The 142,400-nt window shown below is 36.4% G+C and overlaps 13 protein-coding genes across 39 annotated transcripts; 6 read left to right on the top strand and 7 right to left on the bottom strand.

The window, feature by feature from the left end:
• The first annotated feature begins 13,552 nt into the window (after positions 1–13,552).
• Positions 13,553–24,464, top strand: LOC122538926 (homeotic protein distal-less-like). Its single transcript, XM_043673432.1, has 3 exons — positions 13,553–15,347; positions 22,715–22,990; positions 24,304–24,464. The coding sequence occupies exons 1-3, from the start codon at positions 14,861–14,863 to the stop codon at positions 24,462–24,464; spliced, it is 924 nt and encodes a 307-aa protein (XP_043529367.1). The 5' UTR covers positions 13,553–14,860.
• A 36,376-nt stretch (positions 24,465–60,840) lies between these two features.
• LOC122538898 (ubiquilin-1) lies at positions 60,841–64,518 on the bottom strand. Of its 3 annotated transcripts, none has more exons than XM_043673407.1 (8): positions 64,399–64,518; positions 63,915–64,114; positions 63,598–63,793; positions 63,186–63,474; positions 62,413–63,087; positions 62,209–62,332; positions 62,011–62,143; positions 60,841–61,617 (listed from the first exon to the last, which is right to left on the bottom strand). In XM_043673407.1, exons 2-8 carry the CDS (start codon positions 64,014–64,016, stop codon positions 61,541–61,543), a joined length of 1,596 nt encoding a protein of 531 aa, XP_043529342.1. In that variant the 5' UTR covers positions 64,017–64,114; positions 64,399–64,518; the 3' UTR covers positions 60,841–61,540. The 3 variants fall into 3 exon arrangements, with proteins under 3 accessions (XP_043529342.1, XP_043529335.1, XP_043529330.1); XM_043673400.1 differs by having other exon boundaries at positions 64,321–64,457; XM_043673395.1 differs by lacking the exon at positions 64,399–64,518 and having other exon boundaries at positions 63,915–64,277.
• Positions 64,519–64,916: 398 nt separating this feature from the next.
• Positions 64,917–69,738, bottom strand: LOC122538855 (protein SMG5). The gene is made up of 8 exons (XM_043673322.1): positions 69,336–69,738; positions 68,551–68,773; positions 68,258–68,422; positions 67,898–68,166; positions 67,616–67,796; positions 65,841–67,551; positions 65,410–65,745; positions 64,917–65,277 (listed from the first exon to the last, which is right to left on the bottom strand). Exons 1-8 carry the CDS (start codon positions 69,407–69,409, stop codon positions 65,210–65,212), a joined length of 3,027 nt encoding a protein of 1,008 aa, XP_043529257.1. The 5' UTR covers positions 69,410–69,738; the 3' UTR covers positions 64,917–65,209.
• A 121-nt stretch (positions 69,739–69,859) lies between these two features.
• LOC122538863 (gonadal protein gdl) lies at positions 69,860–71,131 on the top strand. 3 transcript variants are annotated; one of them, XM_043673336.1, is made up of 2 exons: positions 69,860–69,988; positions 70,159–71,131. In XM_043673336.1, exon 2 carries the CDS (start codon positions 70,170–70,172, stop codon positions 70,692–70,694), a length of 525 nt encoding a protein of 174 aa, XP_043529271.1. In that variant the 5' UTR covers positions 69,860–69,988; positions 70,159–70,169; the 3' UTR covers positions 70,695–71,131. The 3 variants fall into 3 exon arrangements, with proteins under 3 accessions (XP_043529271.1, XP_043529279.1, XP_043529287.1); XM_043673344.1 differs by having other exon boundaries at positions 69,862–70,109; XM_043673352.1 differs by lacking the exon at positions 69,860–69,988 and adding an exon at positions 70,059–70,100.
• Positions 71,132–71,290: 159 nt separating this feature from the next.
• LOC122538931 (lon protease homolog, mitochondrial) lies at positions 71,291–76,438 on the bottom strand. Of its 4 annotated transcripts, XM_043673453.1 has the most exons (11): positions 76,115–76,438; positions 75,734–76,046; positions 75,242–75,469; positions 74,998–75,164; positions 74,360–74,622; positions 74,061–74,252; positions 73,691–73,995; positions 73,151–73,290; positions 72,791–73,073; positions 71,782–72,685; positions 71,291–71,708 (listed from the first exon to the last, which is right to left on the bottom strand). In XM_043673453.1, exons 2-11 carry the CDS (start codon positions 75,985–75,987, stop codon positions 71,469–71,471), a joined length of 2,976 nt encoding a protein of 991 aa, XP_043529388.1. In that variant the 5' UTR covers positions 75,988–76,046; positions 76,115–76,438; the 3' UTR covers positions 71,291–71,468. The 4 variants fall into 4 exon arrangements, with proteins under 4 accessions (XP_043529388.1, XP_043529380.1, XP_043529398.1 ...); XM_043673445.1 differs by having other exon boundaries at positions 75,734–76,438; XM_043673463.1 differs by having other exon boundaries at positions 75,242–75,463; positions 75,734–76,438.
• LOC122538979 lies at positions 76,231–77,963 on the top strand. The gene is made up of 5 exons (XM_043673537.1): positions 76,231–76,346; positions 76,661–77,023; positions 77,094–77,229; positions 77,300–77,602; positions 77,707–77,963. Exons 2-5 carry the CDS (start codon positions 76,900–76,902, stop codon positions 77,876–77,878), a joined length of 735 nt encoding a protein of 244 aa, XP_043529472.1. The 5' UTR covers positions 76,231–76,346; positions 76,661–76,899; the 3' UTR covers positions 77,879–77,963.
• A 194-nt stretch (positions 77,964–78,157) lies between these two features.
• Positions 78,158–86,415, top strand: LOC122538955 (gamma-tubulin complex component 2-like). Of its 4 annotated transcripts, XM_043673495.1 has the most exons (18): positions 78,158–78,611; positions 78,783–78,953; positions 79,027–79,171; positions 79,249–79,420; positions 79,490–79,633; positions 79,708–79,862; positions 79,956–80,084; positions 80,163–80,339; positions 80,441–80,615; positions 80,711–80,904; positions 80,984–81,194; positions 81,261–81,429; positions 81,549–81,723; positions 81,805–81,948; positions 82,453–82,530; positions 83,758–83,918; positions 84,160–84,276; positions 85,244–86,415. In XM_043673495.1, exons 1-17 carry the CDS (start codon positions 78,559–78,561, stop codon positions 84,239–84,241), a joined length of 2,535 nt encoding a protein of 844 aa, XP_043529430.1. In that variant the 5' UTR covers positions 78,158–78,558; the 3' UTR covers positions 84,242–84,276; positions 85,244–86,415. The 4 variants fall into 4 exon arrangements, with proteins under 4 accessions (XP_043529430.1, XP_043529424.1, XP_043529436.1 ...); XM_043673489.1 differs by having other exon boundaries at positions 78,160–78,611; positions 84,160–86,415; XM_043673501.1 differs by lacking the exon at positions 82,453–82,530 and having other exon boundaries at positions 78,161–78,611; positions 84,160–86,415.
• On the bottom strand, positions 85,166–89,799 carry LOC122538951 (transient receptor potential cation channel protein painless). Its single transcript, XM_043673481.1, is given in 3 exon segments — positions 85,166–86,849; positions 87,181–88,281; positions 89,593–89,799. Coding segments are annotated over 2 exon segments (2,667 nt in total). The 5' UTR covers positions 88,268–88,281; positions 89,593–89,799; the 3' UTR covers positions 85,166–85,269.
• Positions 89,800–91,256: 1,457 nt separating this feature from the next.
• Positions 91,257–105,016, top strand: LOC122538989 (mucin-1-like). 2 transcript variants are annotated; one of them, XM_043673546.1, is made up of 21 exons: positions 91,258–91,412; positions 96,261–96,397; positions 96,468–96,525; positions 97,351–97,421; positions 98,313–98,489; positions 98,681–98,779; positions 100,096–100,194; positions 100,814–100,912; positions 101,010–101,108; positions 101,173–101,271; positions 101,484–101,582; positions 101,655–101,753; positions 101,889–101,987; positions 102,161–102,259; positions 102,385–102,483; positions 102,594–102,695; positions 103,139–103,237; positions 103,323–103,421; positions 103,500–103,604; positions 103,791–104,050; positions 104,636–105,016. In XM_043673546.1, the coding sequence occupies exons 2-21, from the start codon at positions 96,289–96,291 to the stop codon at positions 104,717–104,719; spliced, it is 2,154 nt and encodes a 717-aa protein (XP_043529481.1). In that variant the 5' UTR covers positions 91,258–91,412; positions 96,261–96,288; the 3' UTR covers positions 104,720–105,016. The 2 variants fall into 2 exon arrangements, with proteins under 2 accessions (XP_043529490.1, XP_043529481.1); XM_043673555.1 differs by lacking the exon at positions 101,173–101,271 and having other exon boundaries at positions 91,257–91,412; positions 102,591–102,695.
• A 573-nt stretch (positions 105,017–105,589) lies between these two features.
• Positions 105,590–107,892, bottom strand: LOC122538974 (N-acetylglucosamine-6-phosphate deacetylase). The gene is made up of 7 exons (XM_043673522.1): positions 107,505–107,892; positions 106,920–107,194; positions 106,629–106,758; positions 106,479–106,567; positions 106,251–106,395; positions 105,988–106,164; positions 105,590–105,873 (listed from the first exon to the last, which is right to left on the bottom strand). The coding sequence occupies exons 1-7, from the start codon at positions 107,713–107,715 to the stop codon at positions 105,674–105,676; spliced, it is 1,227 nt and encodes a 408-aa protein (XP_043529457.1). The 5' UTR covers positions 107,716–107,892; the 3' UTR covers positions 105,590–105,673.
• Positions 107,893–108,283: 391 nt separating this feature from the next.
• LOC122538812 (nucleosome assembly protein 1-like 1) lies at positions 108,284–114,189 on the bottom strand. 3 transcript variants are annotated; one of them, XM_043673230.1, is made up of 8 exons: positions 114,036–114,189; positions 112,664–112,820; positions 111,361–111,653; positions 111,089–111,242; positions 109,744–109,881; positions 109,500–109,647; positions 109,297–109,416; positions 108,284–109,149 (listed from the first exon to the last, which is right to left on the bottom strand). In XM_043673230.1, exons 2-8 carry the CDS (start codon positions 112,814–112,816, stop codon positions 108,989–108,991), a joined length of 1,167 nt encoding a protein of 388 aa, XP_043529165.1. In that variant the 5' UTR covers positions 112,817–112,820; positions 114,036–114,189; the 3' UTR covers positions 108,284–108,988. The 3 variants fall into 3 exon arrangements, with proteins under 3 accessions (XP_043529165.1, XP_043529171.1, XP_043529180.1); XM_043673236.1 differs by lacking the exon at positions 114,036–114,189 and adding an exon at positions 113,748–113,875; XM_043673245.1 differs by lacking the exon at positions 112,664–112,820 and having other exon boundaries at positions 114,036–114,152.
• A 1,396-nt stretch (positions 114,190–115,585) lies between these two features.
• Positions 115,586–130,889, top strand: LOC122538771 (cleavage and polyadenylation specificity factor subunit 6). Of its 11 annotated transcripts, none has more exons than XM_043673128.1 (12): positions 115,593–115,792; positions 117,085–117,309; positions 117,442–117,669; positions 118,240–118,722; positions 119,105–119,149; positions 119,857–119,983; positions 120,251–120,364; positions 120,917–121,209; positions 121,329–121,626; positions 121,743–122,007; positions 125,904–125,984; positions 126,707–127,086. In XM_043673128.1, exons 1-12 carry the CDS (start codon positions 115,736–115,738, stop codon positions 126,873–126,875), a joined length of 2,385 nt encoding a protein of 794 aa, XP_043529063.1. In that variant the 5' UTR covers positions 115,593–115,735; the 3' UTR covers positions 126,876–127,086. The 11 variants fall into 11 exon arrangements, with proteins under 11 accessions (XP_043529130.1, XP_043529139.1, XP_043529063.1 ...); XM_043673144.1 differs by having other exon boundaries at positions 115,594–115,792; positions 120,929–121,209; XM_043673162.1 differs by lacking the exon at positions 115,593–115,792 and adding an exon at positions 115,800–116,185.
• Positions 130,890–137,525: 6,636 nt separating this feature from the next.
• LOC122538878 (Hermansky-Pudlak syndrome 5 protein homolog) lies at positions 137,526–141,420 on the bottom strand. 4 transcript variants are annotated; one of them, XM_043673363.1, is made up of 6 exons: positions 141,141–141,420; positions 140,588–140,698; positions 140,239–140,472; positions 138,187–140,156; positions 137,997–138,114; positions 137,526–137,880 (listed from the first exon to the last, which is right to left on the bottom strand). In XM_043673363.1, exons 1-6 carry the CDS (start codon positions 141,225–141,227, stop codon positions 137,626–137,628), a joined length of 2,775 nt encoding a protein of 924 aa, XP_043529298.1. In that variant the 5' UTR covers positions 141,228–141,420; the 3' UTR covers positions 137,526–137,625. The 4 variants fall into 4 exon arrangements, with proteins under 4 accessions (XP_043529298.1, XP_043529313.1, XP_043529318.1 ...); XM_043673378.1 differs by lacking the exon at positions 140,588–140,698 and having other exon boundaries at positions 140,239–140,399; positions 141,333–141,418; XM_043673383.1 differs by lacking the exon at positions 140,588–140,698 and having other exon boundaries at positions 140,239–140,399; positions 141,141–141,225.
• Between the last annotated feature and the right edge of the window lie 980 nt (positions 141,421–142,400).

Below are 142,400 nucleotides of genomic sequence, written 5' to 3'. Positions count from 1 at the left end.
ATTATTCTACAAAGTCCGATGTAATCGACTATCGAGGAGGAGTCTCAAACTCTCTGCTCGATGAACGAAAAAAAGAAGGCGTGCAAGAAAGAGAAAGAGACTGACTTTGGACGGATGTTGAGGCGCGTTGGATCAGGCAGAAGGTAACGTTGCCCCGAGGCAATGAGAGTCGTTTTACCAAGAAGTGTTAGGAGATGGCCGCACGGTATAGAAGAGGAATTTCCCGCGAGGCTCGCGTGTCCCGGATTTCAGGATCGGGGGGCCCCCGTGAATCCTGCCGGCGTCCTCGATCCTCTCTCGCTCGAAAAACCCCTCCCTCCAGGGGTTGACTAGCCCAGCTAGAATACGTTGCGAATCACGCGAACCCCGGGGCGACCGAAAGGTTAGCACGGAAACATCAGCTCGCAGATCTTCTTTCTTCCGAGCCTTTGTCGACCGGGGTAGCCTCGAAACTGAATTATGACCGCTGATTACTGTCGTTCGGCCGCGCTGCCCCAACGCTGTTTTATCTCGTTTGCAAACGATCCTGTCGAATATGGTCGAGCGCCGCTTTTTCTCACTACCGGCCGCGATAAAATTCGCAGCAAGCAAGATGAAATTTATATTTACACCTGACGACGCGTGAATTTGCAAGTCCTCCGAAGGTTTTAGGGACAACTCGATAAAATTCTCCTAGAATAACGTCCCTGCATTGCAGAATATTCCAACTCACCTTTCGACTGCAATAGAATTTTTATCAGCGCAGGGAAATTCTCTTATATGGTGAAATCTTCGAAGTCAACTAGGTATGAAGTAGGTAGATCTTTTGGCTCGACCTGTATAAAACCGGCAAACGAACGATTTACCAGCGATGAATGACGAAAAAAATGACCGCGATGTACGCCACGACGAAGAAGAATATTCGCGATCATGCCGGCTGACACTTACAGTCGTTTCCTAGGTTGCAGCTCGTTAATAACGGGCAGCGAAAGTGTCATGAGACGAACGGAACGGAGCAGAAACGCGCGTTTCCGTAATCAATCTCCACTCTGCAGAGGGGTCTGATTACACGACACGCGAATCGCGCGCGACTCGTAAAATCGAGCCGGGCAATTAAACCGCTGGCCCGGCTAATCGAGATCACGTAGAACGCGCAATTAGCCGGGACGCAAGATGAATTGAGTAATTACATTCGCATTACAAGCCTCACTCACTTGCTACGATATCCTTGCGTAGTCTACAGTCTAAACAGAGTGTGCACGCGTGTGTCTAGCGCGAATCCGCGAGGAAAAGAATCGAGAGGGAGAAAAATCGCTTTTCCCCTTCTGTCGGTTTCTAATCGGCTACATTAACACTGGCTCGTCATTAGATCGAGAACAAATTTCATCGACGCTTCGAACGGACGTAAGACTCGCACGGGTTGAATTATCGTTTTCTTTTTTTTTTTTTTCTTAACAGCGGTCGAATAGCACTACGTGTGATTTATATAAATTTATCAAGGAGAAACAGTTTATATGACTGATGTTCGTGTGAAAGGAGTTCCTATCTGTTCGTCGTCATCTGCAAGTTCGATCTAGCAAATTTTGAAAATTTTCACTTTTGAATTGACGAGTGAAGGGTACATCGGTCAAAGACTCGATCATCGTTAAAAAATGCCAGGTTATACGTGACTCGGTAGTAAGTAGATCGACAAAAATTTCGCTCCAAACTAAATGTAATTTCATCTATGGATACACGCATCGATGGAGCTCCAGTTTGTCAGAGCACGCATCCACTGGCCGTCTGGTCGAAGGTTGAGAGAGCACGCGTGTGGATTCTTGCACCGAAAGGATTCGACGACGACGGTGTTTCCAAGTGGCGCCAGGGAAAGGCTCGGAGCTTCCTCAGGCCTCGAAGCACCGTCCGCAGGTTTTCGATGGGGGCAGAAGAGGTAAAAGAAGAACTTGCAGGACAGAGGCACTGGCGCCGCATGCGGCAGCCTCAAAGGGATCCTCCGCACGCCCATCTGTCTCCGCCCCGCCCCTATTCCCGCGCACCATATACATCATCATGTACGAACACGATGTACGAACCTCCGCTCCGACCCGTAGACTCGGGACCTGATACACCGACACCGCGTCAGACTGTGTCACACGTCACCACCATCGTCCACTATCCCCCTGAGCTGCGCCCAACCACGTGCCACCCCCGTTTGCATTCGCACTTTGTTACGCTATTTACGCCAAACTTGCTGCCAATTTTCGCTCGGTCCCCCTTTTTTACGTTTACTGTAGCGGATCTTGTCAATCTTCTAGAATCTATTCACATCTAGAGTTATGGGACAGAGAGGAGCTACAAATTGAGAAAGAACGAAGAGGCAGCGCGAAATGGAAATTGAGTTTGTACAAATAATTTCTGAAAAAAACTCAGTCCACGACTTCCTATCAAAATGACTTGCCCTACGTGTTTATTTACGATCGAACACGAACCGTAACATTTTGGAGTATCAACATTTGGAGCGGAACACATTAAAATGAAAACGGGAATTCGTATATAGATGCAAGTTGCAATCGCGTGTAAATTTCTAAGAAAAAGTGACCCTGCACTGCGTAAATTGCTAAAAAAAAAAGTGAAGCTAGATCTATCTTATGATAGATCGGTCCTTAGTGTCACTTTAATTAGAGAAGCTCGATGGATTCGCAGAGTTTCCACAACATTGGGAGGTAAAAATCGACTAACCTACTACGGCTGTAATTAATCGACTTTTAAGTGCCCCATTAAGGGCGCGACCAGCTGCTGGAAAGAATCTAACAGCCACGTGGACAGCGATATCTGCTCGATCATCCGGCGACGATCAATCGAGAGCGTGTGCTCGGGTCCTTTTGCCGGAGCCTGATAGTCGAGGCTCTTATAGCTTACTTAGCGGCATGGGGCAACAGTGTTTAGTCTGTTGACTAATGAACCTGCGGGTTCCAACCAGCCGGCAGATTGCCTGACTTTCGTTTAAACTCCCGTGGAAAGGGTCAACCGGTGGATCTTGAGTAAGATGAATGCTGCACCATGTTCTCTCTCGTCCTCGATACGCATTTTCCCCTTTCAATTCGATTTCGAACTAGCGAAACAATTCTTTCGCTGAAAATATACTTTATCCTCCATTATCGTCCTCTGAATGTTAGTTCCTCCTCTTCGCGTGAGAAAGAAACGAAAGAAGGAAAAAGAAACGAGAGGCAGCATAGAGACAGAGAAGGAAGGTGGAAGCTTCCAGGAAAGCTGCCTTGTATCGCGACTTCGCTTCCATGTAACAGTTTTACAAGGAAGTCTCTTCCTTCCGTCCGTCCGTTTGATTGATTAGACAGTAACTAATGAGCCTCGGCTAATTGCTCGCGGTAATATTCGCCAGCAAAAACCAGCCAAAGCACACATAGCTGACCCGTGACTTCCCAAAGATCACAGGACTCCCCACGCCGCTTCCTGGCCACGGCCTTCCGCCCGACCTTCTTCATGCTTACCGCTAATTATTTCGGCTACCCTCTCATCGGCTCTGTCTCTGTCCTTTCCCGAATTGATTCCCCTTTGTTCTCGGTCGCGACTGCAAGGCACTGTATCGTTCCACGCGATTTATGTACCTATTCTCCCATCTGAAATAATTCATCGTCCGATGATCGATCTGTTTCAACGCCGACAAATATAGCATTCCATAATTCCATCGAGGCGGGATTACGAAACGGATAAAATTCATTCAGAATATTCGACTTTGATTCCTCTTCGTCTGGATAAAAATAAGATTGTGAAATGAATTCATACTTGAGATTGCACGTGCGCTTGCGAGAGAAACATTTCTGGAAGCATAGATAAAGATCACTCGCAACGCTAATGAACATTCCTCTCTCCACGCGGTTTATCGCGCGAACATCGTGAAATTCACGCGCTGCTACTGTTTTCAAAATCAATCCCGCTCTTTTCTCACGTTCACGTTAAATCAATGAACGGCCGGATGAAGTCGAACGAAGCTACCAAAGCCATCGAATTGGATCACTTTTATCGGATCGCCGATAAATATAGGATCGCGGGTATTCGTCGATGGAATAAAAAAAAAAAAAAAAAAAAAATCGGGAGGAGAGATTGGGCTAGACCAACTCTCGACTCCTAGAAATCCCTTCTGGCACCAGACTAGAGATCGCGTAGGGGCCAATTATGTTGAAGGGCGGAAGAGAAAGAGAGGGAGAGAGAAAGGGGGGAGGGAGGTAGGGGAATAAAGAAACGGCACAGAGATTCTACGGTTAGGGTCCAATGGGATTAACCCTCCACGCGGTTTCTTTTGCCCTCGACGAATTCCCCCCGCGACGAATCTTCGCGCTTCTTTCCCTCCCTGCCTGCAGCGATTCTCTACACTTGCTGCTGCGTGCCAATCAACTGGTACTGTGCAACAATCATGGGCCACCTGATGGGACGTCTTCATACCCTGCTAACTGTTGCTGCTCCTTTAATGCTGCTTTTCACTCGCTGGCATTGGAATTATCTCCTCACCTCGAACAGTTTATTAGACGATCTTTTTCGTGTGAGATCTATCAAAGTGGTCGAAAGCGGATGAAAGGTATGGAGGTTTGTAGTAGTAAGTTCCTCGTAATTACACAGTCTACACAAGCTAATGGATTGTATTTATTGAACGTATGAATAGCGTTCGGTCTCGCGGTGGCTCGAATTAGAATATGTCGCGTTACTTAGATCGATCGTGCGCGTCATTTTGTTGACAAGAAGAAAAGTGCTGGTAAAACGTCGGCACGTAATTCTTGTTGAAAATAGTCCCCATTGGGAGCTTTAGAATTGCAATAGCTACATGTGCGAATCCGGCTGTAAAAGCTTCATACATTCGCTACATCGTAATTCAACATTTATTCCATACAGCAGAGATTGATTGGGTCGAAAAATTCAATGGGACACGTGTAAACGAATGTTCCCTTCCCTGGCATTGTGTATCTTTGGCAATCAACCCTAGAATTCTCGACACTGAATTCTCTCACGCTGAAACGCGTTCCACAATGTTACTACGCTTCTGTCTGTGCCGCCATGTTGCGTAATTTCGCGTACTCCGCTCTTTGAAAATATCTTCGATTCTTCGAAATCGACGGCAGTCCTTTTCCAGTATTCCACGCAGCCCAATTTACTCGGTCCAGAGATCTATCCACGGATCTTACCCAGAATCAGCAGCGAACAGATCCTCGCGATCTTTAGCGCGCAACTGAACGAAGGCAGGGACTGAACGAGGACAAGAGGAGACGTATCGAGATCATGCGGCTCCGCGATGGCGTGACAGCCGAAGGCCAGTTAGGCAGATGCATGGCAACGAGTTGACATCGAGCGCTGCGGGCTAGCGTGGCTAGAAGCACGGCCACTCTCTTATAACACGCACGTTGGCGAGAACACCCCGGTGCCGGTTCTCCTGGAAAAGGGAACGAACACGACGACCGAAGAGGCTAGAGGCTCGGTCGTGCGCGAGCGCGTGCACGCACGGACTTAGGCGGACACGCACACGACCTGATTGTCGGCCAGTTTTCTCTCTCTCTCTCTCTCTCTCTCTCTGGTGGATGTTGTTCAGTCGCCGCTCGTGTACATTCAAGTCAGCGTGCACTCCTCCACCATGACACATGGAATAGTAATGAAGGACAGAGATACACGAGGCGGGTTCTTCCTCGGCGACGAAGGGAGTCCAAGCCAACGGTTCGGAGCGTCGTCACGCGAGAACGCAGCCAGCTGACGTTCTCTCTCGATGCACTCTCTCCCCTGGAACCTTCTCTTTTCCTCGCGCTCGCCCTTTCCCCGTCCTCCATTGTCTTCCTGCTTTTGTGACGCGGCCACCAAGCCACCCCCTCTCTCTCTCATTCTCTCTCTCTCTCTCGCTAGTTCGGGGAAACGGATCGTATCCTGGGTTTCAACAATTTTTCGCCAATTATTCCAATTCCCTTTGCTCGATTATCGACGTATTGTTGCCGGTACAGCTGGTAGAGATTTCGGGATTTAAATTTTTAATTACAATTTCCTTCTACTCGCACTTAGGATTTAAAAGTGTGGATTACCAGACAATTTTGAGAAACAACGATAATTGCTAAATTATGCTCCAGATGATAAATATTTCACGAATTCTTCTCAGTCGATTACTGATTGACAACGAGGAACAAGGATGTGTTTAAGTAATTCGTTGCTACCCTCTTTCTCGCGGGGAGTTGATAATACAGGACGGTAATACGCGCACGAGGAAGGCTTGAATAAGTTTTCATAAACTATTTCTGTCCATTTTACTCGATTACTCACTCGCGTAACGAATAGCGAGGATATTATAATGCGACAAAGTCACCCTCCCTAGCAGGCACGAGGAAATGGATGAAATTTTCAAACAACTTTGCATGAATTATTCGAGTTTCACTCGAAACTACTGATTTGCAAATTGGTAACGAAGGACGGAGACGTTAATGCAGTTGCAGGTTAATTTTTCATCAGTTTCACTTGCGTTTTCACGTTCGCGAAACCAGCCTACTCCCGCTGAATGTAAAGAACTTCAACGAAAATAGTAAACAGAATTTACGCTTTACCCTCAGTTAATACAACTCTGAAATTATGGTAGAAACCACGCAACGAAGGATCATTTCTCCAAGCTAATTTTAGATCGTCACTTCCTCTACGGAAGAGCCATTAGATTGAGAAAAGGTGGTCTCCACTGTCACTCATCCAGCCTGGTCCGAGATCGCCCCTGTAATTATACTGGCCCGTTTCCTACTCTGTCCCCTACCTTTCCACTCCCTTCGTCTTTCCTCCGATATCACTGCGTTATTTTGCGTTCCTCCGTTTCTTTCTTTCCTTTCTCTTCCTTCAAGTGCGTGGAAAAGGGAGAGCGAACGGGAGAGATCTCCTCCTCGGTTCAGGTGAATGGACGGCTGAAACAAAAGGACGCCGCGTTTCATCGCCGCGGCCACCGGTCGAGGAAAGTGACGATCGGTTGAGAGAAACGGGGGTGAAGGAACGTCAGCGTGAAGGGTGTGGTTGCTTCTTCTTCTGGCCAAGAACGTTCCATTCAATGAAAGGTTACAGGTGCCGGCGGATGTTGCTCCTTTTTCCCAGATCGATCTCGTATCGCAACGTGGGAAATCGCCTGGCAGATCTCCAATCGGAACGATTTTCCCGGCCGATCGTTAAAAACTTGTATCCGCCGGGCGAACGAGCTTCATTCAATTTAGAAGTCGTCTGGCCCGACGTCGCCTCGCCCATCAGATTCCACGTTGATTTTAATTTCGTCGATGTACACCGACGTGTTGTAAATTACAAATTACTCCGTAAACTTCAGCTTGTTAAATAATTAAATAATTTCCGTTCAATTTTCCCCTCGAGTTGTGCTTAACATTTTTGCATCTCCTTCGAGAAATAAAATAGGAGAAATCTCCATTAATTAATGGCAATCTTCGAGAGATTCTACAAGCTCGACGAGGAGAGTTTCACTCTCATCGTCATTCGCGTCACAAGCGCGCCATTCATTTCTCCGAGATGCGATCCAGGTTTTCGTCCCATCCCTCGACTAACATCCCTTCGCCAGACTCGTTATTTCCCTCCTTGTTTCTCCTCTTCCCCCTTCAAACGTCTGTCCTCGTTTCATCCCCTTTCTTGCGAATCCTCGCGAGCAAGAGTCCTCTTTAACCCCAAGCTACAGGGAAACGAGCGTGTAACCCGCGAGGTTTTACCCCGCGACCAAACTCGCGTGACAAGCGTCCACTTGGTTGAACATCGACGAGACAACTGGCTCGACACGGGCGTTCGATCCTCCTCCCGCGGCGTACGTGCTCTTTAAAAGGCGCGGCCTCTTTTTGTTTTTCTCGCCCCGAGATCCGGCGCAAAGCTGCGTACACCTCGCCGAGTTAAGCGAAACTGAAATTCTAATGAGCGCCGGATGTTCCAGCGATCTGGCGCACCTGATCTATAATTTCATACCCGCATTACGTACGTCTGTATGCCTGCATGCGCCAGGTACACGCGCACGAGGGAAAAATGGCCCCGCGCACACACGCGTTCGCCTCAATACGCACGCGAATGCTCGCTCGTGTGCATTTCGAAGTAGAATGAGCTTGTTTCAACGAGAAACGTTGTAATTGTACGTGTGACGTCTTAGAACGCCTTCTAATTGAGGAGCCTCGGCAGAATCTTCGAAGAGTCGAGAGAGCCACAAAGCTAAAAGATTCGAGGACATTGGTCACTCGTTCAAAGAGTTATCGATACTGTTTCGTGTTTATCTTTCGTCGCGTTTCAACGCCCTCTCGTTCAACGCAGACGGAAAACTTTGCTCGAGGAATATTCCTAGTGAAGAGAATATTCCAAGATGGCGAGCTTCTCTGCAAACGCGCGAACTTCTGTGTGAATAAATTTGTCCCGGACGATGTTTGAGAGAATTTCATAAACATAGCCTCGGTGTTTGAAGTGTCTCGAAGATGGGGGTGTAATCCGTGGTTCGTGGCTAAATATAAGAAACGATTTCGGACGGGGTAATATCGCGTAGAATACGGTCAAGCACAATGTTTGTGGGCAACGCCCACCCATACTCGTCCGGGCTTTTACTGCCGGAGCAGTAAAGAACGAAAATTATGATCGGGCCTTGTCACTGCTTCGGGCGTCGAGGAATACCAAGAGATCCGCCATCAGTCGGCGTCTATACCTCGATCGAAGTTCGCTCGTGCCATTGTAATCGCGATTGCAAGCAGATCTCGTTCTGGAAGAACTTGTGACCGGAAAATTTAGAAATACGTTACATCTGTTCGTCGAATTTTAATTATCGTCTGAAGTTCTCTTCTTCTCTGTTGTATTTCGTCATTTCTAATTTCCGTTTTGTTAATAGGTCTCATAAATTTTCAAAGTTATTTTCTTTAATATTCCATATGGTCATTATGATCATTCACAATGATAATAACAGCGAAGGGACAATTTTAATTCTCTCAATTCGGTGATACGAAAACACGTGTAGACACACGAGAGAGAAAAGATGATTTTTGTTTTTGCGTGATCGATGGATCGCCGACGGGAATGGGAAATGAGAAGGAATGGGAAACAGGCGAGATGGCGGAAACTGCGAAAGTAGAGGCGAGAGAAAGTTCTCGTTTTGCGAGATGCGAGCGCAATTACACCGTGGCGATAAAAGTGTTACTTCGCGCTGTAATTTAGAAATATTTTTACGTCGTTTTGATTTGACCGAGGAAACGAGAACCGCCGAGTAGAGTAAAATCCCCACTTCGCCGTGTAATTTTCGTCCGCGAGTTTCCACCCTGCCACTGTTTATATTCTACTTTCCACTCCGGAGAACGACTCTGCGTTTCTCCCTTCTTCCTCCCCAACCCTTGTCGATAGACATAAAAAACGGAAGGTGTGTTGAGAAACAGTGGAAAGAAACGTTTATCAAGCAGCATGTTCTTTTTCTCGCTTCATCCCTCGCTCGTTCCATTTACGTAAGTAGAAATTTCGAAACGTTTCACGGGAAAAATTTTCACGTCGAAATATCTCTTTTTCTCACCGTTTGAAACTTGAAATTAAGTGCTCGAAAAATTCCCCGAATGGGAGATTTCTATATTCTCGTATACCGAACGCTCCACTCGCTTCGACTATTATAATCTCGTAACTCGTTATTTAAATATCTTCTTGCGAGGCATCCGTTTGATTTTCCACGTTTTAGCATTCCATGATTCTCCGAACGAAGAACACGTTAAACGAGCCTTTCCCATTTTATTCTCGCCATTATTACACCTTGTCGTCAAGCTCGTGAAAAATTTCGGAATTTTCATCTAGGAGCTGGGAGAAATTTCGTCCAAATGAATATCTCGGCGACAACGCGACTTTTTTTTATCACTAGACTCGCGGCGAGTTCCAATCTCCAGCGATATACATTCGAGAGAGAAGCAACAAGGCGTGCTGATTAAGTCAGCTCAATTATCCGACGATTCTTGGTATCGCGGGATATCCCTCTTTTTTTTTTTTTTTCTTTAAAGTAGAAAGTTTCGGTCGAACGGGCGAATCTATCGGCTTTAGGAAAGTTGGCTGGCGGTGGCTGGCCGGAGTCGGAGGCCAGGCAACGGTGAAGCAGGAACGTCGACGCGGGGTCCTCTCGTCGCCTAATTGAATGGCATTTTATTTAGCACAGTTCCCCGCACTCTGGATAGCCGCCATTTACCTCAATTACGTAATTCACCGTACACAACCGACCGCGGCAGCTACCCACCATAGCAGCATTGCATGGTGATGGCCATACCGATCCATGATAGTGGTGGTGGTTGCTTGTGTTGGTGGTGGCGGTGGTGCTGGTGGTGGTCAACTGATGACACGTGTTTGCGCTACCGCCGCCGTGCAATTAGCCCCCCAATGTAATTTCGCGCTGTAAGAGCGTGCCACGCTCTTTTGGCCTAGTACCGTACCTGAGGGCGCATCGGTACCCTCGTATTACCAAGAGGGAAGTGATTTTCTTCGGGAGACGTAGAAAAATTCGATTTTAAGTACTCCACCGCCGGCACTCCGATGGTTATTTTTGCATCCGGTTATAACCGCCGATCGATGAAACGGATCCTTTAAACGAACACTGGTTATCCTCGAGCCTTTGACCTACTGGTTAAAAATCCTCCTCCAACGTCATTTACTCCCTTTTGCTCCTGCTAAAAGGAGGGATGCAGATGCCGGAGAGTGGCCGTTAACGATCCGAAGATTTTCTGAATCGTTTGTCCGAAACACTCATCATTTCATACCGGTGAATATTGATTGTTAAATTTTTTTATTTCATTTAACATCGTAGTTTGTCTATTAAGAAGATTGTAAAATATAAAATATAAAGGAATGCAAGATTTCACGTATGCAAGATATATACACGTTGTTTACGTGGAAGTCAGTTCTCCCATAGTTTTCCATCTCGATTGGTTATTGTGCAATTAATCTCGCCGTTGTCCAGGCAACCGCATCAGGTATAAATATATTCGTGTAATTGAAGCATCGAGTAGGTGTGCGCCGCTGGAACGTGATGCAATGTTAATGAACGGGATATTATCCGCCAACTAGTGTCATTGCGAGATGATACACGCTGCAGAGCCGGTAATTGTGCTGCCCAGCGATGCTGATTAGGTGTAATTATCATTCGGCCGAAGAAATGTCCTCGTGTTAGCTGTCATGGCAACACTATCCATCAGGCACTCCGTCTCTGCTCCCGATTTCCATCTTGTTCTTTCTTTCTTTCTCGTTCCCTCATCTCGCTACGATCGTGATTAAATCCCCTGTGCACTTGTGCATAATTAAAAATTACGATCAGTCGATTACGGTTGGCCAAGCTCGCCAGAGTCATCCGTAGCCTAGGAGTTTACCTTAGCGAACAATGGTTCGTTGAAAACACGAGAGAGAGAGAGAGAGAGAGAGAGAGAGAGAAATTGCCGACGGGGGAGGATGAAAAAAATAACGTCAATTCTGGGAAGACGATTAGGAACGATCAGATAAGGGGGCTGACTGGCGAGGAACGTGTCGTTTCCCAGCCGGCTCAAAGACTTTCGACATAATTAGACGCTTGCTGTCGCCCTGATTTTGTCAGCTTTAATCTCGCCCCGTAACCAGAGCCAATAACGCGCGTCCCATCTGCAATCGCGTAACGCTATGGCCGTTCAATGGGTATTTCGAGAGATCGCGTTTGATAAAATATCGGGATTCGCGCGATAAAGTGCAAGCTGGTGATTTATGGCAGCATTTTCGACGTGTGAAAATGTTACGGAATATTTACGGTAAAAGCTCGATCGTTTCCGCGTAATGCATCATCATGTGCAATCACTTTGTTTTCGCACACGAGGAAAAAAGATACTTTATTCTGAAGTATTTTATAGATGCTGATGTTAAACAGGAAGAACAGTTCTCGAGGAAGAATGCGAATACGAACGAAGGTTTTTAAAATATGAAAATATGATCTATAGATAGAAACGACTTGGACAAACTCGATTCTCTGACATGGTCGTGAAATTGCAGGTGAAGGAAGATTGTTCGCATAGGAATTAATCGCGGGGACAGAGGAAAGAGACAAAGGTTGTTCGTGGGCGAGCAACCACGCTTCGGATTATCCGCGAACGAGATCTGATCCTTTTCCGCGCCTTCACCTGTCTGCCTTGCCTGCATTCGCACAGATACGATCAGTAAAAAAACCTGGCGCGTTACGAAATTTGCTCGCCGGTTGAATCTTTTTTCTTTCTTTTTTTTCTCCATCGCGTTCGTTTTACAAGCTCCTGCATAGCCGGCGCGAAATTATCCCGATAAAAAATTCTATTACCTATAATGCGACCACCGCGGCCAGATTAGCATCTTTCGAGGAAAATTTAGGTCACAGGACTCGACGAGTCTTGTTCCCATGCCTTTCCACACTGTGCAGTTTTCAATGTACAGTTCTAACTACTGTCTCGCGAAAATTTAGAAAAATGTCAGACAAACGAAAGAAGTAATTTTTGGAGGGTGAAGAATTTTTTCACAGCTGTCATTAATTTGGGTATACTATGCAATGGATTCGAGGAAACTTTGCACTGTGAGCGATCTTAATGAAAAATTAGCATCGAATCGGACGGAAGGCTTCCTTTGAAAAATGGAACCGAATAATTAGCAATCGACTTGCGTGTACATGAGAACGGGAAAACGTGTCGTTCGAGGTGCTCCACCTCCAACACCGGTCCACTCCTTTCGCGGTGGGTTAGTGGGCGGAGCCAAGGACGTCTGTTGCCAAACTGTCACGTTGACGTTAACGTTCGATTGTCGTTTTGCGTTGTACCTTCGCGACTTCTTGTCGTCTAAATGCGACGACAGAGGCCAGAAAATCAAACGAACACGACAAACACGATGAGAAACGAATTACACCAGTTACTCCAATTTTGGTCATAAATAATTTCCAACTAATTTGATCGAATCCTATCGTTTCAGGATAATCGTAAAATAGAAATCACCAAAAGTCCAAGAAAGAAATCGCAGCAGCAGAGGCTTCACTCCGAACGTAACAAAAAGCTACGTGCGATCTTTCGACAGGGGAAATTCACTCGCGTCCCAGATGTCAGAGTCACCCTCAACCCTCGATTTCCGTCGAATTGGCGGTCGATAGGGGAACGAGGGAGCCTCTGGTCGACGCGGCGGACCGAAACTCCGCGCTCCATGCATACAAGCGTCGCTGGTCGGGCCTGGTGTCTCTGGCTTTCTTTGCCGGAGCTGGCTATACCCCCGACGGAATCTGTCCGGAGTAGTAGCAGCGTAGTACGCGCACGACGAACGAAAAGGTTCCCCGGACAGGTAGAGAAAACACCTCCACGAACGAAGTTGCCCCGAGGGTGTCGGCAGACGGTGGGCCTGGTCGGATTTCGTCACCGCCCACACGGACACCATAATGGCCTCCGTGCAGCCAATCGATCGCCTAGACGTCACAGTCACGAAGTGGGGGAATAGTGAATCGGCCAATCGGGCGGCCCGTTAACGGCCCGCGTGGGCGTGTCCTTGAGTGGCGCCACGACGGCAACTTTCGGAAACCGTGCACCGGGCTCCGGGGAGAGGCTCCGGCTTCATTATGTATCATTATACCGGTCCGCGCCGCGCGGTGTGCACTGCAGTTACTGGGCCAGGCGCGCGTGTGTACTTTTCTCTCTTCGTCGTCTGTCGGTCGTCATCGTCGTCTTCGTCTTCTTCTTCTTCTTCTTCCTTCCTTCGCTAGCCGGCTAGTCGTCGTAACCGTTTTCTCTCGTCGACAACCACCGTTGGCCGAGCCACGATGCTCATCGGTGTCGAATAATCACGGCATACGCGCGTGTGGAAAAAGCACTTGCTGGGTGCCGCTGAACGAGAGCGAGCGTGCGCGCGCGCGCACGCCTCTGTGTCATCGGCGAGACGTACAATTAAATCACGCAGTTCGCGCGAGTGTACTGCCGCACCAGGACCACAGCTCCGGTCGAGAGATTACCGGGTCCCCGTCGGAGAAGCCGCAGCAAATTTCTACAGCGTCGATCCTCGGATATCCAAAGTGTTTTAGCTCCGAACACTCCGAGGGGACCGTCGTATCCCGCGGATTTCCGCTCGATATCGCGACGTATCCCCGCGGTGGTGCACGACCAAGACGTGATTAACAGTGACGATTGTTCGAACGGCGTTGGAAGAGAGGTTGAAAGCGCGAAAGCGCGCTCCGTCGCGCAGTGTGAAGAACCATCGGTCCAATGGTCGATTCAGCTGATCGCGAAGAACGTTACGTTACGCTAGATCGAGCTGACGCGTTCTACGGCTGTTGCGAAACTACCTGTGCATGACTTTGGTGAATCTTTGCGAATCTATCAGATTGGATATTCAGTTTTGTGAAGGCTACGCGGGTGAAGTGCTTAGTGATCTAACTGTAACCGATCTGACTCAGACTACCCGACCAAGGATTCGGCAACAGTGCATCGATGAAACACGGTGAGAGAAACAATTGACCAGAGCCAGTCTACTAATTCGTACTACAATTTGTTCCAAAGTGACAGTGAAAATCACCCGAATCAACAACCGATCGTTCCGATAAAGAGAGGAAGAGAGAAAGAAAGAGAGTCAAAGAGATCTAAATGTCGCCTCTTCGTACGGAATTACTATCGTGCCCTTAGTCGGACCACTCAATCCAGCAGTGACCAGTCGCGATTCGTGAAACAGAGGCCCCAAGATTCGGGCCCCGTACGGTGTTCGCGCGACGGCGGCGGCGACGACGTCGTCGGCGAGTTTGTCCGCGAGAACCGTAGGCTGTGGCGGCGGCATCGACGTCGCGACTAAGGTGGAGCGTCCGGGCAGCACGACGACGCTCAACTTCACGGACCTGGGGAGCCCATTCGGGGCGGGCGACCCCTGTCCGTCTAGTACCCCGACCCCGAACAGTATGTCGGGAGGCGGTGGACCGTCCGGAGGCGGCGGTGGCGGCGGCGGCGGCGGTGGCGCGGGTGCCGCGGGCGCTGGTTCCGACATGGAACAGCATCTTCATCACACGGGGCTGGGCTCGGTGACGCCTGGACCACCCGGTGGTAACGGCGGCGACAGCACCACCTCGAGCACGCCGGTCTCGCAAAGCGGCAAATCGGCGTTCATCGAGCTGCAGCACAACAACCTGTACAATCCCGCCAGTCTCCGCGGTGGTTATCCCGGAGGACACAATGTGCCCGGTGCTCATCAGTTCTCGCATCAAGTCGGCGCGCTAAGTCACCAAACGTCCGGGCCGGGCAGCGGGAATCAACAACACGCGGACGCGGGATTCCCCAGTCCTAGGTCGGCGCTAGCCGGATATCCGTTCGCGCCCATGCACCAGCACAACGCCTACGGATATCACCTGGGATCGTACGCGCCCCAATGCCCCTCGCCGCCCAAGGACGGTGAGTACCCCAACTGTATGTATTCGCAGACTTTTTTATTCCTACTAATATAGAATAGAGAGATAGTCGACCTAGTTCTGCTCCTCGCTCTCGGGAAATTGGTGCCGATTCGGTAAACCTAAAGACGGTTCTCTGTCTAGAGAATCTAGCGGATGATTTCGCAATCCTATTTTGTTACCTCGCACGAGAGTGCTGATTTCTTCGGGACGAGGAGGCTGTCGGAAGGTTCACGGCGAAGATCGCCGCCGTGTTTTCTGATAATTTTCGATAAACGGCGGCTATAGTTTAAATTGACAGATTCACCGTGTACCTTCGATTTCTTTCAAAGTATCGAAACGACCGAGATTAAGATCTGTAGTTCCTTAAATAATGTACAAGCAATGTATCGAGAACACTCTAAAGAACCATCGTGTCAGTCGTATAACCATCGCTGTTGATGTATCCGACGATACATCGAGTTCCTCCGGGTATGATACTCCTTCACTCCCCGAGAGTCGGATGGTCTGATCCCGCCGGTAGTATTCCACTTAATGCGCGCCACACTCGCGCGTCTCCTCTACACTCGTCACTGTTCCAATACATAATTCATCGATACTTACATAGAAACGACGGTGCAAGTGTTTTCAACAGAAGTCGGTTACTCCATTATCTAATCTTGCAACGTTCCCCATTTGGGTCACGGAACGTTTCTCATTTGGGTCGGCATCACGATCGCGCGAACGCGCGGCGATTGAAATCGCGAAGCCGTTGCTCTTGCTCTTCGTCGGCGAGCCTCGTCGATTTCGCTTGTGGTGTGGCCAGGCGCTCGATGAAAAAAGAAACGAAAACGGAAGAGAGGATCTAGAGTAGCAGGTAGTGGGCTCCGGTCGACGGCCTGGACAGGCACAATAACGTCGAGAAGCGGAATAAGATATACGACTAAGAAAGAGAATCCTCTCGAGACCCGAAAAAGTCCCGCAAAGCGGCTAACGAACGAAACAAAAAGCCCCCTCGGTCTGAATGAGAATAGTCGCGGAACCTACCTCTGTCCTTGAGGGACGCCGCTAGATATTCAAACAACCAGATACGCAACTGTTTCCTCATTTCTTTTCGCATCTTTCTCGCCGTCTCTTCCACTTCTTTCTCGGTGTCTCTTCGTGTCGCGAGATTTTCACCACGTACGACTGGACGCAGTCAGCTAAATTCAGACAAACATTGCGATACCGTGCGCCACGCCTTCATTTCATCTACTTGTTAGCTCCTTCTCTTCCGAGACAATCTTTCAACTTACACTCGGGCATAATTACTTGTCGTAAAACGACAAAATATACAACAGAATACAACATCTTCGTTAGCATCGTTTATGTAAATGCGAACAATTAAATACGAACAGCTAGATACGACACGATCGTTTTTCATTTCTTCCTAGGTAGATATTTTCCTCTGCCAACTTTTTTTCAACTCCGTATCGATGTTGCGACGTCTTGTCTCGTACGAAGTTATTTATGTGTTTTCCACTTCGCGTTTGAAGCGAAGGGAAAAGTTCGCAAGACGTTTTAAATGCTTTCTATCAACGGAAACTTCCTTGAAAACCAACTGTGTGTCTTCTAACTTTTCCCGGGATTCTCCGTTCCGAGTGTAAAAATAGTTAACGCGACACAGTGTTACCTCTGGATTTCAGAATGCGCGCGAGAGGCTGGGAAATATTAGCAATTTCATTTACCAACAAGTTCGCACAATTTTTTGTGTTATTATGACAAGTGAAATGGATAAACAAGTGGAACGGCATCGATCGATCGCTAACTAACCTTGTTGTTGCAACGACGCAGGGGAAAAGAGAACAACATGTTTGCAACGTCTTTAGAATCGCTGGGAATACGTACGAGTGTCGCTGATGAAGCTGTCAGCCGCGAATCGACGGACACGAGGCAACGATATCCCAGGCCGGCGTCGATAGAGACGTGTAATATTTAATTCTTTACAGAGAGAGAGAGAGAGAGAGAGAGAGAGAAAGAGAGAGTAAGCATTCGCGACACGAAAGTGACACAATAAAAATCCTAAATTAATTGGAGTGGAATTTGCACGAGTTCTTCTTTTTCCTATCCGCGGCAACGCTGCTATAAGTTTCTGTTCCTGTCTTCCCTTAAGGGGACAGTCGACAACCCCCTGCGAACCCTTTCCGCCGCGTAAATTAATAATGACCGGCGTTCTTCTTCTTTTCCACCTGTCTTTTACCCCCGTGAACGCGCACGTTCCAACGTTTCTGCATTATGGAAAACCGCCGCAGGTTCTCGCTCGTTTGGAACCACCCCTTCGCGTTAGTTCGAGGCACTGGCGTACCGGTTGTAGATAATCTTAGGCGAGTTTGTCGAAAATTGCTAGGAAAATAGAGAAAAAAAAAGAGGAACAGGAAGATGAGGAAAAAAAGAGTATGCGACGAGGAAACATATGAAAAAAAAAAAAAAAAAAGGATTCGTCCCCTCCGAGATATTCCCAACGTTGCATAGAAGAATCCAGAGGAACGATCGGGGGCTTCGACTCTCGGCAATTTCCCCTATCCCATCGGAAAAAAAAAAAAAAAAGAAAAAACTGTGAATGCTTGACCATCGACGACGATCGGAAGGAACAAACGCGTTTTCCAAGGGTCTGCCCGATCCCTCGGAATGGACGAGCGCGATGCGCACTCACGAATGGGTTGCACGATTCCGCGGAATCGTTCTGATTATAGGTCATTTTCTCTCATTAGGATGACAATTTCTTCGTGCTCGGTTTTCATGAGCCATTAGAACGGCTCCCCAGGATAAAGCTATGACGAGTTTCGTTCGCGTAAGAACTGGATTAGCCGGCTAGAAAATTTCACTCGATAGAAAGATAGACCCTCCTCTCCCTTCCCACCCACTTTTCCCACTGACGAATGATGCGATGAATCGCGATCATCGTGTCGTAACGTTACGTCGATCTAATTTCACTAAACGGCGTTTACGATAAACCAGAATTGATTTATTCGAGCGATCGCGACGCGTTGTTGCGTCGATCATCGATCGCTCGCGCATTATTCAATCGTCGAACGCTTTTCTTCTCCTTCCATCCGAGCCATTCACCATTTCCTTTTCCCGCTTTTTGCCCCGGCGTTGCATTCTACAACTGAAAAAGAAGCGCGCGCGTTCTTCCGCGTGGTAATGCGAGATTCGTCGTAATTGTACCAACGATAATTGGCTAATTCGAACGTATCGTGTGCCGATCGTCGGTGATTAATCGCGTTACAAATAAGCTCGTTCACACTCGCGCGACAAATTGCGACGAAAGAATTTGCCTCGTCGCTCTTTGTTGCTCGTTTCATCCTGCCGCGGGTTCAGGCACGAGGCCCCGATGAAAGCGATTGAATTAATTAAATAATAAATAATCGTTTTAGAATCGCGATCGCGAGTTAATTACCAAGGAGCACGCCATTGTTTGCACATCCTCCTCGGGGCATTTTGGCCACCTGCCGCGTGTCGCTCCTTTCAATTACCTTTCTGACAAAATACCCGACACCTCCGATTTAATACCTTTCTCAAACAGAGCTTGGAAAGGACGGGAAAAATATTTGCAATGTTTGAAATATCCTCGGTCGGACTTGGCAAAGTTTCTCTCATTCGACGCTCTGGCTCGAATCGCCTTTAACATTTCGCTTCGAGCGATTTCCTCAAGCGCAATGAGTTGCCCGTTTTTTACATTTTTATAAAGTTGATTTCGATTTTTCATTCAACCATCGTACGACGTTCCGTCTTGATGTGTCAAGACACGAATCACTGTTACGTGTTTCATGTGATCGAACAATTGTCTCTGTACTCTCTTGAGTATTACTCGAGTTTATCTCTCCCGAATGTTGGGCTGAAGAAAAGAAAGAGAAATAGAAATTTCGACATCTATCCAAACTACTTTTCTCTCGACAAATTAAAGAAACGTAGCCACGTAGTCCTCCACACAGGATTAACGAAGTCACTCGACCAGTCATCAGCGAGAAGAAGATCGCTCATCGTGTACACAATCGCGTACCATCCGATTTCACACTCGACGATGCGCAAACAGTGTATGCTTAGGTGGTAAGCCGTGTATCAGCGAATAATCTCATTGGTTGCGACAAATGAACCAGCCATTAACGTGGTTGTTGGTCGAGCCTCCTCTCCGTTGCTTTGTCATCGACTAGTACACGTCCAGTCGCAACAAAGTAAACGGTCCTTGGGGACCAGAATCCAATTAGTGTGGCTACCTTTACCCAACTCTACATTAGTCACTGAACCTAGTCAGCGACCAACCACCGGCCAAATTAAACCGGAACGGTTCAAAGACAATGCGCCCTTCGTATCGAAGAGAGTTTCTAGGCCTACGGTGATGGATTAGGTATTAAACGGTTGTTTTCACAAGGATTAGGAACACACCGACCTGGAACACGCCTCAATCGGCCGACAGATCTCCAAAGAAAGGACTCCAAGCCTTGGTTGCTACAACTTGGAGCTCCTTCTTCTTCTTCTTCTTCTTCTGCATCATCGTCTTCTGAATCTTCTCCTTCTCGCAGAGTCTTGGAAGATTTTGCACGGAAGTCGTGTTTTCTCTGGCGTAGATACATCCGTAGATATCGTGCGGCTGCCACTCAACCGGATCCTGGTTCGTCCCCCAGCTGACAATGAGAAAAGTAGGGTTCGAATGGTCGTCACGCAAAGTGCACCGGCCGCGGCTAGCTGCTACGATCCACTACGATAAATTACTATTCGTCTCTAACTTGGCTGTTTTTATTTTCCACTCAGTGCAACAATCGTTTGGTGGATCCCACTGACAGGATTAAAGTTTGGCGCGACAGGAGAGACGTCGTCGCGATTCGATAGCGTCAGCATCGACAGACATTTATTTTTTTTGAACAGCTGGATCGCATGGTCGTGTGCACTGCGTTATTAGACCCGAAGTTTCTTTCTTTCTCTTTGTTACCAAACAAAAAACAACGCGCGTATTTTTCAATATTTCATTTTTCGAACTTCGTTTCCAATATAAAAATAAATCCCCGTTACGGAATGAGAGATACTGTCGATTTTATTGAAATTATTCAGACAATCTGCATCGACTTTCCAAGTTGTTACAAATAATTATAATGTTGGTACACAATTTTTCTAGCATTTAGCTAAAAGTACAAATCGTTAAGATTTGTCGTCTGAGATCAAATCTGAAATCACGAATACGCCGCTCGTGTGCATTTAGCGCGGCTCCTCGCGGTCCGTGACCAAACGATTTTTCGCTGGATCCGTTGCGCGGAATCGTTGATCGTCGGCGAAACATCCGAGGCGCTGCTCTTCCTCCCGATGAAACGCGCGTTAATTATAACACGGTTGCTTTCCTACCTGCATCACGCCGATGCATAGGAAAGCTAAATTGCCGCTTGGTCGACGATTATTCGCTGTTGAAATAACAGGTGACCGCGGATCGATCGATCGCGTACACGCGAAAATCGGGAAGGGAACGCGCGCGTAAAGGAAACAAGGAACGCACGACCGTTCGCAAATGAGCCGCGCGAATTACGCTAAAGTAGTAGTTTCGCCGCGACCCGAGCGGTTTTCAGCGACCGCTTTGCATACACTGGCATCGTTAATGACTCCTCTCGCGAGCTCTCGCGAACGCGCGGGCATTCCTCCGAGAAAAATTTATCGTAAAACCGTCCATTCGTCCCTTTCGGTTTCTCTTACGGTCTCGTCGGGTCTTCTGCATCGTACCGTTTCATCGCGGTTCTGCCGTATTATAGGGGAATTTTTACAAAGATCGATTCCAAGCAGAGAACCACCAACTTTGGATCCTTTCGAATGAAATAAACAAACACAAACACTGAAGATGAACACATTGAAAAGAAGATTTCTCTCGTAATCGATCGAGGCACAATTCCTTCCAAATGGGAGCATAGCAGCCGAAAGCAGTCAAAGCAGTAGCGAATGTACGTATGAGAATGCACGGAGATAACGAAACGGCCATTATTCCTATTCGAAGTGAGGCGATATATTAGGTGACACGATGGCTCCGCCGACCCGGCACGATAAAACCGATAAAACACCGAATAAGCGTTATCGCGTTCAAACCTGACTGGAAATCGTGTAGGTTAATGTATTCGACGATACCGGCTCACGACAGCGCAAAAAAACCGTCTTGTTAAACGAAGGACACCGCCTTCTGGAAGAATCCTCCGCCCTGATCCAAGGGCCCTGCCAACTCCTTCAAACACGCGACTGCGTATAATATCCCGGCAACAACTAGGCAGGTACTAGGTAAAAATCAAAAACAGCCGCAGGGGTCGCTTGTTAATATCTGCCATTTTACGCGTAATCAGAATCTCCGTGTCGTTTCGCGATCGATCTTGAAACTCGTTGATCCACGGGTCAGGCCTCCACGCCCCCGTTGCTGGTGACACGGCCAGCAATAAATCATGCGTGCATACACGTACACACGCGAATCGTATCGTATGCATATCCAAATCGTGTGCTGTAAATTTCATAAACGAGAAAGATAGCGAGGTGGTACGAGCTTGGTAGTTAGAAATTTCGAATTACTAATTCAAACGCCCGTGTAAGTATGATAATCTTCGTTGTCAACGTCGCCGAACGTCTTCGTTCTGTTTTCACCCGGCCCGAAACGGAGCCACGCAATGTCGATTCTTTTTTACGCGCACGAGGGTGTGAATTTTCCATGGTGACAGTTTCCCTCGATCCGCGCCACGCTGGATGGAAAATGACATGGTGGCTGGCCTGTTTGGACTTCTAAATGACTGTGTTGCCGTTCAAGGATTCACACCGCGCGCCGCATTACGCTACATTGTAATTAGGGTATAAACATAATGGCGCGATCGTACGTACGATAGCGTTCGCGCGGTCTGGCACGATGCGTTTATTTAGTCGGTGCGTAATTATTCGATGATTAATTTATAACAATTTTTTTAAATTAATTACACCGCGGTTAGCACTCCGATATTGTTCGCCCGCGATAACGATCACACGCGGCAAATTACACCGAGATTAATCGTGATTTATCGCGGCTACCTACGCCCGAACCTCTGTCGCGATCTTCGACAAGCCTTTCATCCTTCTCCTCATCCTTCGATCCAACGTTCGACTAATTTCTCCTTCTTTTCCCTCCTTTTTTTTTCCTTTTCTTCTACACACACCGTTTTGTAAAACGGGCAGTTTTCGATTCAGCAAATTGACAACAGTTCGCGTTATCAATCTGAAACTCGTGACTTCGAGTCGCTCGAAATTACACGCTTGATCGTTCGAATCGAGTTTCGTTTTAGGTTTCCGTTTAAATTTCTCTTTAGTTCGTACACAACCGGTGACGAGGATTCTGAAAGTTGATGTTAGGGTGGTGCATGTTCGCAGACCTCTCGCCATTGGGTGACAAGGGTGGCAGCCTGGTGGACGAGTTGGGCGGCGGTGGCGGCGGTTCCTTGAGGAACGGCAAAGGCAAGAAGATGAGGAAACCACGGACGATCTACAGCAGCCTGCAGTTGCAACAGCTCAACAGGCGGTTCCAGAGAACGCAATACCTCGCACTACCAGAAAGGGCGGAGCTCGCCGCCAGTCTCGGACTAACGCAAACACAGGTCAGTTTCCTCTTCATTTCTTTTTTCCCCCCAATTTTCCGTCGCACCCAAAGTTTCTTTAATTCTTCCTTCCTTCTTTTCCGCGATCAATCCTCTTTCACGGAAGCACTAATCCGTACGACGTACAGTGTTCTCACGTGCTGTGCATCTCGTCGTCGTCGTCGATGAGATGATGAACGTTCCACTCGTCACGCGAATCAACAACGAGGCGTTTTACGTCTTGGAATCCACTGTCTTCTTTCGTGTTACCTTCCACCAATTAAACGCAGTTCCTATGAAAATTTCATTCGGTACGAGCGAATTCAGCTTCGTACGTTGCTTCTAAATTCCTCCGGAAGGGCTGTGACGAAGAACATCGACCCGGTATTGCGTTCGAGTGGGATCAAATTGCAAACGATTCGCTTCAATTAATTGAATTTATACACTAGATATTTTTCATCCGGTTTTTCGGAGAATACGATTACACGCATTCCTCGAGTTTCGCAACGATCCGTTCTGAATCGCCAGGATAAATTGCATTCCACGGAATCGCATTCCTAAGCGTGATTAGTTTTTATTCGTAACGATCGGTAGATGATTTCTGCTGGAGGAATGTCTTTGAAGCATCGACGAAGATGCAAAGTCAAAATCCACTACATCTTCCGAAAATTCGATGGTACAGCGAAAATCTTTCTCTCTCTTTTTTTGTTCAAATTAGCCCACTATTTTTCTCCGACCATGTTAGTTTTCTGCGAATTTCCATGGGATATTCGCGACAGATCGTCGTGTTTCGCGTCCACCCCTCGAAACCACGAGGAGATCCTGTTGCACGGAGAGTCCAGCGTAACAGGAGCCTCGATGGACGGCATCTGTCAGCATTATCGGCACAAATGACTTTACTAAATCACCGATCCGCCACGCCCTGGACACCAGGGGGGATAGGGTTGCCAGTACTGGCACCGTGTAGCGTATCAACAACGCGGAGGAAACCAGCCGCGGACTACTAACGAGACGATCGTAAATTATCCCGGCAGTGGCCAAGTTTTTCGGTTTTTCACGCTGGACATTGGCCATAGACTTTCCGCTAATTATCCAGTTCAGTTTCCAATTAACGATTTATTAGGGGGCCGATGGTCAAGAGTTAATTGGCGTCGTGCCTCCTCGGAACCATGACATTTCTCTGCAAACGGTCGCACCGTTTCCAATTAACGATTTATTAGACAGCGCGATCGCGCCTCCGACCTAATTGAAACGCGAGGTCGTGCCCGCTCGCGAAATCTTCATTTTCGATATCGCCTCCCGTTCGCGATTTATCCCATTACGCCCGCGTCGAGAGCTCGATTCTCTTAAATCTTGCGATCACGTGATTTTTGCGAAGTCGTTCAGGTTCTGTTCAGTTTTGCGACTCGCCGATTGAACACACCGGCGCTCTAATTAAGCCTCCGGCTACTTTCGATCTGCAAAAGAAGCAAACACTGACAGGGATTCATCGATGCTGGCATAGAAACACCGTAGCCAGATTACAGGTGATGAGCCGACAAAGTTAGAGCCGTTTCGCAAATTTTAGGAGTATCTTTGCCTTTTGTTAAATGTCGTCATGTGTCGCGTCATTTCCAAATTGTCCAAGCTTCACTGGTTTCAGACTCTCGGTACAAATTAATCTAATTATTTAGGAAAGAAATAGCAACGATGCCTGTCGCATCCTGATATACTAACCCATGGTTTACCGCCGGCAGATATTAAATATGTCTAGAATAATAGCCCTGATTTCATCTATAACAGAAATTGACCCCAAATTGATTTACTTGTGCCCGATCCCTCCCCAGGTTCAATGGATGTCAAAAGGCTGGAGGTATTTTCTCATAGGTACACACATCGTGACACGTAACTGCGTATCGCGTAATCACGGGATAACTGGCTGTCGTAGGTTGCTGATGTCGTCGCAGGGGGTCCCGGACCGGATAATTTCATTAGTCTGCGCTCCGCGGGAGCTGTTCCCCTCTCTTCTTCTCGTTCAGAGAATCGAGCTCGACGCAGCCTGATGAGTAATCGCGGCACCGTGTCAGGTTGTTTGCAAAATCACACGGAACAGAGCATTCTGCCTCGTTGATTCTCAATAGAGTGAACATCCAATAGGAACGTTTCTATTTCTGGCTTCGAGTTGTTACTATCAAGGACACTCGTCGAAACTATTCAATTATGTCCAACGTTCGTGTTTATGCTGTTGCAAAATCTAAAAAGGAGAAAGAACTTCTCCATCTAGTGAAAATTAGGAAGAACTTTCCGGACAACCCCAATACAAAGTTATTAGTGAAAATGATCGACACACGGATTAGCATCTTTTCAGCTTTTTGCATATTTCGTTTCCGAACGGAAACACATGTCATTTTCAAGCGTAATTTGTGGAAAAGTGTCATCCCTCTCCTTTCGTTGTAGAACTCAAATTCATGAAATTCGCAAGTTAGGGATTTGCTTCGGGCTTCACACAAATTGCTATTGGGACTTTTAACGTGGAAAGTTTTCAAGTCTATAGGTGTAGTTTAAAGGGCGAAATCCCATAAAAGGAATTATTAATACAGAGACTTTTGTTCTCGTCGAATGTACGGAATTTCGAAACCTTGACGTTTCTTTATTACCAACTGAATTTCTTCCCTGCACTTTCAACTACAAAACGTCCAACTTCCTGAATTATCTTAATTTGAAAAACGAGCACTCTTGCAGAGAGAAAACTATTGTATTAGGACAAGATCTCTGTCCCAGTCAAATCTGTATTCTCAGAATTCTCGAAGATTTCCAAGATTTTTCAAAGCTTGCTGTTCGCGAGGAGGAAGGGTAACTTTTGACAAGCTTCTCGGCGAATCACGCTCGACGCTCGACGCACACCGCGAGAGCTGCGCGGCGCTGAATCGCCATCGGTAGCTGACGCCGAAGAAGAAGCAGCTCGCGGCCGGTGCATCTCTTCAGGGTGCACCGTGTATAATCTGTAATCGGCCAATCAAGGCGTTCGAGCAAGCGCCTCTGCCTGCTCCGTTGGCCCTGCTACCGTCGCATCGGGTTTCTTGTCATCGCCAGCGCAACATGGCGCCTACAGAGAGAGCCTTCAGAGACTCTTCCATCTTCCCTTCGTCTGCTGGTCTCCTCCTCCTTGCTTCGAGGCCGCTTCGTCTCCCTCTGTATGTCGTCGTCGTCGTCGTCCTCGTCGTCCCTTCTTCGGCGTCTTCTTATCCGCGCCTTTCCCTCTCCCTCTCACCCTTTCGCCTCTCTCTCTCTCTCTCCCCCTCCCCCTTCCTCCTTTTTCACGTTTCTCTTTTGGTTTGCTCGATGGTTGTTGTTCGACTTCGCTACGGAAAACGACGAAGACGATGCGAAAACGAAGAAGAAGAGAAAGAGGAAGAGGGAGAACGGAGAGAAGTGAGGCAACGCGTCTCTTTTTCTTCGGGGCTTCAATTTGAGAACGTGGTAGCGCGTTCGTGCTGCCACACAGGCAGAAAGAACGAGAAAGAGGAAAGGAGAGAGGAGCGGAGAGAAAGGAGGGGAATATGAACAGGGAGTAGTACTTGCTACACGCGAAGTACACATCGTCACGACGGTGGAAACGTGTATGTGCAAACGGGATAGACACGTAGACGCGGCTACATAGATACCAACACGACCGTCTGCGTTCCTGCCACGTACCTTGGGCGTGGTGGTTCCTTTTTCTTCGTCTTCGCCGACCAACGTGGTCGATCTCTCCTCATTGGCCCTGGGAATGCCAACGCGTCGAAACGAGATTCGAAAGTCGCGCACAACCGAGGGAAGAACTGCACGCCGAGTGAATTCGAAATCTGAATGTTGCCTCTACCCCCCCGAGACTGGCGGACCCGCTCGAGATTCGATCGAAAATTCGTTCGCAGGTTCGCTCGATGTTCATACAGACCTCACGTGAAAAATTTGTGTGTCTGTTAAATCCATACGAACACTGTAGGTCCAACGTCCTTCGTACGATGTTCGTCTAAAACTCAAGTTTCAAAGTTTATTTAAAGTGAACGAATTTTCACAAAAAAATTCGTCCGATTGTTAATCTCTTGCGTTGGAATGACGTCAAGAATTGTTTTATCCCAAATTGTAACAATTTCTTAGTCTTATGTATATTATAAATGTAACCCAGGCAAAATGATTAGTTGATTGCTTCTCAATAGTTTCCATCCAGCGATATCGTACGGACGAGTTCAAAAGAAAAAGAAAGCGACGAATAATATGTATACGGTTCGGTCACTCGTTATGGTCCGCGAACCAGTTGCCAGCGCAGGCGGTTGAAATTCACCTTAAGAATTATCAAACGTCCAACGCCAATAGTCAGCTGGTATTCTAGGGAAGATTCGTCCAAGGTTTACTCAAGGGTGCGTACACCCTTAAGGCCTTGTGAATTACAGCGGCTCTCTAAGTGGTGATCGAAAGCTACGCACACTTGGATCATCCGCCACGCTTCCTGTTATTTATTATTGAAAGAGCCATGAGAGACCTAGACGGTTCTCGATATCGATATCACGGTGACCGGTGAACGATCGAGTCGGGCTACCTCTCTAGTCATCGATCAGCCGCGCACGTACGCTCCGGAAATAAGATAATGCCGTCGCTCAAAGGGCGATATATAAAACCAGCGATCGATCGACGGTGTAACGCCTTTCGTTGCTTTTAGCCGCGCGCCTCCGACTTGGTGAATTCGAGCGAGATTTTTCAATTTTCCCCAAGAGATTCAATTTAGTTTTCCACGACGCAAGATATGTTTCCCCCACGATACACGAACTCTTCGTGGCTTCACTTAGCCGTTTTCCACGCCTCTCGATCGTGGTTAATGAACAACTGGTACTGTTCGTGCGTCAAAGAATTAAGACCTTGAAAGATTTCATTGATATCACACGCGATACATTCGTTCAAAATCCAGGTATCCTTGAAATCGGCGAAAAATAACAATTCGTGCCATTCGTGCGCACGTGTGCGTGTGCAAACGTGAATCGTAACTGTACAGTCGGAGATATTGGCACGTGAAGGAGAAAGAAGTGGGGGATGAAAAACGTAGATCGGGCACACGATCTTTCGCACGGGCTCGAAGGAAGAGAAGGTGAGAGAGAGCCTCGATTCGATCGATCGACGTGATCTTAGAATGGAAAGAAAGAGAAAAATCTCCGGGCGAAGGAAAACAGACAAGCGGAACAGTGTTTTCTTCTTTTCTTCTCTTTATATTATTATATTCTATCTTCCATTCCGAGGAACGAAACGACAATCTACGCGACTATTCTCGGTTAATCGAGATCTTGGATTAGTCTTTTCACCTTTGCTCCGGATTGATATTAGTAAAAATTTTGCTCTAGAGTATTTTACAAAAGTAAAGCTGAGGATCACCTTAAAAACGATCGATTTCCAGTCAGAGGTTCACGGTATCGAAAGGGAGAAAAAAAAAAAAAGGAAAGAAAAATACAACGAAAATACACATCATCATTTCCCTTTTTCCCAGCTACTGGAACACTACGTAACACCGGATCACTTGCGAAACGTGGTCGTCGATCCGCAGACGTCGATCCGCGAATAACCACTCGTACATGTGTCTTTCCGCCCCGTATCTCCACCTTTCCCTCGCTTTCCGCTCGTTTATCTCCGTCCATTTATCTGCCTATCACTGGCGTCGTACACATGCCTCCGGTGCTACTTTAGCGAGCCTTTCGTCTGCACTTATCGATACAGATCGACTGCAGATAACAAACTCGGTTTACCAGCCGCGGAACAATAAACCGATTAATTAGCGATTCTTACATTGCGCTTCGATCATTTATTATGAAAATATCGGACGAAGCGCCGATAGAATCGATACGAATTCCCCTCTCTTTCTTCCTGCGAAATTAGTGAAACTTTGTCGAGCAAATTTTTTCACATTTGATTCAGAATATTTTCTTTCCCTCGATGTTTCGATGTTTATTTGATCAAGATTCAAAGGTGGATTCGTGGCGGAGCTCGACTATTGCGGAGCGTGCCGCGACGTGGCTGCGAGTTTTGTAGGTTAGATGTATTAGATAATGGAGGCCCGGTCTCTAGTCGCGGAACAATGGCTCGAATATAATTGATGATTCTGCTGGACGGACTCGCGTATGAATCATTAGGCGAACACCGTTTGTTCAGCCCCGGTGTTTGGCGACGGCCGCGTGAAAGTGGTGCGCCAACTTCGACGCGAATGTCAACCGCATTGTCTTTCGCGGCGTTAGGCGGTGCCCCTATCGTAATAATAATTAATATTTCACTCGCCTGTCCCATCGACACGAAACTGCCTGGGAAAACGTTTATATTTTTTCGAGTTCGAATTTCTAACAATAATGATAAAATCGCAAATTAACGCTCCGAAATCTCAATGCAATTGTAAGACAGTGTCCCATAATAATTCTAATAATCGAAATTTGGTTTCGTTTCGTATATCCTCAAAAGCGAATCGATTCACCTAGAATCTGTATCGAAACGCACTCGATATAAAACAGCGTTCCATCGTAGCTGAAAGAGGGCCAATTAACCAGACTCGTTGCTTTCCTCTCCTTCGATCTAACCAGCTCTCCTCCTTTCCATCCTCTGCATCTCTCCCCTTGCCATTTTCTATCAAAATGACTGGCATCGACTGGAGGCTTATCGCGTTTATTATCCGATCGACGCGTTAGCCACGTTCGTGCGTGTCAAGATAGGGATGTGCTGGACGAATAAAACTGCTTGTCTACGCGTTACGTTCCCGCCGTTCCGTGGTCGTCAGCCTCTCGGTAGCGTTATCGACGTTACCGCAATAAAACTAATAGAGGCTGCAGGCCGACGTGTCTCGCTATCGGCTTGTATCTGTCGACCACCGGCTACAAATGGGAAAGTTTCGCGGCGTGGCACGCGATCCGCGGCATGGCACGACTTATTATTCCGCGGTACGTTCGTGTGCGCGCTCGCACGCGCGACCCTGTGTACGTGTGTATTTTCGTACATCCATCGGTGATCCACGTGAATCGTGCACGACATTGTTTAATTCAATTTTATTCCAGCCCGGCCTTGTTATCCGTCCTGTGACTTCGTTCAACCGTTCTATCGTGCATTTCGTTTTCGCTGTTTTTTTCTTATCTCGGGTTTTTTTTTTTTTTTGTCAGAGTGTCAATGTTGAAAGAACTGTCTGTGCGACTAACCTACCTTTCCCCTGTGCTTGAGACTGAATTGAAAGCTTCAACGGTCGTAAGAATCGCAGACGTAAGAAGCAAATTTCTAATAGCGAAAATCGTACGATTCTAATTGTTCGAGAGACGAAGAAAGCGATAGAAGATGGAGATTTTTCTAGGAATCTTCAATCAATCGCTGTATAAAACGTAGTCGAGAAAGGGAAAATATTATCGAAGTGACTTTCGAGCGATAGCTCTTCAACAGTGGTCCTTGGAACAGGACATCGATGAGAGGAAACGAGTAATTTGTTCCTCCAAACGAGGAGGCTCGCTATAGAGAATCGCTGCCAGTCGCTGTTAGTACGTTCCAATCGTTTCACGCGTGTGTGCATCCCTTTATTCGCGTCCAGGCTGTTTTATTGTACGATGTCCGGCGACAGGATCGTCGACGGCAACGACACGGTTTAAACTTTCCCTCGGATTCGACGAAAGTCGTCGTACACGATGCAACGCGCCGCAGGATTGATGTTTCCGTTGTCTAATGGCCTGCGTTGTCGCTATAATCATACGTCTTCTGCCTCGCTGTCTATACTTTCCTTCACCCAGATATGCCCAACTCGGTTCTTACTCGATCGACGTTCTACATATAAAATATCGAATCTCCCTTCGAGCGTATGTCAGTTTTGTCAACCTTTTCGACACCACGAGACAACTTACATTTCGAAGTGTTCGAACATTATTTCTCGAACTTTGCCTTTCGCGAGCGCCCCGAGTTCCAAGAAAGATAAAACTCCACGCACGTTATCAGCGACTGACGTACCACGTTCTCGTTAATATTTGACGCCTTTAATCGGCCGTTACTTTATTTTTTACTTTTTTTTTTTCTTTTTTGCCGTCGATAGGAAAATACGCACTTAACCGTGTTCCCAGCCGATAAAAAAGCGAATCTAGTAATACTTGTTTTTCTGCCCAGACCGCGAAACTCTGCGCACTGCTTCGCCTGTCATACACCGCCTGACGAAACCGCGTAGTCGAGTTACTTGCGAAAAGTACAGCGAAAAATAGCGAGTGTAATTAATTGCGTTCAATGGGCCGAAGAATAAAGTCCACCGCGTCGATTCGTGACTACGTGCAAGCCTATAAATCCTTCGAGAAAATTTTATACTTGAGGTAATTGCCTAGTTTCTTGCCTCTATCTCGTTAATTCCATCTCTTTCGACTGTTTTCAATCGGTTTTCTGTCGATTCTCGCCGCCGCGACTCGCCTCTTTCTCCGCCGCCAACTGTCTGTCGTTGACGAACAAACTTCCGCGCAAATGTAAACGAATTATTCGATTTCGCGGTTTCCGCGGTTTCGCGATGAAGAGTTTCAGGTTCGTGACGGCCGTCGTTTCGCTCGAGTTTCGCCCGGACGCAACACGACATTTCAATCTAAAGCTTCTCGTCGCTGCGACATGGGTTAGAGTAGTTTCTGGTAATTGCGGGTATCTAGCGCTCCGGAGCATAAAGAAAAACTCACGATCTACAATTACCGATCTCAATGCAGATTCCTTATCGTTGATATCTCGATACTCAAACGTACATAATTTCTCACGAACGCAGAAAATTGCAGAAAATCGATAAGTTTTCTAGTAGATTCGAACTTGAAATGGCACAGATGATGCAGGTGGAAAGAAAGAAAGAAAGAAGAAAAAAAAAAAAGGAACAAAGGGGGATTTTTCCAATCCAAGGAGAAAGGAAAAGGAACGTAAAAGAGCGACGGAAACTCGTTTTTCCTTTATTAATGGCTGTCGAGGTGTTTCTCTCCCTCGTTGCTGTATATCTCTTTCTTCCCTCGCCGATGGCTGGCTGGCCTCTTGAAGAAGCAGAGGAGGCCGATAATTATTTTCACGCAGCGGCGGTGTTCGCGTACGTGGATCGAAAGTGCTGGCGTGCCTCGCGGGACCTCCCACAGTGTCTCAAATACCAATAATTACCGGCAGACGAGTTCGATGTTTGCAGAAACGCCACGGGTCTGCCGTGATTCTTTCAATGCACCACGCGAAAACCAGCGCCACCGTGTCGGTCAGCCAGCGAGGGGCGCTTTTTATCCCCGTTCGATACTCCGGTCGCGTGTGCACCGTGATCTCTTTAAGATTTCCCGAGATTCCTCCCTTTTTTAGCGAACGCGAGACGTCGCTCTCGTTTCAACGCGCCTAACGAACAGACTCGCGCAGACAGAATAAATATATTTTTACGTGTACAATTGAAACTGATATCGTGCAAAGTGTATCTCACACAGTTTTGCACGTTACGCAGCCTGAGAAATGGAAGTTTGCACAAAGTGGGTGGCAATTTTTCGGCTTCAAGTTTCCTCGTTCGTTGCGTTGAGCGGAGAAACTGGTAACAGGTTGAACAGATATTAACACGAGCACAATAGTACGGCTAGATAAAGCGTACGTTTAACCTACTTCTTTTATCACAGTGACACTACCCCATCTGAGGTTGCGTAACCAGCATTTCACCGTACCAATTGAAGGTTAATGAGTGCAATCACAAAGAAGATTCGACGAGCCAACCAAATTTACCTTCGGTTGAATCGCATCGCAGGAATCATCGCTTACTATATTACAGCCGATAAAAATTATTTCCAACAGTCTTACGCTTCTCTCCTCTGGTGAACGAGTCCAATTGTCCAAGTGGCAGACTTTTCACCCCGGAGCTCCGGGTGATTGACAAAAAGCGGTAACACAAAGGAAGGAGAGGGATGGGAGAGAGGGGCGTTCGACTTTCCGAGAAATTATTACGAGGCGGAAACTAAAAATACCTGGACGAGTAGGAGAGACGAGCGAACGCGGTCCCTCGGGTCGGAGAACCACGGCGGAGTCGAGAAGAATTCGCGCAAAACAGGCTCGAGGGGTTTCGACCGGCAGAAGCGCGCCCTCTTCTTTCCTCCCTCGGTGCGAGGAATCCCTGCACCGAGAAGGCAACGAAAACATCCTCCCGTCTTCCCCGCCTTCTTCGAAGATCTTTCAGGAAGATCACCGGCGGCGCAATGCGTTTCGTTTGTGGCGCGCGCCCGCGCGCTCTTGCACCTGACCAACTTTATGGTAAAAAGGGCGCCCCAGCCTACGATATCAACCGGTGATTCACAGAGGCCCGTTTCTGCACCGTGCACGTAGCCATATATTGCACGTACACACGTACGCGTGTCTCTCGGACCGGGAGATTCATAGAGAAAAGGGAGGAAAGAGTAGGTGGCGATGTTAAGGCATAATGTTGATGGTGGTGGTTGGTGAAGACGGTGTGTAACGAAGAATGGAAGAAGGAAAGAGCGAGAGAGAGAGAGAGAGAGAGAGAAAGGGACTATCTTTCGCGATGGTGTAAGAATGGGTCAGCCATGGCTGAGCCAGCTTGGGGTACACACACATTATTTCAATGTTGGCAGTAATGCCTGTTATTAAGCGATGATAATGATTGGTATTATCGCGGGTTGGGAGCAGCACTGGTAGCTGCGGATATAAATCATCCTTACTTCCTTCTTGCTGGCAGTGGTCGGGCTCCGCGAGAGCTCACCTCCATGCCAAGAAGCTGTAAATAACCTGGCGAGTTGCAGCGGCCGTTGCTTGGCCGCCAGGAGGTAAAGGAAAAGGCTTCCTCCGAGCGGCGTTTTTGCGTGTCGGCGAATCGGTCTTAGATAGGTCGTAGTTAGGTCTACGACGTTCTCTTCCTACCGTGCTACCCCGCATGCACTTTCCCTTCCACCGCGAGCCGCGTGGTATTACACACACACATACACACCAGCGCCAGAGAGCGCCAGGGTTAGTAGACTTCCGCTCTCGCCTCTTTCCCGGCATTACGCATCTCGTTAACGCTTCGCGTTAACCACACGCAATCCACCACCGATAGTCGCTTTGCTATTCCTTTACCTTGAACCGTGCACTTTGGCGGCGAACGTTTCCTACCGACGAAGGAGAACAGACTCGCACGCGCGTTCCTCATCAAAGGGGGATGATGATTCACGATTCCCACGAGCAGCATGGATCCCATCGACGATGGTATATAACAACCCCGACGCTTCGGTTTCATATTGCTTTCCCTCGGTTCGTCGATCTTTCTCTTCTTCCTCCTCCGTTTTTTCTTCCTCGTCTTCGTCGGTCGTTCTTCGGATACGAATCCACCCTCTTCCTCGCTCTACTCTCTTCCATAAATCATCGTTCGGCGCCGACGATCGAATTCACGATATCCCCACGTCCCTCTCTCTCTCTCTCTCTCTCTCTCCCTTTCTTTCTCTCGATTCCTAGAACGACGCGCAACAACAACTTGGTCTCGAAGAAGGAGTTTCAAAGTTTCATCAAGCCACGTCTGTCGGCGATGGTCCTCCTTCACTTTCTCGGCTCGACCTACGCGTGTGCGTGTTCCCTTCTTCCACTGGTGCTGTTTCTCCGGCACGATGTGTCTAGGTTAGTTCATCGCTTGTGCATCGCGAGCCTCCAACAGTCTCTCGTGCACGTAGCTAACGGTAAGGCCAAAGGGGTGGGCAGGGGGGGCCACGTCCAGGCACGCCCACGCGTATCTCGATCTAATAAATCCAACATTTCGCCGGTAAATCCGAGCCCTCTCTCGTGGCAGTCGCGCACAATCCGCAGGAGAAAGAGAAAGACAAAGAGAGAGAAAGAGAGAGAGAGAGAGAGAGAGAGAGAGAGAGAGAGGATCTAAGAATTCGGGGAACATCGTCGATCGACACGTTCTCTTTCTCGTTCCTTCGCAAAATGCGAAATTTCTCAGTGTCTCGAGAGAAGAAGTAGCCTGGCAAGAAGATTCATAGTTGACGACCTTGATGATCTTTGAAAAATTTGAGTCTTGATACATATTTTTGTCTCTTATTAAATGGTGGAACTTTGATGAAAGAAATAAAAATTTCACGCGAGAGGAGTGAATTTCTGCGATCTGTCTGGAAAATTGTTCAGTCGCGTTCCTCCTGAAATATATATCTCGATAAATTCTTTCCATCGTAAGCATAGCTGGATATTTTGACAGAATTTCGCCCCAACGAAAATTTAAAATTCTCCTCTCAAAGCCTTTTCCCCACCGCGTTCGAATAATTGAAAAGACGTTCGATTCTAACTTTCGATACCAAGCTCCGCCGCTTTATAAGAAAATTACCGTTCCACATGGGCTATAGTTAAGTCATCAATTTCACAAAGTCCACGAAGAAGACAAAGTGAATTTTCGTGATGCGAAAACTGTAATTTCCCTTCAAGATTTTCTTTCCCCCTTGGAAGCCTCGCGACCCTCGGACTCTCTCTCCTATAGTTCTTTCGTAGAGAGGATTTCATAAAATCGTATTACGTTTCGAACGAACAAAAAGAAGACTCGCGAGTTCTGTTATCCGGTAACGAGTCGTCCTAGTTCAAAAACTCGCGATTCGCACCATGTCAGTTTGCAAATATCACCCCTACGTTCTACGACTTCTGGGAAAGATTTCGAGCGATTAAAAAGAAAAAGATGGGGAGAAACTTCTGAAGTTTTGAACGACTGATGCGTTTCGCGCGAAACCGTTTAATAGATAGAAACATTTTATCTATCACCGATTACCCATTGCATCGCGTTCAATATTTCTTCGTCGCGTTCGACACGATCAATAAATATCAATCTCGAATAAATTCATCCCTGAGAGGGTTGAATAACTACGCACGAACGTACCTATTATATCGATCCTCTTACGTCGATGTTATAGCGTGCAGAACGATTCCGATGGGTTATAAGAAATTTTCAATTGAATACAATTCAATTCAATGATGGAAACAAGCTCAATGTTAGAATATAGTCTTACGCCTTCGTATCCAGTCCAATCTAATCTTACGCGCGAATCGAAGAGTGTAAGAGGGTTATAAGAATTTCGAATCACGCAGCACAGAACGGCAGAGAAACGCAGAGACTTCGTCTCGACGAGCGAAGCCACAGAGGCTCTTCTTAAAGTGACACCGAGGACGCGGGCCAAGAGCCACGAAACGGTCGGATCGCGCGGGGTTACCGAACTCGCAGGGCTCACCCGGGCAAAAACTCGGGAATTTGCAAAAATGAACAATTATAGGAATCCAGAGTAGTCGTCCTGGCCAGCCCCTACCTCCACCGGTCGCGTCCTTTTCCTCCTTTCCGCCGTCTCACTTCCTCTCTCGTGATCCGTTCTACCGCCGCGGCAACCACCTCGAAGCAGTGGAGGGAGGACGAATGCGCGGGTCGTTTGAAGTGGCAGCGTCCCCGTGCTTTTGCTTTCTCGGTTTCTTACCCGGGTCGCCTTCTTCTTCTTCTTCTGCTGCTGCTGCTGCTTCGCCCTTTTCCCCGCCGCGACAGCCGAGCAACTCTCTCTCTGGCTGTCGTTCTCTCCCTCGCTCCTGCAGCCCAGCCCTTTCGGTATTCGTTTGTTTCATGGCGGCTTCCCCTTCGTGTCTCTCCTCTCGTCCTTCCTCCTTCTGCCTCCCCTTTCCACCCATCCGTTGATCCGTTGCACACAAGCTTCTCGTTCCTTCCTTCTATTGCCGCCAAGGCGACCCTATGTACCGCATAGTTGCGGCATTGCTCCGGGCTGGCCCACGTTTTACAACCCTGTCCCGATCTCGTGGAGGGAGGTGCCGACCTCCGTAGGTGTTCACCTACTCTCTACAATACGAAGACGCTCTTTGTTACCTCGGCATTTGTTATTCCTTCAACTAGAGTCTATCTGTAGGAACTTTTACTTTTTTCCGGTAATTTACGAATTGCTATAAACACGTTTTGAGACGATTTATAATAAACTGGGAAATAACGTGTATAATTTTAAAGAAAATAAGTTCGAAACGAGCTGCGAAAATGACTGAATGAATTTCTTTTTCTCGATGGGTCCCCCTGTTGTGCCAACAATAAACATGTTACGACTGATGATATACGACGATACGATTAATTGGCTAAGACGAGATAACCCGGTGGATGGTTATCGATTAATTTATACGAGAGGGGTTGGAAGACAGTGTATTTCGGCAGAGATATCAAAGATTGCAGCTGTCTTCGTTGGATCATTGGCAAGCAGGTGTACTGTTACGTAACCCAATGTTACGTGACGTTATACCTCTACTGTGAGAATTTCCGCGAGGCGAGGCACGACCTTGATTGACAAGCTATGTATATATCGATTCAATTTATCGGTCTATTTATGCGGTTTTTATTCGACGCAGCAAGAATTAAACGAACCCGAATGATTGCTGTTTCGCGTACGGCTCGCGTGAATGCACTCGATTTTTAGCGATCTGTGATATAGGTTCACCGATATGATAGGTTCCCGGACGACTTTAATTGAACGAAAAACAAAAACCAGGTATTTACAGTGTCTAAAAGGGAAAACGAGCATCTGCAGTCAGACGCGACCAGTTCCTCCGCATGATGATCTCTTTATTCATCTTTTTTCCCCTCTTCCTTTTTTCAACTCTTTAACATCACGTAATTGCTCGGCTATCGCTCAGTCGAGTGTAGCTCGTTTATTGCGAATTTCACAGTAAACAGATGCGTCTCAAATCAATTCCAGTTTAGCCTGCTCTCCGACGAAAGCGATTAATTCTTTTTTCGCGTTGTTTCCTTAGCCATTTAGAATTCCTTCGCCATTTAGAGACTTGACACGTGACCAGAGAACTTCGAACTACCTTCCCAAGATATATTTGTAACACATTCTGTCAACTAACAAAACAACGTTGATTCATCTCGCTCTGAGTCTATAATTAATCGATTCATTCGTACATACGACAAGTGAGACAAACAAGAAACTTGCTCGCGTATATTCGCGGGTTCAAAGAACGTGTCGTTAGATTCCGAAGGTGATGACAAATGGCGTCGACCGACGAATTCGCCATCGTCCGCGACGGCGATCGATTATTCATTCGGTAGATTGTAAAAATCGAGCAGGCAAAGACGGACACGTGGGGCTGCGGGCGAGCTGGCGAACAGAAGCCGATCGGGCAACCGAACGTCCGCTTCATTTTGTATTCAGCCAGCGCATGCGCCAGTTGTCACCGCTGACACATCGTTCGTCAATCTCGTTTCTGCACACAAAGCTCACAGAGAAGAATAAAAAGGACCGAAGGCGGCATCCTGGGTAACGTCTCAATCGGCATCGATCGCCGATCGATTCGATCCGATCCGATCCGATCCGCCACGTCTTCTTCTTACTCGAGGACGTGCAGTACCTCGCCAGATCTTCTGCAACTCTCTCGAATCCTCGTTCGCCCCCGTCACGATCCCGTTCATCACAAGGTGATATGCCCCGTCAATTTTCCTCGAGAACAAATATTCGACGAAGAAACACATCCTCGCGGTGTGTCTGTGTGCGTGTGTGTTGACTGAATTCGAACGCTGACTGCCGCTGGCAATCGTTAGGATTTTTTGTCAATCCGGCATTAACGGCGATCACGCTGCACGACACGTCGAGTACGTGTGATCTAATGGAAATAATTATTGCATTTGACTAATGATATCACGATGACGCCGCACGATCGACCGGTGATTTTTACACGACAACGATAGACTCGTGTCTATATATCACTGTGATTTACGAGAAAGCCGTGATTTTTTTCCTTCCATGACGAGGAATTCTAAATTCGCATCATTGGACTCCCGAATATTTCCCCCGAATAGCTAGAGACTCAAAGTTTCAAGATTTCAGATAGCTCGTGTCTCGCTTCGGCTTCAAATTCTGGTTCTGAATATTCCACGGCGAGAAGTGACTCCTTCCGCGTGCTCTTTTACGCAGCGAAAGTGACTCAACGTCGTTGATCAACATCGCGAACGTCAATACCGATCGTTCTTGAGAACGTGCCGTAGCTGACGAGCCGTAAGCTGGTGTGCAGCCGTAATTATTGTCTGACTGGCCGGTTTGCGCCTCGCAATTACACCGCGCGACTCATTTCGGACGCGGGTTGTTATAACTGGACGAAGTCCGAAGAAAGGAGCGACTTTAATGCGCTGTCAGGAATCAAACCTGGGCTCGACCGATCCCGACCGGTATCCCAGGCAGCTGCCGTTTGTTCCGTTTGTTCCTGTGCAAAAGCACGCGCGTCCATACGCGCACACACCGCCACCGCTTCTCTCCGTACAATCTCTAACTCTCATTTGCTGTTTCATGAAAGATGTAACGCGTTGATGCGCGCCTACTATCTCTCTAAGTAAGAAGGTAGAGGTCGGAGTGGATCGCCTTGGAGCTCGAGAAGCGCCCCGCCCACCGTCTCGTCTTTGCTCCGGGCCCTTCGCGTTTTGTACTCTTCCTCCAAAACCGTAGGATCGAGAGGCCCCTTGTTAAGCCCACCTCACACTGGAAGAACGCGAGAAGTCTGAATTTCTCTCGTTGTCAGATCGATTCACTCAAGTACTCATCTTTTCTCTCTCTCTCTCTCTCTCTCTTTTCTCCATTTTAGAGCGCTTCGTTAACGAAGACCAATTTTCAAATAGTAATCTTTCGTCAAGATCAGTTTCAGTTTTTTCACGAATCGATATTTAAAAATTATCGACTTCAACATTTCAACTTTTTACTTTTGTAAGCGAGAATCGATATTTAAAAATTCTCGACTTCAACATTCCTTGGCGGCGTATTTCAACTTTCCACTTTTGTAGGCGGGCTACGTATTTCAACTTTTTACTTTTGTAAGCGACAAGTGACGAATAAATCTAGGAGCAGTCTCGACGAACGATCGAGAAAACGAACGAACAACTACCTTTTCGGTGAACGGCGACGTTTGAAAATGAAAATTTGCCAGATTCTCGATGCTACCGGCGTTCGTGACCAGTGTGCAAGTTCGCTCGACAGTGGTATTGGATTGCTGGAAATTGGCACGTGTAAGTCAGGCTTAAAGGTTCACAGCCTTACACCCCGGTATCATACCACTCGCGTTTAGGAGCGCGTAAACCACACCACGAACCGACCGCGATCCATTCAATGCAAGATCCCGGCGTAGCCTCTATCAGATGCCCTTTGTCGATCGATCCTCTTTGTAAATCGGGCCGCGATGGTGCTATCGTGTTACCCCTCAAGAGGTATACGTATTAACCAGGCCGTTATCCTGGAACACGTAGTCCTAATTTGTTCGCGAAACTCGGTAGTCTACACGTACGAACCAATCGTTCGTATCAATCGTGATTCTTCTCTGTGATAAATTCGAAGGTTTTTCCATGAAATCAGTAATACCGTGCACGCGAATTTAACTACGATTCACTGTTGTGACTCGGAAAGACCATTCTGTTGTTCCATTGCCAATGAAGTTACGACAGCACGGTCGACGCAAGTGCAAATATCCTAATGCCACGTTTGGCTGGACTAGCCTTCTAGTCGAGATCGTGGCTGACGCCGCATCACGGTTTCACGGATCGTCGATTTCGTCGTTCGACAACACGAAACTGGTAACGGTCGCGTGCAAGAAGCGCGGGAACGTTTAATTTCGAATAATTTTTTTTTTTCAATTTTAAACAGGATGACGGGGAACAGAGACATCTGCTACGAGTCTCGAGATGAAAGAATTTGGAACTCGAGAAGACTTCTCTCGGTTAAGTTAAATTCATGATTATAGTACTCGGATTTAACGTTTCAATGTTAATGTTCAAGTGGAATAGATAGAACTTGCGTCTGCACTGATACACGAATGATTGATTTGAAATTTATTTATACAACGATTGATTTCAAATATATCGAAATTCATATTTCTATCGATGAGCTATTTGAAATCTTTCGAATTCAACTCGACTACTCTGATGCTTCCAATTCCATGCTGCCATTTATACTCGTTTCACGAATTCATCAGCTTAACGAACACACCATTATGCCGATGGTGCATAAAAGACCTGTTAATGTGGTATAATTCCGTCGTCGTCGTCAACGTCATAGAAACGTCGGTTGAACTTCATCGAACCGGTGACGCTATAGTTATCAGTTTCTGCGGCGGAAATGTCGAAAAAAAGAAAAGTTTCTGCCGCGAGTCACTACGTGTCTTTCGTGGAATACTATAGACCCGCAGAACCGACGATGTCAACGATTGAGGATGACATGGACGGTTCTAGTCCTGCCTTGGTTCGATTCGGATTACATCCAACGAGGAAAGCCTAGCCAGTGCACACACGCGGCCGTGCAAGTTGTACGCGCGACAAGTTTATCCGACAATTTAAATGGCAAACTTTTTCCTTGCGCGACCCCTCACCCACCGATACATCGGGCGGCAACGAGCAACAATGTTGAGGATCGATAGGCACGCCTGTTAACGATTCGTTAACTTCGTTTCATTACGAACCCCTTCTGCGTTGCGACGTGGGCAACGACAGCGAAACGAGGGCCCAGATTCTTTGTTATTATTAACTCATGCTTCCCACTAGGTCGATACACCCACTACGGAATTAAACGTCGACTTGGTGACTTGCTCGTGGAAACTTACACGCGAGTGACACCGATCTGACGAGCCCTTTCGAAGAACGAGATCGAACATTCCTGAATAGTCCCGGACAACCACTCCCCCCTGCCGTCGTTGTTCGACCAACTTTTTACTCGGCAACTTTTCACCACCAGGCTCATACACACGTACACACACACACGCGCGGTGAATTTATTTACCACGCCAGTATGCTTCTTTCTCTTCTTCTTCTTTTTTTTTTTCGTGTGTGTACGCCACACGAGTCGTCGATCGATCTTCCTCCTTATCGAACTGGCGCGCGGCGGTTCATAGGAAAACGTCGGCACACTTATGCCTGACTTTGGAGTTTCCTTCAACAGTGCCTTTGATTTTTCTATAGATGGACAAAGGAGCTTGATTTTCCACGCAAATTATCGCCGGAGCTTGCTATTTTTAACGCAAGTTTCGTGCTATTCTGGAATCGCGCGAATGTTTCGTTAACCACGCACGCTACTACGTACGCAGTGCAATAACTACGAGAAAGAGGGGAGAAAGAGAGAAAGAGAGGGGATGAGAGGTAGAAAAACGTTCACAAAGGCAGGATGCCGCTGCACCACGGTATGCCGACCACGAACCTACGAACCCCGGCGACCTAGCTTTCATATCTGGCCTCACCTGCATAATTCACATCAAGTCCTTACGAATGTACGCGCAAGTGTCTGGTTGGCAAAAAATCAAGCGATAATTCCTCCCGGTTGTAAACAATGGAATACTTCTACTTACGCCGAACGATTTAAACGAATCAACAAACGAGGCTTGCGATGTTCGCGTACGCGGGGGAACAATGGGCGGCTTAATTGCCGCAAGGTTGAATTTCTTCAGTTTTAAGTTGTATTTCAATCATATTTCGCTGATATCAAACAGTCTCGGGAGGCTTTAGCTGATGATGTTTTGCGAATTCTTGTCCACGGAATTTTAATTTGTCGTGGATTTGGTCGAAGCGACCAGCTTGTGAAAGAGATTCCTTCGCGAAGCAGATCAACGCATCGTATATGATCCGATCGAAAAGTACGAAATATATCTTATTCTCAGCTTTGTCGAGTAATTTTTCTCCAATGTATAAAATTTACTTTCGAAATATGTTTACTTTGATAGTCCTAGATATTTCAACAGTCACGTTGAACTTTCGATTCCCGATTTTCGGGCCTTGTTGGAGAAACGACAAGGGGGCTCGAACGACGACAAGGCAGAAACCGTCTGTCCGTCCGTGAGAAAGGTCTATCAGTGCTTTCATAAAACTACCGCTTTCCGGCCGGCAATTTCTTTTTCCATTTGATAAAGAAGAATTTGCTCTTCTTGACCGTGGTTGCCGCCGCCGTTATCCCCCAAGGCAATTTCGCTGTTTTGTCAAGGCGGACACGACAGGTTGTACGCGGGGCCCCTCGAGGAATCCTTCCTTCCTCTCACAGTGGCGTCCCTCTCTCTCTCTCTCTCTCTCTCTCTCCATACACTCTCGCTTCCCCGTATTCCCACTATCGTTCCTCTCGCCGCGTCTTGGGGATTAGCCTAGCGGAACCGTAGAAACATACGGCGGCTGTGGGAAATAATGACAGGGGCCCCTTCGTCGGTGTCGGTGCTCTCGTGCTCGCTCATTCGCCGGTTCTGAAGTCCGGACAGGCGCCCCGACAAGCAGATCCGGAAACGGCCACGAAAATTTTCTCTCCGGCCACGAAATTTCACCTCCGCCGCGCTCCCCGTTTCGATATAGTAACGCACGACTTCCGGCGACCGTCAGAAAAATAGTTTGAAGATCGCGGCGAAAAAGAGGGGGCCTCTGAACCGTGAAGTGAAAATGGCTGGGCGATTGCAGGCGTGCCCTCAGCGGTCGCTAATGGAACCGGAAGGGAACGCGTACCTATTTTTCTAGATGTACATACACCGAGCGTTCTGGACATTATTTAGGGCACGTGCAAAGTCGTAAATACATACTTGTTCCGCGAGAGGGGCCTCGATGGCGACAGTTACAGAGCTGATCGTCATCACGAATGTCCTCCATAAAATTCGTCAATTACCGCGATCATTGTAAAAAGTTCACGAAGAGAAACGGCTACGGAATATTTCTGGCATCGCCCGAGTGGCACTGATTTTGATTCTCGTTCGCGACGAATATTTGATTTCAGATTTTTATTTCAAAATTCGTCCGCATTAACGAATGACGAATCAATTTCAAATTCATCGTTAGGATTTTTCGGAATCGACCTCGATACAGCAACGATATTAAAATTCCACTGCGTTCGAACTAAAGATAGAACGGCTGAATCGGTGAAACAGCCCCTCGGATCATCGACGAGTTTCCAAAACCTCATGACCCGGCTAAACACACAACTCCTTCGCCGTTTCAACGACGCAATCGCGTGATACATCGCATCGAATCCAGAGCGAGCAGATACTCGACGCGAAGGGGGATGGTTCTAACCACCACCGTGCTCGCCAACTTTCGACAATACTCGTTGCAGTGGTTGGCCCGCCGACTTTACACCATAAATATTCATAGATATGCCTCCCCAAGAGTAGCCTACCCAAGGCGTAGGTGGTTAGGCAAGTTAGAAAAGAAACCAGGGAGGGGACGAGGGGCCGAAATCGTGGTGGAAAGAAGAGGGAATCGGATGGACGAGCACGATAAGCTCGTGTAAGGACGAACCACGCGGTCAAAAGGAAACGGGCAACGGAGAAAGGGACGACCGTGTGTACGTATGTATGTATGTATGTATGTATGCGAGAGCCAGAGCGAGTAACAAGAGAGATAAAAGGAGAGGGAGAACGAGCGAGCAATATTAACGGGAAGTTTAATCGTCGGCTGGTCCGGGCTGTCAGCTCGGACGCACGCCGGGTCAGTCGGGCCCCTGAGGTCAATTAGTGCTGCTCAACACTCTCCTCTCGTTCTGACCTCCAAAAACAAAAGCAACTCCGTCGCGTCTCGTTTAGTTGCATCCTCTTATTAAAAAATGTTCAACTTGTTGTGCCTCTTCCTTCTTCACCGGCCCCCTTGCTTTTCTTCTCGGCAATCGCCGAAATATCTCTTCTTCTTCTTCTTCTTCTTCTTCTTCTTTCTTTCATTCTTTTAATAGCTATAGAATTTTCACGACACGAGTTTTACACGCGTTTTCGGAGGATTCTAACAATTCCAACAATTTTTAGCAAATTTATTTATAACAATTTCTAGATTTCCCTCTTTCACGTTATCAGTCGAGGGTTGAAATGATATTGATGTACGATTACAGTTGGTTTATTTATGCATCTTTCTATTTCAATTACCTTCGACATTTCTGCTCACATTTTCCCCTCCGTGAATGATGCTTTCTCGCGACGCGAGAGGACCGAAAGGCCGAAAAGTTGTTGCGTCCGGCTTGATGGAAAACCAAACGTAAGGCGTCCAGCAATTAAGTCCCGGCACTGAATAGAAGAAACTATCGCGTTAATTGCATTCACGCCTCACGAGCGTCGCTTCTTTGCTTCTTTCATTTCATCCTTCTCGCATGGGGATCCGGATCGCTCGTGCGACAGACGTTTCATCGCGCGATACGGTCCTCCTTCTACGTTATTAACTGCCCTCGAAAACAAAAAACGAAAAAAAAAAAAAAGAAAAAAGAAAAAGGAAACGAAAAGAAAATATTCATCAAAAGACACCGCGAATCGAACGCGATGAAAATTTGGAAGTTGGAAGTTTACGAAAGAGTTCCTAGACTTTTGCGTGTGTATCACGCGTGTTTCGAAGCTCTCTCCGCGCCACGCTCACGAAGGTGGGGAAGCGAAGATAATGGCTGTGTCTACCTGATTAAGAAAAAAGGAGACGCGGAATGGGGAACGCGGGAGGGAAGAAAGAGAGATTGCCTATTAGCGTGGAGTCAACGCGCGGCACTCTGAACCTGCAGAGAGAGAGATGGATTTTTTTTTCTTCTTCTTGCCTCGCCTTACCTTTCCCGCGTCTCTTCCGGTTACAAACGAGGGATCGCCTCGGCGAGGAATCGATCGTCTGGTCGTGGCGAGGATCGCCGGCCAACGGAGGAATAATGGGAAATCTCGCGGGTAAAAAAGGAAAGGTGGGAGTGGTATCTAACCCAATTACACGTGGAAAGTAGCTACGGCCTGGCATCGTTCCTCTCCTCGACACGAGCTACGTTAGGCTTCCTCTACCGTGTCTTGTGCCGAGTATTCTTTACCGAAATACCCGCCCTTTCGTTTTTAATATCCATTATTGTACAAGAAATCATTCTTTCACGCTAAATTACGCCAATTGCGATTCAACCGAGATCGTCGTCTCCATTTTTCCGATCAATCTCTTGCCCTGTGTCTCTTAACTTCTTGCGCTAGTAACTAGTCCGTAACGGACCATAACGAGTAACCAAATACAACAATTCTTCTTTTTGAATTCATCGATATACCACTGGATAGAAATTACCAAGAAGTAATGAATTTATTATCTGCTTTGCCCGGGTTATATTTCAATATACTTGAAACTGAGAAAACATAGCAATTTTTGGCCAAATATTTTCGACGTGCGTGGCACGTCATTCCAGCGCGAGAGGTTAAATCTCACTGACTCCGTAGAATACAGAAAGACAAATTCACTCTGTCCAGAGAAACGAAAGTGAGAGAAGGAATTTTCTCTCCAATCCCGATGGTACTTTGGTACTTTGACGAAAACAACACGATACGTTTTCACTCATTCGCGGAGCGAACGAAGAGAGAGAAGAAGGGGGATAGGAAATTCCTGTTTCTTGATGGATTTCTCGCGAGTCCGCGTGTCACCCGAACGCACCGGCCGGCCGCCAAGCGATTTCTTCTTTTCCCCCTTGGCCTCCATGGCGAATCGATGAGCCGTCTTCCCGCGGGACGGGAGGCGTTTTTCGCGTAGAGCTGAACGTCTAACTGGCACTTATGTACGTACGTACGTGCTGTGAGCGCTCGTTGCGTGCGTGTGCACGTAACCACTGCAACTGCACACATGTTGCGGCACCTTCGTGGCCTTCGGGCGTCATTCACTCGCACAGTGCGGCCGGTTGCCATCCACTTTCATTATATGCACGTACGTGTGTATGTGTGTGTTCGCGTGTGAGCGTGCAGAGATCCGCGCGAGCGCACGCCTTTAATTACATTTTTGCATCGGGAACTGGCGGGGAAGAGAAGAACGAAAGAAGAGAAAGAGGTGGAGGTTGGTCGAGGGCATAGGAAAGAGCGGAGATCCTGAGAATCGTTGGATAAACCGACGTCTCTCGACGCGAGAGAGAACGTTGCAACAACGTTGTCGTTGAAAAGGCGGATAGGCAGTGTTATTTGTCATCCCCGTTTCATCGTGGTAAATCGAATTCGATTCTAGAAGGAAATCGAGAAAGCGGAAGCTGATTCAAGAGTTCGAATCGGATGATTGATAAAGTTTTAATTCGACGTGTCGCGAGCGATAGCTCGTCCGGTGAAAACAAGAAGAAGAAGAAGAAGAAGAAGAAGTATCTTTACGAGCGTGCACGATGCAAATAGATTTCTCGGGACGTTCATACAGTACTTAATACATTCGCGGTCATTAATAATCGTTCGCATAGGCCCCGTTGTGTTAAACGCTCGTTAAGAGCGACTGCTAGTCTTCAGAGGAACGCTCGAATTAATTCGTGTAATTTACAAACGCGCCGTGCCACCGTGAGCCATGTTGCGGAAAACTTGCAGTCATCAGGAAGATTCTTTTTGCATCTCTTCCCGCCCTTTCTATCTTGCCGACCTATTATCCGCAATTATCCAACTTCAAGTTCTATGGTGTCATTAATCAGTCAGTCAGTGGATCGATCAAAATCGAAGATTTGTGCGCAATTGAGATGAGAATCTGTCTGATCTGAATTAAAGTTAATGAGAATTAACATAATGAAATTTCTCTAGATTGCCCCGAGTCTTAATTATTTCGGGAAAATATATTTATTTATATCTATTATCCCGTCTTTCCACTTTTAATTTGCTCTGCAAATCCGAGTCACGAGTCTCGCAGCAAGCGATTAGCAGAAAAAAAAAAGACCGAAGGCAATGAGAAAGTAATTGTTTAATTATTTCTTCGATCCTTCGAGAAAAAAAACTGAAGTGACAGAAATAAACGATCGAGTGACAGCCAATCGTCATAAATAATTGATAAACTCATCGATCCAGATCCCAGAGAGGCTATCGCGACACTTCGTTCTCATCGTGTTGTTTCCCGATTTTCCACCACTCCGTGTTGCACCTACCATAATTCGCCATCTCGCATCGAAACGACGATCCTCTGGACGAAACGTGCCAGCGATTGTGGCTGGCTTGATTGATTGCTGTTTACATGCGGCCGTAAACAAGCCATTATGTAATCCCCCATGAGTACACTCTCATACATAATTTACAAGCGCGGCTCTCTGTCCTCGCCTTCCTTCCCGCCGCAGCTTCGAACGTTCTCTCCGTTTCAACGACCAGTCTAGCGCTCGTCGAAGACCTCGAATAGATCATTCGTCTCACCCTCGAGATTGTTTTACGCTTCCATCGTTCCTGCCTCACTCTCGATTTTTTTTCTTTCAAACTGCTGTTTTCTACAATCGGGAAAGCCATCATCTGCTTCATGCTTTCTACGATCGCGTCGGGTCATTACCTCTTACTTTCCACATTCAGGATATTTTCCACATTTTTTAATTTTTTTATTTTTTAATTTTTTTTTTTTTTTTGTGAGATAGTAAAATTCGTCGCAGAAAGATTCCTCTTACATTGCAGAAAAATATAGCATCTTCCATTGACTATAGCAAAATTTTTGACTATCTGTCTCTGATATTATGGTACCACTAAAAAATTCTTTGGGAAATCATGAAAAGCTCCAAAAGTCGAGTATCCTTTCGGTCGTCGTTACATCTCTCTCTCAAAGCTTTCAATTTTGCAAATTTCGATATTTCAAAACGAATTCTCTGCAACCTCTCGTCACTTTTCCTCAAACTTCTCTTTCACTTCAATTTCGTCCGCGCTATTTTTATACTACACCGGTCCGTCAGTTCCTCAGCTCAGGATCGATCTACAGACGAATAAAGTGAGATCGATTCGAGAGACGTAACGATCAGACAGGCCAGTTCGGATCAATTCCAGTCGCGGATTATTCAGCTCGCGACGCAAAAGTGTCCACGCGCGTGTACGCGATTGCGAGCGGCGCCGTTTGACCAGCGATCTGTTTCAGTGAAAAGTAGTAAGGGGCCTGACTCGCGCGGCCCTGAGGTGCTGCCCACCTGACGTCACGCACCTGTTCTCTCTTTCTCTCTTTCTCCCCGAGCCGCGTCCTGAGAACACGACCAGCTCTCCGATCTATTATAAAGCCTCGTAAGGTTCTCGCTCGCCGCGGCGATTTCATACCGCGAGATTCGCGCCTCGCGGAGGCCGCGGCGCCTCCTCTCGTTCCACTTTTTACCCTCGTCACGGGTGTCGATCGATACCGCTCGTTTCAATCGACACGTCAGGGACGCGACACTCGCAGAACAGCATAAACATTTAAAGGAATACTTAAATTTTTAATTAGTTTTTAATTGAAAGAACGGAAGAATTCACACGGAGGATTCGTGATTAATCTTTGATAGATTTGCCCGTGAAAATCATCGGTGAGATTCATTTTCTAAGTTACAACTGTCTCGTAAGAATTTGTGATGTAGAGAAGAATGGAAGAATTTCAAAGATTTCCAACGCGTGAACCGCATTTTATAGTTCTTCGCAAGGTACAACCAAGACAATCTCCTCTTCCTCGAGACCACCAGAAGCGTCAGCGATTAAAGTAACCAGAGAGGAATAATTCGAACGTTGAAAAGTTGGAATTTTCGTTAGTAATTCACCTGTGAATTTTCCACGAAGTTCGTCGATGAAAATCCCCGAGTTTGCGCTCGCTCGCCGGAATCAATTTCGCGTCTCTGGTGCAACTATCGAGTACCCCTCCTCTCCCGCGCCCTCCCCCCTTGCCAGCTGCTCGTCAGCTGAATCCCCGGTGGAATGACGACATCGGCATTTCGAGCAAACGACAGAAACGAAGGCAACGGCAACAATAACGTGGAACGAGAGGTGGCGCGGGTTATGTAAGAATTCCGTCGCTGCGGATGCGACGCGTCAGAGGATCCCTCGAGCGTGGCAGTCCATCTTAGCCTCGAGGATAGAAACTGGCAGCGTCCGCTTGACGATGAGGAACACGAAGAAAGAGGAAGACCAGACGGACGAGAAGAGGACGAGAAGGTTTTCTAATCACGATAAAACGCCACCTACGAGTCGGGGTTTTCCTTTTGGTTGCCTAGTAATCGGCCACGATAGTCACGCTTGTCTTCCTTCTTCGACCTTCGATCTCTCTCTCTCTCTCTCTCTCTCTCTCTCTCTCTCTCTCTCTTTCTGTCTCTGTCTCCTCTTACATTTCGTCGTCGTCGTCCTTCGTCCTCCTTTTCTTCGACCATTCCTCCTCCTCCTCCTCTTCTTACTCTTTGCTTTTACCAAGCGCAGGCTACTCGAGAGAGGAAAGGGCGCTCAGTCTTTCCAGTTACGCGAAAAATGCGGCTTCGCGATGCTACCATGGTATTCGAGCGATCCATCGGCCGCTCGCCGAGCTGCAGTCATTACGACGCACCTATACGAACCAGCTTGCTGCTGCTGCTTCCTTCTTCGCCTCTTTTCCTTCTTCTTCTTCTTCTTCTTCTTCTTCTTCTCCTTCTTCTTGTCGTTGTCGTCGTCTCTCTCCGTTGCTCGATTGTGGATCCAAAGCAGCGCGTCGGCATCTGGCTGCACAGTCGTCCTACGGTTTCCAGATCTGACGCGTTCCTGCATGCATACGCATCGCGGACCAAGCTTCCACCGATCCCATGGAAAATATAGTCATTTACGCTGACGCACAAAGAGCACCGACTCCGGCGATCTTGTCGATCTTGATTAGTCAGACATCGACTGGGGAATTTGAGTTTGGTCGTTTCAAGGAACCCAACGACTCGATTCAGTCATCTTTTTCTTTTTTTTTTTTTTTTTTTTTTTTTGGTGAAATTGAATTTACAAACGGGAAAATTATCTAATGTAAATCGTTCGATTTCGAAAGATTTTTAGATAATTTTTCCCTCTGGATAAGAAACGAGCGATTCAAAAACGGCGGGAAGTAACAAGACAGTCTATAACTGTCGTTTGTTCTTTTCCTAGTTTTCCTTCTGTTATGCAGTAACTTCCTGTCGCCGTAAGTAGTACGAGTAGCCTCAATTGTCTCGGTTAGGTTTGTGAATAAGTTTCCTGATAAGAAGTCCAACATTCCTGAGTGTCGCTTTAGCATGACTCAAGCATAGTTTGACGAATAGCGGCGACTTGAAAGTTTCACAGTGTATTTCACAGTCGCGGGATAGAATTATGGTAATGCCGACAGAATCTATGCGAACAAGGTGGTTTATTGCTCGCGCACAGTACAATTTTTATTCTACGCGATCTTAAAAACGATTAAATCGCTTGTACACTTAAATAACAACTGGATAATTAGCATTATATCGAGAAAATTTGCACTTTTATTTAATGTTGACGCTGCCACTTCTGACCAGATAATTCTGTATATAAATTGCCTTTTTAATTAGGTATCGTGGCCAAACGAAACCGTCTCTCGCAAATCGTACTCGCATTTGCACGATTACAATTTCACGTAATGTCACGTCGGCACTCTCGTTGAGTTATTTATGCCGAGATCTCTATCCTATCATCGTTACGCGCGTTAAGCGCGCGTGTCAACGTGATCTCGCCAAATCGAACGATTTCCTCCATCCTCGACGAAATCTGCAACGACCAGTTCCAGTTTCCCGCTCGTGTGTATGTATGTGTGTGCGTGTGTGTATGGATATAATATATAATACATTCAAGCGCCGGCGGTTCAGTATTCCATAATGCATCCGAACCGGCTTTTTATAGGCGAAATATTTTATCACGCTGAACGTGGTGGCCGGCCGCAATTCCAAGCAATTACCAGGCCGGGAGCGCGGCGCGGCGCTTTCATCTGATCGCGTCGCGCGTATTAAACCGCGCGCGCAAGGGAAACGGCACAGCCGCGACAAAAGGGGGAAATGAAAAAAAAAAAAGGCAAAAGGGAGAGGAACGGAGCAACAGCGATCGGTAGCAGGCTAGGAGAAACGTTGTTGCAGAACCACCTGTAGCTGGCGAGTTGGTGCCTGGTGCCCTTGCCAGTTCTCCAGGAAACACCGTGTCGTTAATAACAACGCCGTCTACGCGCTCGCCAGCCCATCCTCGACAACCGTGCTCGCAAGATAATGAAATGATAACGATTTTGATGGACGCGCGACGGTCGTTTCACGCTGGGTAGACTGATCCTTTTCTTGCTCCTTTCGATCGATTTCGGTTTCTTTCGGATGGTAGAAATTTAAAAAAAGAAAGAAAGAAAGAAAGAACGAGTGACACGATAATTTTACTCGTTAATTTTTCATGAAAAATTGTATTCCTTACCACCGCGGGATTTCAAAAGGATAGATGCTGTAATTTTTCGTGACGTTTCGATCTCGCGAAAATTAGGTCGAGCCTCGCAATTTTAGGTTAATTAATTTTTAATTTCATCGGACGAGCGTCGGTACGAGCGCCGATCTTTATCACGCGGGATACAAAAAAATATCCGTGGAAATTGATACGTTTCGTAACGTGGCGGCAGTTTGATCGAAACGGTTGTGCGAATCAACAACGATACGATGATACCGACCGAGGCGTAAGCAGGTGTAAGACTCACCGTTTTAATTGTTACGCCGCGCAATTAATTTCTCGATAAATATCCTCGCTTCTTGAAGCGAAGAAATTCGTTGATCTTCGACCGAGTCGCAACTTTCTTCCAGCTAATTACAGTTTCGTCATTTTCCACTGAAGAAGAATAAACTTTAACCTAGCGTTACGAATCGAAATGCCAATCTCGGTTGAGTCATCACTACCGGCAAGACAAATTCGAACTCTGTCGAAACGAGCTTGCAACCAGCCAGTCGCGAGAGGACCGAGAAAAAGTCGGCCGGCTTTTCTTCCCGGCGGACTCGGTTCGCTTTTCGAATAATTGACAACGGAATCGAGAAACGTGGAACAATGCGGCGAAGCATTGTGCGCGGTTTGAATTCCTGCGACGCGAGGAATCCGGGAATTCATCGAACGGATAGAAAGCTAGAAAGGAACGACTGAGGATGTCGAGACACATGGAATACTACTAGCCGTACGTACACGACGTGACGACGAGCGTCAATGACTTATTAGTCAAGGAGTGTGACGCGCGAGGCGGCGAAAAATAATAATTCTGCGCAGTCGACTACGACGCGGCTGCAGGATCTTCCGCGCAACAGATCGTATCTCGTATCGCCGTCGTCTCTCTTCTCTTGAATTTTTATTTCGTCGCGAATCGATCGCGCAAATGTGTTTTTCTACGGGACGCGAGGAATCTCTGCAAAAAGAAAAAAAAAAACAAAAAAAAATCGCATCATCGATCGAGTATCGCCGTAACGCTGCCAACCAAAGGAGGAGTGAGAGGGGGAGAGGAAGCGGCTTAACGATCAGGCCCGTAACGAGAGGGAATCGGCTAACCGTGGATCATCCGCGCGAACGAGAATGTCCCGCGATCGAACGAGGACGGAACGATGAAATCGATTTTCTAAAGTAGACGCGTATATACCCACGATTGAATACACCTCCGGTATACCACTAACGTTCGTGAATCAGCGGATTCTTCCGTCGAATCGCCGTTCAATTAATGATCCGCCAGCTTCATCGTTGTTCCCCGTGTCGCGTGGAATCCGCCAGCCAGCCGCTGCTGGATTCTTGCCGCGATTCTTGCCGCCAGCGTGCGCGAAGAATGACGAGTGGGTGAAAAAAATATTCTATTGTCGTCGAAAAACCGCGCGTCGGTCGCGTTAACGAATCGTCGACGAATTGTCAGATTTCCGCGAAACGATGGATGTAACGCAACGAGCGATCACGCGGCTTCTTCCTCTTTCCACGCGTGCACGCATTCATACATACACGGAGATGCACGCGGAGATCGGTGGGAATGGTAATTCACTGAGTGTGTGTTGGTCGCGAGTTGCTCCGCGAGAAGAAGAAATTACGTAAGCGATCCCACTTCCAACCGAAAGACGTCGCGACGTCCATCCTTCTGCCCTCCTGCGTTCGCTCCTGCCTTTATTTCGCGCGCGTGCACGTCTCTGTCCATCGCCGGCACGCCGACGATGACGATCGCCACAGTGACACGTAGTAGTACGCGAGATTGCGTAAGAGACCGCGACCGACTAGTCCGCCTCGACGCATCCGGCCCTTTCAGACGCCACATAGGAAGGACCGGAAGTCCTTTGACTACGAACGCGTTCCATGAACGCGAGTCCCCGAGTCGTGTCGATCGTCCGTTTCTGCACGATCGCGTTTTTCACCTAGCGATTCCTTTGACAGCGGAGCGAGAAGATGTGCAAACCTCTAAAACATTGTTCTCCAGGATTAGTCTGATACGAAATCTTTGAGAAATGATGAAAAGTAAATGAACGAACGGAGGAAAATGTCGATTCCTAACGTTTCACGCAGCCTTCTGAACGATTTGAAGCGCCGATTTCTTTGATGAACTTCTCGCTGCGATTTAACCGACGGCGGACCTCTTAAGAAGTTCGTGCAAAGATTCACGAATGATTGCTCGTTTTGTCGAAAGTTTTGCTTTCGAGCGTGGCGTATCTCTATTGGCGATCTGTGCGCTCGTTACGATCTCGGGCAGCTTTCTGGCAGGAAAAATCGGAACAACCGGCTCGCGCGTTGCCAAAGGGGACATTCGACGTGAGAGAGATTCATCGAGAGTACACCGTGAAACGTGGCTCGACAGGTGTGAGGAATCGAAGACTTTTACCGTGGCAAAAGTCGAGGAAGAAGGGTCGTAAACACGCGCGCAACTATTTGAAGTTGTGTCGATTGCCACGAATGTAGCAATCGTCGTATCGATGAAATGCATATCGTATGGTTGCGCAATCAAGCGTTCTGATTTTTATTAATCGTGGCATTATAACGAGTCGCAATTAATATTCCGATTTTTTTCCTCTTCTTACGCAGATTCGTCCTTCTTTTTTTTCCAGGTTATGTAGCTGGTAGTACGATTTAATGATCCACGGACGCGAGGCACGATTGAATTATTATACACAGACGTAATTACTTACTCAATAATACAATGACTGCAAGGATGTTACAAGTGCGTCAATATTTTGCTTCGAACGTCGATTGGTAAAAAAAGTCTCCGGACGAGAAATACTTTGCCGTAAAAAACATCGGCGGCAGCTCGAAATGCTTGACGTTCGTTTAAAATTCTGTTCGTTTCACGCTGATTAAAATCGTCTGGCGATTAAAAACGTGGAAACGTAAACAGTCTGACCAGTATCTCGTGGTCCCGAAGACCGCGTGGATCGTGAATCTTTTCACTGGAAAGCCGATCATATAATACAACTCCGTTAACCGTAAAATGATTTCTCTCTTAACGAGCACACACGGTTACAGAACTCCATTTATCTGAAATCCACTCCTCGGAACGAAATTTCAGCCGTTAAGTGAAAATTTCGTTGAACGAACCTCGTGCAACGTTTGTTTGAATATCATTATCCGAGTGTGTAATTTCGTTAAACGAGTGGAAAATCACACCGTGAACATCCATTTTCAGTCTGCCTCGGTTAAAATGCTCTGTCTAAAATTTTCGAACGACCAGACAAAGTGAAACTCGATCGTTATTGCCTGTATATTATTATATCCATTCTAGAAAAGAAAAAAATATATATTTCAATATTTAGAGTTGTTCGCGAAAGTATTTCAACGCTTTCTGACACAGAAAACACTTTGAAATTTCATCAATGTTACAACGAACGGAGGCGAAAGTTTTCTACAACAAGCAATTCTGTTTGAAAAAGTTGAAAAAGGAAAATGTTCAAGAATATTAAAAAAAAAAAGAAAAACAAATGAAATTTCATCGTTGAAACGAACAAAATGAACAAAATCCAAAAGAAGCGCCACGAAGAAATGGCGGGCATAAGATATTTCGTGGAATCTATCGGTAGATCCTTTCCAGCTGACTGATTAGCGTAGATAAAACGGAAATTTCGTATCCGACCGCGGCAGGCCAACATAAATCGCGTTCACCGGCTAATTAAACCGTTGGCTATCGCGACGATTAATCGATCGCCGTTTCCTCCTGGATGCTGTCGGGGCACCAGTTCCTTCTCTACGCCATATCACCTTTTTCTCTCTCTCTCTCTCTCTTTCACTGTCTCTCAACCCTTTTTGTCTAACGCACGCCGTAATCTAATACAAGCCGGCACACCCCGCTGGCAAAGAAAGCCAGTTCTTTCCACCAGTCTGTTGATAATGAATCGCGGTTTTAATAGAAAATTCTCGATCGAGGAAATTGTCTTCCTGTGCAAACGAAACTGGTCTTTCACTTCCGAGGAACTTGCATCGAACGCGTCGTTGCCGATCGAACGAAAAAGAACGCTCGCGTTACGTAACGACAAAATTTAATCGCGAGACGCCGATGCATTTGTTCGATGTCGCAAAGGTATCCGCAAACGAGTGCTTTGCAAAACGAGTTCTTCGTACCGATATATAAATACCCGTACGTAGTGACACGTGTCGCTTATTACAAGCACATTATATGTTATAGGCGTCTGCTGCGCTACTATCAATAAATTTCCACGTGCTTATTAATCCATCACGCCTCTCTTCTGGTCCTCATTGTCACAGCACCTACCTCTCCGCGGTGTAAGTTTGAAGATTGCCGCTCTATTTTTAACAAAACAAAGTCAAGATTGGCAAAAACTCGCACTGTCATCCAATGCCGCTATTATCCAACTCCTCGCCTCACTTATCATAAACGCGAAATCATTGCGATAAATAATGATAATGGTAACGCACGCAATACCGCAAAGATCGATTATTTTCAAACGTTAATGATCGACGGCGTTAATATCGCAAGAAATCGGATGAATATTAAACGGAGCGTTTACATTCCTCGTAGAATGGATACTGAATCCAGATCGCATCGCCGTTCGATTTAACCAAAACGACTGTAGTTCCGTCTTCGCGGAAAGTTAAAGTTGCGTGGTCGCTGAGACACTTCAGCGTTCGGTGCATCCGTGCACGTGGCCGAGAAGAGCGGTATAATCGGATCTTCTCCAGTTTCGAACGCTGGTTTCTAAGGCTGGCGCGCGAGCGCGCGCGCGTACATGTGTAACAGCCTTGTCGCGGCTGAATATTTATGCGCGACCTCTCGCGTGCATCGCGCCGCGGCCTACCGAGAAATCCGCGGCATTCTGGAAAAAGAGATACCCGCTGCCTGAGTTCTGATTTATACGAGTCGGATCGGTCAGATCGATCGGCGCTGCTCAATCGAGTTGGCCGCGTGTACCAATCGGTTCCCCGTCCAAGTAGATCGATATCACGCGGCCACGGTGTCGTGATTTATGCGTTTCACCTCTTGCCACCCTTATCTCTGATCTCTGCTCGCCTTCTACGCGTGTAATGGCGGATTTTTGCCACGGCGCCGCGCCACGGCCTACGCGACGCCGATCGCAAATTACCTGGTGCACGCGCGCCAGCACAATCGAGTATATCGCGATGAAAAATTTCGGTCGTTGAGCTTCGCATGGGAGCTTCTGTATCATCGGTTCGCGCTTGGAGATCGCGCGGAACGTGATCGTTGCAAAGTGACCGTTATCACAATTTTTTTTTCATCTTCGAGCGTTGGGATTTTTATGGAAAAATGGAATGGATGTTCTGCTCCGGACATCTTGCACGGTTTTACGTCGACTGAAATTTCGATTGTGAGAACGAATTCTCAAAGATACTTAAAGATTCTTAAAGATCGATGGACAAAGGCAAGCAAAGGATTTTCTCGGTACGCGTTCGTGTTACGCAAGAGTCACGAACGAAACAGGTCGGCAGTTATCGGCCGCGATATGAAATCGTTCGTGTTATGCGATCGACTGATTCTGATTTACAATCGGGGATCAAGCCAGGATCCACGAGGTGCTCGATCGTTTCTAGCGAGCGCTAATCGAGGACCACGTTAGATCGGTATCGCCGTGGCCGAGACTTGCAATTTACACGTTTGCCCGTTTGCTGCCATTCTCTTTCTCTCTCTCCGTTCTCCCCACTCGTTTCTTCCCTGCAGTTCTCGTCTTTTATGTAATTTGTTACAAGCTGCTGGTTCTCCCGCGTGCCTCTGGCGCACCGCACTGGCACGCAGTCGCAAAAATTTCTTCCCATCTACGCTTCTTCCTTCAGCGGCGTTCCATTTTTACGAAACTCGGGGCACGTTTTCCAACGGGTTCGACAGAACGTCACAAACGAAATCGATACGCTTCCGCTGTTGCAGTAGAACGTTCTTTTAACAAGAAATACGACGAAACAGTTAAGTTATGCAAATTTGATTTAGCGAGAAAATAACGGACAAAATGAAAAAAAAACGTGATTTAATAACGAGTTGCTACAATATATATTCAGCACAGATATTATGAATTTATGATTAAATAATTAAATTGCTATAAGATGTGCAAGACAGATTCTTATAGCATAAAACATTACAGTATTATTACAGCATAATATTAACATATTCGGAATCGTTATTCATCCTGCCGAGCGACACGAGCCTCGAAAATCGTGTTCAACGATCATGGTCCACTGAATCGAAGATCCGAGGATGAGCATTTTTCGGACGGTGGATCTTTCGCCACGACATTTCACGGTGTTTTCTAAGAAAATTTCACCGGGAACCTCTCTCAGACCATTGTGATCCTCTTCCGTTGGTGAAAGCCACTTTGGACCTGTGCACTCGAATAGAGGCGAAAGCCTTCGAGACCCGCCTACGTTCCTGGCCACACGCGAATTCCTTCCTACTTCGTTCTAACTGGTTCTCTCTACTTTGTTGCTTCGGCTCACGGATCTAATACGTCTTCCTTATCTTCGTTGATTTTACACGAACCGCAAGTTCGGGAGTAGCTATCTTTTCGAAAGTCACGGTACAAATATCGGATCTCAAAACGGTGATTAATTCTTATCGGCCATGTTCACGCGAGATCATTTACAATCGACGACGATCCCTTTTTCGAAATCGGCAAAGGAGAATTCACGCAGTGAATGAACAATCTTTAGAGGACTCTAATTTCTCCATAGTATTCAGTTTAATCCTTGCAGATGCAGATCTATTTTCGTTTGCATCACTTAATCTTTCTAAATCTTTCTAAAATCGACTACCAATCGTTTTGAGAAGTGTTATACCATCAGAAAATCATTTCTCGCGTGTTTACTCATCTTCCAAGAATTAATCGAACTTTCCATCCTCGAGATCGAGATTTCCACGAGATTGAAAGAATTTTTCTTCAAATGTTTTACTGGAAGGAGCCTGCTGTAGAGAGCACCGCGAAACTTCTCAAATCGACTTTCATCCAATTTTCAAACTTCGTCAAACGACAGACAACTGAATCCGATCGATTCGGTTAAAAATGCAAGAAAATCTCGCCAGTATATTGAGCTGTTAATACCGAAACGTAACTGGTTACGTTATTGGCAGCGCGTAATTAACCGAGCACCCCGTTAACTGCTCGTTAAACGAGCAGCCGCGATACGTCGGATCTCCATAATACTCGGCTCCGTTACCTTCCTGCCTTGTCCCGAACCAGCGTTCAACCTGAGCAATTTGCACGGCTTTATTTCCTGTTAAACGGCGCTCCACGACCCGCCGATCGAACGGTTTTATAACTCAATCGCATGTGGAGCGTCGGAACTGCTCTGTCACTGCCCGACTGCTTTGCCTTTTACTTTCCGAGCGGACCAGTATCACCGCCGTTCTAGAAAATCGGAATAACAGTTGCCGCATGAGCGAACGTCGCAAAAAAAAAAAAGAAAAAAAAATTATTTGCTTCGCCGTGGCCCGCTTCGTAACCCGATTATCGCCCGTGAAGTCATGCGACGGCGATAACGGTTTACGCGGGAACCAATGAAAAGGGTTTTTCCAATACATGGGAGAAGATTGTTCGATTCGTCTCACGATTATGTACAAATCATTCCACCTTATACTCTCCGAGTTTAAGATAATTCTTATTCCTTATAAATAGTAATTGTCGCGATTGTCACAACGATAAATATCAGAACATACAATTTTCCTCTGGGCAAAAGATCAATCTTGAATTTAGAAGCGACGACAGAGCAATCGTGGAAGATTTTTCGCACGAATTGGAGAACCGTGAAGGGAGTTCCCCTGAAAATGGGCGGTTCGAACGTCCTTGGCGCAGTTGATAATTGTTAGATAACTACTGGGTTCCTGGTATTTGTGCGGCGTTGGTTAGGTAATGCGACGACGGTACAGAGAATAAAGTTGGTCTCGAGTGTTGAAAACGTTCGTGGTACGATCCTCGAATTAACGAAATGTTCTCGCGTTTATTCAATACTTCTCAGCGATCAAATATACATTGTGACCTCGTTCGTACGAGAATATGGGATACAAAGGGCACAAGGTGAATCCGCGTGAACTTAGGAAGCGAAGCGAGTCTTCGTTCCTCAAGAGGGAAATAGAAACAAACGTGAAAGCGTGTCGAACGGGGGTGCGGACAGGGATCGATTTTCGTCACCTAATAACGGCGGTTTTTGCACATTTGCACCCTAATAGAAAATTAGTATCGTCTTACTGCGGCAGTTTTTGGAAGCGGCCAGGCCGCAGTACTGCGCCTAAACACGAAAAGCGGATAGCAGTATATAACCTGTATAGGTATATGGGATGTGCTGAGGTACGCCCACGATGGTCCTGCCAGTGTTTCTCAATGTAACATTGTACTAACACAAACATCCTCGGCTCTACAGTATCTAATTTTCCTATTGAATGACGTGCAATACTCGTTCAGAAAAGGCTTTTAAATCCTTGGCAAGTATCTCAAACTTTGTCCCTTAAAAATGAAATATTTCAATTTCATCTGACATTCTTCTTTTTTTTTTTTTTTTTTTTGTTTTTTTTTAGTAAAATAATAACTAAAGAGAAAAGAAAACAAAAAAGAAAAAGGGAAGAGAAAAGAAAACAATGTGCGTCGGCATAAAATAAGGAAAAAATAGAGAAAAGAATGTGTTCCGTTTCTTATCGCCGTACATACAAAACTTACATGGAAAATGCTAATGGATTACCGAACATTCTCTTCTTTAAGCATAAAGAATAAATGTGTTACGATTTTATTCATTAGCTCGAAGTTCTCGATTTTTTTGCATCCGGAGAAGTCATTTATTACTATACATCGAATGTTACTTAGCAATCAATAATTATCCCATAGCCATTTTTGTATGACAAACATGCCTGTATATGACAACATACTCACTTTTTTGTATATGACAAACATATGAACGTTTCATGCAATACATTTACTAATATGATTATTAATATGATTAATACATTTAAGCAAAACGAAATGACTTTTTTTCTTCATGAAATTTACAATCGACTGATCAAAGCCAGAAGCATATTTATTTTAACGGCAATCTATTTTCCATGCAGGTTCCACTGTTTCTAAGAAACACCATAAATGTACAATATAACAAAGAAGAAGGGTAGGTCCTTCGTATTACAATCTAATATAACTTTCTCTCTCTCTCTCTCTCATTCGCGCGCATTCTCTCTCTTTCTCTCTTTCTGTTTCTCCCTCTCTTTCACCCTCTTGAATATCTGATAAACAAATTTACACCGACGAAATACATTAACAGAGCTATCTAGTACTTAGAGCACATCGAGAAATACAGAATACAGAATTAAACTAGAAAATTTCAAGAGTGAAATATATCGTGAAATATAACAAGTTAAACATTTAGATACCAGTACTTATATCATCAAAATACGATAAAGTACCAATAAAAAATAAAAAAATGCGTATTGAACGAGTCGGTAGCGTGTATTCTGTCAAGAGTTGGGGTAGAAGTTTATAATTTTTTTTCCTGTTTTGACAGTCAATTACCTTAAATATCTCTCACTACGCTTGTTGTAAGAGGTAAATAAGGAAAAAATTAGAAATAGTAATGGAATAACAGTATTGCATATTGGTGGTTAGCTCATAGACACTTGTCCGTTAGATAGTAGTCGTTCAACAGCAGCGTTTATATCTCCAAATGTGGCGATTAGTGCTGAAAATAATATATATTACATATTACGCACGCTATATATTTTTTATACCTTTATACTTTTAGGATGCATTTTGTGTCACATGAATAATTAGTAAAAATAAAATAAATATTACTTTTTTTTATTTAAATATTCTAATATAGTTTTCCTTGTTAGAATTTCTGTTAAAATGTTTACTTTTCACTAAACATAGAATGTTAATACGAACTAATTAATCAATTAAAGATCAAATCTCTTTACTTAAGTCTATTGAAATAAGTAATATATACGTAAATACAAGTGAGATATGATTCATGTAAAAAAACCATAAACTATACATAAGTACAATTGAGATGTAATTGATTAGTAAGTGAAAGAACAGCGAAAAATTAAAAAAAAGATATGCATATTGTTACCTTGTAAATTAGCTTCTCTATTAACAAAACCCATAGCCGTAAGTTGTTCTAATTGAGCTCTGTAACGTTCTTCCGGTGGGGGAACAGGTTGGCCATCAACTTCTACGCCTTGATTTAGCGCCATTGCAGATACCTATCAAAAATAAAATTAATAACTAATTCCTTTTACACATAACGTTCGTAACAATAAACGTTTACCATGCGTGCCATAAATTGAGAGAATGCAGCATCTTGTTGGTTCGTGTCTGATGATTCCGTCGTCGGTGGATTTGTTGTACCTCCACTAGGTGTTGTAGTCGTAGGCGGTACAGTCAGACCCATGCTAAAAATAATACGTCAATCAGTTTCCAAATTTAGCACTATATAAAATTATATAAAACATTTATGTTAATAAAAATTTACTTTTCAACAAGATCCGGGGCAACAGTACGTAACTGTTCCATGCCTTGTTGAATTTGCATGATAGCAGCTAAAGCATCCGGATTGGTGACGACATTTTGAATTTGAGGATTTTGCATTTGCTGAATAAACGCGGGCATCATGGCTCTCATCTGTTCTTGCATCTGCGGATTTCCTCGAAGAAAAGGATTAGCAGATATCATTCTATTGGTCATAGCTGGATCTGCTGCCAAAGCTTCTAACATAGACCTTGTGTATGGAGCATTTAACATATTTCGTATTAACTGTGGATTTTCCATCATTTGAGCTGCAAGACTTTGCATTCCTGGTGAATTCATTAGACCTCTTCCTTGTTGCTGTTGCTGCTGTTGCTGTTGCGGTTGTTGATTTGAACTGTCGCTTTGATTCTGAGACCAAGGATTTGGCAATGGATCTCTATTTTCTTGACCTTGTTGTGGATTATTTTGGCTATCTTCGCTACTATTATTTTGCACTAACGCTGCAAACGGATTTTGTTCATTTGCTGCTGCAGCAAACATGGGCTCTTGAATGTCACGATACATGCGACGAAGCGCACTATAACCGCCAGGAATGCTTTCTAAATTAGATATAGCTCTATCATGGGAACGCATTAATTCTTGAAGCATTGATGGATTACGTGCCAACTCTATCGTTTGTCTGAAAAGGGATATGAAAATATTACAAATATTACATTTACACATTTATAATATGAATTTTTTAAACTTTAGTTATATTTTAAATGATTTCATTCTTACCTCAACAATTCAGGATTATTCAGCATATGACTAATTTCTGGATTACTTTGCATTAATTCTCGCATTTGTGGATTAGCTGCAACCAAGTTACGCATACTTTCTGTATCATTCATCAAACTCTGCACCAATGGATGATTAAGTACTTGATGCAGCGCCTCTGGATTTAACAATAGTTCACGTTGCATACGTTGTTGTAAATCTATAAAGTTAGTGGACCCTGAACCAAGCGATGTCAGACCTGCAAGTCCTCCTAAACTTCCTAATCCGAAAGGACTGGCGTTTATGTCAGCTATAAGAATCAAAATAAACCAGAAATTAAAAATATTATAACATAAAAGATGTATGTATATCATAATAATAACGATAAAGATAAAACTGAAATTAAATATCTCTCACTGTCTGATTCATATACCTTGTGATCTTTGAGATGTAGAGTCTTGACTTTGATTAGTGGGAGTGCGTGGTGCCTTGATAACCAGATGTACTGTCAACCCATCTTTCACATTGTGTGTGCTCAAAGTTTCATGATCCTTCATAATCTTCCCAGCAAAGATTAGGCATAATTGTTCTGTCTGTGCATTGAATTTCTTCGAGATTGCTTCTTTGAACTAGAAATTTCAAATGGGAATAATTATCAAAACTAACCCAATAGCGACCCAAGTCATGTTATTCAAGCTGGAAAATTTGATCGTTGGCGAAGCTGCGGAAATACAGGGCCGAAAAGCTTACGTCCTTAATACTCGCATCCTCCTCAATCTCGACAGTTTGTTTTTCTTTTGGCGTTTTGACGTTAACAGTAATTTTCTTTCGAGTATCCTGACCTTCTGCCATCTTGAATCGGTAGATGACTCGTTACTTTCGACGCTTTCGATTCTCCCTCGTCGAGGGCCAATTGCGCACCACTTTTCTCGAACACCTAGACTCTTTTTCTATACCACAGAAATTTACGTTTACGAACCGATTCCCAAATCAACTAACGCTAAATTTTGTTAACAAGTTATTCGAAAAAACTATAAAGATTACATAGAAGGGTCAACTTAAACGACTATTCTATGAACCACAATATATAAAATGATGAAAAGTACGCGATATGTCAATCCTCCGTATATAGTTCCGTTTAAGCAATAGAACATACCGAGTTTATTGAGGAAATAATCGCCTCATCAAACGATCCCTATATAAATACGTAAATGATAGAATTATAGACTCTTACTGGAAAATATATCGTTTGTAAAAAAATCACAATTCGTTGTGTTGAGAGGTTATGTTGCGTTGCCACTACCGTAACTTTAAAGTACTAATGCAAACTTGTTTGTGTCGTGTTAAATATCTTTCAAGAATATATTGTATCGTTGATGAATGATGTATTTCACTAAGAAATTATGAAATCTAAAACTCACAGCAATAATTTAATAATTCAATAAAATATATATTTTTAACGGAGTTATTATTATTATAATATTTATTAAGTAATATATTTACTAATTAACGTAAAACATTGTTTTGTAACAGTACTGTATAGATGTAGTATTTCAATGATGATAATATATTAAATGTTAATTATAACATTAATTTCTAATTTTATTACTATCAGATCATTAAAAACCATAATTTCAATGATATTACATTGCAATAATTTATTTTTAATTCAATAAAATTATTTACTATTAAAGATAAAAATTCCAGTCAATTATCAATTTCTACCCCCCTTTTTTTTAAAGGATTGAAAAATTGCGAAGGCAAGTTTATTTTTATTGAAAAATATTTACCTAAAAATACAATTTCTTTTTAACATAAAAGACAATACGACTGATTAAAAGGAAACCATTTTATTATTTAGAATTCATGAAAAAAATATATTAATCCACTTTTATTGCAGAATCGTCGATTTTCCTTTCTGGGTTTCCAGCCCTCTCTGACTCGGCTTCTCAGCTGATGCCGTAGCGTCGCTGTATACACAGCTGTTAAGAAGGGCCTTTCATTTCAGTAAGGAACAGATGATCATCTCTATTAATCCAATATGTTCAACCGTGGCTTTTGCTTGAGGCCTTCCATTTTGTATGAAATGATTCAATATATTCGATATTGACACCTGAACATTTGAACAAGTTAATAATTAATATGTAACGTATAAAAAAAAAGATTATGTTAAGAATCAATTTAATCTAAAGAGTAATATTTAATAAAGTGTTATAAAGATTAATAATTGAAATAATTAAAATACCTGCGCTCTTTGCCAATCCTTCAGGGCTAAAAGTAAGGACTCTCTTTTCATCTGGATTACAACCAGTCAGTAATGTCACAACTGGCATTTCTGCATCATTTATCATACCAACTTTCGTCTGTTGAGTAAGATAGTGGCAACACTCTATAATTTGGAAAAATAACCACGCTTCTTTATCCTTTGGTCTTGGTCCTTTAATGAACGGCAATGCTAGACGCTCATGAGGTCTTTGAGCTCGAAGAAATCTCGAGCCACGCTTCAATTGAGCTTCTAACCAACGTGTTGCTTCTCTTGCTCGGCCACTAATACGTTTTACCTCGTCCAATGCAGAAACAACTAAACATTATCGTTTTTAATTAGAGCAATGATACGAAAAAAACAACATAACAGACTTTTCATAATTTTCTTTTGTTTTCTTTTTTTTTACATACCGACACTAGGAATTACAACAATAAACTTCTTAGCGTATACCAAACGCTTTAAAGCTGGTGTATGCTTAGATAAAGCCTCATGATCAGGTACCAAGTAAGGAGACATAAGCCTAGATCTCAAACGAGTCTCTAGAGCACAGACTTCCGCTTTTAACCATAATTTTCCCATGTGTCTCATTAATTTCCCACGAGAATGATCCATATCCCAATCTTTACCGTTAGCAATTGTATGAGAAGTATTTAAATCAATTGTCACAAACAACTGTTTTGCTTCTTCATATTTTACTCCTGCATCTTCGACGGAGCTAAGAAAATGTCCAAATTCAATTAATTTTAGTGCTCTCAGTAGGGTTTCTTCTTGCTTATTCATTTTATGCTTATAAAGTATCTTCCAATTCAAAGATTTTTGGGCATCTTCCAGAAGATTTAATCCTCTCAAATCAATATCTTCCGGTAATGGAACTATCTTCACGCATTCTTTCAATTTATCTGCACTCGATAAAATCATGCTGTCGTCCTTAAAATTTGTCAATAATGTTTTAGTATTTATATTGATTAAATTCAACAAAATTGTAACACGTTTTAACAACGTGCGTGAACTTTTTCCACATATTCGTATAATATCTGGATTACTTTTTAACCAATCGCAACATATTTTAATAGACGCTAATATTTCTTTTCTAGCTATGATATTTAACACATCTTCTGGTTTTAAATTTTGTTTTTTTAATTGAGCAATGTATGTTAATCTATTCGATGATGCACTATTATCATCAAACGGACTGTTAGTTTCTGTACTTCCAGAATTAGCTATAGAATCGTTATCATTAACCTTTTTCTCGACTTGATCATCAGGTATTTGTGAGTCATCGTTCTGCACATGAACAGTGATTATCTCGGGTGTTTCATTTTTTCTTTCTATTTCCACATGACCATTCACGTTTCGCGTTTCAGAAATATCAGTATCTTCTTTATTTACTTGTACAGATGCACCTTCGTCATCCGTAACATCAGACAATGCATCTTCTGATAATGCATTTTCTTCGCTTAATATGTCGTCCTCCGTTTCAGAAACATCAGAATTTATTCCATCGCTAGAGGATTCCATAGTTGCATGATCAACATCACTTGCATCTGAATCGCTACTGTTCCTCCGTTTTCGTCTTCGAAGCTTCGTAAGCAAACTTTTAGTTTTATCTCGAGTTTTTCGTGAACCATTTTGAATATCTCCATTGTTTTCTAAACTTTCCTTTTCAGAAAATATTTTGTTGTCACTTATAATTTTATTTTCGTTATTTTCATCTGAGTTCAGTTGTTTTATGGCATTATCTTTTCCTTCCACGTCTACTGATTTGATGTTGTAATCTTTATCTGCCGAATTTGACAGCTCTATGTTGGGTAGCGACAAATCTATAAAAGATTCTTGTAATCTAGTTATTGTAAACTGTATTAGTTGAGACAGTATTGCTAAAGTTATGGCAACAACTCCTTGTACCTCACTAGATTCTTTACTTTTTAATCTTGAAATAGACATTAGACATATGGCCACAATTTTGAATATCATGTCATCTGTTAAATAATTCGTTTGCTCATTTTTACAGTTTTGTAGATATATTTCAATATTACTCTCATTTTCATTGGTATTAGTATTCATATCATTTGGCTCGGATTGTTCTGTACTCAAACAATTTTCGATACTAGTTAAAAGATCCTGTAAAAAATATAATAAAAATACAGATTAATTTTAATAATTTATACATAAAATTAATACATACCTGACATTCCTGATTTATTCGATCAGAATTGGGCACATCATATTCCCACAATTGTAAGAGAGAAAATAATCTTGAAATACAAACGTGTGTAAGATATTTCTCATCTGTACAAACAGAATGTGTAACAATGGCTCTTTTTAAATTTCCTTCTGCTCCTTCAAATGGTTCAGAACACAAAATGCTGTAAAATAATTAAACTAAGTTTTTAAAATTTGCATACTCAGTCCAAAAATCATTATCTCATATATTTATTAAAATATAAAATAAAAAAGATATTCTAACCATCTCATGTAATGATATGCTGCATCAAGGCCATAATTTTTATTGCCTGCTATAGTACCCAGTTGATTATGTGGCATTCCAATATTTGGATCAACTGCTATAGCCATTTTATAATATCTTTTTGCTATCATTGGATCCCAATATGGATCTAATTCCAATTTATACCTAGCTAAATCTCCAAGGCATACTAGACTTCTATGAATTAAACGCATAATACATTGTCTCACTTCTTCAGTATGATGTTTCGATTGATTGGCTTTACTTTTTGCCTAAGAGTACAAAAAAAATGTTTAAATGTTTAAATATGTCACATATGTACTGTGTAATTAACATAATACAAATATTCTCAAAGAGATTTACATTTAATAATCCTGTTACATTTTGTGTGAATACAAAATCGATAGTACCAACTAGATCTAAATCATATTCTAGTTGCAGTTTCAATATTAAATGATGATAAAAACCAACTCCTACTGCCAGATGGACATATAACATTGCTTTCTCTGTTTCATTCCATGCATTACCCTGAAATAAGATTCGTATTAATAGCAGATATTGTTTTTACAAAAATAATATAATAAACACAATGTTAAATTATAATTTATTATTATTATTATTATTATTATTATATGTAACATACAACTATTAATTACCTTTCGTAATTTTTTAGATGCATAAACAATATCATAAAATGCTTTCCTCCATAGTAATTCTTCAATTTTACGTGCATACTCAACTGGATCTTTAGTTATTAATCTTACACAATAATCTTTAAGCTTCACCCGTAATGTCTCCCCTGAAGGAGTAAATAAATCTGTTACTGTTAATGCACGACTCTTTAGTTCATCTAACCTCTTGGCAATATCTGTTATACCCCTGTTAATTAAATATAATCCTGGTCATTAATTCATTATAGACTCTTAAAAACTCAATTTAATTTTTGAAAGAAATAACAAAATGTCAGGCAGAAATGTTATTATGAATAACAATGATCTTGTTGAATTATTAACATTAAAAAAGTTTAAAAAATACTTGAAATATATAAGCATGGTTATAACCATTAATTAATCTTCGAGTGAACTTTGCAACATAGAAGTATATTTTATAAATGTATAAATTTCTTTTATATAATTGTTTCGTATTAAATAATTAAACAAAATGAATATATAATGATAAAATGAATATTCACACGATAGAGATATTTATATGTACATTGATAATATAATTTTTCACAGAGAAAATTAACTAATGAAAGTAAGTAGTACACGCGTAAAAGCGCGCCAATAGATCATGCTGTAAGAATAAGTAAGGTTATGTTAACACAAGGTGAGTATGGATGTTCCAACAACATCGAACAAACTTCTTGAAATATATAATATCGAAATAAATAATAGAAAAAAAAAAAAAAATTTCTGATGTCACCATAGTTTTATATTACTTGTGCAAACGTCTTGTTTGTTCGAGACAATCGGCCGTTCGGACATTTGCTGCAGCGTTGTACGTCCTCCTCATTTTGCTTCGATCATTTTTCACTTCCTGGCCGCTTCGTCATTATTCATTTTCCCGCGGTCTTTTGACACGCGCATCTCCGTCCCACGGTAAGAAAATTCGACATTCGCCCTCGCCTAACTCCAGAAACCTCCCACGAACTGCGGAGCTCACCACAATTACACGTACGTACATGTACATATGATTTACTTATGGTACCGTCGCAGGAAGATCATCTGGAAAACTTACGCAACAATGTTGCCAAAACCAATCAAAATTATTTTCAAAACTATATACTAATGATTAAGAGAAACTTAAAAATTTAATATTTATTTTAAAAATGTAAGCTGCGACATTCAAAAGTATCAAAATGTTTAAAACTTCGTTCCAAAAGTTGTTTTCAGTATAACTTATGTATGTATGAAGCAGAGTTGCCAGTTCCCTACTGTAGAAGCCGCCTGACGTCACATAGATCTATATACACTAATACGATTTATACAGCGTTTACATCATTCGACGGATTTAAGAATGTTTACATTTATCGTGTAGTGTTCATTGTAAACAAGACTTTATCAAATAGATGTTAAATAATATTTTAATAAAGTAATACTTTGATTGTACATTATTTTTTAGTTAGAAAATTATTACAATTTTACTAGAGTAGCCTTAATGAAAAGAAATATTTTCGCTTAACCTCATTTTTATTTTTTAACATGTAAATGTGGTAAATATATAATACTACTATAAGTCTATATTTTGCTTAAATTTTATAGTTTTTGATGCAATGGATATTACTGCTCCTACCCCACAAGATCTTCAAAGAAAACTATATTTTTTGGTGGAGCAACTCCAACACATGGCTAGCGAACTTCCTCCAAAATATCAAATGCGTCTTCCCTATGAATTGTTATCTGGTTTAGCCAATTCTCTATTAAATGATACAATATTTGAAATTGTTAAGGGATTAATGGAGATACAGCATGTTACAGAGAAGCATCTTTTTCAACAACGTCTTCAGCTTTTGAATCAACAGAAAATTGAAATGCAAGAATCATTATCATCAATGTATACAGATGAAGAAAGAACAGCAATAAAAGCAACATTATATAAAAAGCACAAAGAAGAACTTAAGCAAATGGACATGAAATTAGTCCTTCAACTAGATCAGAAAGTAGCGGATCAACAAAGTATTTTAGAAAAGGCTGGTGTACCTGGCTTTTATGTTACAAACAATCCAATAGAAATTCAAGTTCAAATGAGACTGTGTGATTTCATAATTAGATTGAGTAAAATGGAAGTTCCAAGATAATTCATAATTCATAAATTTATTACTTTTGAATAAAATATTAAATTGTATAATTTATTTATTTCAACAAATTGTACAGTAGTTTAATTAATATAGTATTTCTTTTTGTATAGTAGCCTTTTTCTAAAAATAGTTATTTACTAATTAGTTATATATAAATAATTTAAAATATGCACTGTATTCACAGTTTCCTCTTAAATTGGAATATCAACAAAACATATTTATAGAAATATATTCTTTTTTATTAATTAAAAATTTTTTGTTTTTGCACTTCTATGAATTATGTACATCGTTTTTATTTGTGTAGCAAATAACACTGTACAATGCAGAGTAAAATCTGCATACGGACAAGTCTTACATCATATTGTGAATGTTAATGTGAATTCCATTATTATTACAGCTATAATATGTGACAATAATAAAGAATATTATTTTATATATACAATATTTTTTAAATTGTTTATTTTAAAAAAAGATATTAATATATTTTGACAGTAGCAAAAATTTTAATTCCCTTTCTGATAATCTTTATTTTGATATTAAAAAAATGATATGAAATTGCAACTGAGATTAATTTTCATGAAATTTTTAATTTCTTTTTTTAAACTTATCAGCTCTCTACTATTTTTATTTCAATGATTTTATATAAAACAATATAGAATAAATTCAATTATTTTCAAATCTGATCTGCAGTGAATGTTTTAAGTAAACCAGACATATATAGGATCGTACGATAATCAATCTTTACATTGTATAAGTACTTAGTCCTTAAATAATTCAGTCAGTACTTTTACCTAAAAGTGGTGCGCTTTGTGGCTGTGAAATATCAAAAGTTAAAGATTTTTCATGACGAATAGTATCGCTTTCTTGCTGTGGTGCAAAACATATGCGATACACATCTTCGAAAGTCGAGGCAAAATGAACTTCCAGACCGTCTGTAATATATTTAGGAAGATCATTGTAATCTTTTTTGTTTTCTTCAGGTAGAATTACACAATTTACACCAACTCGTTTTGCCTAGAAAATAAAAAAAATACACATATTACAAGACATGATATACTTAATAAAAACTTATTTTGTGTATACTCACAGCAATTGTCTTTTCTTTAATACCACCAACAGGAAGAACTCTACCCATGAGACTCAGTTCACCAGTCATCGCAACATTTTGTCTAATTGACTGATTCTTAGCAAGCGAAATCAATGCTATTGCAATCGTGATACCTGCGCTGGGACCATCTTTCGGTGTAGCGCCTTCAGGAACGTGTAAATGTAGATGAGAGTCGATCAAAAAAGTATTAGATGGATCTTGTTGAGACATAAAGTTTCTTGCAACCGTCATAGCTATGTGAATAGATTCTTTCATCACATCACCTAAATGGCCTGTAAATTCTAATGTACCCTCTGATTTTTTTCCTGTAGAAGGTTTCCTCACTCTTGTTTCGATGAACAAAGTAGAACCTCCCATAGCTGTCCATGCAAGACCCATAACGACTCCAGGAGGCGTAATTTCGTACATTCTGTCATGTGTAAACACGGGTTTTCCTACAAAGTCTTGTAAATTATGCTCAGTTACATCTACTTTTTCTGTTTCTTTTTTAACCACTTTGAACGCAACTTTTCGAGTAACTTTCTCTATGTGTTTCTGAAGACTTCTTACTCCTGATTCTCGACAATAAGATTTAATTAACAAATGAAGCGCATTATCATTTATAGTGATCTGTTGATTAGTGAGGCCTGAATCATTCATAGCTTGCGGTACTAAATATTGTTTAGCGATAGCAAGTTTTTCCTCTGCAACGTAACCTGACATATCTATCATTTCCATGCGATCTCTTAAAGGTTCTGGAATCGTATCGATCACATTTGCCGTGCAAATGAAAAGCACTTTCGATAAATCAACAGGAACGTCTAAATAATGATCCAAGAAGTTTGCATTTTGCTCTGGATCTAACATTTCCAAAAGGGCAGATGCTGGATCACCTTGATGGCCTCTAATTTAAAAGAAGGTTTATATTTATATTAAATTACTAAACTATCAAAATAAATATAAGTAAATTGTAAGTGTAATTTGTATGTAAAAATTCGTAGATACATACTTTCCAATTTTATCAACTTCATCGATGAGAACAAGTGGATTTTCAGTTTTGGTCTTTTTTAAACACTGAATAATTTTACCAGGCATGGCACCTACATAAGTTCTTCTATGACCTTTGATTTCTGCAACATCTGTCATTCCACCGACACTAAATCTAAAGTACTCTCTATTAAGTGCACGAGAAATTGATTTGGCTATTGATGTTTTCCCAACGCCTGGTGGTCCGTGAAAACATAATATTTTTCCTTGTGTTGAGCCTTTCAGTTGACTAACAGCAATAAATTCTAAAATTAAAAGCAATAAAAAATAAATACGTTTTATGTAACAAATGGAATTACTCATTCATTAAAAATTTAATTACCTAGGATTCGTTTTTTTATATCTTCCATTCCATAATGGTCTTTGTCTAAAATTTCAATTGCTTGCTGAAGATTTAAATTTTCTGGGCTAGTTACACCCCATGGCATGGATGTAAGCCAATCCAAGTAATTTCTCGTCACACTGAAAATAAAATTATACTAATAAATTAAAAATTAGTTTAATTATTTGACATGGAAATAATATTTTGTTCATGTTCAAGTAACCAAAAATTATAATACAACTAATTGGGTCATGCAAAAATAAGTTGAAAAAAAAAAGAACATTTGTTCATTTAAGGTTTCGTTTTGAAGAAAATAAAGCTTGAATAAAGTTGAATTAAGAATTTGATACAAGTGTATCGAATTTTAAAATTTAATTTCCTCGAAAACGAAGTTTTAAATGAGAAACTGGTTTTTTTTCGATCTGCTGTTGCATGTAACATAATTCTACTAGAATCATTATTTGGTTGGTTATATCACAATTTTCGATATATCCTGTATGTTAAAATTTTATAAATACAGATTACAGAAATAATACATACTTAAATTCACTACTGTGACTCTCCAAAAAATTTAATTTATTTAATTCTTCTTCCAGCACATCCATTACTGCTTTTGGAACTGTTTTCTCTCTTATACGTTCTCTATATTTTTCTCCTATAGCATCTTTGTCATCTTTTTCAAGACCCAATTCTTTTTTAATAACTTTTAATTGTTCATGAAGAATATATTTTCTGTGCTGTTGTTTAACCTTTTCTTCAACTTCTCTACCAATTTTTTGTTGAAGTTTACTTAATTCATATTCTTTCTTTAAAAGTGCCAGCGACAATCTTAATCTTTTTGAAATCTATAAAGTTGTTATTTTAGTTGTTTAAACAATTAATTTTAATGGCAATAGATACAATTACTCACATCCATTTCTTCTAATACTTGTTGCAATTCTTGTGCATCTGCTCCTGTTAGAGCTGCACCCAAGTCACTCAAATAAACGGGATTATCTACAACTCTCTGCCCTTGATGCAACATTTGTTGTAAAGACTCACGGTACAATGGATTCATACTTATTATATCCCGAATTGTTTTGATTAATTCTTGTGTCAAAGCCTGTTAATTTATTCTTACTTTATTATAATTCTAATATAATAATATTATCTGTAATATATTAATACATGATATGTATTCAGAAAATAAGAAATATGATATAAGCTTACTTTAATTTCTTCAGTCTGCCTAAACTTCTCGTGAGTAATATTTACAACTTCTACCATTAATAAAGCCTGAGGATTGCCAGTTTGAGCTGTTGAATCTGTCGAAAGATTTACTTTTTCTTCAACTTTCTCCTGTGCTCCTTCGATTATTTTATTTTCAGAAGTATTAACTTCTTCAATTTTCTGTACTAGTTCTGGTATTTTGTTTTCCGTTTTTTTACGGATTAATGATCTACGGCTTGCTTTGCCACCCGAAACTGGATCATCTACAGGAACATGAATTGTTAAATTGGTGTTTAATCGTTTTAGTATAGCATTTATGTACAAATTATTAGGTAATTTTATCAAATTTTAAAAAATATTTGATGAAAAATTTTTTTTTACAAAAACTTTAATTTATCACATGCTTCTATGCGTGTCACACAGATTTGTGACTTGTTGGAAATCTATATTTCATAAGGCATATTTATACACATTCACACAATTTATATATGCTCACTCATACATGTAATCATCCCACTCATTGATTTCCATTCATTCTCATGTTTCATAGAAATCCATATTATTAGTGTTTATAAAAAATATTCAGCAGACATTTTTTACATGCCTTATATACACTGTAAATGTTTAACTAATCTTACCTTGAGGTTTTGGAAGTTCTTCTAATATTTGACCAACAATCTTAATTCTTCTATGTGCCATTACAACTAATCTCAACCGATTTCCTAAATCTTGTACTTCATGTATCTGTGCAAATGTTCCAACGGGATAAATGTCATCTAAATTTTGTACTATTTCTGCTTCATTCCTACCAAAATGATTAAATTTAAATGTAGCAAATTTATTTCTTATTTATCAATTAAAATACACCTTTAAGTCACTTACTCTTCTGTTTTCTTTAAGAAGATTCCAACATACGGCTGATTTAATTTAACCTTTCTACGAATCAAATCTATGAGAATTGGATTACTAAGTTCTATTAATTTTATGAATCTTGGAAACACTGGATTTCTATTGATTGCTATAACAGGAACATGAGGCCATACTTCTGGTACAACCACTGTCGCTGGTAATGAAGCTGGATCACCAATATCATCTTCATTGTTACTATTACCAAATAAGATATATTGTTATTTAATAACTTGTAAATTTATACAAGAATAAAAATTTATGCAATTTATAATATGTGCAGCATTAAATAAAATTTGTGTAATTTATATGTGTAACACTAAATAAAATCATTGTCTGAATTACAGGCATATGAAAATTACAATATTATTTACTATAAAAAAAAAAAAAGATAGAGTTGTACTTAGTTTTGAAATGAATACGTCTAAAACGTAGGAAAGATTTTTAAAACGAGAAAAAGAAATTTACTTAGATGAATCTTTGTCGTTGTATCGTTTAGTGGCAAACGATCTAAGGCAGACAATAGCCGCGGTTTGTCGACGGCTGTGGATACTTTTAGCGAATGTTCCATGATATTCGTGAAGCTTTATTTTCTCAAACTGCGCTCGCACCGGCAATTCCTCGTTGCCTGGCCAATGATTTCTGCAGAACGATCGGACGTTCGTCATACGTTGCCGAAAAACGGGCAAAACCTTGAAATTCACCGCTGTCATAAAGCGCATCGTTTCACATTCGCATGAATGTCCTTATTTGTGTTAAACGTTGTGTTTGCCGCTCCAATCTACTTAAAACTTCCTTAAAATTATAACCTTACTTTATCGCTGATCAATCTGACGAAACTCTGCTAACCTAGAAGAAATTATTTGAACGTCGAACAGCTATTCCGCATTTCGTACAGTCAGTGGTCACATTCGAACGGAACGAGTCATACATTCACATTTTAATTAATTTCAATAAAACGTGCAGAAATAAAGTGCAAAAAATCGTGATATTCGTTTGTCGCGTAATTTATTTATTTTTTCTTTTCTTTTCTTTGCAAACGGCACGTATTTTCAATCGCGTAAATAAAGTACGAGTAGATGTAAATAAATTTCAAATATAGAAAAATCGGACAAAATATTGTTCACTTGGTTGCGTTAGAATAAAATTAAATTGTAATTAGAAACAGGAAACAACGGCGTGAATACATTTGTTTCTTTTTATTAGAAATAATTGTTTTACCGCGCGAACGGAAGAATAGGTAAAACAAAAACTATTGTTCTCGTCTATATAAATGTATTGAGATTTTCTTACGATCGAACGAAATCATAGTTTTAGAATGATAGGATTAAAGTTTCATCAGACGAAATAATACGATAATGTCATTTGCATCGCATGTGATTTTTTTAAATTCAGAAGAAATAGAGATTTGAAATCTTCCTCTTCCGATATATATGTAGTCACGCGTACCACGTGATTCGTTATTCGAAATTATTTAAAGTCAGTATGGCTTCGCTTGCGAGAAAGATCTTGCATATAAATATATAAATATAAATTACATATAAATATATATAAATTGCATATAAATTACGAATGTAACATTCGGCATTACCATTTTTATCTACGAATTACATCATCCAGAATATACATTAACAATGGAGCGGTGCGGCATACGTGTGAATTCAAATAATTCAAATTTTAACGGTGTTGCAACGCGTAATAACGCTGCTACGTTCAACAAACAGAATCATGTAATGGACTTAAAAAGGCTTAGCTCAAGTAAAATTTTAATTTAATTCGTATTTATTAGTTTGAACGACCAGACACTTGTATTTTATTTTATTTGTAGGAATTATGTGCTCTGATAACATAACTAGGCAAAGTTTAAACAAGAAACCAAGCGTTCGAACTGCGACTGCAACTACAGACGATGACGATCAATTTTTTAACAAGATAAAATCAGAAATTGATAAAAATCTCCTATCGTAAGAAAAATTCTATCACTGGGGTTTTTGTATTCTGATGATAATTTTCATTTTGTTTTCTCGGATTCAGACACTCTAAAGAGTATCACAGAGCACATATAAATTATCGAAGTATGGATTTATTAAGGAAAAAAAGGCCTATAATTGATGTGGAAACTCAGAATATCATCAAAAGATTTAAAAAAGATGCAAATTATATAAATTCTATGCAGTCATCGAATAATATGAATATTACGCAATTTAATCATATCGATACTGATATGAAAGAAAATTGTAACGTACCCACAGACAATAATATTACTTTGAGTAATAACAACGATGTTATTCAACGTAAAAATATGTTTTCTCCGAATATTTTAAATATAAGTTCCAGGTATCGTATGATATTAATATATTAATCCAGGATATTAGTCTGAGAAAATGAAAGATAGACTCGTAAAATAATAAATGTATTGTAAAATTTTTATATAATTTTAGAATTCCTGCTGACAAGTATGTATTTCAAGCGACTTCGAAATTGCATACAAATGTTTTATCACCTATAGATGAAAATGAAACAGCCATTCTTCATGAGGAATATGAAAAATCTTTCTTTTATGAAATGTTTCTCACTCCTCCTAATTCAATTGAGGAAGACGTAGATTTATGAACATTGTAAAATTTACAATACTGTATATTTACAATATTGTAATTAAGAAAAAATATTGTAAACAATTTATTCTAATCTTAAACATATTAGTCGTTTAAGTGATATTAATTTAAATAATTTTATCAAATTACGTAAATAAGTATATTAATAGTAAAGGTTTTCAAATACATCTTCCTTAGTTGTTATAATTTATAATTTATTTCATTTATAAATAACTATTTATATTTAAACGATCTGAAACATATAACATGAAAATATAGAAACTGTTGCAATACTGATTGAAAATTTTAAATGCACGCACGTTATTGGTCAGTCGATACAAATTTATGTAGATTTAATGAATTTAAATCTAAAATAATTTGCAACTCGTAATTTATATTTATGAAAATTAAATTAATATTTACATGAAGTGATATTTATAAAGCATTGCTTTTTATTTAAAGTAGAGAACATGGAGAGACATTCTCTCATTTAATTCGTGTCTCTTCCTACTTAACATAACCTAATTCATTTGTAACCAATGATCAAGATAAACAAATGTTTTAAATGATTACTGAAGTATCATTTTCTCAAATTCAAATACGCTAGAGAATCTCTAGCAATTTCAGCTGCAGTTATAATGGTACAACAGAAATAATCATGTTTTAAGAGAATGTCAAATATTTATTGATATAAACAAAATGAGTGAATTTAAATTACATCATTTAGTGGTTGAATTAATTGAATTACTCGGGTAAGTAGATGAAACATCTTTTATGTTGATTTTTAGTGATTTTTCATCAACAAATTTAAAAAGTTTGTATCAATTTATTAATTACAAAGTTATGTATTTACAATTTAAATATATGAATATTGTCCAATATTAAGATTGTCCATTGTAAGCGATTATTTTCTTTATAATTAGATCATCATCTGCACCAGAGAAACATGTAGAGAAATTACAAAAAGAAGGTGTACCAACGAGTGCAAGTGCTTTAACTATTGTTGCACCACAAAGTTCTATTCGTAACTTAGCAAAAAAGTCTCCTGTTCCTGAATTATTTCTTCAAAAGTATGAAGAATTAAAAGCAAAGAAGTTAGTACTATCATAAATACATATATGAGTTTAAAAAGAGATAATATTAAAATAATATCATTTTTTTTTATAGGATAGATTTGTTAGGTTTATTCATTCAACTATTAGAACTTATATCTGAAGATAAAGAATTAAAGAATTATTTGGCTAAAGAAGCATCAAATGTATCATCAATTTCTACAAAAAATGCTGCTATTACTACAGAGGATTTACCACAGGTTTTTTCATTTTTTAATTAATAATTTAAGAAACATTTTATTTTTAACTAACTTACATTGTATTGTATACAATATAGATTTGTAAAAATGTGATTAAAGCCGCTGTAGAAGGAGAAAAGAAATTAAATAAACAAGTATGTGCAATTACAAAGAAAACAGAATCGTCTATTATAAAACATAATTGGGTTTATGAGAGGCCTAGACTAACATGGGATTTTTATAATGAACCAAATGTAATGCCATGCCAAAGTGAGTATCGCTTAAGATGAATGTAAGAAATTAATATTATTAATTTAATTAGAGACAAAATGTTTACAGAAGTTGTACCAATAATTTCTCAAGAATCTATATTACTTTGGGATATCTTATATTGTTTGAAAGGTATAGATGGAACTTATATTGTTTCTGAACCTTTAACAAGTCCACATGCAGTGAAGACATTTAATATATCTCCAGATGTTTGTAAGAAGAAATAATTTTATAATAGTTAAGTGCATAATCTGCTCATTCACTTTCATAATATTATCATTTTTTAGGTATATCTTACAAACAATTGACACAACAAATATTACCTCTTGCATCACATTATTCTATGGCAGCTAGATTTGTCGAAGAAAAAGTTTTAGCAGAAGATGGTCAAGTAAATCATGCTTTGAGAGGAGCTATAAAAAGTTTACTAAAAGATTACTTAGTACGTATAATAATATGTCTCTTTAATTAGTTAATTTTAAAATGATTGTAATCAGTTTACTTATAAAGAATCTATTTATTTAAAATTTTTCAGCTATTTGTTGTACAGTTGGAAATGGAACATGTACGAGGAAAATTAAATTTACAAAAGTTGTGGTTTTATATTCAACCAACTATGATCGCAATGTCTATTCTTTCTCAAATTACATCGACTATATGTAAAGTCAGTTGTCATCTTCCTTTTTATTTTTCTACTATTTTAATACAATGAATTGATATGTAAAAATATATTTCATTCTAGGCGAATGCAAAAGGTGGTAAAGTACTCAGTCTTTTGCACGAACAAACAAATAATATTAGTGGAGAAGCAAAGTTTAAAGAATTATGTTTGTTCCTTATACAAACAGCAAGTATTCCATATATGCAAATATTAGAAAAATGGGTATATAAAGGAGTGATTTGTGATCCATATGAAGAGGTAAGGATAGAATAGATAAAATATATTAGTACATTTATGTCTAAACTGTTCGTTTATTTATTTCGTTTTAATCTAATCAATAAATTCTTTTATAATTTCAGTTTTTTGTAGAAGATAATGAATTAATTCATAGAGAGGAATTACCTATAGATTATTCTGCAGATTATTGGGAGAAAAGGTACACTATGAGATCAGAAAGAACTCCTACATTTCTTAATGAGCAGGCACAAACAATTATGAGAACTGGAAAATACTTTAATGTAATAAGACAGTGTGGTATGTAATATTTATTAATCAAGCATCAATCAAGCATTACTATTTATTTTCGAAAAATATGAAAAATCATAAAAAAATTTTACATTTATATATAGGTAAAATTGTTCAATGGGGAAAACAAGAACCTTTAATTTATCAACATCAAGGACAAAAATATATAGCTACTATTGATAGAGCTTATTCTGAAGCTGCAAAGACCTTATTGGAAGTTCTTATTCATGAAAATGATCTAATGGGTCGGCTTCGTAGTGTAAAAAATTATTTTCTTCTTGCACAGGGAGATTTTATAGTAAGCTTATATAGCAGAATGTTTCATTGATATATTAATGCATCAATATCTAATGTTCTATAACGACATTTAATTCTAGGTTCAATTTATGAATCTTTGTGAAACTGAATTAAATAAAAACATGTATGATATTGTTATTCACCGATTAGCATCTCTTCTTGAAGTTGCACTGCGTATGTCTACTGCAGATTCAGATCCATACAAAGATGATTTAAAACCAGAACTTTTACCTTATGATCTTCAATTTCAAATGTTTAGAATACTTTCTATTCAAACTAGAGAAGAAAAAGGTATAGTTTCCTAATTTCTTTTCTCTAATTTCTTGATATTGTTTGTAATGAAAATTTTTATTTTAGAGTACTGTTCTCAAACTGATAAAACCTTAACTGGTTTGGAAGCATTTGTATTCAATTATGATGTTAAATGGCCTGTTTCTTTAATACTCAACAGAAAAGCTATAGCTTGTTATCAAATGCTGTTCAGACACTTATTTTATTGCAAATATATTGAAAGACGTTTATGCAGGTTATTATATAATTTTTTAATTGGTCAGAATTTTTATCTAATACTTCTATAGATTATTAAAAATTTCATACATAATAATAAAATGTTTTGTATTATTCTGATTTCATTTTTTTTTCCAGAGTATGGGTGAGCAATAAAATTGCAAAAACTTTTACTCATAATGTTGCAATGTCGTATAGACAAGCATTTTCATTGAGACAAAGAATGCTGGATTGCATTCAACATTTAGCATATTATATGATGGTTGAAGTTATAGAACCAAATTGGCTTACTTTTATAAGCAAAATGAGTAAGGTACGATTCTGCATTATGGTAATTTTTATTTCAATAAATTTAAGTTTTATCACATTTGAAGTATTTAAATTTCATGCGTAGGTCAGTAACGTGGATGATGTTTTAAGTGTGCATCAAGATTTGCAAGATAGTTATTTGAAGGAGTGTATGTTAACAGATCCTGATCTTTTGGGTTGTATAACAGGCATTTGTTCTGCTTGTCTTGAATTTTGCAATTTTATGGAGGTAAGCGTTACAATCTTCTTATACAAATATAGAAAAATAGAGAAGGTAATCTTATATTGTTACATAATCGTGTATATGAGATATGCATATACATAAAATATAATGACAAAAGTTTGTCTAAGTTGCATTCTTCGCTTTGATTCAGATTTTTTTGAATATCTTTGTTGATCAGTGATATCTACAAAGGGCGATAGGCATGTGAAATAGACATTATAAAATAGCATTTTTTATAAAATTATTATATAGAAATAAATAATAAATAATAATAATTGAGTTTGGTATTGAGTTTGGTATTTTTGTTGAAAATAATACAAAATGCATCATATGATGCAGATTTAAAAATATCAGGACTATGAAAGATCTGCATGATGTGTTTATTATTAACATATAATTGTTATTTTATAATCATATTTTAGTAAATTTCATACTAAACATTCATAACACACATAAAACAGAAAAAAAACATAGTAGTAAACTGAATTTTAATATTTTAATAATGTTAAGCGTATGAGTCCATACTACATTGACGCCGAATTGACGTCCATGATTGGTGCCTATCAGGAAGATGTCTATGATTCTGAGGTATATCCCCAAAATTATAACTTCGCTTCCATGCATCTGTGTAGCATTAGTATCATGAAACTTTTCGTTTTTAGTGAACAAACATTGTTCCATGAAATCACGTTCATATGGTATATAAGACTCAAATTCGCATGATTTATAGATATAATACAAACTGAATCGAAATTGAAAAATTTTAAGTTTCTTATTTGGATTTTTTAAGTAATGTAAAAAGAAATATAGGTCTAAATTTTTTTTCTGATTTAAACTCTTTTAACAATACAAAAGAATGGATAGTTTGATTTTAATATGTAAAATATTAAATTTAATGCTTCTCGTAAAAAAGAATATTTTTATCTTTTTTTTGTATATAGTGATATGTAACTTGTACTATGACAGTTACATAATGTTAATACTATAATAACATTATCATTATTAATTCATTCATATAATCATCCTAATAACAAAATTTTACCATTAGAATCAATTGTTCCATTATAAAATTATACATATTTAATGAATTCTAGAAAATTTGCGTAAAGTAAAACAAATACATTAGTTATAATTTTTATTGTATGTAAATTTTTTAAAATTCATTGAATATATATATCTTTTCTTATAATAAATAGTATATATTATAACTATATATATCTTTTGTTATCATATATCATATTTTAATTCAAAGTTGATATATAAACATATAATACTTCAATAAATAGTAATATTGCATGTAGATTTTATATTAAACATTATTTATTTGTAAATGATATACAATAATACATAATAATAGTGATTATATATGTATAAACAAAAGTGATCATTTTATTAATTTCAAAATTTGTTTTCTATGAAATGCATGCAAGTTAGATTTTGTAGCCATCAATAGTGTTTCTGAATATTTGTTTTGATACAAATAGTATGTCAATAATATGTAATATTTAAAATCATGATTGTATAAGCATAATACATCTTATTACGAATTATAATTTTTTATCATAAAATTATATTTGTAATTAGCAGAATTATTTCGTTTTCAGTTACAGGTATATTATTTATTTAAGTAATATGATGCATTTGCGTTCTCTGTAATGATATATTTTATAAATGTCTTTCAGACATCATTATATACATTATACCCATTTTTTATAATGTATGCTTCTTAATCTTAGTTTTACAAAGGGTCTCGTGTTGAATTTATTGAAATGAAATATGAAATTAATAGTGCTATATGTTTTTATGACTTCTTAGGACGAAGATGGAGATATGTACAAAGAAAATGCAGCTAGTTTTGAAGAAACTATCATATCGTTGGATGAGAAATTTACTCAAGTATTAATTCGTCTTTTAGATAGAATATGTGATCTAGGATGTGATAACAACAATGAAAAACTTCTTAATGTCTTTTGTAGGTAAGTTTCATCATACAATTCATATAAATAATTGTACTACAAAATATGCATAGAAAATGCAGTACTAATGGATAAAATGCGATTCATTATGAAAAAATTAATAACAATAAAGAATAAAATGTTTTTGAGAAAATTGTTTAAAAAATTACGTATTTTACGAAATACTATATATATTTTTTATATAAATAAAAAATGAAACTTTTCAACATTGTCATTATATTTTATTGTTTTTTTTAATTAGGCTAGATTTCAATTTATTTTATACCGATATTTTGATACGACGTGGAAGAGAAAAAACAATGCAAGAGGATGTTTCCGGTTAAATACTCAAACTCAGCAGAAGATTATACAGCCATAGGTATATCCGTAGCTTCTGATTAATCTAACATTGTAGAGTTACATATTTTGCATAATATTTATTTCGAATGTAACGGCGATTTGAAAAGATCCTTGCTAGATAATATATCAGATCTATCATTTGATCAGTCTAGGATCTATATTGATCCTTAAACTTTTCAAATCGCCGTCATATTAAAACGTCCACACAAGTTAATAGTATAGTAATTCTAAAATTTATAGATGAACAAAATTTAATTTATTTATGCATTACATGTTTCATTTAAATTATTTAAATTCATTTTGAATGAATTTTTTGCAAATCGTGTAAATCACTAAAATAAAGACTATTTTGTACACTTAAAAAATAAAATATATTTTATAAACATGAAAAAGATTTACAATTTGATAAAAAAATATTTTTATAGTAATTTTACTTCTGAAGAATAATCTTTTATATTTAACAAATGTTAAATCTTTTTTATTTAACAAGTGAAGAAAGTTTAACTATTTCGGCATGTTATTAAAAGAGTGATATTTAATCCATTCAGCCTAAATTACGAATCAGATTCATGCATGGCTTGATGTTATTGAGTTTAACTAGTACTTGTAACTCTTAGACAATTTTAGATATTTTTAGTAGATATTTGTAAGTATTTATATGTACTAAAATATATATTACGATTGTAACACTGTATTACTATGTCATAATGTCATCTTATGAAGTAAATGTTGGTTCGTCCACGCAAACCGCAAAATTTTTGAAGATTGAATGGATTAAAGTAGCTGTATGATTCAGTCTTAACATTGACTCTATAAAAGCTTTAAACGCTTTTAATTATATATAAAAGATGTTGAACAATTTTACTAAATAGTTTATTAAATATAATAAAAATATTATAACAAACACTTGGTAACATAGATATAAAAATACAGTTCTTTCAATATGGTTACAGCTAAAAAATTAACATGTTCAATCGTTGTTACAGTTAACAAATCTGGAAGAATAAATATTTTAATTTCCATCAGCTTCCTCAAGATTAAAATTATTATTCTCAATCTTCTGTTTGATGGAATCCAAAATAATTTCCATTGTCGCAAGTCTTTTTTCCAACTTCTCTAATTTGCTGAACATTTTTTCATTGTCTGATTCTCGACCTCTTTCTGTTAGAATATTTTTAGCCTGTTTCGTGATATATGGATCCATTTTGAAATTAGAAAACACTTTATCTCTAGAGCCTTTGTCGGACTTGACGTTGTGATACAATTTGTTTCCATATGCTTCCAAGATATCGTACGGTTTTACACTCAATTTACCATTAATCAAGTAACTGGGGAAGAGAAGAACTTTTTGAACGAGAAACGCTAAAGGATTGTACCTCCAGCTATGCAAATAGCTGCAACAAATCGAACATTGTGTCCTGTATATGAAAGGTACTTGAACAGCCAGATTTTCGATATAAGCAAGAACTTGTATCCTAGAAATTAGTCCAATTAATTCCGCCTTTCCGAGAATCTCTGCTGTGTCGCTGACTGCCAAACCGTTTAGCAAATTGAACAAAACTATAGCGATGAGGAAGACAAACAGAATGAAGACAAGATGGCTGAGAATCGGATGCGACACGAAAGGAATGTCATTAGCGTCGAATTCTCCAGTGAGCATGATGATCGTTTTGAACAGGGAATGTCCAGGATCTGGAAAGTTACTATCGGATCCATCCTTGAAGAGTGTGAAGAAAGCAAATGCGAAGGCTAGGATGAGAAATGCATAAAGCAGCAGAAAACGCACGAAATTGAAAGACACTGTTTTGAACATTTCAATACCAGTGGACATTCGAGGATGCTTGCCAATTAAAATCACCATCTCCCAGGCAGATAATAATATCGTAATAGCTGCAGCCTGTGTAGATGCATTATTTAACATAACGAATCCTAGCACTATCAACGCAATTTCGATCCAGTTTTCTAAACTGGACACGTAATGACACGGCGATGAAAGTAGTTGAAGGATCTCTCTGAATGCAAGCAACGCTGTCGTGATACCAGTGAGTACTCGCAGAACGTAGATGGAAGTTGATTCTTTCATATCTTTATCGACTGATTCGCTCGAATTCGCGGATATTTGCGAATCTGTCGCGACGTAAGTGATCTGCAGAATGTACGTATTCAATAGAAGATAAAACAAAATGTAAAAGGCGAAGTTTAGATACAGGATGTATCTTATCCGATGTCATTTTAGGTATAAAAAAGAAGACAACAGAGGATGCTTCAATATATGTTTCAAGCCACTGTTACTAGCAATGTATCGAAAAACGTCCATTTCCCGTTGATTAATTGTATTTTTCGCGACGTTGTAGTTATCGTGAGGCATTAAACATTTGTAGTCAAATTCAATTGTATATTCGTTTGTTCGTTCTTTCTTAGCTTGTATGCAGCTGTCGAAGTATTGAGATAGAGTGGATACGGAAATATCGGCAACTGGTGGAACACCAAAATTATTCATGTGACCAATGTAGCTTCCTTTCTCGAGTAACAGTGTCACTGCCTCACGACAATCAGCTCTGGCTGCATAATGAAGTGGAGTATTTCCTTTGCCTATACATTTTTAAATATGCGTCATAAGCTTTATTATCTTTCTCTCTTTCTTTCAGTTATAAATAAATATGAAATAAGTATAAAAACAAATATGTTGTACATATATTTTAAAAGTGAATATAATTGAAACAAATTTTTCAGGTGAAGCAAAAAACTACTTGGAAACTTACAAAAAAAAAATAGATGTATTTACATAATATTGTTATTAAACACGTGAAATAAATTGTAAGAAACAATATTTAAATATTATTTTTATATTCTTAGTCTTCTTACATAGAATTGAATTATTCTAAATTGTGATATTTCTAAAATAAGCGTACAGTATACTTACTATCTGTGCATCGAACATCCACATTTTCTCTTTCTAGGATCAGATTTAAACATTCTAAACGATTATCCATGTATCCCGATCCTTCTTTAGTCGGTATACCAAGCTCTAAGCAAGCATCCAACAACAAATTGTTAACATCAACATCAGTCTCCAATAATTCACGAAGGATATCTGGTGAGCCTTGTTGAACTGCTAAACTCGCAGCTTTTTCCAAATTACATCCAATTCCTCTTGTTCTTTTCAGCAATGTAACAACCGCATCCTTCAAGTCCTTTTGCACGGCCATTTCAATCAGATCCTCCGCTTCATCATTCACCACGTCGTCTTGAATCATCTCCAAGCATCTTAGAAAATTGATCTCGTCATTAGCGTTTAAATAGTACTTCAAGTCATGAATATTTACGCCCCGTTTTTCGACAAGAGGTAATTGGAGATTTGGTAGCTTCTTCTCCAACACTTGTCTAGTCGTTTGATTGTTATAGTCCTTGTAAATATCCAAATTAAGAGCGTGTCTAGTTTTTTCCAGAATTAGATTCACCATGTCTTTTTGACCCTTCATGCCAGCCATATGCAATGCGGTTAAACCTTTGTTATTGGGAATGTTAGGACTGGCGCCTTTTTCCAAAAGTAGCAACGCACAATTCAAGTCATTCTTCTTCACCGCCATGTGCAGAGCCGTTTGCTGTCCAGCCTCCAGATTTGGATTTATTGTAGATTCATCCAACAATATACTAAGGACATCCGTATGGCCATTTTCGGTGGCAAAGTGGATCGGTCCACGATTATGGATTTCGTTCACTCTATTTATCTTCGCCCCTTTTTCCAACAGAAATTTCACGAATTCCGGAAGACCATTCTTGCAGGCAATATCTAAGCAGGTTTCATTCGATCGATTTGGATAAGCATAGTTTATATTAATAATGGATGGTTGTTTTCTTAAATTCTGCTCGACGAGACACTTGAAGTGTCTGAAATTCTTGGTTCGTAGATAATCTAAAAGCAGCTTGTATATGGCTTGGGATTTTGCAGAATTTGTAGTATAACTGTGCAAAAGGTGCATTTGCAGGGATTCCTCCTCAGGATCCATGTTTGAGTCTGTAAGTAAATCACGTTCATTGTATTAAAGAATATGAAACTAGAGCCTAACAGATGTACAGAAATTGAATTTCTTCATTTTATTTTTATGAAAAATTTGGATGCACAGAGCATTTTAAGGTGTAATATAAAATATGTTATAAATATATATAATAAGGTGTAATATATAATATCAATGAACACGACTACTTTATCAAATTATTTTATAAATCGAATACTTTTTCTCGCGAAGTGTACATACAAGAAATATCGCCTTATTTTATTTATTATAAAAGATAATTTCGATATTTAATGTCTTGCTATAAAAACATTGCTAAATTTCGTATATTGTACTTGGAATGAAGCAGGATAAGTGTGCGTAATATCCTACATATTAAATGTATAATACGTAGGTGTAGAAATCATCACGATATAATTTCAGCAATGATGTCACTAACACGTGTTTTATCGAGACTAGTGAAGATACATTACATTAATTCCTTACAAGTATCTAATACCTATGAGGTATAAATATAACTCAAAACAATTAAAAGGTGTTGAACAATTTATTAAACAATTTAAAGAGACAATTCAAATATCAAACATTAAATTTATAATGCTTAAATAAGTCGAAAGAGATTGTTCGTTCTCGAAAATACGAGGCAGATATTTATCATGCATGGAAGTACAACTACTGTCCGGATGCGTTTCCTGTCGTTAGCATTAATTTAATTTCAGATAAATTAGGAACATAGACAACGGTGTCGTTGAATTGATTACTGAAAAATTATTACAGTGTTGGAGCAATTGTTATCAGCAATGAAATATCAAGTATCATTTGAACGATGAATGAAAATAATTATAGCTATTATAACGTGGAAAAATAATAATTAAGTCACAGGCCATTGATAGAACACTTAATTTATTATTATTGGAATTAACATTTATTGAAATTACAGACTATCGGTTGAAGCTTTGGCAATAATAATATTTTGCATCATTAAGACAGAATTAAAGAAAAAGAAAATAAGAAAGTAATCTCAAATTTTTAAACGATAGTTACATACTTCGATAATTTATAAAACTAAAATTATTTTAAAATTATTATTGTAATTTAAATCAATGTGTAGTACAATATATGAATTGTAATTATTAATTTTACATTGAATTTATTATTAATTTGGAGTCTTTGCATACTTTAAATTAATTCAATCAAATTTTTAATTATATTTTTAATCATATTTGCATTATTAAATCATTATACAAGTTATTACATATAAAACTCAAATATGAACATAATATTAAAATTTACATGGTCGAATGTACCAAATGGCGCACCTTTGTAATTTGTTGAAATCCACTTGTTACAGGCAGAGTATACTCAAGTATATTTGGATGATTTATTGTATCATTAGATCACAAGATGAACATGATGATTGTACACTTCCTGCGAATAAGAATAAAAATGCATGCACATGCAACAATGATATTAAAAAAAAATTTGAATCACTCGACATACTGAATCTGTCATACAGAAGACTAACTTGTAAGAGCTGCTTTTGCTGACCAGTTCTGTGTATCGTGATGTCAGCGTGGCTAAAGAGAGGGGAACGATCAAGTGTCAAGCAAGCAGCACTCATAATGGTCTAGAGATGTCTGTTGCTCATTGTCAAACGTATTAATTGAACGTTCTAAATAAATATGTTGAAATATTTCTGAAAATTCAATATAATTATAATATAATAATCAGAAATTTAGAAAACAGAAATGATGTAAAAATTCGTTTTAGTTAATATAATTAATCTGAAACGAAAAATTATGATGCATCAAAAATAATGATTGTGATAAAACGATACGCCTAAAATTATTTGGAGAATGATACGATACAATAATATTCTTTTTAAATGATAGAAAAATAAAAGTATTATATAACTAAATGTATTATTTTAACAATATATATTACTAATCTACATCTAGTTTATCATTAATATGGAAAAATAAGACACTATTATTTAAGACACTAAAATTCTATAATTATAGAAAGAAATATATGTTTTTTTGTTTATAGAAGATTCTTATCACTAGGAGATAAAGAATATATTTACGTAAATCTTCGAAATCAAAGGACATAATAAAACAACCATTAATGATTATTAATATGGCAATGGTAAATCTACTTTCACTGTAATTAATAATTATATTATGTCAGTCTTCTTTGTATATATTAATAACTGAAGGCAAAAGTAGGTTTTACTTACACTTGTGAATATTGTCACTTAAAATGAGAACTTGAGTTCCTAATTTTAACCGATTTTTACCCTGAGATTACAGAGATCACAAGGCCAAAAAAGTCGGAGATGAAAATCAAGAATGTTGGGGTGCGTGGGTTGCGAAATCCAATATACATTCCCAATAAAGGAGCCAAGGAGATATCTTTTTACGTAAGTAGATGGCATCGGAAACGTTGCTTTCTAACGTGCAGCTTCAATAACATTTTTTTGCTTCTAATAATGCATTGCCAATAATATTCTTCGTTTTCAAAATGAAATTACATATTTTAATACTTACTTTGCTTCATCTTGTTCCTGTAATGTATCGAAAAATGTAGTAACTATTATATTACGATGAATATTCATATTTATGCGTTTGCTTTGTTTCCAAATAATTTTTTCCAATTTTAGTCATATTCATTTAGCCCAATCCTCATTCATTTACTTAATTTTGAAAATGTAGAAAAGGTGATCTAAAATATCTATATTCTTTTTTTAATGAGTTGAATATTTTTCTTCATTTAAATAAAAAAAAGAAAGGGATATTCAGTGTTCAGTGGCAAGGCTTGATTTTGAAAACGAGGAATCAAATTGGCATACTTGTAAAGGACAACCGCAGCGCTTGCGCATTTTAAACGTAGCAGAGATTTAAAGATGTGGTAGGGATGAACAAGCACATGTTGCGATAGCGCAATGTTTAATCTCCAGTCGCTCGTGAATTTATCTCAGGTGCAGGTGTTGCCACAACGTGTGTTCCTGCGTTTCTCCAAAATATCTTCCCGAAATCCGTGGTTGGACCAGTTAACTTGTTAGAGGTTCACGGCTTTCGTCGACAACAGATTACAACATTTTATCAAACAAAATCATCTCCCGCCTCGCGAAATCAAGGTAAACATTTAACCATTTGCTTTACACATTTATGATTGTGACTATAATTTAACATTTAAGACATTAGTCTCAATTTGTTAAACTGCGAATTATTTAATGCAAACTTTGTATAATGTTTCAATATTTAAATCGTTTTGCATAGTCAGTCACAGTGTTACAACGGTAAACATTGAACCTTTATTTAAATTTGTATTAAGCAAATCTTAACGATGAAAGTTTGATATTATTAAAATTGCTAACTACGATTCTTATTATCTTGTTACAAATCAAATTCTTATTATCAGGAAATTTTATATCGAAAAGTTGCTTGACACGTGAAATTTAATAAACGAAAAAAAAAAAGATTTAACAAACGAAATATTATTTAGATTTAATAACTAGTTACGTGTTGAAAATGATAAATAATTGTAATTAAAATTTATTAATTTGCAAGGAAAGAATTAATTTATTAATTAGAATTAATCAGTAGCCAGAATGTATGCTCTTCTAATAAAATTTATGAAGAGGAGATATTTTTCTCAATGAATTATACTTAAATATCTTCATTGATCGTGTAGCGTAAAGTCATAAACTAAGAAGTTTATGTCTTTACGCTACTAATACCACGGACTATAAAAACGTAACTTTCTTATGTTATGTTTATGTCGATGAAGAGTATTAAGGAATATTATATTTGAGTATTGAACATTATTAAAGAACATTATTCGAGTATTAAGGAATATTATTGCTCCAAAAAAAATTAAATAACATTTTACTTGTCATTTTTCTGTTAAATAATGCAATCTTTATCCAAAGGCAAAACGATTGTACACTTTTATCGAATGTTACACGTTATCTTTTATTTTTGTTATCTTTCTTTAATATGTACATAACACGTTATCTGACAAAAATTAATTCACTTGGTAATCGAGGGTAAATATAAAATGGAAAAAACTCGCCAAATATATTATATTCCTCGGTTGCCACAATACTAAATCTAGTAGGAGATCTCTACGATGAGTAACTCTGATTGTGAGTAATCGAGTGTGCTGTAAACAAATATTATGTCACCGCGATGTATTAATGAATTCGCCGACGATGACATTACAAAAGACATAAATGGCGATTTATGTCGTAGTGCCGGTTATTGTGTCGATAGGATCGGTGAATCACGCGTACAACGGAATCGGATTGTACAAATAATTCGCGGTAAATTGTAACACGTAAATCGTCACAGGTATGTATTTCGCAAGCGAGCGATCGTTGATCGAAAAGGCAAATAAAATAGTGATCGTTTGGCTAAAAATAAAGCACTGTGTAATAATGTAATAATGTTGCTGAATTTTTATCTTGATAAGAGGACAATTTCTACACGTCAAATGTAACGTTTGATTGTGTATCTGTAATGTTCATATAGGCTTTTTGACTAAAAACAGTCATTCATTCTTAAGTGTCTTTTAATTATTGAATTTGATTCTTTTTCTTTTTATTTATTCAGTCAAAATATTCATCGTCAGTTGCATCTTGCGTCATTGCATTTTGCATCTGACGGTCTTAAGTTATGTCATAATAAAAGTCACATAGAGTTGTTCACAAAAGTATTTGAGCACTTACAAAAATTTTTTATATATACAAGGTGGACCAAAAATCACTTCCTACTAAAATAAAAACGTAATTCTTTTTATTATACATTAACATTTTATTTTATTTTATTTTATTAACATTTGAAAGAAATAATTTTTAAGACACAATGAGAAAATCAATTTGTACGAATTTAATTTAAAATTAACAAGAGCTATTTCTCATATTTTGATGTTTTGTTAAAAAAAATAAATGGGAAGGAACTTTTGGTCCATTCTGAATAATATACATTATTATATTAACATGTATTATCATACAAACAATTTTGACACTTCATTATCATTTTATTGAGACTCAACTATCACGATCAAGTTTAAAAGAAAATCTGAAAGATATTATTGCAAGATATTTTATTGTAAATAAAATAAGATTCACACAGATAGATCTTTTGAATCAAAATCAAAACTGTGAACAGATTCTTCAAACTAAAGCTTAAAAAATATAATTTCAACGGAAGCTTGAAATATCGTGGACAAAAATGGTATCGTTTGGTCAACTTTATTCAATCTGCTTTCTCTGGCGTGTTAAACCGTTTCGAAACGTTGAGTCCTTTCATGATTCAAACAATGGTGAGCGATCTAATGAAACGCATGTATGTTCGTATGCAAATTGTTTGATTTGCATGTACATATAAATAAAAAGATTCGCGACATTTCATTGTTTGAATATGGAGATGAAAGTCACACAATAATAAAGTACAGTTAGGAAGAAAGAAATACTGTTATTTTGTGTGATTAAAAGAAGAAATTGCAAATAAGTTGAGCAAAAAAAAAAAATAAGATCTCAGTCTTTTACACTTTATTCGACGATTAAGGTATAAAATTTGTATCAGAGATATTAAAAAGTGCAAGTAATAGAAAAGAATTTATACTACAAACTATTTTTCACGAAAAATTATTCAAATCAAAATCATTCGATACAAACGCATAAAATTTTTATAAAGAAATAGAGAACCGGTCATTTGAACTACTTTTCAAATTTTATTTATAAAATGTGTAGAGTAAAAATTTACTTAAAGGTAGTGAAATTTAAATATAAATATGCTGAATATTAAAATCAAACATCCGAACTATACTCTAATTATACCTATTGAAATATAATTTTCATTTCGGAAAGAACTGCTACGCATAGACTTGAGAGAAACTGGGTTCAAAATATAAAATAAAAAAGAACATTAAAATTTAAGTTCATTCATACGAATTATGATTCATCTCGCAGATGATTTAATTTAAAAATTGTTATTAAGCGAGAACAAAGTTAGGTGTCAAAAGAACTATGGTTTAATAGGTAAAATAGAAAGTAAATCATTTCAGGTGAAATAGTTATTTCAGACAAAATTATAGGTAAAATAGAAAATGAATTAATAAAAAACGATTTTAATTTAGATGACAAATTTAATTTGTTCACTTTCACTTTTTTTTTTTAAGCGAAATTTTCAATATTCTGTATTTTATAGCATTCCATATTTAGTTAAGTACCCTGGTATATGCGATTGACCAACAGTTTCTCGTCTTTACCATATTGGGCAAGTTTGATTAAATAATCGATTCTCGATAATCATGAAAATGTCTCGTATAATTTTCAAGACGTAACTCGGTCACATGGCTTTTTACCTTTTCTTTTTTTTTTTTGCCTTCGTCGCATAAGTAGCGACTTATTTTTAATCTATCTCGATCCTTGCTAACTAATGCTTTGTGCATTTTTGAAACGAGAAATCGTAAATTTAATATTATATAATATTCACTACATTCCTATACATCAATGGTTACGTTGTTATTTTCTTTTTCTTTTTTTATCATTTTTATTTCTCAAAAATGTAGACAGATATATCTTCTGTTGTTTGTTTCTTTCGATGATTTTACAAAGAATATATCTACATTGCTAATCGTAAATTTTATAAATCTTTAATTACTTTATTTTACACCCACGTATGAAAGAGATCAAACTCACAATATAATGCAACATATAAATAATAAATAAAACAAAAATAATAAAGCAATAATATGCATATATAAATAGCATATGAATTTACATGATATGTAAAGTAAGTAATAAATTGAAAACAAAATATCCCTGAATCGAAAGAAACGCCTTTATTAATCATATTGGTCGTAATATCAATATTACATCGATTTCTCAAAAAAAAAAAAAAAAAAAAAACGTCTAAAAATTGATTTTATACTTTGGACGCGAATATCTATATACTATGTACGTATGTAGAAATAAATCATGCAAATTTCCATAATCCGGATCAACTGGAAGATCGTACCACTTGCAATTATTAGAATGTCGTTGGCATACGTATATGGAGCAACAAAGTACAATAAGTGGGTCATGACTCATCCATTTGACCCGCATTTGTTTGTCTTGTTTGAACGCTATACAATTTGTGATATTCAGGCTTTATTTAGTCCAATGTCGAATGGTGGGCGATTCTGGATACCCACCATGGACATACTCTTATATGGTTGCGTGTGAGTCGTTTTCTTTCGTGGCCCGTCTCTCGAGGTCGTGTCCATTGCACAATTCCAAAGACATATCCCTTTGGTTATTTCACGGCGAAAAAAAGTATAACTCTTCGCAATAGCTTTTTATCTAACGTTACTGTATCAATTGCTTTTCCTAAAGTGAATATCAATGATTTTAATTCTATTAAATTCCTCAGGTTTTGTGTCTTTCACTTTGCACGATATCGTTCCTCTTTTTCTTCCTTTTTTTTTCTTTTTTCTTTCATCGATAGATATTTTAGACACTTTTTAAATTAATGTGGTACAAAATACAATTCAAACGAATTAATTTGATCTTAACACATGCAGTTGATAGATATTGATGAAAAGAATAGATATTATAATAATTGAAGACACCGTCGAGCGACGATTTCAATATGTCTTCATTGTTGAAATTTTAGAACGACTAAAATATGAGTCTCTAACCACATTGAAAATGTTTATATAAATTTTATGAGGTATCAGCTGTTTAATAGAAACGAATGTGTAGAAAATTAATAGTACATCAGAAAGGAGAACGTTGGTCAATCGTAACTGTTTAATGAAACTGCACTAACAAATGTCAAATTATTTACTATATGATAGTATGTGTATCATTTGTAATATGTATGTAAAAATATGCTATTTTTGATAAATTTTAGTCTAAGACAAATGATTATAATCATGCATAAGCCAACGTTGAGTATTACTTTTAATAGTTGTTCTTTTTTTTTATTGTTAGGGAAAAATAAAAGTGCATCATCGAGAATATGGGTGGTATGACACAGAGGCCGTGGACACCAACGAAGAGACGAGGTCCCATCGCTGCTGAGTATAGTAGCCCTGGTCCTGCTTGTGTAACATTACCGCCATTAATCGGTAATCTTAGTTTTTTCTCTTCTCTTATTAAAATTCACAAAAAGTTGTAAATATCGAATCGAATTTACAGGAAAAACCGTTCCCGACTCGAAACGAGGCAGAGCGCCTGCTTTTTCGTTTGGAAGCAGGTACGCAAGTTTAGTTACTGAACGACTTAGTTCTGAAGTCATTGATTTTTAAAATTTATTCGTAGGAAGATGATAATGGGTTCGTTCAAATATAGAAGATTTAGAATTACAATTACAAAATAAATATACGTTAATGATAATACAGGGTAAAGTATTACAAGCCTGTTTTTTTCTGAAATTATTACAGATGTAGATTTGAAATTTGGATGCGTTTAATGATTCAGAGGCACTAAAAAAAATTTAGGATATAAAAAATTTTTGAGTAATCCTTAATTGTTTTAAATGGAACGGTAATAGAGTTATTAATTTTTCGACGTCTGTAACGACTTTTATTTTAAGAAATTAATATTATATTATATTATAATAATATTAAAAAGTTGTAAAATATTGGCTTAAAATAATATCCTAAAATATTAGCCCCTCCGAATCATTTAACGTGGCCTTTCAAGTTACAATAATTTCAAAGAACAGCTTATTGGACAATGGTTTACATAAGTCAACCTATAGTAATAATATTTTTACATATATTTTTTTCTCCAATTGCTGTGTATCATAAGTTAAAATATAACAGAAAAATCTGATATAAAAATAGTTAACATCTATTTAATCTAATATAGAAATAAGTTACAATATAAAAAAGAAAAATGAAAGAAAAATCTAATATAAAAACTTGCTTTGAAAAATTTACTAAAAAAAGAAATATATTATATTATTGAATCAGGTTTGAGCCGGTCACCGCTCATACGTGCGAATATAAAACTATCAATCTAAGACTGGAATGATTAATTTTATTGAAATAACATAATTGTTTTCCCATTGTTTTAGACATGCGACGAAAAATGACAGCCCTGGACCGGGTCCTGGTCAATACAACGTGTCTGGGCTTAGTGCCAAAGGTAATATAATCTACTTATTATTTTTCTACTACCATCCAATTGCTTATTGCCGAACCTAATATTATGCATATATTTTTAATTTATTTATTTATGAATTCATCATTATCTATTTTTAATTATCTATTAAAATATATATATATCATAAACATATATATTATTTATATATATATTTTAATATATTATAAATATATTAAAATATATATATATCATAAATTTCTTGTACATAAAGGATTAACATGCTAGCATAAATTAAAAGGAGGGTTCAGGTTATTGATTCATACCGAACAGAAATTAAAGTTATAAAGAGAAATTCAGTCGAGCTGGTAATAGTGTGCAAGCACGAAACGAATTCTATGGGCAGTGGTATTTCGTGTTCTAATGAAGTATCGATCAAACTTTACACCAGTGATATTCTACAAGAATGCAACGTGCGTTATTCACGAAATTCCATTACTTGTCTACTAATAACACTATCTCTTTAAGACTATTTTCTACATAATATGCAGAATATTAATATTATTATAATTCCTACAAATTAAAAATTATGTATATATAAATTTTATAATATTTTATAGTAATATGTAGTAGTATAATATTTTTTATATAATAATAACATTATTGTATTAATATATTTATAATTATTATTACAATAATATTACTAACAATGCTATTAAAATTTATTAGTAATAATTTCTATTTAATTATGGATTAAATGAAATTAATTAAAAACAATTAATAGTTTTAAAAAACAAATTTCTAAACCAATTACACTTTCTTTTTAAATTAAATTAGTCTTCTAAATTTATTATTTCTTAATTAAACTTTTCGTTTGCGTTTATGTTGATAATAAAGCTTGTTCAATTGTGTATTATATGTAATATATTCGTGCAGGAAAAGATGCTGCACCAGCATCATCGTTGCACGGCCGCACAAAATCCACGAAACAGGAAGTGACACCAGCTCCTGGCGACTATAATCCGGAGAAGGCCGAGAAGATTATTCTGGATAGCTCGCCGAAATACTCGTTCGGTATCAAAACGCAGACCGAGAAAATCAGTTGTACACCTGGTGAGTATATTATATATAGATATTATTATTACATTAAGTACACATATATATTAATATCCTGTGAAGAAATTTTCTTCCATAAATCATTCGACATTTAGATTAATCTTGTTTGTGTAACATTATTTTTAAATATCTTCATTGAGAATATGTCTATGATAAGTGTCGACCTAAAAATCCTATCTTAATCGCAGCACCGAATGACTATTGCACCGAAAAGGTGACTCTTGACAAAACCCCCGAGTATAGTTTTGGGTTGAAACATGCACTGGATAAATCGAGCGATATACCTGGTAATTAAATCAAAACAATAAATCTATATGCATCCATGCGACTCTATATCTTTTATAGACGCTAATTAAATAATGACTAATATAATTAATCAATTTTTTACACACTGAAGAAAAGGAAATTTAATTTCGATTGTTCTACAGATTTAACAAACAGGTATACAGAATACTCGAGAATGTGCAAACGTTGTTCAGAAGACAACAGAAGATGATGAAAAGAATATATTTTTTATCTGATAAATATAGTATATACATCTAATCTTATTTTATTTTTTTGAAATTTTGATCGCCTGTTAATAGACATATATTCAGACAAGTTTAATTTTAATTGTAATGATATATGCAATATAATAATATAATAATTGAGTATAATTGTTAGTTTATTCTTTATTTTAATAATTAGAGTTGAAAATTTTCGGACAGATTAAATTAAACAAAACATATTCTACTCATCATTTCTTATTATTCTTCACATGATTTACCTACATTCTCGAAACACTCTGTACATTTCTCTTGGTGTGATTTAATCAAATCAAATTGGTTTTATGGTAGTTAACTAGGTTTAAAGGTACTCTTTTTCTAGATTCACTCTATCTACTAATAATTCTGCAAATAGTTTCGTTACAATAATTCAAACGATGTCCAAGTAAAAAATTAAAATGTATTAACAAAAAGTACGTTCGTTTTGCGAGGAGAACAATTCCTTAGAAAGAATCGATGTGCTGAATAACCAACTATTCATTGGTTGATATAATAACCATTCCGATCGCCTAAAATGAAGAATTCTGCGAAAGTGCAGATGTAAACTCGAGGGATAAGCGGTGTTCGATGTTTAGGTACTACATTTTTACCATTTTTTTTCTTTATACGACGAAAATATTCTGTCCAGCTTTTTTATTTTACTTTTGGAACTGTAGCTTAATCTTTCATCCTTCGCAAGCATGTACATTAGTGCGAATGAAAATGGCTTACGATGTATTCAGTAATTAAACTGCATGCGTAGCAATTTTTGCATTCGTGATATCTATACAATCTTACAAAATTATAAAATTAAAGGGAAAAATTCGTTGATTTAAATAATTTTGCAAGTATTGTTCCTTTTGTAATGTAAATTTTTCTCCTCTCGTTATATCATATATTGTTATAACGCAATTATTATGTATCATTTTTTTTTTTATTACTTTATTTCGTTGTTATTTATTTCGCTGCAAGATGAGTATTGATAATAATATCAATTGATCATAATATCATAATTGAATTAAAATACGTTGGTTTTACTCGTATGGAAATTAATAATTATTTGTGTATTATGATATCAGCACCTGGTACTTACTGCCCAGAAAAGGTAAGACTGGACAATGCACCGCAGTTCAGTTTCGGACTCAGGCCTCCTCTCGAGAAACCGAGCGACACCCCAGGTATTTATCGAATGCTTGAAACACGCGGATAAAAATTTTGTCGACCGGATTTATTTATATCATTGGTTTGTAGAAGCATCCCTTAAACTAATCGTTGAAGTTTGATAACTTTATTGTAAACTTATGAAACAAGGCAAGTAAATTCCGTTTCTGTCCTTAATCTTGTGAAAATTGGACTTTCAATGCTCTGTGAGGAATTAAGAGTAGAATGTAAAACTTTATTGTAAAGAAACGAAGTGGAAGGATAATAATTATAATCATATGATTTAAAAGAGAGCCACATTTCTTTCATGCTAGTTAATGTGCTAAAGATATAAGCTAATGATAAGGTAATCATAATAATTGAGTACCATTATTCATTTACGATGTAAAACTCGACACTTATTTTCGATAACAAAACAAAACAAAATATACGATAAAATAAATACTTGCTATTTCTATAATAAACTCATTTTTGGTAATATTCGATTTGAGGAGCTCAAATGTACGTTTGTTCGGTCAACAAAATAACAAAATGCAAACTTATTATTACAGATAAGTTACTTTATCTGTAATAATATATAACGTATATTATTTATAAACTACAGTATCACCGGCACGTGTCAACTTACTTTTATAGCACCTGGCACGTATAGCCCTGAAAAAGTTAATCTGGATAAGGGTCCTCAATACAGTTTCACGGGAAAGGGTCACGTAGAGAAACCTGATGACACTCCTGGTATGTGAATTTATCATACATAGTCGAAGTAATTCTTTGATAATAAATAAATTAATTTTGATTCAAAAAATATTTATATATGAAAAATGATTCTTAGCGCCAGGTACGTATTACCCAGAAAAAGTAAAATTGGATGCAACGCCGCAATTTACTTTTGGATTGAGGACACCAATCGAAAAAATAAACGACACACCAGGTAATTGCACGAAAATATAATTATTTATCACATTTGTTATATCACGTGTGTCTTCACATTACAGCCCCTGGTACTTACAGTCCTGAAAAAGTTAATTTGAATAAAAGTCCCCAATATAGTTTAAGCGGAAAACTTTCTTATGACAAAGTAGACAATACTCCAGGTCTGTAGATATTAGCTTGAAATTTCTATATATGCATTTCGTGTTTCGTATAAACTTTTTATCGAAAATTAAAAATTTTATTAAATTAAAGAACATTGGAAAGAATAAATTGCAATTCTTTTTTAAATTAGTTTTATCATCTATTTCATGAAAAATTTCCTATTGAGTGAGAAAATCTTTTTGCGTAAGTGATGAAAAAAATCAATTTTTAGCACCAGGAACTTATGCACCTGAGAAAGTAAATCTTGATAAAGCACCAGAGTATAGTTTTGGGATAAGAACACCTCTTGATAAACCAGACACTACTCCAGGTATAATTTATAATCATTTTATTATTTTTGTTATTTATTATCATTTTAAAAAAAATTATTATTATTCTATAGCACCTGGAGATTATTGTCCAGAAAAGATAAACTTGAATAAAGGTCCAGAATATAGTTTAACTGGTAAAGGACTTTCTGAGAAACAAATCGATACACCTGGTCAGTATAATCAGTTTTCTTCTTATCTTATATTTGCTTAGCTTTATTATTTTATTATCCAATTAATAACATTTTATTTAACGTTAAATTCTTATCAAATAATTTATAATTTATAAATATTTCTTTCTATCATAGCACCTGGAACATACAGTCCTGAAAAAGTAAATTTAAGCAAAGGTCCACAATATAGTTTGTATGGAAAGGGAATTCCAGAGAAACCAAACGATAATCCAGGTTAACTTTTTAAACTTTTTTATTAGATTGTAAACTGAATTTCAGTACTTTGACGCAGAATTCGAACTTGAAATTTAGTTTGCAATTTAATAGATTTTCTTGGTACTTTGATTTATTATTTAATTTATTATTCTTTTAGATTAATGTCTTCTTGTATTTAATTTTTTCAATAGCACCAGGAACATATAGTCCTGAGAAAGTAAATTTGGACAAAGGTCCTCAGTTCAGTTTATCTGGTAAAGGGTTGCCAGAAAAGCCTAATGACAATCCAGGTGATTAAAGTAAAAAAATCAATTCTCCTAGTTTTTTTATATAAAGCATAAAAAAAATATTAGCAATGAATTAATCCTAAAACAATTATAGTAAAAAGATTTAGATATTTTATTTATTATCACAGCACCTGGAACATACAGTCCTGAGAAAATCAATTTAGATAAAGGGCCCCAATATAGCTTATCAGGAAAAGCTTCATCAGAAAAATCCAACGATTACCCAGGTGAATTTTGTTCAATGCAAATTCCAGGAGCTTCTTATTTTGGAAATTTAATTGGTTTAGGTTTTAACATTCTGTAGAAACAATCACTAATGTTTTGATTGCTTTAGTAGGCCCTGCTGATTACTATCCAGAGAAAGTAGTAAATTTGGAACATAAACCTTATTTCAGTTTTGGTAATAGAAAGACCTTGGATAAGCCTAGGGATACACCAGGTAATGGTGTTGATTAACAAATAATCAATGAATTACTGCAAAGCCTAACATTTTAAAATAGTTTTTGAATGAAAAATTGTTCATGCTTCTAATATTATAATTTTTAATCCAAAGCATGCTAAATCTTTTGTTTCTATTCTATTAAAGTTCTTCTTTTTTTTTTATCTTGCTTGTAGCTTTATAATTGCTTCATAATTTTATTTTAATACTTTGTTTTTAAAGCTGTTAGCGATTTATGAATTATATCATTTTAAATTTTACATTGTAAATAAACTTATCAACGAAATTTTTAATTGTAAAATTACTGAAATTGTTTTTTCGATTGAATATGTGTTGTAATATTGTGCTACACGTTGCTATAAACGGATATCTTTTTATTTCATTTTTTTTTCTTTTATGAATGCATTAGTATTATTCTTTTCTCTTCTTTGTTTGATTTATAGCTCCTGGCACTTATTCTCCAGAAAAAGTAAATTTAAATAAATCACCATGTTACTCATTTGGTTTAAAAACATCTTACGAGAAAACTAGCGATATACCTGGTAAGCAATATTCGCGAATAAAAAACGTAAAATTTATAAAATTCTCGTGGTAAAAGTCATTTACTTTGATACATTAAAAATCTAGCTCCAGGAAGTTACCACCCGGAAAAGGTAAATTTGAACAAATCACCCCAATATAGTTTTGGAGTTAAGACTGAAGTACATGAAACTGATTCAATACCGGGTATGGTAATCTTTTAAAATGTATTATATATTGTACGCTTTGTGTACTTGTTGAATAGATTTAATATTTGCTTTAAAGGTCCAGGTGAATACAGTCCAGAGAAAGCTATGCTTTTATTGGAAAAAGCATTGCAATTTACTTTTGGTCTTAGAACAAGTACAAATAGACCAAATGATATCCCAGGTAAATTTGCAGGATTTGTTTCCTAGCTCTGATAATTTATCTTTAAAATAATATTTATTACTTCTGAATGCCATATCGTCTTTTATACATGCGTAATATTACATTGACAATATCTACAAAAGGTTTATTATTATTATTTTTAATCTTTACATCAGTAAAGTTGCTTTTATTTTTGCTTTGTTTCAGCTCCAAACATTTATAATATTCCTTCTGCTCTCGGTGGAACAAAGGAAGGAAACAAAAAGACAGCACCGGCTTACTCAATCTCGGCTAGACAGAAAGTTTCTACGGATGATCGCGTTTTAGTTCCTGGCCCCGGGACATACGAAACTGTTAAACCAGATGCAGTCAGAGTGAAAAGTCCTGCTTATAGCATAAGTGCTCGCTATCAGCTGCCCGATGATCACTCTCAGATTCCAGGACCTGGAGCTCATTGTCCAGAAAAAGTATTTTTAATTTCTTCCTATTGTATTCAAAATCTAAAAAGCTCAGAGATCTCTGAATTTGTTTAGTAGACTTTGTTTCATTAAATTGTATAATTATTTTTGAAGGTATACAAGAACCAGATATTACAGGTACAGATATCTGATGCTCGCGTCAGATACAAATGTCATAAGTTAATTTCAATTAAGAATATTGGTATTTTTAGAAGTTTAGAATAAGTTTCCTATTATGAATTATTTCTTTTTATATTTGTATGTTAATGCGAACATCGCTGACAAAATTTACATCTTACATCAATTTATCATAAAGAGATTTTTAACGCGATTTAAAAAAAAAAAAAAGAAAGGTCAAATAGGCGAAAAAAAGCAAATATTTCAGATACTTTAAAAATTCAAAATAAATAGAATACAATTTCGGCGATTTCTATGCAGCTGGATACTTAAGAATACCGATATTCTTACATTGGTAAATATTCTTATGGAATCTTAACTCGATTTCAAAAAACGTTCCCCGCTGAAATAGATATTAATCTTTTTATTAACTTTTTATGGAACATCTGTGTACAATGGCAAAACTACCTTTTACAGGTAGTTCTTGACATTCCTCCAGCACATTCATTTGGCATTAGACACTCGCCATATATATGCAACCTGAAGGACGTCGTTTATTAACATAAGAGCCTTACGTGACTCCGCTTTCGTCGTCATTTTACCTTGTGAGAGTAAACCACATGCGATTGTGAAATACTAATTTTTAAATTAAGAAACGAAATTAATAATCTTTTAATTAAGTTAAGAAAGTCAACGCTTTGCTACAATGATTGCAAAATATTGTTTAATGTGTAATTAAAATAAATTGGTGCTACTAATCGTATTTAACATATTTACATATACCACAAATTGTGATAATGACATATACATGAATAATGATAATATTAATTAGATGAGGTTTTTCGTAAAATTGACATCAAATAAAATGATAACAATTTCTTCTTTTTATTTCTTTTCTCACGTCTGCTATATTTAATTTTAAAAATTTGACAAAAAGATATTCGAGAAATTAAAGCTATTTTTTAATGCTGTACAATTTAATTTTAAAGAACAATTAAGAAAATTTTATGATAAATAATATAAAACACGAATTAGAAATAACAATTTATTTGTTCATATTCTGTTTGACATTAAAATATCTTGTATTTGAGTTGTATTTTTTAATGAAATACATATATATTTTATTGTACTAACTATTAAAAATAACTGGCCTTGTTATTAATTTAAAAACAATAATTATAGTTTGCTCTTGTAATATTTCACATTTTCATGCATATTTCTATTATTTGAAAAAAGTAAATAAAAATTAATTTTTGTTTTTATATATATCAAAATATGCGTTCATAAAAATTCTTGTATACAAAATATATACATACATATCTTACAATATGAATACATTAATGAATAAAAATATAGCTGGAATGATATTCACAGCCATCGCATATTATATAAGAAAAATGTAGTATTTAAATGTAGTATAAAGTACGTTTGTAAAATTAATATAGCTTTACGGATAAACCACACTTTTCCCTAATTATTTTGTAAAATTAATTCCACTATCCACTATAGTATACTTTACTGACAATGCTCATTGCATTTGTAATTGCAGTGTACACATTCTCCCGATATCCATGTTGACAATAGTTCTAAATCGTTATTTAACATTACTATATCAGCATCAGCTCCATAATTTAAGACTCCTTTAGTTTTTTCAATACCTAGAGTTGTTGCTGGATGGAGAGTTGCAGCTTCTAAAGCTTCTACTATAGAACATCCTATAGAAAAATATATAGTTAAATAATTTAAATAATGAGCAATAATGGTAAATAATAATAGAACTTCTCAAGATATTATATTATAGAATAAAAAAATGTTGCTTTTGTAACTACCTGTTACTTCTTTGAAATGACGGACACACTTCGACATTTCTGCTGTACTGCCACACAATGTATTTGTTCCAGCAATATATGCACGTCCTGAGCGCATTTCGATTTTAAGCTGTCCTAATTGATATACACCTTCTTGTAATCCTAGCGCTGATAGTGCGTCAGTAACTAAAACAAGGCCTAAAATGTAAAATTAAATAGTAATTCAGAAACACATTAGGGAAATGATCTTTATTTTATTATAATATAAGAAAAAGATATATGACCTTTAGGGTGAGTTCTATGAGCTATACGCAATGCTGCTGGATGAGTATGAATTCCATCTGCAATTATACCATAATGGATAGTTTTTCCAGGATGAACTTGATCAGATGTCAAAAGACCAACTAATCCTGGATCTCTATGGTGAAACTAGAAATTCAAATTTATCATTGATCATGTACAATTTTATACATTTCATAAAATAAAAGACAAGTTGTATATTTTGTGATTACTGGTAACATTGCATTAAAAAGATGAGTAATGAAAGATGCTCCACTCTTCACAGCTTCTTCACCTTCTTTCAGATTTGCAACAGAGTGTCCTAAAATATTTAAACTTAGGAGAGACAAATTAGTAAAACTGAAATAATAGTTATATCTTACCAAGAGAAACTGTAATATTTCTCTTGCACAATTCTGTAATCACGGATTGAGCATTAGGAAGTTCAGGTGCCAATGTTACAAGACACACATTTTCTAGACTTCCATACATGTCAGTTAATGACTTGAAACCCTGAAATACATAAATTTAACTAGATAATTAAGAATATTAGAAGAATACACAAGGTAATTAATACATAAAGTATAAAAAAGTATAAAGTTTAAAGTATAACAAAATTAAAATTTGCTTTATATTAACATAAATGTCAAATATATGCATTGAAATATACTTACTTTTTCAAATTGTTTTATATAATTCTCTGAATGAGCTCCCTTTTTACTTGAGCTAATAAAAGGTCCTTCTAAATGAACTCCTAATACAGCTGCACCGTGTCTTCCACCTTTTGTCTTCTTAATGTTTGGTAATATTTTATGATATGTTTCACTGGGCGACGTAACCAGAGTTGGACAAAATGATGTTACACCAAATTCTAGCAATCTTTTGGCTACTTTATTAATTCCTTCCTGTACATTGTTAATATTATGTGTAAAATCTATTCCAAAACCACCTAATAAGTAAAATAACACTTACAAATTGTAATTACTTATAATTATGTTACAACATTTTTATAGAAAATTAATCATTTATTACATATTAATATTAACATTAACACTGTACAGATATCCTATTGCATAAATATGAAATGAAGAATATTTTATATTAATAGTTTTTTGTTTAATGTTAAATTTTATATTTTAAAGTAATTTTATATTAAATTTTATTTTAAAATGAAATAATATAAAATAAAGTATATGTAATGTAAACCAGCATTATAATAAATGACAAAAATTGTTATTTATTATACTTGTGTTATGTACCATTAATTTGAAGATCTATATATCCAGGAGAAATTAATGCTCCGTTGCAATCGATTCTTACATGCGGTTTAATTTTTTCATCGTAAAAAATTTTTTCTGGATCAACAATCTTCCCATCGCGAACCCATAAATCCTCGTTTAAAATCTTTCCATTGCGTAAAACCCAACAATTGTAAAATTGTTTTAAAATTTGTTGATCTTCTCGAGACATGTTTTCTTAGGTAAAAAATTCTTGCACGTCAAAATATACGAAAGTATTTTCGTTCAGAAAAAAAGAAAAAAAAAATGCTTATCAATGTACTTTAGTTACTGCATTATCAGTCACGAGAAAAATTGTCACATTATAAAACTACAGATTTATAAAGTAGCAATGACCTGTCATTTTAATTGTCATAATTCTTCAAAGATGTCACTAAATGTAACTATAACGCATTATTCTGCAATTTAAAAAGAATGAAAAGAAATGCTATGCAATAAATAGCTTTTACAAGTAAATTTTATTAAAAAAAGTAATTTTAAAAATGAAAATAGTATATTTTAAAAATGATTTATAGCAATCCATACAATAGTATACAACAAAATATAATTAAAAAAAATTGTAATGATCTTTTATCATTTTTTGTCTCTAATGTAGAAGGAAATAGATCTAATAGGATTATAAAAAATTTCTTAAATTACTACTACTTACCTGATCAAGAATTTATTTAACTTATTCGTTGTGCACAACGCAGTCTTGTACGAAATTTTTATAAAACTTATCATAAAGGTAACACATATGGTTGGTTTTGAAATACAATATAATTCAAGTTTATAACAAATTGGAATGAAAACAACTTAGGATAAAACTGTATAAAAAAGGTGTGAAATAAATTCTAAGAAACGTACAGAAAAAGAACAATCTTTAAAAAAAGAAACAGGACAGGAAAATGGCACTACACAGAAGTTGTCATACGGAAGAAGAAATAAAGCGTTGTCTGTTGTTTGCATTTTTTTTTCAATTTTTGTATTAAAAATGCTTTAACAGTACCCAAAAATTTCTTCATAGATCAACGTGCGTTTTGAAAAAAATTCAACTAACTTTGTTTGTATATAAACGTAACAATAGTATAAAATGAAGCAATTAAAAAAGACAATGATTACGTAGAGCTGAGAGGGCAATTCGTTTATACTTATATGATATTAAATTTTAGGCTGTTAAGGAGCCGTTATTTTCTATTCATCGTCAACGTCAGATAAAAGGAGGGTACGCATAATTTTTTTTGTCACCGGTATGTCGAAGAATCTAGGCTTGATCTGGAATAGGAGATATGATATGATATTAGATGATTCATACGAAGAGGATTATGTTGGAGCCACAGGTGCAGAGGATATCTAGGCAGTTATCGGTCAGGTCTGCTTTGTATGTGTATGTGTATGTGTGTGTTAGTGTATCTGTGAGTGTACACGCACGAACAATTTCTTTTTAGCAAAATTTGTGTGTAATTCTACTGTTGTTTACAGTCATTAGGATCAGTTCCCTGTTGTTTCCCACCTGGTGGTGCATTATTTGGAGAAGATTCCTCATCATCTTCGTCTTCCTCATCAGGGTCATCCTCGTCACCCTCTTCTTCCTCGTAGTCTTCGTCTTCGTCTTCTAAGCCTTCTCCTAAGATATCGTTTTTTTTGTTCATTATTAATTGTACTAATTTAAATGATTCGAGGAATTTAAATAAAACCGGAAACAACTTTGTTAAAAAAACAAAAAAATATATCAAAATCGCCAAAATATTAAAATATTTAATTTGTTAAATACCTGTATAATACAGTACAGCTCTAGGAACTATACGCTCTCTTATATAATGGCCAATTTCAAAGTCACTGGTTAATAAAGCTTGAGTATCATCATCTAATTCTGCTTCAGAATCTTCTGGCACTGGAGAAAAAGGTTTTACATTAACATGTTATTTTTAATATTGAAGTAAATTATAGTTTATATAAAAATATAGTTTTGCTTACCAACTGGTGGATTGAAAAAGTTAAAGAACGAGTCGTTCTGGACAGTTTTCGTTACAGTTCGTATGGACCCTCGAGATTTATGTTTTTGATTTTTCTTTACAGTTTTTACTGTAACATTCTTTCCTTTTTTCCAATTAATTACACAACCCTGTACAAATTGTTAAAATGAATATTTTGTACATTGAGCAATTTTTTTTTTTTCATACAGAAACAAAGATAATAAATTTAAATTAAAAATATTTACCTTACATTTGTATATTTCGGGTCCTTCGAAACTAAATGGATCATTTTTCTCAGGGGTACATTTCATTATATATTCTTTTGTTAAAACTGAATTAGAAAAGTATTCATTTTGCTCAAAATGGAATTCAAGAACAAAGCCCTAGAAAAAATCTTGTTATCTTTAATACAATTCTTTCTATTTCTATTAGTTTCACATTTTTAATTATATGTATATAGAATATTTTTGAAATTGAATGATATATACACATATATAAAATAGATTTACTTTGTACAGGCTGCTCCATTTAATCTATAAATACTATGGGTGTGCGAGAACCCGATGGTCGGCACGAGTCGGGTTGGGTCGGATCGGGTTCCCGAAGGAATCGGGTTTCCCGAAAAAGTCGAGATTCCCGAAAATTTCGAGAACCCGGCTATCATTTCTCGAACTACTCTACAATGCTGTATAGCAACCTACAAAATATGTAAATACACAGTTCAATTTCTTCCGCCAGTGAAGTTATTGGAAACACGGATTCTAAGAATCGTGTGACCTGTTGTAAACGAATGTGTGACTGCGTGCTTAGTACTTGGACATTATGTACGTTGTTGAGCAGTATCGCTGAGAAATTCGGGCAGTTCAGACGTATATTTCAAAATCTGTGTGAATTTAATAAAGATTAAAAATCTTTAAAAAAAAATTCGAATGATAGTGAGAGTAAAATTGTGGCAGGAAGTAGTGCAGAAGATATCGTGCAAAGAAAAAAGGTAAAGAGAAGCTTTGTTTGGGAACATTTTCAAAAAAAAGATGATATAAAGGCGGAATGCACACATTGTCGCCATGAATTTAAAACTAAGTATGCAAATACTACTGGTTTATTATGCCATTTAAAGTATATGCATATGCACATAATGTATGTTTACTAGAAAATAAACTGAATCGATATAAAATTTGTCGCATGTACAAATACGCGAAAGATTGTTAAAGCAAAAGATATAATAGAAGGAATTGCTCGAATGATGGTTCTAGATCTGCGACCTTTCGATACAATTGAAGGCGTGGGCTTTAACCAATTATTTAAGCTTATTCCCAATCCTTTCCCAAATCTCAACTCTTTCGGGAATCCCGATTCTTTCGAGAATCCTGATAAATTCGAGAATCTCGAAATTTTCGGGTTTCCGTCCTGATCCAGAAAAAATTTCATGTTCCCGACCCGACCCGATATTTCGAGTTCTTGCACACCTCTAATAAATACAGTTATCTTGATAAATGTATTAATCGAAAAATGTTTCAAATGCAATTTATTCCGAGCATCCTGTATATATTATGTTTTATAGTTTAGTAACTTTTTTCATTTCCAACTTACCATTGGATTAGATTCAAGAAATATTACTTTAATATCATACAAATGTTTAAGTATTGGTTCATCATGTTCCTGAACCATATCAGCTAATGTTTCAACGTTCTTAAATATTGTCAACCAGAAATCTGGGATGCCCTTAATATCTTCATTTTCACTCCTAAAATAATTAAAATTCATTAGCATTCATAGTATTATAATATCTATGAAAAATAATGTAAAAGAAAACAATAACTTTTAAGAATATATTTAATAAAAATAAATCACAACAATCATACTCTTCTTTTTTTTGCTCTTTATCATCTTCGAGATTCACTTTTGTTTTTAAATCGTTAGTTAATGCTTCTTCTTCATCGTCACTTTCCCATACGCATTGCTCATCTGTTGGTTCATAGATACCCGATACTATGTCGCTTCTTTTTTCATAAAGAGGAGCACACATTTTGTAATAAGCACATTCCAATGCATGTACCTCCTCATAGAATTTTGCTTCAATATTAGTTGTAACTAATTGCAACTGTTTCAAAGCTTTAATTCTGCGTTTCACAGGAGCTGGAAGATTCTGCATTTGCTACAAAAATTGGAAATTTCTTTTAAATATTATGTTTTTAACAAAATAATACCAAAAATATGATGAATATTGTTTAATAGTAAATTTTTTTTTAATCTTACAGAACGAAATAAATATACGTGTTATATATCATAAATAACATTAATAAAAATATATAATATTAATAAAAATAAACAAAATTTAAATTTATTAAGATGTGAAATATAAAAAACTCGAAAATATTAATATATTTATATATTTTGAACAATTAATCAAAATGTTCTTTTACAATTTAAATTAATGTGTAGATAATTGAAGAAATATCACAGTCTAATCTACTGCAGTGCATAATTTATGAACTACACTAACAACTGATTAAACAAGCAACAAATTCAATAGTACATGTGAACAGGAGTTATTTCAGACAAAACAAGAAAAAGAAACAAATGAATTTTCATATATAAAGGAATAAAATTATATGGATTAAATCGGGCAAATGATATTAGAGGGCAATAAAATTTTTTTTTATTCAATTGATTCAAATTTAAAGAAATATGTACAATTATATATAAAAATATATAATTAACAAATATATAAGTAACAATTATATATAAAAATATTAAAATGAATTTGCAATATAAGATACAATATAACATTTACTTTTTTTTTAAATAGACTAATAAAAGGCCATATTTTTCACATTTAATAGAAAGAAATTTCCTATTTTTTTTTTCAAATCAACATGAGCTATCTTTTTAATATGGTTTATGCAAATTGTTTCATATAACAATATTAAAACACTAATATCAAATAAGATAAAAAAAATTAAAATGTTACAAATGGTAATTAAACATTAACATTCAATATTAAAATTACAAAAACTACACTTTCCTAAGTTACACACTTGTAGAGTGTTTGTAGTTTCAATTTTAATTATGAGCTTTAGATTCAAATTTTAATGTCTTCTTTTCACTTACTATAAGATATATTATATTTAGAATTTTACGATTTGCAATATGAAATTTGAATACCTCTATTCCAGGTGCATTACGATCTTGTAGAGCAGCTAACACATCAGGTCTATTTAAAATTTTGGAGAAAAGTTCTGGGGATTTGTTATCATCTTCATCTTCAACAGATTCCATTTCACTATTATCGCCAGCACGCTCTGGATCAGTTGTCATAGTACTATAATCCAGATTTATTTTTTTTTCTTTCATTAAAACAAACCATTTGTATAATTGAAAAAAGAATTTTATCAGGCAAACATAGAATACAAAATGAAACAATTTATTAAAAGCTTAAAATAATATTTTTAAACTGTTTTCTATATTTTGTAAGAAACATTTACAAAATAATATACTATATTTTCTTAGATATTTTATTAAAAATTTTTTTAAGGTTAAATGTATTCAATATAATTTTTTAATTAAAATATAAATAAATTAATGGACTTTTAGCGCACATACTGTGAACTCATTTAATTTGTAATATTAAAAAGACATTAAATATATGAAAATATTTTTCTTTTTTAAGATTTAAGCAATATTCTTAATAAAATTATTTCAAATTATAATTAACCAATCTTTTTTTTTTATTAACACTTATTTATTTTTAAAGTTGTAGTAAAAAAAAAAACGATGATAATTATTCGTTTGAAAAACATATTTCAATCGAATGGAGATCGATATATATTCACGAATGATGTAAAAAACTACACATACTAAAAAAAATCATTGAAGCCACATGTATAAACATATATAAAAAAAAAAAGAAAAGAGTACGAAATATAAAAAATTTAGAGAAATAAAAAACGCAGCATAAAGCGAGATCAATCAATCAATCGACAAACGTATTGAAATTGAGCTGCACGTTACCACATAACTCTTTATTAAAGATACATGGCAAATATCACGAATCTGTTTTTAAATGCATGCTTCTGAATGAAATAAGTGTTTTCGTAAAAAAGAAAAAAAAAACATTCACTCATGACGAATTTCCTCCATTCAGATTAGTTTCTCTATGATCGTTGAACTGACATTTGAAAGTCACCATATTCGCAAGGAAGAAAGGTTATTTGCTAGGGTACGCAGAAAAAAAGATAACGGAAATTACATTAATCCACCGACTATTCATTGGAGCTATGCCAGTTTATTAAACGCTCATTTTATTATCTTTGTTGTATATTTAACAAGAATGTCCAGATATAACGAAACTATCGCAAGGTTCAGTTTCACGACACAAAGAGCGTGCACATGGGACGAACAGGAAATGTAACAATTTCTAGGATGGTAAATGCGTAGAAGTCGAAAAAATTGAAATACAATTATTTTCGAGCGAAAGCGGTTAGTTACGTGTGTTTGAACGTTGGGATAAAAATATTAAAATAAAGGGCAAACGTACCTTTTAAAACTGCACAAAAGAAGAGCCACAGAACGAACAACGAACCGGTCGTTGTGTCGGTACTTTCGTATAGTAAGTCGCACACTCACAATACGAAATTGGTTCTACTATCCTTTTCTGTTGTCATCAAGTGCTGCTATTATGGCGGTCCAAGAAATCCCTAGATACTTTTTCCAACTGCAGTCAATAAAATTTTTTAACGTAATGAATTTATATTTATCACCGAAAATTGTGATTTCTGAATAATTGTAAATATATTTTACGGAGTTCTTTTAAAATGTTCATTTTTTAGAAGAAACTATGAATCACTTGAAGAAATTGTAATTTATAAAATTTAAAATGCGAATTTGAAAAGTCGAAAAATCCCTAGGTAATTTTTTTAAATATGAAGCTAATTGATTTTTAACAAATATATAGGGAATACAGTTCATAATAAATTAAATTAAGATGTTCACTTTCTGCAAGAAGAAATCGAGAAATTTTAGTTCGTAAAATAATGGGACGAAATAAATAACTTTGGACCACATTTTGACAAATGCTGTAGAATATGGTAGAAGAATCTTAGCATTGTAGTATCGTTCATAGTATATTTTTTTTGTTATACCGTACGCCATTAATTTTAAAGAAAAACGAAATTTCAAATTGAATAAATTTTCTTAACGTTCATTCCGGTTGTTCGACCAATCGAATGAGAAGTAATAAATATAACTGGTCACGTGATAGTCAAACTATTGACTGCTGTAAACCAGCTAGTAAATTATTTTTTGTCACTATAAGAAATTCCAAACTCCTGTTTCTCCTTTATATTTTTATTAAAAATGAATAGCAAATAGTGCGTCTTGCTACATTTCAATCGAAATTTAATTACTCAATACTTAATTTTTGAAAAATGGTCGTTCTTCATTTTCAGTATCTGATTTTTACGGTAATACATCTCAGTAACTAGTAACAATGCCAAGGACAAGTATAAAAATTGCTTTCTATTTTGAAATATATCACAAAAATTATAATTTACGAAATACAATATGTTACGTATTAATAGATAACGTATAGAATATACGGAAATATAAAAATTCGTGTGCGTAAGTTGTTATTACTAAAATATTTCGTCATGATAATATTGTATTCGACTTTTTAACAGTGGCTGTCACATTGATTATATTTTATCATTACGATGAAAGTTCGGTAATTTTAGTTGTCCATAAAATTGCTTTAGTATTTTTGTAATACATGCACACGACTTGATACATATTGAATAGACTACGAACGTACATATTTACAAAACTGTATAGAACATATGCAACGTTCGAGATTAAAATAAAATATCTGAAGTAAGCTACACGTTGAAACAAATTTAGTTTTCCTTTCTTTAATTGTACTCGCGAAAACGAGAATTTGCATAAATATCCGCAGTAAAACAGTTGCATTATGGGATACATTAAGTATCGTGAATTTCGGCCTTTTTCCCCTAGACTTCGATCACATGGTTTTATTTACCTTCTCCGATATCATTCGAGCAGACCGTAGTTTCAATAGAAATTATCGTTTACTTCGAGAAGGGGAAATAAGATGGCGGTGTGACGTCACGTCCGCTCAGTACGAAAACGTAACGTAATTCGCTAACACGTTTTCTCCTGTAACAGCGTATTCCTTCGGGCTTCGCGCCTTCGTCAAATGCAGTGAGCGTCGGTGTACGTAAAATGGCGGACGGTGACATTGATTTGTACGCCGACGATCTCGAGCAAGATTTCGCGCAGGTAATTCGTTTTTATCATTGCTAATAAGTAACGAGCCGTTTTGTAGGCGTTGTTGTTAATTGGCTATCTTTGTAAGAAACATTGGAAACTGTGAGAAAAATGCGATAGTAAAACGGGATTGCTCGGCGTCATGGAGGAGAGATGGTAATGATTGCTTCGGCAAGAAGCGGTGTGTCTGATTCTCGTTCAGTCCGGGATCCCGATTTCAATAAACAGTTTCACTCGTGACGAATAGACATTGCATTCGATTATCACGGCCGATAAACATTTTCTGTATTCTGTTACATAATTACCGTGGCCCGTGCACGTTCGGTTGCATCGGGGAAAAAAACTTAAAAAGCAAATACGTATAATACACAGATTCGCAGCAAGAAAAGCAAAATGGTGTTAGCGGTAAGGCGAATGTCTCGTAGCGCATTTTTATTCCTCCACTTCATTTAGTTTTTAACAAAAATTTTTCATTATTGCATGCGAGACACCATTTTCCTCTTAAAACATTATATTATTTTCAGATCTGACCGTTTTATTTGTATGTAATATTTTTTTTCTTTTTTTTTTTCTTTTATTCCGACAAATTGCGACTAGTGACTATTCGAAAAGCGAACTTCTTTTCATATGTGTATGTAATTTTAATGAGCGTTGATAGAACCTTTCTTTAAGAAAATAATTTCTCAATTATTCTGCACTTTGTATCATGCTATTTTTTGATCCTCGTCTAAAATAATTTATATTTTTTAAATTCCAAACTCGTTTTGATAAATAAGTATTTCATAAGTATGTCTTTTAATTTTGAAGGAATATATTTGTTTAAAACTATTTTTACTTATGATTAAATATTTGTTGCAATATAATAGAAATAAATACATACTATTATTAGGAATATATAAAAAGAAGATATGTATATAATTTATGAATTGTTCTTTATTAAAAATTTGAGAGATAGTTTGTGAATTAAAATATTTGTTTTAATGTATTAATTAATGTACTTTTTTTCAAAATAATGTTGGTTTTTTGAACTTTGAAAAAGATAAGTAAAGTTTTGTTTTATGATTTTAATGAATAATATTAAATTATATTTTGAATTTATCATTAGCACTATGTGTAATATTTGTAAAATATTCATAAACTATATACCTGAATAATTAGGAAAAAAAATTGAATATTAAATTAATTTTTATTTATATAAATGCACATTATGTTCTTAACATAATTTATAAAAATACTTAGTTTCCTTATGTAATTATATTAAATTTTTATGGTAATTAGTTTATCAATTCAATGATCTGTTTTAGGATGAGTTTGCTGGTGACGGCGTTGATTTGTACGATGATGTGATAGCAGCTCCTGCTGGTGGGAATGGTGGCGTTTCTACGGGAAACAGTGGAGATGGTGGAGGTGATACTACCTCACCAAATGAGGAAACAAATGGTAGTGCGCCTTACCATCAACTTGGAAATAACATTCAGCCAAATCAAATTGGGAGACGTCATCAACTATATGTTGGAAATTTGACTTGGGTAAGTAAATTAGACATTAACTTATTTTCATTAGTTAGTTTTTATTTTAAAAATTCGGAGATTAAATATTGATCAGAATAAGATCAATATTTTTGTACCCATTTAGATTTTATTAACATATTTATATTGTAGTGGACAAGTGACCAAGATATAACTGATGCAGTTCAAAGTATTGGCGTATCAGATTTTGTTGAAGTAAAATTCTTCGAAAATCGAGCTAATGGACAATCTAAGGGTTTCTGTGTGATATCTCTGGGTTCAGAACAAAGCATGAGAATTTGTATGGAAAGATTACCTAAAAAAGAATTGCATGGACAGAATCCAGTAGTAACATTTCCCACTAAGCAAGCTTTGAATCAAGTAAGTGTAAATATTTACATTATCTACAAACCATTATTTGCGGGAAAGAAATAATTGGTATTGTAGAAAGTTTATTTTATGTATATAATCCTTTTTACGAGCTTTCAAATTGGTAGCTGTAAGTAAATTTGATATTTTCTTTTCCTTTAAAAAGATTACTTGCAAAATAGTAAGTTTCCACTTTTTAGATGTAAGATTATTTATAAATAGTTAATATACTTTTCATATAAACCGTGTTTAATCAAATTAGTTTAAAAATTAATATAAATAATTTTGTACATGAATATGAATATTTTTCAAGATTATATCATTAGGTCGTCAAGGAATTAATGTTGTTTAAACTACTTCTTTTAATCAAAGCGCATATAATTAACAACTAAAAACTGGATATGTCTATAACATTGACTGTAAATATTCAAAAATATATCAAAGAATAATTTTTCATTAGGAGTATAGTGTACTTCTTTTTCTTGAGAAAACAATATGAATTTCTCGATGGCTTAATCATTTCTTTTTCCCGTTAAACAAATGTTAACATTTTGTATGTTTGAAAATTGTTTATGTTCTCAGTTTGAGTCTCAGTGTAAGACACGTCCAGCTCCGGCTCCTCAGCAGAGTCAGAGTCAGCGCCCCCATAATCCACATCAACATCAGCCACCAATGCCACCTCATCAACAACACCCACAACATCCCCAACATCCTCAACATTCACAACAAAATCATGGTCCTAGGATGATGATGGGTCCTCCACAGGGTGTAAGACCACAAAGAATGCCACCTCCAGGAATGGGTCCACCAGGTCCAGGTGGCCCTGGACAACAAGGTCCACCACGTATGCATGGTCCACCAATGGGTCCTGGACCAGGACCACATCATCCTTTACCTGGACATCCTAACCAAGGTCCACCACCTCCTGGATATCAGCAAGGACCATGGAATGGGCCAAGACCTAATGGTCCACCTGGACCACCCAGAGGTCCAAGTGGACCTGGTGGTCCACCTCAACAAGGGCCACCAGGGCCAGGTCCTGGTCAACATCGGCCTCCAGGAATGGTATATAATATCTTATTTAATCTTATTTAATTAGTAAACATAATTGTATAACAATTTTATTTATCTTAAAACAATTTTTTATATATAAAACTCTAAAACTTTATAAATATAGAATTTTTATTTTGATGTAAAAGTAAAAAATAAATAAAAAAAGAAAAGAATGTAATATGTAATTATCTAATATAATTATGTATTACAAATCTATGTAGAGAAAATTTTTAAATATTTTTTAGATAATATTTCTAATATTGATTAAAAATTTTTGTTGCTCATTGCTTGATTTTTTATAATTTTATGACATATTGTATATGAATTGATACATTATGGTACAAATTACAAGAATATTTTTTGCACTTACATGTCTTACGCTCCGCGTAAACAGAGTTGCACTAGAGACCTTTCAGAAGCCAGTTACCATATGCCACAGGTAACACACAATGTGTTGTTTTCCCTGCTTTTCACGTTGTAAAAATTATCCATTCAAACTGATTTATTTTTTAATAAAAAATTTGATTAAACATTATTACTAAATAAATTTAAATTTTATTAAATTTAGAATTTAAAAAATTTTTTTTTTTTTTTTTTAATATATTTAGAAAAGAAGAATTTAAACTATATTTAAAAGAAATCATCTAACTTGTGTTTTTCAGTATTTCTTAATTCAATTATCTTTTGAATTATTGATTGATTAATTTTAAATTAATCCTTTTTCTATATCAATTTAAATTAAAAGAAAATATAAAAAGTATATATAAATAGTATATAAAATTTATTTTTTTGGAAGTTTATCACAATTTCAGTGCATGAGATATGTATAACATGAAAAGCTTTTTCAGAAAACAATTAATTATTTCGTTTCAATTTGTTTAGTGTTTAATTAAATATATACAGCACATTGAAAAGTTTTTGATAAATCAATAACTGGCTCTGATATCTAAATGTTTCATCAATGTTATTATTTATTTTATGATCATATTTTAATAGTATTCATATTTTAATATAATAATTTGTTTTTGATTCATCCTATTATTAATTAATTTTTTTTTTTTTTTGCTGTTATTTTCCAAGTATAGAAAATGATTTTTAATTTAATTATGGTAGATTGAAATAGAATCTTCGTTTGTCTCCATTCAGCAATTTCATGGTGGTCCACCTGGTCCACCTGGTCAAGGACCTCCACGTGGTCCACCTGGACATCCTGGTGGACCTCCAGGTGATCCAAGAGGTGCTCAACCACGTCCTGAATGGAATAGACCACCAGGTTTGTTAAATACCATAATTCGTCATAAATTATGTACTGAAACATCTTGGACTCACATGCTCTATTCTTATTTTCATTTTATGTGTTGTTATAGTAAAATCTTCCTTTTTTCACAGTCTGTAGTCTGCATGATAGAGTAGATGTGTGAAAATTGTCAGATATATGAAAATTGTCATAAAGAACTTTAATAGATCACTTTAAATAACAAAACATTATGTAATCAAATTATCGTGAAAGTTCACTGATGTAATTATTCAATGTGCATAGGAATGCATCATGGGCCTCAGGGACCACCAGGTTTCCCTCAACATCAACATATGCAAGGCCCGCAACCTGGTCAAGGCCCACCACAGAGAGGACCTCCTCCAGGTTCTATGGGTGGTGAGAAATTTAGGATGTTCATTGAATATTAATAATATTGCTATTAATTTTTCTTATAATATTGCATGATATTGAGGGAAATTTTATGCTTAGGAGTATGAAGGTACAAGGTGTTTCAGACTATAATAACGTAATAAATAAGTCTATTTTTAGAATAAAATAATTAAAACAAAACTAGAATTATTTTTTATGTTATAAGATCATTGAATCATTCTATATTTATTACTAATATTTAAAACTAAAAATTGATTAGTATTTTCAATGAACATGAAATATATAATTTTTGTAAATAACATTAAAAAATAAATAACAACGATATAAGAAAGAAATAGTTCAATTTTAGATAAATATATTTAGAACTGTAAAAAGAGAATGTAAGAAGTCAAAGTCTAGAACAATTAATTATAATTTTACAGCATTGTGCAGGCATATCCTAAAGCAAAAAATCTTACATTATCAAGTTGATTATAAAATAAAAATTATTTCACGTAATTAAACAAATTTTTAAGCTTGCTATATACATTGTTGCAAGCTAACATAGATATTGATCAGGAATGTTACCAGGTCCAGGAGGACCACCACCTGGTCATGGAGGCCCACCTCAAGGACCTCCACAAGGACCTCCGGGAGGACCTGCACCACATGTGAACCCAGCATTTTTCCCACAAGGGCCACCTCATCAGCATCCAGGACAACATCCACCAGGTCCTCCTGGTCCACCTCATGGACCACCTCATGGACCACCACATGGTCCACCTCATGGTCCCCCTCATGGACCTCCACATGGTCAACCACATGGACCACCGCATGTACCACCGCATGGCTATGGACCACCTGCAGCACAGGTATGTTGTATTCTATCTTGTATTGTCTATTGTACTTTTATATTTCTGATATTTTAATCGTTTATTATTCAACTTCATAAAGTTTTCATAAAAATCAAAATGAAATATATATCTTATAGCCACCTTATGGTGCACCAGGCCCTGACCATCGTCCAGAAGGGCCTCCTCCACTCACAGAACAAGAATTTGAAGAAATCATGGGTAGAAATAGAACCGTATCTTCTTCTGCAATTGCTCGAGCAGTATCCGATGCTGCGGCAGGAGAATATGCAAGTGCTATAGAAACCTTGGTTACAGCCATTTCTTTGATAAAACAATCCAAAGTTGCTGCAGATGATAGATGTAAAATTTTAATTAGTTCTCTTCAAGACACTTTACGTGGCGTTGAAACCAAGAGTTATGGATCAGCACGTAGGGGTAAATTTCTTATATTACGTTTATTTCTTCTATATATTGAAAACAATTTTATCTATATTTACCATTGAGTATAATTAATTTGTAATAAAATTTTTTCATTTAATGGATTATTTCAGAACGATCACGTTCACGAGATAGAGAACGCAGTCATAGAAGAAGACGTGAGCGGTCAAGAAGCCGTGATAGAGAATACAGAGAAAGAAGCAGGGATAGAGATAGAGAGCGTGACAGGGAACGCGACCGTGAAAGAGAAAGGGACCGTGATCGTGACAGAGAACGTTATTATAGTGAACCATATCCACGAGAACGATCACGAAGCAGAGAGAGGGATCGTGAACGTGAAAGAGATCGCGAATATAGAGAGCGAAGCAGAGAAGAAAGGTAAGCTCAATATCTCATACAATTATTTTAACTGTCACCATTGGATGTACCTTTTTGTCCAATTTATTTAAAAATTAACTAGTAGTCACAGCTTATAACTGACAGTTTAATAATAGCCACGTATGTGTGTGATTCAGATAAAAAGAAAATAACTATGATAAGTTTATACTTACATAAAATAATCCGATATTTACATTGTAATAAGCCGAATATAAACTATATATAGTTTACTAAATACATCATGCAAATTTCTTCACAAATAGATATATTATTATATCAACGACATTGACTTAATTGATATAAATCCCATTTATTGTATTATATATTTTTCAAGTATTTTAAACTGTACAATGCAGAATATTGTATGCGGAGTTCATTCAAAAAGTTTTAATTAAATACTTATTTAAAATAGCATTAAATAGTATAAAATTTGATAAAACTGCAAGTAAATTAAATGACTTGTAACCGTAATTAATGATGTTTAAGTAAGAACGCATTGATTTATAATGTGTTCAAATAATGCGTAAAATAGTTAATAATGTGTGTTTACTTAGGGGTACGAGGTATTTAATTGGGATAAATTTAGCTGCTATTAGATATTAAAAATTATTTGTAACGTTTGTATGATCCGTATTAATTATGAAAGAATTCAGATTCAGTAGACTTTTTACATGGTCATGTAATAGTAATTTATAAGATTAATAATACAAGTGAAATTAACCCTTTTGCTGTAGTCCAATTTTGTATGTTGTAGTTCTAGAATATCATAATTGTTCAAAGAGAATCTTTGATAATTATGTAGAATAATTTCGACTGAGTCAGTGATTCAAAGGATGTTAACTCTAGTCGAGCAAAAATAATTATTCATATTATTAGCAGCGACAGGGTTAAATAAAATTAATGTTACTTATTAATATGCTAATTGTTATTGGATACTTTAGGTTTCGAATATTTTTTAACAATAAATATCAAGTAAAAATTTATTTATATGAAAGTAAATTTAAATTTTCTTTTTTTGTTAATGTTGACAATTTAATTTATAAAAGTTTAAGATATTATGAACTTTTATTCTTTATAAATTGCACTAGAGATAGAATATTAATTACATTAAAGAATTTTTTTTTATCAAAATTTTAAATATTTATAAAGTATAAAAAGTAACAATTAACGTATTAATTAATACATATATTTTTATTATAAGTATCAGATTGTTCGTTAATGTCTACTTTTCATAAATTTAATATAAAATTCGTTAAAAGGATTGATTAAAAGCAATTATCATATTATCATAATATAGTTGTCATAGTATACTCTGAAATTTACAAATGGATATTATTTGTAAAACAATCAAATATCTTGATCTAGGTGCTCTGTGTTCTTATTGAGTGTTATTATTCCTATGTTAACTTCCATAACTGTGCATATTATATAAATATTATCATAAAATTCTAATACAGGATGATTTTCTCACTAGCTAATTCAAAGATGGCGATGCCTATCATATATTCTTGTTTTTACTTTGCATCTATATGCATATATACTTATTTTTATTTTAGCTTCTGATATTAGAGATCTGGCGTAACGTTATTACTGCAGTGTTATTGATGGTAGTGCTTTGATTTGCCTAGTGAGGAAATTATTTTATACAATAATACAATGAAAATATAAACATACTTGAGATTTAGTAAATTAATTTTTTACAAAAAATATATTATAATTTAACGTCAGTATTTGAAGTTATATTCATTATGTTTTATGTTGTACTCGTCAAGAGTATCAACACAATAAATGTACAATAGAAATTTATTTTTTTCTTTTTTGCTTTCTTAATTTTGTTAAAAAATTAGTAGAAATTGTAATATTTAAATTATTAATTATTTATTAATTATTTAGTAATATTTAAAAAATGCTCAGTGTGTATTGGTTAACATAGGAAAAAATTTATTATTTGTCAGCTATTACAAAATGAAATCATAAAACTACTCTTATGTTTGTTTTAAAGTAGCAACCAATTTTAATACTTTTTTTTCTTTCTATTAATCTTCTAATCAGTAAATAATTACTAAATAATCATTATAGATTCTGATTAGTTATGATTTTAAAAAATAATGAGGATTTTTCCTTTTTTAGTAAATTAAAAATTTGCGATCTCAATTTTGAAAAAATATAATATTTTAAGAATTTATGTATAATAATAATGTAACTTAAATGATACAACTGAAGTAACTCTATTTGCGAGTTATAAAGTTTATTGTAAATCGTTCAAAATTTTATGGACTAAAACGACAAAAATTGTAATTTTATCGATCGTATTTCGTTTATTAGTTTTGAAATAATTAACATAAGTGACACTGAGATTTCAAAGATTAGATAGCTAATAATAAATTACAAATACTCATAATTTAAATGATTAAAAGATTTGTAGATTAAGACAAACTTCTGTTTATTTGTTAAATACATTAGAACAATTTTAAGAATATGTTCAAATCTACATTTTTATTTCAATAGTGTAAATACGAGGGAAAAAAGTTTGTATTCAGTTTTAGTGCTACTTCAGCAACTTATTTTTGTCACAATGTGATATTTAAAGTGTGTGTGCGGGTGCACTTAGAATCGTAAAATGTCTGAATTACGTTAATTTACACTAATAAAAAGTTAAAGGTTGAAGCTATACAACAAAAGTTTTTCGAACATATAATTGATAAATTTTGTAAACCAATGTTAGCTTCTTCCCTGAGACAAGCCGTACGATACATTCAATACAATATTTCCCTCTTATTCCTCCTATTTAGTTGTAATTTTTATTTCCAAAATCATCATTGGAAAAAGTATGTAAAAGAATATGCATATCTTTTTTTATAAATATTGCTTTTTATTCAAAGCATATTTCAGTGTGTTCCATAGAGATATTGCAAACAGAATTTTTACTAAATGTATTTAGGATTATTATTATTAGGAGAATTGATTATTATTATTACTAAATGTATAGGATTATTATTATTAGGAGAATTGAATATTTAATTATGAACTAGTTTATTGATATATTTAAAAATTACTGAGATTTATCTACAGATAAAATCATTACAGTTATATAATTTTAACAATTTATGAGCTTAACAGTTCATGAATTAAATAATCAATTTTTACATATCAATATATTTATTGTTTTATGAAATATGAATAGGAATTATACAATTTATTTATTAAATTAGCACATTCAAAATTATTATTTCTAAAAAAAAAAATTAAATGAAATTAATATAATATGTAAAATGTATAATTATTTTCTATATATTAAGGTAGTTAAATGCTTCTTCAATTTATACATTATATTGACACAAGATCTGCACTTATCTGGAGAAAAATTGTAATATCGATTGTATTAAGGTGATATTTGTACAAATATTTCATTACAGTAGTCGTAATCCTGAAACCATAAGAATAGGTCAAATTTATGAAACAAACATTCTAGCAAGAACTATTTTCTGTCTTATGTAAAGATCAGTTATTTTTGTTCCATTTTGAATATTCTAAAATGGTTACAGGTTGAACGATGAATCCGAAAATTTATTCGAATATGTGTAAGTGTTATACATGCACTTACATGTAATTAGTAACTCTAGTTAATACTACTTAGAATAATATATTAATTGTTATTATTATATTTTCTAATTTAATTTGCATTTTTGATAGAAAAATGCTAAAAGATGATTATTCAATCAGTCAAAGTCATATAGAGTAAGTTTATAATTTCATATAAATTTTGCTCAAATAAGTGATCGTTGCTAGATTATAGTTGAACACTGAAAAAGAAAACATAACTTATTTTAACTAAAGCAACGTATTAAGCCTGGTAACAGTATAAATCATAACGAAGTATGCATATTTTCCATTAGTACGACACGTCAGTCAGCCAGGCCAAGAGTAAAAGAAGAACCGCCAGAGACGGCTCCCGTCTCGTCTTCCAAGGCGTCTAGGTAATTCAAACTTTTTTTTCATTAAAGTGAATGCATGTAGATCTTGTTATAAAGTACTATCTTGTTAAAAGTTTCAGTCAGAATTTATGTATTATCAAGATTATTAATTATTTCAAAAGTAAATATTTTAAGTTTAGATGTAAAGTAGTTCAGAAGTAGATGAAAGAAAAAAAGAAGAAAACGAAGAGTATAAAAGATATAAAGATGACAAAAAAGTACAAATTGTTTCAACCAATGCATATAATGAGAAAAGTTATTAAAAGTCATAATTTTATTAGAATATCACACGAATTCAGGGAATCTTCTGTTTTATAATTAAAAACTGTTTATTGCAAATTGTTAACAAAATTAGGCAGCTATTAGTCTTTTTCTGTTATTAAAATTTTTTCTTGAATATTTAATTGTTAAAATAGAGACTTTTTATGGAATAAACTATCTCTTCTTCTAAGTGCTTGATAACTTCTTCTCTTCTTGAATGAGTCTCTTCAATGAGTAAAGAACTGATTGTAAAAAACACAAAGAAAGTGTTAACAAAACGAATAAAGAAAATATATTGTAAAAATCATAATGATCGAAAAGGATACATTTAGAGAAAGATGTATAGCGTATCACAGAGTAAATGTAGATATATCTTAAAAGGAATCAAAAAAAGAATTTTAAAAAACGAATTAATAGTGTACACCGGTAAAGTAAAGATAATTGGCTGACGTGTACTTGTGTAGGTATTATGACGATCGCTACAGAGAGCGTGAACGAGACAGAGATCGAGAACGAGAGTCAAGCCGGAGACCATCAGAGAGAGAACGAGAACCGGAGCGTGAACGAGAACGTGAACGAGAAAGAGATCGTCGCGACGAACGTGGAGACTCTTCTCATCGTTCAAGGCATTAAAGGCGACTGCACGCTGAAGAGAAAGAAAAGGACTCTCATTATGAAACGGAATCAGGAACAACAGAAGTAGTGAGAGTAAAAGAGCAGAAGGGGAAGAAGACAAGGAAGATGATCGTGCTTTAGCATACATCGTGTTCGCGGGATCTCACCGTTGCAATCTTGCAAGCTTCATCGAGAAACAGATCCAAGAAGATACATTTATCTCCTGAGAGCACACTTTTATATTTTATCTGAATATTAGTAGTATTTAAACACTTTCTCGACCGATCAAAGGAATCATTGATTTCAGAATGAAGAAAACAAAGTAATTTTGCAATTGATTAAAGATTTCTTGATTCCATTTATACATGATTGGTAATTCAGAGCACCTTTCAATACAAGACATTTAGTCTTATAGTAGAAGCATAGATAACTATCTACCTTATTTGTTTTATGTAATGAATAGTTTTGTTTGTACTAGAGGCTTGTAGCTCATGTATATTTAATATTCATGTATATGAAATAATGTATTTGTATATTTAGCTGAATAATTTTTAGTACATGTTTAGTACATGTATCAAAAATTCATATTTAAATACTCAGATACACATGTATTAACGTATCCGTGTTCTAACTTGCAATTCCAAAGTCAATATTTTGAAAATTTTATTTTATTCTTCCACGATTATATTGCATTTTAAAAGTCATCATTATGTTAACATCACAGTTTATCTATAATGCATCTTCTCTATTGCATATTAAGACTCATTGTGTTAATATCTACGGTTATGCTACAACATTTATCTATAGTGATTAATAGTTTCTAAGTTTTATATTAAAGCAAGATCGTGATCAATCATAATTTTTTTTTCCATAAACATATCAAATTCTGGTTACAAAGAATTAAGGACATCAATTTTTTTATTTTCTAATAACATACTATTTTCGTTTCATAATAGCTGAATAGCTCCTGAATAGCTATTACAGCTACTTCAAGAAACTATGACCTCTAGAACTTTTATTAATTAAAACTACGTAACTGTATATTGAATCATAAATATTTATTTTTAGATGTGTTTAGATATATTTATCAGTATGTGACGAACTATCTAAAAATAGAGAATCTCGGTCGAGAAAGTGACCAATCTGAATAAGATTTGGGCATAATTTACAAATTATATGAAATTCCGGCAGAATTTCAAATCGCAAACATTTTAGTCAAGTTACCAAGGGATGGTTTTATCATGTGGGATTCTTAGTAACACGTTCTGTGTAGAAAATTGACCATAGCGATTTTCACGTTTCTTTTTGAGTCTCACTGATGTTTTTGTTTTTTCTTTCTTTTCTCTTTTTACATAGTATACATTATTACATTATTAAATATTATTACATTAATTATAAAAACAACAGGAAAAAATGATAATGAAGCGAATGAAAAAGTGCATACACCATATATACATATATACATATATATCTATGTAATATTTAAGCAGAAAATATTTGATTAGTTTCCAGAGACAAAAAAGAAAAGGGGAGAGAGATAGTAAGGGTGAGAAAGCGAGAGAGGGAGAGTGTGTGTTGTCGAAGAGTGGCAAAACAAAAAAATGATAGTAATAACAGCAAATTAATAAAAAGAAAAAAAAAGTGATGAAAGCACAACGAAAGCCATATTTCACGGAGAGTCGTATTCAGTTGCGGTTTACAGAGAAGCTGAAGAAGAGGCCTCGCCCTATGTCCTGGTGAATAGTGCTATGTTTGCTGAGGAAGAACGAAGATTATACTCTGGATTCTCATCATCAGTCTTCTAGAGCTCCACGACGATGCAAGATTGTATCTTAACTATAATATATATATACGCTTTCAAAAAAATATACGTGATAAACATGTCTTTACTTTATTCATCAGCACACACAATCTTCCTGATAAATATGTTATTTTTGTTTTTTGTGCTATTGCATTATTCCAATTATTAATCGAAAGGTGGATTGAAAACAAATACACATCAAAATCTGATTTAGACACTTTCGATCCCACCTTTGATTAATTCATTTTCGTGAATGTTCAATTTTTACTGTTCATAATAATGACCGATTAGGGGTCGAAAGTGTGTGATAACAGGGGTGAAACACGATATTTTATGTGCAAAGCAATGTTATGTTACCCTGATTTATTTCATGATACATACTAGTCTCATTTATGAAATTGGAAAGATCAATGTCAGAGTACTTGTTCTCTGATAGTTGAATGCTTGAAAACTAATTTATCAAAATTTATCCGAATCTTTAATATAATATATGATAATATATGATGCTGGAAGAAAAAATTTCATAATAGTAAGTTTTCTTTTATATTTAAGGAATGAACAAAATGTTAAAAATTAATCTGATGTATTGCTATATCCTCTAATAATGTTTTCTGTTAATTTTAAATAAGCATAAATATTATATCGATTTGGAGTTTTGGTAAATGAGTTTTAAGTTACAGTGCCATTTTATTTTTCACTATTTAGTTGAAATACCATAGAAAGTTATTTACGGTGTACAGTATTATTGTGAAAGCGTAATACATTCATGGAATGACTGTTCGAATCATTAAAAAGGTTCCTGTGTATTATTGCAAAAGAGAATTTCTTGTGTACGCCCTTAAGAATGTACACATTAATCCTCGTGTAATCAAGGCTTATATAATTAAGGTTTTTATAAAGAGTTTTGTTTACTCTTTTGTGTTCGGAAATGTAGATTTAATTGTACATAAAAACATCATAAATATGATACTGCATTAGATATTGTGCATATATTACATATTTTGAAAATATGTAATTTAAATATAGTAATAAATTATAGTGATTTCAATTCTTGGTTGTACAAGGATTAGAAGCTAAAAAAATTAATATTCACGTCCAGTAGCAGAAACTTCCATGTTTTAGGAATATCGGTATTACTGTATTTTTCTATGCTCAAGCATGATGTTCTTAAGATTTAATATTCCTTTTTATATATTTGATCTTCGTTTCTATAAACTTCTTCAAAGTTGAAACAAGAATTATTATCTTTCAATTTATTTTTTAGTCACATGTGTTATATATATTATTTTTTAAGTAACATGTTATCCGATTGATAGATGTAAACGAAATTGTAAAAAAAAGCATATGCTATAAGTATTGAATCGTGCATGAAAAAGTTAAATATTACAATTGAAATATTATACATTGTGCATATTATCCTTCCTAAGGGAGGAAAAATATCAAGAATAAACAAAAACAGCGTGAACGGTTCATTTTTCGAAGGGGTTTTTATCAGTTATTATTAAAACTGAAATACATAATATAATGATTGCTCTATGAGACCAAATTGTACATAATTCTTGTTATATATCGCATAATTTGTTGCTTCAACTGAACCCTTTACGGTCTTCTTTCATGTATAACAAAATTACGAAATTCGCAACTTTTATATTGTGAAATGAGATTTTATATAATTTTACGTTATAAACATTAAATTTTTAATATTTTTGAAATGATTTCAGTCCGCAACAATTAGCGACATACCACTATTATTTTTACATGTTTTTATATTTTTAGTTGATTTCACTTAATATACGTTTTTAACCAGAAGCGTCATTTTTTAGAGAGAACGAAAAGGGAAGAGGACCGCAAAGGGCTGAGCGTTCGGTACCTTTTAATAAGTACCAGGCAACAGACGATGGACTCTTACAGAGCACAGTACAAGATAGATAAATTCTCAATAACAAAGAAAATTAAAATCTTGATAAATTTTTATGTTGTAATACACGAGACTAGTTTGCATGATAATATACATAGTATGTGCGTGTCTCGTAAATGATTATGTTTCAATGTGCCATTTTAAAATAATCATTATAGTTATCTCAACCATGCAGCTAAAAATAAGAGATATTGCTGGATCGAGTATGATCAATTTATAGTTCAATTGTTTAAGTTTTATTCACATTTTGATCCTTTGCGATTCAATGTTTCTCCTATTTAAAATTAGATTTATTTTATTTTATTATATATATATATCAGTTTTTATTATTATATTTATAAATCATAATTTGTCAAACATATTTTTCATGAATTATTTTTGTTATTTAATTTTTGTAAAAGTAATTTGCGCGATATTTATTTTATTATTTATCATTAAAAATATAGTTTTTTTTGGTATAATGTAATAAAATACAACTATATCAAAATAATCATAAACTAATGTTTATAAACACACTTAAGTTTTTATAAAAATTAATACTTTACAAAATAATTAATATTACAAATATATAGAATAATTAAAATTGCTATTATATTAAAATAAAGTTAGAATCGCAAAGGATTAACGTAATATATTCTTTTCATCCTTAATTAACTAGATGATTCCAAATTCAACAATTTTTGCAACAATCAATTTTCAAATTCAATAATTGAATTAATTTACAAACAGTATATCTATAAGTATTATAAGTACTAGACTATAAGTCTAGTTCTTAGAGAATGAAATGTATAATTCGTAGTTCTTAAAAAAATCTTCGGGCAGTAAGCACGTTGCAACAAAAATTTGCATCTTCTAAATTTGTTAGCCCTGTGCGAATTCTTTATGTATAGATTTTTCCCCTGCGATTCACCAACCAGAAAGGTATTTTATCGTAGATCAGTCATTTCATTTCTGAATCTTAAATTCAGAATGAAACTTCTCTCCAGTAAATAATAATATTCGAAAAATTAACAATCTTGACAGGATTAAAAACAAATTTTTATCTTCGATTCCAATATGATTTTGTCGAAATGTCGAAATAATCGAAGCATTTATAATGTTATTTTTCTCTTCAACTGAAAAAAAGACTGCATTGCATTCTCAAATTACAAACAATGCGACAAGTATCTTTTTTTTGTGTTAATAATGGGAATTGTCCATTTAAAGCGCAACATTAAGTGAGAAAAATATCTTACATTTTTGATAAAAATATTTTGTTATTTGTAGTATTAAATACTTTGTATTTTTAAGGTACTTTCCGTTTTTTAATTTTGTCTTATTTGTTTTACATATATTTTTATTTTTAACGTGAAAAAGATATTGCTTAGAAGAATCGTTGCCTATAGAAAAATATTTAGAATTAGTTAATTTTATTTTTAATTTTATTTTCTTTTTTTTTAAATATTATATAAATGTTACTAATTAAACCAAAAAGCATTTATTAGTTTTAATTGTGGTTGCGTTTTAAATAAATATTTCTATATTTATTTCTCATCAAGAGTACAAAAAACTGTGAGATCTGTTTAATTATATCTATTTATTTTTTAATGATTTATATTTGACATTATATTTATCATATAATATTTTGTTAATAGAAATCTTGGTCAACTAACATTAAGAATTATAAATTTATATAAATGATTGAATATTAAAAAAAAATATATATAATTCCAATCTTTTGAAATGCAAAGCGCTTTGTACTGAAAGGTATTATTATAAAGAACTATTACAGTTCTATGTGTTGATATTAAATACTGCGATTATTATCAAGAAAATTTTATAAAAGCAGAAAAAATTATAGTTCTGTGAATCTACACAAATAATTGTTAATATTTAGTGATCTTGATGAAACCGACGAAAATCTTTTGTAATCTCGACAAAGCATTATACCTAAATCTAATGACAACTTTTGTAAGTAAGTATTATAATGACATATTTAGAATTATGCAATGAAATTCCATAAAACTCTCAGTATTTATCATTCCATGATAATATTTTTTTTAACTTCATTCAGAATTATAAATTTGAAATATGAAACATGATAAATGTTAATTTAGTAGATGAATAATAATTATGAATTTATAATCAGTTGTCAAAAGGAATCAGAAATATCTCAGAGATAAATTGATGTTAAAATATATATATATATACACATCTTTGTGACTGTAAAGAAAAAGCATCGCATATCATAATTTCAAAAAATTTGAATTTATGCATTAATTATAGAATATAGAATTTATGTATTCTAAAAATGCATAAAAACAAAATTAGATTCAAAAAATAATGCAATTGAAATTCGATATTCCATTCATATGCATTTTCACAAAATTAGAGAATGAAACAATTACTCGTATTTTTCCTGTGTAATCTTTTATTTTTAATTTTTATTAATCTGCTTATATTATAAAATAAAGTGATCAAAATTATATCCTATATTTTTATTTGACTAGAAGTAACATGCATGAAATGAAAGAGAAACAAAATAAAGAGAATATTTATATTGTAAAAAGAAAACAGGAACATTGCTAATTACAAAATTGATATTAAGAATTTTAAACGATAATATTGTGTGATATGCAGTGTTTTTCCTTACAATTATAAATATATATATTTATACATATATTCAAATATCCAAATTATATAAAAGATTATTTACACCTTTTCAATATACTAGAATTTTAAAAAAAAGTCATTGAATCAATAATAGATCGTTCTATATAATATCTATAAATTATCAAAATGTATAAATGTTTTAAAGTACTTATTAGAAACATGCAAACATTCAGAAAAATGACGCAAACATAAAATATTATGTATAGAATACAAATTTTTTTTCTGTGATCTCGCTGAAACGCTTGAGAAACATTGAAATGTACACGTAATGTTGAAAAATTCTACAAAATTACTGTTCTTATTTTTTCTAGTATAATCTTATAATTAGTATAATTTTAAAACTTAGGAAATTAACCAAATCCTATATCAATCCTAATATGATAAAATTTGAAGCATTTGTTTCTAAAAAGTAATACTTTTTCTAACAAGAAAAAGCAAGCAGTAGAATTAAGTGTTCTTTACCAGTTAGAATAATTTATTTAAATTATACAATAATGCGAATTTTTAATGAGTGTAGGTATTTTTCAAAAGAATTTATTTTTCGAGTGTGCTGTGCATGGTGCCCTTTGCACAATTGCTCGTTATGATTTTTTTCTTTATGCATAATACATATCTATATGTATATATATGTATACATATGTACATATATGTATATATATACACATATACATACACATAGCATGTGATTTCGTGTATTACGTACTATTTAAACCTGTTAATATTTTATTAAGTCGAAAATAGAGGTTGCCGAAATTGGAGAAATGTGTATGGAGTTAAGGGGTAAGTGTATATCACAAAATACAGTTTTAAAAAATCGATACTTCCTGTGAATCACGTTTGTTTTGTACGTTTATCAATAGAATACATTTATATATACATACCTATACACACACACACACACACACACACACACACATATATATATATATATATATTTTTTTTTTCAGATGATACATGAGCTAAAATTTTGTTCAAACACGTTTATGTTACCCTGATCCTTCTGAGAGCGTACGAAGTAGTTAATTGCTTTAATTGTGTAAGCATAAATAATTAGATCCACAATAAGACCGACAATTAAAGTTACGTTCGAGAATTCAAGTCACTAACATGTTAGCGATTGAAAATGAAGTCATTGTTATTTGCTATTTTTAGCTAATTAATTAATTAACATGCTAGTTTCTACTGGAATCCTCGATGACTATCAATTTTACGGATGTTCAAATTTCACGAAACAGAAAAATGGAAAACTTGAAATAGAGTATTAACAGGTAATAAATTGAAATTTGAGCATTGTTATACATTGATAGTGATAATTTGTATAAGCATTGTACGATCTGCCAAGATCAAAAATTTTGGTGCGCTTTGTTACATATATCGGTAAATTTTGCCACTTTTGTATTATTTAGATACGAATTTTACGAATTCTAGTCACTTGTGCCTTTCGATTTTCGAATTCAAAGTTTGTAGAAATCATTACGAAAAGAAAAAAAAAATTAAGTACCGTTCCTTAATGCGCTCTTAAAATCGAATCCTTTAATGTTTAATCCTACAAAATGTTTTTACAAAAGAAAGAAAAAAAGGTAACGGTTATTCATTAATTAGCATTAATTACATTTTATATAATTATGGCATTTATTATTTTATTTATGTTATAAAACAAGAAAATACTTAACATAGGTAAAAGGTATATTACTACAAATCGATAAAATCGAAAGATATACAAATTCTATACGAAAAAATCGTGATACTGAAATAAATACAACTCATATTTTATATCGTATACAAATATCAACAAAGCAAAATATTTATAATTTTTACATTAGATTCGTTGCATTGTATTTTGCTCACGCTAAGTATTACGAATCATTATCGAAGTTGTAATATTATAATAGATTTAAGCATTGCGCGATGAGAAGACTATCTAGTCAATAACGATCGTAAAAAAGTTAATATTCCTACGTCATAATGTATCGATCCATATGAATAACGTGTTTTCAATTAAAAAGAAAATTGCATTTCTTGCATGATCGAATTTGTTAAGCGAAAAAGACGAGAGAAAAAGTATTCGTGACATTTGTTATAAACAGATTATCGTCTTTCAATGTAATTCAAAATATCTAACAATATTTTGGCTCGTAGGCATACAACAAGGAATTTTAAATCACCTTTTATGCAGATTGAAGCATCTTTAACAATTTGATCGGTCGTCTATCTAAAATTTTTAATGTTTACTTTCAAAAGACTTGTGAGAAAGTTGAAGAAAAATCATTGAAGTTTATCATTTTTATTATTATATTACAATTACTTCAACCTTTGAAATATTTACAAATTATATCTAATTTATTATAAGAAATTAAAAATGCACTCTCATAAAAATAATATCAAAACATATTGATGTTGAATTTGCTGAGTATGTTATATTTATATTACATATTGCATTACATGGTATATTAGTATATTAACGTATTTAGAGTAGAAGTTGAATCAACATAAATATTTCTTTTTTAGTCTATAGAAATTTACATACACTTTACTTATTTTGTAAAAACGTAACGTTCTGTTTTATAAGATTAGGATTTTAGTTTCAATTTTGGTTTTAAATTAGTTCAGAAAGCATGTTGAAGAGTTTTGCAAATATACTATGGTACAATCAAGAAAAAAAATTGTAAAAGTAAAAGAGAAAGAAATCGTACAAAGTGCAAAAATAGTTAGAATTTTTTCTGTGGCAACATCAATAATGAAAAATATTTATTTAAGGAGTATAGCATTAAACAAATCTTTAGAAATGATTGTGCAAAAATAAGATTTTGGGATACTCATGTTATACTTGCAAAAATGTTCCAAAGATTTCCTAAAATAAGTAGCCCAAAATTGTTACAAGATATTGTACAATTTCCAAACAAGACATATTAAAAAATAGAAGAATTATAAGATCATCTAATTTTCATATAAGAGTGGCCAAAAGAAAATCGTTCATATCAAAATGAGATCAAAGGGAACAATTTGAATTTGCCAAACAACATAATACTAAAAATTTAAATTTTTCATGAAGGAAAAGATTTAGTAAAAAACAAGGAATATTTTTAATAAACAACGTTAATTTTTTTTTAACAAGTATCTGAATTTAATCGATACATGATTTGGTACTAAACAAAAATTGTTACAGTTATCATCTTTGTTATGTCTTCAAATGTTTGCAGATTTATGTGACTGCGAAATTAGCGTTTATTTAAAAAAGCATTCAGATATATATATTTTGAAACTTAATCATTTTAGTTTGCTATATACATAGATTTGCAAAATGATTCAACTAATTTCTATATTATGTATAATGAATTTTCTCTCTTGAAATTCAGAAAACTATAATTTTATAACGAATAATATATTAATATAACAACGAAAGAAACATTTTTTACGACTTCCAAGGCTCGAGGTTATGTATAATGAAGTCGCACCACATTGCTTCTTAAGTATCTTTATTAATGCATTTTTTCTTCTTTCTTTTTTTTTCGCATCAAGAGAACATAATGGTAGAAAATAAAATATGCAATGTCAGTAATATCTTATTAATTTTATGTGGTTCATTCATGCTATAATAACTATTCCTTACTTTTAACTTTGTTTTATAAAAAAATTTAAGATTTCATATTACAGAACAAGAATATTACAAGTTTTTTGAAACATTGTATGATCTCTTAGAATATACATTTGCCTCACACTGCATAAATTTTGGAATTAATTAATAAATATATCAAATAAAAAAAAAAGGTAAGTGTTAAACTGGAATCAAAATTTTTTAATTACATTGCATATATAGTTTATCGTCAGAGGTATAAAAAAAATTATGATACATATGTAAATATAAAGTATATTATTTTTTAAAATTAAACTAAATTTTTAGAAATATAACAATATAAATATAATGAATTATTTGACTAGGAGTTTTAATTTAATATAAATATTTCAACAACTTTGTATATTTTAATGATTAATTTAAGAAATGTACTTTGCTTACTACATAAGAACTTTCAATGCTTAATTTTTTTCTACTAACTACTTTGTACTAACTTCTATTGTAATTTTTATTACTTGTCTATACAAACAAAATTGTAATTGATAAAATCTTTACATTTCTTTATATATATGTCATAAAAAAATATTAAATTCAATCTCAATTTCATTGTTAAATTGTGAGACTTGTCTGTGATAACAATTTGTATTTCGACAATAAATTTGTAAATACGTTTGTGAGTATGCACAGTCAAATTTTTTAAAAACCAAATAAATAGTGTACAACTTTTCTTTTTGGAAACCATTTTAATAAGAGCTACATTTACACATTAATATTCGTATCCTCTTTTATGAGATTTATTTGTATGTTTGTTGTGCATATATAATTAAGAATGAAGATTGCAGGCAGTGAGTTTCTTTTCTATCATACAATTTACATGATAAGCATGGCCACAATCAAATATTGCAATTCCATTATTACCTAATAAAACTGGTGTTTGAAGGGACAATGTGCAACAAGAACATGTAGATAATTTATTTTGATAACGAATCCCCCAATGATGTGGCCCATTCTCGAAAACATTCTTATTAATAACTTTATTTAAGTCTTTTTTGAGAACTCCTACCAATTGATCTTGAATCTGTAAAAAACATAAATTGTTTGTATATAACTTAGTCTAGTTAAAACACAAACGCTGAGATGTTTTTTTATTTTAATAAATAATTTTTTATCGATTAATTCAATAGTAGTAATTACCTTTGTAGAACATATTGTATCATATTCAGATGATTCCAAGTTATTTTTATTAAAATTAATGGTACACTTCATTCCATGATGATATAAAAGTTTTGTAAATACTATAGATTGAAATATACTGCAAAATTAAAATATTTTATCTTTTTTTTTTATTTTTTTATATTTAAGCGTCTAAGAAAATAATACTCACCTTCTATCAATATGAATGTTTGGAATAGCTTTTTCTAATTTTATTAATAGTGTCATGGCAATGTCAGGTCCCTGTTTTTTCATGATTTCATATATCACAGCAGTCCAGTTTACCCACTCTTCGTGATTTCCCCTTTTCATAGGCTTTCCACAGAATAGACACTGTCCTTCTTGTATTTCTCTTGTATATGTTGCAATATAGTTCCAATGTTTTCCATCCAATAACGGTAAAAGAATGGAAAATACAATATTGTCTCTAGTTTGAAGGCATTGATGTATTAGATCATTCGACATAATACCATGCTGTTCTGTGTAAAGTGGCAAGAATTCTCGCCACATGTAAGGTATTTTGTTACATAAATTTATACAGTGCTCCTTACATTCATCTAACATTTTCTTAAGAAGGGATCTACCAATCTCCAGGAACTTTGGTTCTATTAGTTCGTTCATTGGATACACACTACCACAGGTACATTTTCTGCAACTCTGTGTATTCACATTAACAAAAGTTTTCATTATCTGTTTTGTAATATTTTCGTTATCTGTAGACTGTATTAGTTGTATTGAAACATTTTCTAATAGAACATTAAAATAATATAGTTCTACGCTTCTTAATACTTCATATACAAAATTCTTTAATTCATCTAAGTTTTCATATGAATCTTTGATAACATTCATCCTCCAATCTATATCTAAAATTATTTTTTCTAATTCTTCTTCATCCATTAAAGGCCTAATATTACCAACTAATGCATATATAATTTCCAGATCTGCTTGTATTCTTTGTGTTACACTTTTATTTGAATTCAATATCTCTTTGGTTTCCTCCTGACTTTCTTCTATTTCCTCCGCTGTATTGCAATTTGTATCTTCATCCCTTTTCACTTTATTATCAAAGTCATTTAATAAATTGGTTGATGTTTTCTTTTCTGTTATTAATTCACTTTCATTATTTTGAAAAGAACAATGGGATACAGAGTGAAATTTAAAACTTTCTTCATTTTTCAGATCTGAATTTCCGCAATTAACGATTACAATACCTGAATCTAATTTTTTTGGAACTATTTTCACATTAGATTCTAACGAAAGTATTAAAGGATGAATTAATGTTGACAGTTCATCATCTCTAAATATCCTATTCTCTATATCACAAATATTATTAATCTCACTATTCTTTATTAATTTCTTTAATTGTACTTTATACATCAGGCATATCTCTAAACATTCGTAATATTTTTTCTGGCTGTACAATCGTAATATTAAGGAATCTAGGAGAGACAAAATTAAACAGTGAAATTCACCATCAGATGTCATCAAGTATATTTTGTTTTCTATAGTCTCCGCAAAAGTTATATTTGAAAATTCGTTACTCCACAGTACCACAGTTGCATTCAGCGGATCAATAATATATAGACCAGTGGAAGTATATGAAAATAAGTACTTCTCTGCAATAACAAACAGATGGGAGAAATTAATAGATTGTGGCAGCCAGATTTGTTCAGTTTGCTTTTGGTAAATGAGTTTTCTAATATTTGGCTTGCATATTACTGTAGGTGAAATAGCAAGTGCTTCTTTAAACTGATGAGTTTTCATCACTACTCCATTTGCAGACACTTCCCAAAGCCTAGATCCTGGTCTAGCACAAAATATTTGAGGAAAATTTTCATCTTGTTCCTTGCTATTACTCTCTGTAATGAAATTAAAAGAACCCTTTTTACTGATTAATTTTTCTTCCTTTTGGTCGACCGAAGCAGTCTTATTTTCTATAAGGTATGTTTTATAGAAACAAGCACCAAATTCTCCGTTCCGTGCTTTATTTCCTATTTGTTTATAATGTTCTTGTATTGTATCACATATGTAACAGCGTGTCAAAGTTGACACTAACAATAAAGGTGATGAGAAGTTAAGTTGTACAATAGTTGAATCTAAATTCATCAGTGTACAGGCCGGTGCTTGAAACATGCCGTTTACCTGAAAAATGATCATTTTATCAATATTAGCACTGTTAAATCCTTTTAATAGAATGGATTAAAATATTAAAATGAAGGCTTACTGTAAAAATAGACAGCACCATAACAGAAACTTTTCCACACTCATCTCCAATATATAGTTCAGAGCTATTATCGTTCCAACAAAGGCAGTTAACTTGTTTATGAATATGTTCATTTGATATGGCTATCAATTTTGGCGTAGGCTTTAAAGCTACTAGACAAACTAAACCACGAATTGTTGTTAAGGCAATTATTTTCTCATCAGGTGATATGAGAACACAAGAAACTGCTCCTTCCTGTTGTTATGGAGATAAAACTTAAAATCTTGTTCTGTTTTAAAAATCTTTTACACTAGATTAACATACAAATTGTTTAATCTCTTAGTAATAAATTAAGAAAAAATTTATGTACCGATAAGGGTATCAATTGTACAAAGGAGCATGGTTTCCTTGAAAATAAGTAGATACTACCACTAGTTGAACCTAATACGATATAGTTTGGAGATGTATTGAAACATGTATACTGTAACACAATTAATTTCATATTAATAAAGTAATTGGAAGATCGATATTTTTTAATCTTTTTGAATTAACATTATACTCTGAACCTAAAGTTAAAATTTACATATATTTTAGTTTTATTTAAATTATTATTTCAAAACAGCAAGTATTTAGTTTGATTAATTTCCATTATAATTTGTTGCATAGAATACATTTAATGCTAAATTGAAATTTAATTTTTTCAAACAGTACACGTGCTATACAAGATTAAAAAATGATTACGATTAAAGTGTTTTGTGTAATTGTAATATTATGCTCTAAATCAATCAGAATAAATCTTACCCAACATCATATGCATAAGCACAGTGAGTGGCGAGAAATACAATCAATAAAAATACTACGAATATCGTATTAAAGAAGTGATGCGACGTATTATTGCATAAGTATTAGTTTGAAGGAAATACCTTGATTCGTTGAGTTGAATTAATAGGCTTATAAAGAAGAGGATTTATTTCCTCGTATTCTGATAACACGTAAGGAAATTCTTGCATAATTTGTGAAAAAAAATCCTGTACGTAATTATACTGACAAACAACCAAAATTATTACACAAGAAAGACAGTTAACTGTGATAAACTATGATGAGCTTTTACGTACAGTTTACCGTATTTCATGCGCGAGATACATCTGTCGGAACATCGAGCGTTTTCACATAGAGGGCCGTCCTTACTATTTAATACCACAAATCCAATGAACATATTTGAACTCGTTTAGACATAAAATAGCAATCAAGTGAATCATCATAAATGACTCTTTCTATACAAAAAATTAGTTTCTCATCTTCTATAATTACAATGATTTCTCTCGTAATCCCCAAGCAATTTGATATATTATTATTTTTATATATTGTATAAAATTAAATATATTCTTACCAAATTCAACTCTAATAATTCAATAATCACTTTGTTTGCCGCGCAAATACGTCTGTCCTTGTCACACACTATCGTCCTCCTTGTCTACCGCGCTTATATGTCTGTCCTTGTCCCACGCTATCACCTTCCTTGTCTACCGCACATATATGTCTGTCCTTGTCCTACGCTATCGCCCTCTTTGTCTATCGCGCGTGTATGTCTGTCCTTGTCGCACACTACTGCTCTCCTTGTCTAATGACGTTAGACAAGGAAAGCAATAGTGTGAGACAAGGACAACTTTCGATCTATTGAAAAAAAAATTCAACATTTTACACACACCTTTTTCTAAGACAATACATACATAAAAAGAAAGCGAGGAGTCTAATTTTAAGGAACCGTGTAAAAAAGTTTGCAAATTATTCCTCTTAATTAGGTTTTTTTCATGATTAGTGCGAACTGTCACAAAATGGACATGGTTGCGCCATCTAGCGGTAACTCAGTGGTACTAATTATTTATAAAAGTGCCAATTACGTTCACAAATAAATCTAAATCTAATATTCACTATAGTTTGCGCGAAATTATGTACTCACTACTGGCGCTACTACTCACATAAACGAAATTGAAACATTCTTTATATGAGTAAACTATACTTAAACATAGAAAGCAAGCTGAGGGTCTCTAAAGTCGATGACGCAACCATAACAAATGATTCCTTTTAATTAATTTCTTCTTGTAATTTGTGCAAAAACAGTCACCTGTCAAAATTTAGAAGCAGCGGTGGCGCCATCTATTGACAACTCGGTGGTACTAAAA

Source organism: Frieseomelitta varia, unplaced genomic scaffold (assembly GCF_011392965.1).
Source record: "Frieseomelitta varia isolate USP_RPSP 00005682 unplaced genomic scaffold, Fvar_1.2 scaffold_1020, whole genome shotgun sequence".
NCBI lineage: Eukaryota > Metazoa > Arthropoda > Insecta > Hymenoptera > Apidae > Frieseomelitta > Frieseomelitta varia.
The sequence above is the reverse complement of the archived record's forward strand: the minus strand, read 5'-3'. Positions and strand labels throughout refer to the sequence as shown.

Coding starts and splice junctions, on each gene's coding strand:
- LOC122538926 (XM_043673432.1), top strand. CDS start 14,861: ATGTCGGGAGGCGGTGGACCGTCCGGAGGCGGCGGTGGCGGCGGCGGC. Junction 15,348..22,714: donor CCCCTCGCCGCCCAAGGACG/GTGAGTACCCCA, acceptor GCATGTTCGCAG/ACCTCTCGCCATTGGGTGAC. Junction 22,991..24,303: donor AATTTTCCGTCGCACCCAAA/GTTTCTTTAATT, acceptor GAAGTCGTTCAG/GTTCTGTTCAGTTTTGCGAC.
- LOC122538898 (XM_043673407.1), bottom strand. CDS start 64,016: ATGGCAGAAGGTCAGGATACTCGAAAGAAAATTACTGTTAACGTCAAA. Junction 63,475..63,597: donor TACATCTCAAAGATCACAAG/GTATATGAATCA, acceptor TGATTCTTATAG/CTGACATAAACGCCAGTCCT. Junction 62,144..62,208: donor CTCAATTTATGGCACGCATG/GTAAACGTTTAT, acceptor TATTTTTGATAG/GTATCTGCAATGGCGCTAAA.
- LOC122538855 (XM_043673322.1), bottom strand. CDS start 69,409: ATGAGGAGGACGTACAACGCTGCAGCAAATGTCCGAACGGCCGATTGT. Junction 68,774..69,335: donor CAAACAAGACGTTTGCACAA/GTAATATAAAAC, acceptor TTTAATTAACAG/GGGTATAACAGATATTGCCA. Junction 68,423..68,550: donor CATCTAAAAAATTACGAAAG/GTAATTAATAGT, acceptor ATCTTATTTCAG/GGTAATGCATGGAATGAAAC.
- LOC122538863 (XM_043673336.1), top strand. CDS start 70,170: ATGGATATTACTGCTCCTACCCCACAAGATCTTCAAAGAAAACTATAT.
- LOC122538931 (XM_043673445.1), bottom strand. CDS start 75,987: ATGCGCTTTATGACAGCGGTGAATTTCAAGGTTTTGCCCGTTTTTCGG. Junction 75,470..75,733: donor AACGACAAAGATTCATCTAA/GTAAATTTCTTT, acceptor TATCTTATTTGG/TAATAGTAACAATGAAGATG. Junction 75,165..75,241: donor TTCTTAAAGAAAACAGAAGA/GTAAGTGACTTA, acceptor TCATTTTGGTAG/GAATGAAGCAGAAATAGTAC.
- LOC122538979 (XM_043673537.1), top strand. CDS start 76,900: ATGGAGCGGTGCGGCATACGTGTGAATTCAAATAATTCAAATTTTAAC. Junction 77,024..77,093: donor CTTAAAAAGGCTTAGCTCAA/GTAAAATTTTAA, acceptor TTTTATTTGTAG/GAATTATGTGCTCTGATAAC. Junction 77,230..77,299: donor ATTGATAAAAATCTCCTATC/GTAAGAAAAATT, acceptor TCTCGGATTCAG/ACACTCTAAAGAGTATCACA.
- LOC122538955 (XM_043673495.1), top strand. CDS start 78,559: ATGAGTGAATTTAAATTACATCATTTAGTGGTTGAATTAATTGAATTA. Junction 79,863..79,955: donor GTTTACTAAAAGATTACTTA/GTACGTATAATA, acceptor AAAATTTTTCAG/CTATTTGTTGTACAGTTGGA. Junction 82,531..83,757: donor AAGATGTCTATGATTCTGAG/GTATATCCCCAA, acceptor ATGACTTCTTAG/GACGAAGATGGAGATATGTA.
- LOC122538989 (XM_043673546.1), top strand. CDS start 96,289: ATGGGTGGTATGACACAGAGGCCGTGGACACCAACGAAGAGACGAGGT. Junction 96,526..97,350: donor GCTTTTTCGTTTGGAAGCAG/GTACGCAAGTTT, acceptor CCATTGTTTTAG/ACATGCGACGAAAAATGACA. Junction 101,988..102,160: donor GAAACCAAACGATAATCCAG/GTTAACTTTTTA, acceptor TTTTTTCAATAG/CACCAGGAACATATAGTCCT.
- LOC122538974 (XM_043673522.1), bottom strand. CDS start 107,715: ATGTCTCGAGAAGATCAACAAATTTTAAAACAATTTTACAATTGTTGG. Junction 106,568..106,628: donor AAATATTACAGTTTCTCTTG/GTAAGATATAAC, acceptor TAAATATTTTAG/GACACTCTGTTGCAAATCTG. Junction 106,396..106,478: donor TTTTTAATGCAATGTTACCA/GTAATCACAAAA, acceptor TTGAATTTCTAG/TTTCACCATAGAGATCCAGG.
- LOC122538812 (XM_043673230.1), bottom strand. CDS start 112,816: ATGACAACTGATCCAGAGCGTGCTGGCGATAATAGTGAAATGGAATCT. Junction 109,882..111,088: donor TTCTTGAATCTAATCCAATG/GTAAGTTGGAAA, acceptor GATTTTTTCTAG/GGCTTTGTTCTTGAATTCCA. Junction 109,150..109,296: donor AGCTGTACTGTATTATACAG/GTATTTAACAAA, acceptor ACGATATCTTAG/GAGAAGGCTTAGAAGACGAA.
- LOC122538771 (XM_043673128.1), top strand. CDS start 115,736: ATGGCGGACGGTGACATTGATTTGTACGCCGACGATCTCGAGCAAGAT. Junction 117,670..118,239: donor CTAAGCAAGCTTTGAATCAA/GTAAGTGTAAAT, acceptor TTATGTTCTCAG/TTTGAGTCTCAGTGTAAGAC. Junction 122,008..125,903: donor GAGCGAAGCAGAGAAGAAAG/GTAAGCTCAATA, acceptor ATTTTCCATTAG/TACGACACGTCAGTCAGCCA.
- LOC122538878 (XM_043673363.1), bottom strand. CDS start 141,227: ATGCAAGAATTTCCTTACGTGTTATCAGAATACGAGGAAATAAATCCT. Junction 140,699..141,140: donor ATTCAACTCAACGAATCAAG/GTATTTCCTTCA, acceptor ATTGTGTTACAG/TATACATGTTTCAATACATC. Junction 140,473..140,587: donor TACAATTGATACCCTTATCG/GTACATAAATTT, acceptor CCATAACAACAG/GAAGGAGCAGTTTCTTGTGT.